The following is a 144,179-nucleotide window of genomic DNA, read 5'->3' as shown; positions in this document are numbered from 1 at the left end:
CCCCCAGGTGGCACAGTTGTCTGCTATTTTATTTACTTTTACCAAAAATGTGTCAAGTGATTTCCATCTAGAACTTTTAATGCGACCATTAATTTCCACGGAGCCTCCCAACCCGCTCTTTCACAGTCGCCTCTCCTACTATTGGCTAAAGGCTGAAGACGACTGTGGCGCCCTCTGCAGTGCTAGTGGTTGGTGAGGTGTCGCGGTGCAGTGCCGTGCTTCGCTATCTGTGCCTTCCGGCCGTCGCAGAGCCAGTGTGCTCCACACAGGTCGCAGTGTCGCTTTGTACCTCTGCGGCTGCCTGCCGCCATTGTCCGCCGGCGTCCTGGTCGCACTTTTGCACACAGAAGAGCCTGCCGCTTTGCAATCCGCAGCAAGTTTTCCTCTAGCACAGCTATTATTACGAATATAAACGAAACTCTGCAACCGGGCTTTTTTTTTTTTAACTCTGGGACCTTTATCGTCCACCTTAACATTAAAAATAGCCAGTACTGCGGTTACTGGATAGGAAGAGGTTGCCCCATTGCTTTTCCTGGCTCAAACTATTTTCTATATATATATATATATATATATATATATATATATATATATATAGCCTATATATAACAAATTACTTATTGCGTCATGCATAATGCCTCAAAAATCTTATATGTTTTTCACTGATTTGTTCAAAATGGTTCAAATGGCTCGGAGCACTATGGGACGTAACATCTGAGGTCATCAGTCCCCTAGAACTTAGAACTCCTTAAACCTAACTAATCTAAGGACATCACACACATCCATGCCCAAGGCAGGATTCGAACCTGCGACCGTAGCGGTCGCGCGGTTCCAAACTGTAGCGCCTAGAACCGCTAGGCCACTGATTTGTCATAAGATTTTTTGAGGCATTACGCATGACACAAAAAGTAATTTATTTTATATAACACAAGCCCAGTGGGACAAATTCAAGAAGCACACTTTCATTAAATCCAATATTATCGTAAGATTGTGCAATGCAGAAATCCTCTCGAACATGGTTCCCATACTACGCTGCCTTTTTCGGGCCATTCTTTTGTCGATAGTGCTTTTTAATGCTCTTTTGACCTCTTGTTTATCCTATTCTTGGTTGAAGCTTCCAACCCATCCCTTAAGAAAATCGTTGAGATAAATACGGTGTCGCAAAATGTACAAAATTCATGTGTGTGGGTGCTTCGGAGTCGTACAAACACTGTCTTGAGATAGATATATGTCTAGAGTTGACACGTCCGTCAACCTGCCTGACTTAAAATACTTCCTAATTTGAAAGTTTTATTTATTATTTTACTAAAGTAAATGTAGTGTCTTGAATAATTCACCCCCCCCCCCCCCCACTTACTTAACTGAATATTGTTTTGTCATTATCAGTTACGGTACGTTTGATCCCACAACAAAGAATACGTGCTGTGAAAATGTCTACGAAATCCGTGCAGTTATTTTGGAACGTGTAAAATATACGTATTCCTGAGAAGTGAAAATCCAGTACAATGCCATCGTGTTTATTTAGGCTTTCCACTTTGCCCCCGTATTGCTCTTGGCAGCCGTTCATACGTCCGTAATTACATTGAGCTAGTTCTTACCGTATAACAGCCTGAATGAGAGTGTGGAATTAAATACTTCCATAGCCTATGTAAATATTCGGAAAGCTTTGGCAGTCTTCAAGACAATTTCAGCATGCACTCAAGACTTTTCAATAACGAGAGTAAAGGGGCGTCTCGTTCCTTAAGTTAAGACACAGCTGCCTTTACTCAGTTCGCTGATGCTTAAAATTACCACAGGATGGAACAATCGTGAAATGAATATAAGTTTCACTGCTATATTCAACCGATTAGTACATAACAAATATAACCGGGCAGGTAGTCGCCGTTTTGACGCATTTGAAACTGTACACGAAGCAGGTAAATGGCTCTTCTACTATCAAGGGTGGTATTAAATAATACAGGTGGCGCAGTGGTTAGCACACTGGACTCGCATTCGGGAGGACGACGGTTCAATCCCGTCTCCGGCCATCCTGATTTAGGTTTTCCGTGATTTCCCTAAATCGCTTCAGGCAGATGCCGGGATGGTTCCTTTGAAAGGGCACGGCCGATTTCCTTCCCTCACCCGAGCTTGCGCTCCGTCTCTAATGACCTCGTTGTCGACGGGACGTTAAACACTAATCTCCTCCTCCTATTAAATAATTCTTCCAAATTTTTGACGCGCTGAGACCATCGCACAGCTATAACTGAGTATAATAATACAGGAGAGACGCGTATTATTTTTTGGTTGCAAATATCGTCTATTCTGTTTCAAATCCCTTTAAAAGTGGCGAAAACGGCCCAGTTCTGTAACTGTCATCAAGGAAAACAACGAAAACTGCACTAGAAGTTAGTTAATGGTAAAGTGACCATCGACATAACCCCTCTGTTTCCTTACGGTAAGGCATCGGAAATTACGGAGAGATTGTAAATGTTCTACTGCGTGTATCGTATGCCTCGTAACAGAATTCTTTCATCCTCGCATCGACGTTTTAGATTTTTCTGCTGTCAACATTTCTGCTCAGCACGTGGCGAAACGCGAAGGGCTTCCTCGCCTCTAAAGCCGGATTTGCTTGTAGGACGGCAATTACAAAGTCAGTTCCACAGAAACGAGAGGCACTGACCAAGTAGTGAATCACTGAAAATGAGATTGCCTTAATAAGATTCTTTTCTCGACGAACTGTAATTAAGACAGTTACTACTGGTTGTCATGACACGTATGGATTATGTGATTTTGGTACAGTCACTAAAAGGTACTGTAGAGGGTGCAGCATGGTATAAGTTTATTGCACTCTAGCATCGAAGTGTTGCATCTCGAGATGTACATTCATTAAATTTTATCAGTTCCCATTTTGTATATCCAGCAGTTTTTGCTCTCGCAATGTCCCTGTTGTTTAGTTTTGTTCGTCATCAACGTTTTATGAGAGCGCTTAACATCAACTGACGTATTAAGACCTGTTACAGTGCTCTCACTGATACTCATTCACGCCGCTCATTTTTTTTTTTCGGTTAACTACTCGCCTTCCATTTACTCGCCGTTTCGGTCTTCCGTTATTTCCTAAAATCCAACAAACAGTTCTTTTCTCCCACATATCATCTATTCCTCTTATTATATGTCCGTCCACTAGAAACAGGAAATCAGCTCCATGTAACCGCTTTAAATTCGCCAGCGGCTGCCATAACGTCATCTGCGAAATCGCCGTCTCGGCATACTCGGAGACTGAATATACGGCAGTCTTCGTCGCTGCCCATTTAACTTGTCACTTGAATCTGTTGTCGGTTTCAAGTGGACTAAATCAGTACAGAAAGGAGAGCGAGTACGTGATTTCGCAAGTACATAACCGAGGACACTCTTCAATGTCGCCAGATACGCTTGCACAAGACAGTTATTATATACCGATACAACGACTGATCGGGTAACGGTGAGTATTGTTTATATATATCTCCCCCTGTAAATTTATATCAATTTTCATGTCTATTGAGAGAATGACTAACGAGAACTTACATGCATGTCTGAAAGACCATGCTGACGGATGTGTTGGCAGAAGAGCCAACACCGTGTTGCTAGAGGAGGCCGAAATGCACGCGTTTACGCTCACGCAGACTGGCGTGAGGTCTGGAACAGTTAAGGGAATTTATAGTAGCAAATAAAGTACGTAGTTGATGTAATACTTAACTTTAATCCATAATTGGAGAACATCGCTCTTGATGATACATAATTACAATCTCAATATAAACTGGTAATGACGCCTTGCTAGGTCGTAGCAAATGACGTAGCTGAAGGCTATGCTAACTATCGTCTCGGCAAATGAGAGCGTATTTGTCAGTGTAGCATCGCTAGCAAAGTCGGCTGTACAACTGGGGCGAGTGCTAGGACGTCTCTCTAGACCTGCCGTGTGGCGGCGCTCGGTCTGCAATCACTGACAGTGGCGACACGCGGGTCCGACGTATACTAACGGACCGCGGCCGATTTAAAGGCTACCACCTAGCAAGTGTGGTGTCTGGCGGTGACACCACACTGACTATCCACAGCTGTTAGAAATACAGTAAAGTACGATTTAAAGATGTAGACATTGTGACGGGGGGAATTTTGGGCCGATGCGGGAACCGTGCAGGGATAGCCGATTATAAAATCACACAGCCATATTCACTTATTGTTATTTGTATTTTGCCTATACTGAGCCTTCTATACTGAGATGTTTCCCACACCACGTTGTGTTGTGGCTTTATATGTATGAGTGATTGTCTATGTGTGTGTTATGTTGTAGTGAATACATACACCGTTGGTGGGATACAGGGCGATGGGTGAAACTGCTTTCGCACTATACGCTTCCGTTTTTATGGTGATCTGCTCCAGCTGCTGCAGATGCTGTATTGAAGCTGAAAGTGTTAATCAAAGTTGCGGAGAAATATTCGTCGGGGCTCTGTTGCATAGCAAGCAATCAGATTTGCCTTCAGTTCTTAGAATCATTGGTGGCAAAAAAACAAAATGATCTGTGAAATCACTTCTTTTCCGGAGAAAGCATCAAATTATTTATTTAGAACTGAACGCCCCCGTCGGAATTGCTCCCGAGCTGGAATTCATTAATAAATTACACATGAGTATACTTAGTTTATGGAAATAACACGTACATTTTTGAAATGAACTAAGTTTTATTGACCTTAGTGTCAATGTAATTCTTCTAGCAGCTGAATTAGCGATTCTCTATGATATAAATTTCCTTCACAATGACATAGTGGCGTGCTGCAGGTTAGATCGCTAAACGTGATATCTAATACGAGTGCGTTACCGTGTCGCATCGTTACAGCTTTTGCACCGCTTAACAGCGTTGGTCTACCCGCTATTCCGGCGCTGGTGCCTCAGTAGTTATTACCCCAGGATGGGTGGGAAACCTTTAGTGTGCGCAGTCCTCTCGCGCCGGGCCCCTGGCCATGTCAGGCTGACCCGCGTCCACTATGGAGAAGCTCGCGGAGCAGCCCTCGCGGCCCTCCGACCCTTGCACCGCCGCCCTTCGGGGAGAACCGCGTCGGAAATGCCGCTCGTCCCGGCCCCCCGTCGCGCACAATGCTCCGCCCACCCCGCAACGGGCCAAGGATCACATGAATCGCGCCAACCGCCACAAAGGTTTCATCATGAAGACTGTCCACCGTCGTGTCAGGGTCCGTTCATCCGCGTCGTCGTCGTCCGACGATTCACCTCACAGCCTAGTAACTGATCTTTCTCGTAGTGAGGCGGCGAACACATCGGCTCTGTCTGACCACCACCCGGCTGCACCTGCACCTCTTTCTACGCCGTCCCACCACCGTGGCGAGTCTTCTGGACACCCTGACCCAGTCGGAAAGTCCTCTGGCCGTCGCTCCAGACGCCCCTCCGCCCACGCGGGCTGTGGTGGCAGTGGATCGTGTTCCGATACCCCCCTGCCGGGGGACGCCGCACCGGATGGTCCTGTGGATGAGGAAACTGAAGAAACTGAACACTGAGCTCCAGCGGCTCATTGTCGGCCAATTGAGAGCTGTTTACCAAAAAGATTATGTGAAATACCTGCTTGACAGTAGGGACGACTATCTTACCATTCTCGGTTTCGTAAAATCAAAGGCGATGCCTTACTTTACCCACCAGACGTCGGGTAATCGCCGCACCAAAATCGTCATCAAGGACTTCCCACCAGAGGTTATGGCAGAGGAGGTCAAGGAGGAACTACTTCGACTCGATTTCGAAGATCCTTTGGTCCACCAGTATAGCAAGAGGAATCCTGAGACCAGGGCATTGATCCCCTGCCCTACCCACGTCGTCTCCCTTTCCTGCAGGGAGGACATAGAGCGGATTTACCAAATCCGGTATCTTCTGTACATGAAAGTCCGGATTGAATCGTACGAGGGCCGCAACGGGCCAGCCATCTGTCGCAAATGCCAACGTTTACGACATACTGGGAGTTACTGCTCCCTGCCGTTGTGGTGTGTTAAGTGTGCTGGCCCACATTTAGTGGAGAACTGCACACTCCCTGCTTTGGAGAAACCTACCTGTGCCAGATGTTTGGCAACGACGCACGATCCCCACCACATGGCATCCTGGAGGGGGTGCCCTGTTTACCAGAAGGCACTGAAGTCTTCTCGTCCGCCCAAAAATAAACCAAGAACAAATCGACCTCCCCCCCACCGCTACGGGACATGACCAACTACCCTGTTTTGCGGGGTCAGCCAGGTGCACTGTCCTCAGCAGCCACTCAGGCACCAGATGGTTCGGTGGCTCCTGTGCCCCTTCCTGCCCAGACTCCCATGACATCCTTTGCTGCTGCAGCCCGGTCTCTTCCTCATTGTCTGTCTTCCGTGACGGCTCTCACTGCTCACCAACTACAGGAGCCAGCTGCAGCTCCCTCCAGTCCATCTGTGGCTCTATCTAAGCCCTCTGCCCCTACCCCCACTCTGCCTACTACTACACCTGCACCTGCACGCCGTAGGGGCAAGCAGACCACCCGGGACCTTCCCCCAGTGGTGGAGACTGATGCGTCCTTTCGGGCGGACATGCGCAAAATCCTCCAGGTCATCTCCTTTTTACGAAACCCCACATCCGGGCTGTTATTCGTGACACTGCACAAAAAATCCGTCAGTCGGAGGACGGGCTCTCCAAGGTCATCGCCCTAGTGGAAGGGCTTAGTCAAATATTGTTGTAATGGCGAATCGACCTCCACACCACCACCAGCCCCATCGGGATCTTGTCACTTGCATTTTTAATGCCAATGGCATAAAACGTATGAAGACGGAATTGAACACCTTCCTCCATGACTATCGTGTGGATGTTTTACTGGTCACAGAAACACATCTCAGACCGGCAGACGATTTCCGCCTTCGCAACATGGTGTGTTCCGCTCTGACCGCCCCAACCGCCATGGTGGAGGCACAGCTGTATTCCTCAACAAAGCTCTTGTCCATACCCAAGAGACTCTCCAGCCAATGGAACACATAGAGGCCACAGCGGTTACCATCTCCACACGCCTTGGTGCCATTACCTTTGCAGCAGCGTATTCGAGCCCAAACAAGCCACTGCTGGAAGCAGACCTCCGCACATTGTCATCCTTCGACAGGCTCATCATTGGGGCAGATCTCAATGCCAAGCACGCAGCTTGGCATTCTCGCGTGTCTAACCCCAAAGGCCGGCTCCTCCTTGACCTGGAGGATAGTTTAGCACTATCAGTCTATGGCCCCCACGAACCTACCCATATCCCAGTCCGTACTAACTGCCAGCCAGAAATTCTGGATGTGGCCATCTTCAAAGACATCACTGCTCAGTTTTCACTGGAAGTTCTCCAGGTACTGGCCTCTGACCATGAGCCAGTACTCTTGCACCTCACCAATGCTGCCCTTTCATTTGATGTTCGTTCCACTGCGGTCCTCACCAATTGGGGCAAGTTTGCCAGGGTACTTAATAACACCGCTCGACACGACCTCGATTTGACACCACCGGCCAATATAGTCCGTGCTGTGGATTACCTTACCGCCAAAATACAGAAAGCAGTGAAACTCTCCACCTCCACTGCACCTCGAAATTTAACACCCCTGGACGACTTGACACCTCTGTTACGAGAGCTGAAGGTGCAGAAGAACCGCTACCGTCGGAGGTGGAAGCAGTTTCGTGACCCTCAGGACAAACGCCAAATGAGACGCCTCCAACGCGAATTCAGCCACCGGCTCGCCGAATGGAGGTCTGAACAGTGGGAGGACAGGATCCACTTTCCTACTCCACCAAAAATCTGACTGGGCTGTCATTCGCACCCTGCGGCGTTCTAAGCCAGCGACTGCCCATCCTATTCGCACAGCAGCGGGCTTGTCATATGATACCCTGCAAATTGTGGAAACGCTGGCAGATGCGTTCGAGGCCCAAAACCGCCCTCTGGTCCAGGACCTTTCTCCGAACGAACTACAGGAAGAACATGAAGTCCTGACAGCTGTTGCTGCTTTCCGAAACTGCCCACCCCAGTCTGCTCCCCTTCTTACGTCCATGGCAGAAATTCAGCGCATCCTTCGACGGAAACGTGGCCGGTCGGCCCCTGGATTGGATGGAATTTTAAATGAACATCTTTGCCACCTTCACCGCACACCACTCATCTTGTTCACCAAGATTATAAACTGTTGTCTCACATCTGGCCTTTTCCCCCCTCAGTGGGCCGGCCGAAGTCGTCGTGCGGTTATAGGCGCTTCGGTCTGGAACCGCGAGGCCACTACGGTCGCAGGTTCGAATCCTGCCTCGGGCATGGATGTTTGTGATGTCCTTAGGTTAGCTAGGTTTAACTAGTTCTAAGATCTAGGGGACTAATAACCTCAGAAGTTGAGTCCCATAGTGCTCAGAGCCATTTGAACCCCCCTCAGTGGAAACAAGCCAAGCTGATTGCGATCCCCAAGAGGTTCAAGGACCCTACAGTCCCCACCAACAACAGGCCCATCAGCCTCCTAAACACTATGCCGAAGGTCCTTGAATCTGTCATCCTTCACCGACTTTCCCAACCTCTTGCGGCAGCTGGGACGATCCGTCCTGAACAGTTTGGATTCACTTCGCACCTCTCTGCTGAACTTCAGGTCCTACGGATCACTGAACACATCAGCAAAGGCTTCAACACTGCCGACAGCTGCCGTTTTGCTGGACTTGCAAGACGCCTACGACAAGATCTGGCAAGACAACCCCGTACACAAGATGCTGACACAGACCGCTATACCAGATATTTATGTCAAGATCGTGGATGACTTCCTCCGTGGTAGGACTTTCCTAGTGGCTCAACGGGGAATGCGTTCTGGCATTCGCCAATTGTCGGCAGGCACTTCGCAAGGATCAGTGCTATCTCCCATCCATTTTAATATCTATGTCAATGATATGCCGGTCATCCCCGAGTGCCACCTTGCACAATTCGCTGACGACACAGCACTATACACCACTGGCCGCATTACTGACGCCGTCGTCGCCCGCCTCCAGCGACAGGTGGACGCCACTATCACCTGGTGCCGGACAAACAAAATAGCTCTCAATGCCGCCAAAACTACGGCAGTTTACTTCACAAAACGGCGCCCAGTCCTCCGCCGCAATATCTCGATTGCAGGTGTGCAGGTGCCCTGGTCCCCGACAACCACCTATCTCGGGGTCCAGATGGACCACAAGTTGCTCTTCCACTGGCATGAGGAGTATGTCACCAACAAGGGGCAAAAGCTAACCAGGGCTTTGTACCCGCTCTTCCGCAGTAGGGAACTTACCCTGCATACCAAGCTCCGCATTTACCGAACAGTTATCCTGCCTGCCCTCACGTATGGATCTGCTGCATGGGCCACGATTAGTGTCACCAGGATGCGGACATTGCAGCGCCTGCAGAACAAGGTGCTCAGGTGGAGCCTGCACGCCCCGCCACTCACGAGAATTGTCACTCTCCACGAGGAAGCGGATATCGTCCCCCTAAAGACGACCATACGCAACAACGCGCGGCGGCTCTATGAGAAAGTGGATGCCTTGCGGGACACTGTCCATGGGTTACGCCACGTTGGGACCACACTTCCACGCCGCTGGCATCGACATCCGGTTCCCCTAACCATCCTAGAGGAATCGGATTCCGATCATGGCTAACGATAGGTCTGGCACGCCCACCACGGACGCATCCTTTGGCGGGACTAGCCCCCATTCTACGCCCAATACTTTCCAATCATACCTGCCCACGTTAGGCTAAATTTTTCTGCCTGACTCCTGTAGTACTGTCACCGTCAGAGGGTGGTACGGGAGTACAAGTCCCACCGCAACACCTCCAAAGTCAAAAAAAAAAAAAAAAAAATAATGGCGTCGATTTGAACTTCGGATCTGAAATTTAATTTTAACAAGAACCAAAGCTTTATTATCTAAGAATAATTATCTAAGCGCGATACTCACAGGGTAAGAAAGACCGTCTTCGTCTCTCCTCATTGATACATAACAATCTTATTACATGATACATCTCACGATGTGGTTAAGGTGGGCGTTCGCGACAAGCGGGAAACCTGGGTTCGAGTCACGGTCATGCAGAAATTTTCATATGGCACTATTGCTTGGTGGTGATGTTAAAGAATTCTCATTCAGCGAATTACGAGTGTCATTCCGAAAGTAATGTCTCCTTTTTTTTTGTGGTGTCTCTGGATATCCACACCAGATGTCGTTGTTGTAGTGCTAATGCCTGAACCTTCCTCTTTGATTTGCAGGTGGTTCCGTTGTTTTGTGGTAGTTGGCACCAGCAGAGAAGTGTTCCAATTTGGAATCTGATAGGAACGCGCGTATAAAACAGCGATGTGTGATTGAATTCCTCACTGCTGACGAAATTGTGCCGATTGCAATCCATCGACGCTTGCTGAAGGTGCATGGAGACGATATAGTAAACGTGAGCAATGAGAAGCGACGAATACGTTATTTTCAAGGTGATGAAAAGGTTTGCATGACAAGCTACTGCCCGGTCGACCCTGCACAGCTGTCATCTCTCGAAATGAAGAGCGTCTTGATCAACTCACCCGTGTTGATCGGCAGATAGTGAGCACAGCTGAATGTCAGCTGTAATGCTTTGGAACATCTTCGTTGGGTCCCTTGAATACTTACAAAGAACAGAAAACACATCGAATGGAAATTGGTCGGAACTTGCTGGATCAATATGAAGCTGACATATTTCTGAATAGCATCGTCACCGGAGATGAGGCGTGGTGCCACCACTGGAAGTCGAAATCCAAAAGACAGTGCGTGGAATGGCTACATGTGAATTGTCCGTCAAAGAAGGAATTCGAGACACAAGCAAAGTGATGTGCTCAGTCTTCTGGGATAGGAAGGGTATGGTTGTTTTGGATGTCCTGGAGCCTGAGAAACTGTCAATCCAGCACCCTATATAACAGCACCGACCAAGCTGAAAGCCGGAATTTCCAGGGCAGTGCTAGAGAAGAAGACCAACTTTCGCCTGCAACATGATAACGCCAGGCTCCACACCAATTTTGCGACCACGCAACTCGTTGCAAAATTCGGCTGGACTGTCTTACCACATCCACCGTACAGTCCCGATTTAGCGCCTGGAGACCTCCACCTCTTTTGACCTCTGAAAGATGGACTACGTGGCGAACATTTTCAAGACTCGGACGCTGTGGTCAGCCTCAATTGATTCCGATTTTTACAAGCGTGGCATGCAGGCTCTGGTTCATCGTTGGCAAAAGTGCATAACTAGTCGTGGGGACTATATTGAAAAATGAGTCTGTAGCTGAAATATTGCTCTATTTCAAATGGCTCTGAGAACTATGGGACCGAGCGAGGTGGCACAGTGGTTAGACACTGGACTCGCATTCGGGAGGACGACGGTTCAATCCCGCGTCCGGCCATCCTGATATAGGTTTCCCGTCATTTCCCTAAATCATTCCAAGCAAATGCCGGGATGGTTCCTCTGAAAGGGCACAGCCGACTTCTTTCCCCATCCTACCCTAATCCGATGAGACCGATGACCACGCTGTCTGGTCTCCTTCCCCAAACAACCAACCAACCATTGATTGCACTATGGGACTTAACATCTATGGTCATCAGTCCCCTAGGACTTAGAACTACTTAAACCTAACTAACCTAAGGACATCACACAACACTCGGTCATCACGAGGCAGAGAAAATCCCTGACCCCGCCGGGAATCGAACCCGGGAACCCGGGCGCGGGAAGCGAGAACGCTACCGCACGACCACAGCGCGCGGACTTTGCTCTACTTAGCTGTGCTGTTGCGATTTATGTATCTCCTGTACTTTCCATGAATAAAAATAGGAGGCACTACTTTCGGAACGACCCTCTTTCGAAATTCAACAGTTAGGTTGGAACACACACACACACACACACACACACACACACACACACACACACACACACACACACTTTCGACCGTTACAGAGTCTGTGGATGACAGCACAAGAAAACAGGCGACAAGGATGAAGTGTATTCTCTGAATCGTGATCAATAATTAAAATAATAATACAACAGTCTTCGAAAACGTTACATAAATCAATAATGAGCCACAAAACTCACTATTAGACCATAAAACACAAGTTGTCACAATCAAAAGGATGCACAAATTGAGCGTTTTTCCGTCGCAGGGACATATTGACATTTCTCTCTTGCCTGTTTTCGTTTGACTGAGCACATATTTTTTCTCTCATGGTGGAGGTGGAATTAACTAGAATACAGTCACTTAGTTTGCTTTATAGGAAATTCGTGTGTTTGTCGTCTAAAGTGTGGATTGTAGGACCGAACACATTACAAACTCTTTCTCTGATAGAGAACATTAGAAATTGTATACACAGTACCACGAAACACGGCTTCGCTAGAGGCCATCTGATCAGCCCCGTCCGTCATTTCATCGTGCCAGTGCTGCTTTTTTCTCTGCCTCGTGATGACTGGGTGTTGTGTGATGTCCTTAGGTTAGTTAGGTTTAAGTAGTTCTAAGTTCTACCGGACTGATGACCATAGATGTTAAGTCCCATACTGCTCAGAGCCATTTGAACCATTTGAACCAGTGCTGCTTTACGACAGCAAGATCATGCACTCAGTTTCTGCACTAAGTCACGATGGCCTTACACTCCTGCACAATTCAGTAAGAGGGTTCTAATAGGCTAGTAGGAAAAGACTACAGCGCTACTATTCTCAGGTCCGTCGTAGTCGCAACGTTCACTGGCAAGAAAGGAAGCAGATGTAGCTCTGACGGAACAGCGACGCCTTCGTGTATGCAACCGTCTACAACAGACTCGTAATTGCTCCGTTTCTGATCTCTACCGCCTTCATCCATTTAATTTTCATTGCACTCATGATGACGTATTCCACTTTAGTCTGTCACCTGATCCATTTGTCTATTTCCCTATCTTCCCTAGTAATTTTCAACACACAATTTTCCATTGTTTCCTGAACTACCATCAGTATCTAAACAGGACTGCGTAAATATGTCCAGTTTTTCTGTTACAGATCGACACTGTTAACACTCAGTGACTAAAAAAACTCTAGAAGTAGCTACTAGAACCGTTTCTTTAACTGATTATTTTATCAAAAGCTCCCCAGGCCGTTTTTTTTGTCCTGTATTGAAGTAAACGCATGTCACTCCAATCGTTGTCTTAAACTTCTAAAAGTCCAAATATTCACCAACTTGTTCTGAGAGTTCCATTGAACGATTTTCTTTTCGACGTGTTTATGATAAACTCTTTTAGTCTGATTCCCAGCCTTACTTCTTGAGCATACTGTTACTTTCTTCCCTTCTTTGTCGCCTTCTTCTTCCGCACTAGAGCCAAACAGTACAGTGTCACCAGCAAAACGAAGTTTCTTCAGATACGTTTCATTGATACATATTTACTCTAAGCATCCCCATTTCAAGGATATGAAAACTTTCTGTAGGAGCCGGCCGGGGTGACCGAGCGGTTCTAGGCGCTACTGTCTGGAATCGCGCGACCGCTACGGTCGCAGGTTCGAATCCTGCCTCGGGCATGGATGTGTGTGATGTCCTTAGGTTAGTTAGGTTTAAGTAGTTCTAAGTTCTAGGGGACTGATGACCTTAGCAGTTAAGTCCCATAGTGCTCAGAGCCATTTGAACCATTTTTCTGTAGGAGCGCTTAGGATAGCTTTGTGGAGTGGAATTTTGTCCATCCAACCTGACTTAATGCCTTATTTCTCAAAGATCGTTTGTACAAAGTTGGATGAAACTTAGTCAAAAGCATCTTTAAAAACCTATAAATGTCAGGTGAAGTGGTGATCTCAAGAAATTGTGATGCCTGTGGTCTACAAATGATCCATTCTTCTACAGTCACTTCTAAAACCAGCGACTTAATTTTCCTGACTGAAATACATTGTTTCTTTTCTAGGTTGTTGGTGACACTTTCAGGGAACATGTTCCACAGAATGGTTTTGCTAAATTGGGACAAACTGCAGGAAATGGTCATAAGATGATAAAGCAAAGAAAAGGTCATATGGACATACGGCCGGAAATGCGTTCCAAGGAAGGTACAACTGCTTGAAGGTGGAGGTTAAAAATATTTAATAGTGTAGGTTCAATGAACGCAGACAAGAGACACAGAAAGCATGTGGGAACGTTCTGTATGTACTAGTATTTGTGGTATCATGACAGCGTACCACCACCAGTAGTTCATGATATACGTCAAGATGTCTACGCACAGAAAGGGGGAATTGAGATGGAGCACCGCCACGTATTAGCATGCTGTAGGAGAGGGAAGGTCAGCCACAGGAAGTGCAGATAATCTTCGCCAGTGGGGCGTTGAGGAAGGATGACTGGTCTGGCAATCTGGTTTCCAATAATGCTCACCCATGCATTGAGGCTGAACCATGCTGATCGGTTAGCATCCTAACACTAACACACTAGTCGAGACTGAACATTCCCTTTTTTCTGTGTGTTCTCATGTGCGCTTTCAGTCACTCAAACCTGCGCTGTCAAAGATCTTAAAGTAGGTGTACCTTCCTTGGAACGCATTTCTCGCCGTATGTCCATATGACTCCCTTTTGTTCCTTTTCCTGTTCGGGATCATTTCCAGCAGTTTTCCTCTGTTTAACAAAATCACCCAGGAGCCAAACACAATCATCGTTTTATTTCTTGTCTCCTTTATAAGGAAGGAGAATAATTTAGCGTTATTCCAGTTCTGGGGAATCGTCCTCTAGTTCAGAGACTAGCAAGTACTCTTATCCAAGGGATACTCTTCCATTTCGACCAGCTATGAATATTTTGTAGTATAGAGCAAAATAAGAGACACAACTTTTTTTATAAGTGTCCATACAGCCGATAAGGGGTGAAATCCCTTGCTTGAAAAAAAATTGTTTAATGTTTCTGGATTAATATCCTCTACACGGTAGCAGATATGAAGAAACTTCAAATAAAAGTTTTATGGTTTTTAGTGTATGCTACTGTACGCTGCACAAGTGCACCCAGATTTGTCGAAAAAGTCACTTTTTTTCTAAATCCTCTCTGTCCACCTTCCCCCCTCCCTACCCCCACTATTTACTTTTTCATTTCGACATTTGACTAATAGCAAAACGTATAGCATCGTTACTACCACATTCAAGTGCATATGATAAAGTGGCATTCCAAAGACACATTCGTCACAAATAAGTTACAAATATATCTGTGTATCCACTTAATGACAATTGTCGTGTTGAGTTGTTTAATAAGTCCTTCCCAAATAAATATATTCCAAACGAGTATACCACATATATTGTTCTTCATATGTACTATATATTCTTGGAATTTTATGAAATATAAAATATTTTGTGTTATGTTCGTTTTCTTTTTACATTTGGTGTATTTTTTTATTTTCAAGTTGCAACCATTTCAGATTTAATTATGCAATATTAGAAATTGTTTCTACCTTATTGTTGTAACATTATTGTAAATCTGTACAATAATGAGAAAGGCGAAGAACTGTTAGAGACAAAAAACACCGAATGCACTTCGTTACGGAGAATTAAATCTTTGAAAGACCACTTCATCATATAAGTCTGAATTTGGTATTAACGATAGTATACTTTTGCTATTAGTCAAGAGCCGAAATGAGAAACAAAATAATAAGGAAAGCGGGGATTTCTTGTAACACACGTTAAAAACCATAGAACGTTTATTTGATTTTATTCGCGTATTACCGTTTCAACGCTTTTGGGTCTCGCCCATTCGTCTCGTATAGGGTGCCTAAGGCATGCAGCGTTCTCGGAATGCTATACAACAATTCAAGCAAATAACATTAGCAGTTTTATTTCTATAAAGCAGATTATTGACAATGCTTGACTTGGAGATTTACAAGCAGTAGTCGCAAACGATGGGCGACATGCAAAAAATTATGTTCGTCACTATAGACAAGTCCAGACAAGTAACTGTTTAGGACCACTACTAGCTGTTGTTGTAGCACGTTCCGAGAATACGTTCCACTAATGTCCGTATACTGAACCGATCTCAGCGTCCGGGGCGCTTACGTTCACTTTGGTTTGAGGGTATCCCTGTCGTGGTGCGGTCCTATTCCGCGCACCTTGGCGGACGTCTTTTCACCGCCTTCTCCGGTCTTGCATTCTTCGTCTTCGTTTCGGCGCTTGTGGTTACGCCAGAACAAACGGTATTCATTCAGAAACATTAAACTCAATTTTTTCAAGAGGGTGTTCACCCCCCTTGCCCGCAACTCGTGGTCGTGCGGTAGCGTTCTCGCTTCCCACGCCCGGGTTCCCGGCTTCGATTCCCGGCGGGGTCAGGGATTTTCTCTACCTCGTGATGGCTGGGTATTGTGTGATGTCCTTAGGTTAGTTACGTTTAAGTAGTTCTAAGTTCTAGGGGACTGATGACCATAGATGTTACGTCCCATAGTGCTCAGAGCCATTTTTGTTCACCCCCTTAACGGCCATATGGGCACGTATAAAAAATACTGTCTTTTATTTCTCTCTACACTAAAAGATATTCAAAGGTGATTCAAATCGAAGTATATTCCTTGGGTTGGTTTACTTGTAAGTGAACTAGTTTGAGAGTTCGTTTGGTTAGCGGGTTAGGTGCTGCTAAACCGTGCACAATCTGAGAGTGCCTGCCCAAAGGCGTGCAGGACAGAGCCAGCTGTTACGTGCTGCTGAGCGGGCGCGCACGGGCTGTCCGTTAATTAGGCGTGTTAGCCTAATTAGGCGGTCGCCGCTAGCTGCGCGACGCATCCACGCGACTCAGCCACGGCGCCGGTCAGCGTATCTAGTACGGCGACTGGGACCACCGCAGCTCCACTGCACACTGACCCTTGATCAACGACCGGATGCCTGGCGGTGGTACACACTGGGGTGACAAAAGTCACGGCGTGCCTCCTAATATCGTGTTGGGCCGCCTTTTGATCGGCGTAGTGCAGCAACGCGACGTGGCAAGAACTCAGCAAATCTTTGGATGTACCCTGCACAGACACTGAGCTGAGCTGTGCTGCCACTATATCCATCCATAGTTGTGAAAGTGTTGCCGGTGATGGATTTTGTGCACCAACTGCCCTCTCGATTTTATGGGACTCATGTAGCGATATCTGGATGGCAAATCAGACGCTCAAATTATCTAGAATATTCTTCAAATCTATAGCGAACAATCGTAGTTCAGTGACACTGTCATCCACAAAAATTCCTTCGTTGTTTGGGAGCATGAAGTCCATGAAAGACTGCAAATGGGCTCCAAGTAGCCTAAGATAACGCGAGCGTCCGGTCTATTCCCTGTAAACACAGCCCACACCATTATAGTCACCACCAGTTTGAACAGTGCCTTCTTGACCCCTTCGTCTGGTCTGCATCACACTCGAACCCTACCACCAGCTCTTACCAACTGAAATTGGGACTCATCTGACATCGTCTAGGGCCCAACTGATATGGTCACGAGTCCAAGAGAGGCGCTGCAGGCGATGTCTGCTGTCGTAGCATATTAACGCCAAATTTCGTTATAGTGTCCTAACGGATACGTTCCTCGTACGTGTCGAATTGACTTCTGCGGTTATTTCAAGCAGTCTTGCTTGTCTGCTAGCACTGACAACTCTGCGCAAACGCCACTGCTCTTGGTCGTTAACTGAAGGCCTTCGACCACTACTTCTTCCATGGTGAGGGGTAATGTCTGAAATTTGCTATTCTTGACACGCTCTTGACACTGTGGCTCTCAGAATACTGAATTCCCTAACGGTTCTAAAAATGGAATGTCCCATGTTTCTAGCGTCAACCAGCATTCCGCGTTCAAAGTCCGTTCATTCACGTCGTACAGCTGTAATCACGTCGGAAACCTTTTCATCAGTTGCGGACAAATGAGAGCTCCGTCCATGCACTGCTCTTTTATACCTTGTGTACACGATCCTACCGCCATCGGTGTATCATCATACAGCTACCCCCTGAGTTCTGTCACCTCAGTCTATTGTGGTCTTAGGGTACGCGGATTACTAAAAGCAGAAGTGTACTTATGAAGATGGTACTGACAAAAGTTGTGTGGCTTCAAGCTGCGCGAAAATTTGATGGCACATCAGCTGTTTGTCATTACACAAAAACGGTTCAAATGGTTCAAATGGCTCTGAGCACTATGGGACTTAACATCTCACGTCATCAGTCCCCTAGACTTAGATCTACTTAAACCTAACTAACCTAAGGACATCACGCATATCCATGCCTGAGGCAGGATTCGAACCTGCGACCGTAGCAGCAGCGCGGTTCCGGACTGAAGCGCCTAGAACCGCTCAGCCACAACGGCCGGCTGTCATTATACTCCCAACACATTTTGGAAGGTATATTTGCTGGCACCATGACAAAGTACTTCACAGAACTCGAAAGTTTTAGCTCAACTGCGTTGACAATGTATTACTTGCCTGCACGATTGAAGTATACTTTGACTTCATTTCGTGATTTGAAGGTGGACGATCTCGGCTGGGACTTGTTATTTCTGTGAATTACTGTCTGACTCTACCACTAAATATTAGTTTCAAAACACTTTGTCGGTCTCCGTTACTGTCTCTAGTATGATGAATATATTAATGTTCCAGTCCTCATGAGGACGAGTAAATCTCGTTCGAGACTTCCCCAACATACAACCGTCGTCGCTGGAAACAGAAGCAGAGCTGCAAGTCAGAAGCCAACGAAGCTGACTAGACTAGCTAGTCAAATAGTGATATGAAATGTATGGTATTTGAAGTTAAACAGCTATGTTTAACAGTGGTGGTTTTTGAGCAATTGATGATGGTGATTGGATCTACGATAATACGGGGAGGAACGTCCTCGTTACCGTCTTCATTCTGAAAACTGGTTCGATACATGTCTATCCTGTGAAAGTCAGTGCTTCCGAAAATAACTAAGGCAGCCCGTATTCAATTTTTCCATTTGAACCAGCCTACTGCCTCTCTCTACAATTTAACCTCTACTAACTCATTCACTCCCTTCACAAAAATTTCCTCATGTTTAAATTTCAATTCGAAGTGAGCACATATTTCTTTTTCAGCAATGATTTTCTTGCTTGCCAGTCTGCGTTCAATATCCTCTCTACTTCGGCCAAAGTCAGTTATTCTGCTGCTCGTCTTTTAGTGTCTCACCTAACCCCGCATCATCATCTGATACGATTCGACAACATTCCATTACTCTAGTTTTACTTTTGTTGATATTCACCTTACATCCTTCTTTAGACACTTCCCATTCCGTTCGGCTGCTGTACTAAGTCCTTGATATCTGAAAGTATTAACATTTCGTCGTCAAACCGCAAAGCTTTTTTTCTACTCTCCCTAAACTTTAATTCCTTTTCCAAATTGCTATTTGCTTTCCTTCGCAGTTTGCAATGTGCAGCCTTTATAACATCCGAGATAGGTAGTGTACAATCTTACCTCACTCCGTTCTCAGCCAACGTGTATGCCGTCAAAAGATTACGGTGGGATCTTTTAAATACCATGTCAGTGATCAACATAGATCAAAACAGGTCGTGATAAAATATATTTCATACAGTTGCGTTTTCAAAACGACTTTCTACGGAGACTTAACACTATTAATGATACTGAGGGTTGATCTTTGTTCCTTTCCCTTGACGTATGTCAGCAATTATCATTTTATGATTAGGTGGTGTAAAGAAAGGACACGAAACAACATTATACAGGAGATGGAGAAAAATACGTAAATACCAAAAACAACACATTTCCATGCCTAATACGGTGTAGGAAAATAGCTGGCATTCAAAACAGCTTCCTGTCTTCCCAAGGTTTCCAGGGGAATCTTATACCAGTCTTCCTGAAAAATAGTGACAGGTTAAGGAAGGGATGATGGATATTGATAGTGATCAATCACCCTTCTCTCTAAAGTAGAGCACGAAGGCTCAGTAATATTGAGATCTGGCCAAGGAAGATATGAAGTTCCTCTTCGTGCTCACAAAACCAGTCCTGAACAATGCGAGCTGTGTGAACAGGGGCCATGTCGTCTTGTAATACCGCATCACCATTGGGCGACAAATATAGTACCACTGGATGGACCTGATCAGCTAAAAGGGTCACATATTTAATGGCAGTAATACGATCCCTGGGGCCCATAGAATACCACGAGATGGCCGCTCAAATCATCACCAAGCTCTCGCCATCTTTCACTTTTGGGATATAAACACCGCCGGAAGTTGTGATGTGCAACAAGACTCTTCCAACCAAATGACTTTGTTCCATCGCCCAGTCCAGGTTTAAGTTTTCCTGTTACGGGACTTTGCATCGCTGATGAGTGGTTTTGAAATTACAGTTCGCCTGTATTGTTAGGCTTTGGGAGGGCGATATTTATTTCTGCGGTGACTCTTGCGGATGAGGTTCTCCTATTTTTTATCACATTTCTCCTCAATGACAGTCTGTTACAATCACCCAACACAAACTTTCGTCGGCGTTGTTACTTAGCGGATGAAGTTTCTCCGCTTTTCGTGTATGCGGTATAAATCTTCGATTTGGTGCCTACTGAAACACAAAACATCTCGGCTACCTTTGTTATGGAAGCACGCACCATACAAGCACCAACAATTAGCCCAAGTTCTAATGCACTCCTCTCCGATATATGCACCCATAATTACACAGAGTCCGCAGCTCGTGGTCTTAAGTTAGCGTTCTCGCTACCCGCGCACGGGGGGCCGAGTTCGATTCCCGGCGGAGTCGGGGATTTTTCCTGCCTCGAGATGACTGGCTGTTGTAGTGCCATCATCATCATCATCATCATCATTCATCCCCATTACGGTCGGAGGAAGGCAATGGCAAACCCCCTCCGCTAGGACTTTGCATAGTACAGCAGTGCGGGTCTCCCGCATTGCCCCTACGCTCCTCGGAGTATGGGACCTCATCATCATCAGTTACACAGAAAGCAGTTTTTCACGATTAACACTTGCAACGTATTGTGGACATTGTACCGATGCCGTTCGTAGTTAAATACAACAGCGAAACCTTCAGGTTTGGTTAGCATCTGCATTTATGTTCAAGGATGTATTTCTCGAGGTATTTCCATATTTTTAGCCAGCCCCCGTATTTCATGGAACATGAAGTCAAGCAATAGATGAGTCAACAAAGCACTTGTAACAATAAAATCAAACAGCTGCTGAAAGACAATGAACTCAGCACAATCAATTGACTGCAAATTCTTGACATGTGAGCGGTATGAAGCCAATGCCACCGGTACGGAGTATGTTGGTAAGCATGAGGAAAATGTTACGCGTCGCTACAGGACGGAATAACAGCACCCCGAGATATCGTCTCAATGGTTAATAGCTATGTAGTGCGGTTGCAGACTAAAGCCTCATGAAAGTCGTAATTATACAAACAAAAACATAAAGGTCCACGTATACTCAAAAAGCATATCCAAAGTAATGTTATATAATACCAAAAGGAAATACGCTGTGGTACGCCAATGTAGTGAAGACAAAACGTTGACATACAAACATACATAGTTTTTGTTCGCACGATACTGCATGCCAGCTGTCACTCGGTCTTCATCCAGGTCACGTATTTTCTTGAAATGGGAGTTTTAGGAAGATATTTTCTTGCATTGTGCCAATTTTGAGTGGTAACTATTTGATACAGTCATCTGTAGGTTGATTCAATGTTACAGTAAATACATCGCTGTTCCATATCCGTTATTTACACCATAGATTCTGAAGATCGTGATTACTGAAACGCTTCACATCTATGTAATATAAACAGTTTCGCTCAAGGCTATCTCTATCACTGAGTGCTGAAAAAAGTATGGTCACATACGTCTGCAAAGAAATTTTAGCTTGTGACTCAGCAACGTGTTTTTCTCGCTCGAAACTGATTTCATGTATCTCAAGACTAAGTACGACGAGGATGTTGATGGCACAGAGAATGAAACAGAACCGCTTAAAGTTGATGACTCATCAACTATGGATAATAGAAGTTCGTGAGTGGTGAAAGGTTAAATTGGAGGAAAGGTTAAATGGGTATGCTGGTGCTGCAATCTTGATGTCTTTCTTGTAAGGTAGTCACAATGAATGTACTAAATGTATCGTGACTGCTATTACGGTCCTCTTACACAGTCAAATAAAAATTGCCATTGGCCGACACAACTCATCGTGGGGTAGAGTTTACGGAATGTGATATCTAAGAGGTATGGACGCTAATATAGTCATGGTTTCCGCAGAAATTCAGATATAACGGCTAATTTTTCTCCAACGTAACGGCACCAAACGCTCTACAAAGCGTACAAAAACTGCCACACCCTTTTCCAGAATACGTAAGGCAGCAGTTATGTAAGAAAGACAGTGCAACATTATTAGTGATGTGCAAAGTACCGATGATACATACGTTCCATAAATTTCGTCGAATTAGCGACGGCGTACTCTGTCCGAACAGGCCTTGAAAGGCCCAACGATACCGACCTGCCGCCGTGTCATCCTCAGCCCACAGGCGTCACTGGATGCGGATGTGGAGGGGCATGTGGGATGCATACCGCTCTTCCGGCTGTATGTCAGTTTACGAGACCAGAGCCGCTACTTCTCAATCAAGTAGCTCCTCAGTTTGCCTTACAAGGGCTGAGTGCACCCCGCTTGCCAACAGCGCTTGACAGACCGGATGGTCACCCATCCTAGTGCTAGCCCAGCCCGACAGCGCTGAACTTCGGTGACCTGACGGGAACTGTTGTTACCACTGCGGCGAGGCTGTTGGCGTAACGGCGTACGAATCAGTATTACGTAATGGTTACCCAAAATATTTGACCCAGTTTACTTCTTGGGGTCTATAATGCATAACGCCGTCACAATCAGAAAGCGTACGATAAAAATTGCCGATGTAGTGGTTACACCCAACGTAGCACCATATGCAAGCAGGACACACGATTAATGCTGGAGGAGAAATCTTCTCGTAAGGTTCTGGTCAATATCTCCTCGCAAACACCTCCGAGAAGTCAACCTCCTCCTTAAAATTCAAACACCTAGAAAAATTCTTGCGTATAGCACGCGATCTCCTGCCCTTATCTCTTGTTGTGATTGCCACGCATGGCAATTTACGTCAGAAAATGTTTGGTGAGCAAACACGCGAAACGTAGCACGAGAAATTGTCACGCCATCCACTACTGAACGCGTGTGTGTGCGTGGACGTACGCATGAATGACCTACGAAACTGAACGCTTTTCTTATGAAGCATAAAAACCAATTCGCCTCTTGTTATTTCATTTCTAATTAGCTGTTTTCATTGTTTTTTGACGACTGGAAATAAATTAATAATAGAGTAAACAGTTTTTACTCTCTATAACGAGATATTTAATAACCGACGTACCTAGTTCTATAGACACCAGGGAACAAAGAAGGGTGACACTTCTTCTGGTCAGTAAACACATTCGACGATACGAGATAGACGTTGTAATTCTGTAAGAGATGAAAACACCAGCCACATTGAACTTAATAAATTGATTCCAGTAATTGACATTTTCAGTAAGTGTGTTTGGCGGGATGCTAGTCCGCAGGCGCTACTACCAGTGCCCAATAATGACTGCAACATTTTTTTAAAGCTTTCTCAACCTCACACGCTTTGTGGCAGGTGGCTTGAAAAATAAAAGGACTGATAGACAATTGAATCAAACTGATCTGTCTTATTTAGATCAGGGACAGGGAATGGGGTAAGGATGGATTATAGCAACTCTGTTCTTACGAAAATTCTGGGATATAATCTGATACATATACGGAATGTATCATACCATAAATAACAACGAATACTGACATTGGTGGACACACACGATAAGAGAAGCAAGAACTTTCCTGTAACATGGGACAGCGAACGATCCGTTTGCGAGACATTTCTCAAAGTGAAAACATGCTGCCACTACGAAATATTTTCCCAGTTAGTAAAACTTTTTTTGAAATGCGAACCTTTCGTTTAAATCACCATCCAATTTAAGTAAAATTCGAGGTAAACCCACACACTGCTTATGAGTCACAGCATCAGCCATTTCAGTACCCCACACCAATGTCTCTAATACAGGCGCGCTAACCAAACTAAAAGAGCCCCGGGTGTATTATGTCGTGTGGTCAGTCTTCAACCCAAATGTCTCACACATACGGTCGTATCAGACCTGTTTCAATAAAACAACAAAATTCAGTTCCCAATAAAATGTGCCCTATAGTTAATTTCCTGTTGAAATGCCCCAGCAGATGTCTTTTGCATATTAGCGTATGGCAAATATTCGCAGAATTTCATACATCGATAATGAAAGAAGAAAGCTGTTTTTAAATCTAATCCGAGACTGACTCAGAATGTCACACGACTAAATTAATTACACAGAGCGAGGTGGCGTAGTACCCAGACTCATATCAGAGATGATGACAGTTCAACAGTTCAGATCACCATCTCCCGGGTTCGTTTCCCGGCGGGGTCAGGGAATTTCTCTGCCTCGTGATGACTGGGTGTTGTGTGATGTCTTTAGATTAGTTAAGTTTAAGTAGTTCTAAGTTCTAGGGGACTGATGACCATAGATGTTAAGTCCCATAGTGCTCAGAGCCATTTGAACCATTTCAGATCACCATCGAGCTATACTGATTTAGTTTTTCCGTGATTTCCCTAGGCCGATTAGGCGATTGCCTGCACGATGACTTCGAAACTGCGTGACAAATTTCATTCTCAAATTGTGCCCCACTTCTAACTTATCCCCCACCTTTTTAGCGGCGCATCAAATTCTAATATTCTGTCCTTGATTCAAAAGGATTACGTAGTTAGGCTATACTTCAAAACGTGACTCTAGACAACAATGATATAGCTGGCCTGCATCCAAAAAACGATTTTTTTCGTTCATTTTAGGGTAAGTGTGTATCATAATCGCACTATACAGGGTGACATGAAGTCTTTCCGTGATTACAAAAATTTGTTTCTAAGGAATTGCGCTACATACAGCGTAGCGGTTTGTTGCAAATGGTAGCTTAATTCAAAAAAATCTATGTGCTCCATTTGTTGCCCCTAGAACGTAGAGGCGACACTAAATGTCTCTCCATGTCTTTGCCAAAATCTCCCCCGTCACCGCCTCTACCGTATCTCGTATTCGTGCCGTAAGAGTTTCGCACATCACAAATTGGTGAGCTGAACGCTTTAGACTTAACGTAATGCCACAACAAAGGCGTGAATGTATTTCTGTCGAACGTATTGACTATGTTGTTGGACCGTCCGAAAAGGTTTCGTCCAAGAACTGGCAAACAAATAGTGTCCAGTTGGGCGTCGCTTCATCCTGTTGGAACACTACCCACTGTTTAAATTCCTGTAAGTGATGCGGCCAGCGCACATGTAGAGCTGTATTCATAAAAACTCCATGTGTTATCATTTGAAACAAACTACATAGCTGTATCTAGCATAATTCCTCAGTCACAGATTTTTGTAATAACGGAAAGACTTTATGTTCACCCTATACTTCGTCCACATTGACAACACATTTTCAGAGTGAAAATTCAAATCAATATGAGCTAGCAGTTGCAGTATACAGGGTGAAAAGTATTTAAACCGGCAAACTCTGGGAGATTGTAGGGGACATAAAAACAAATATTTTTCCATAATGTCATTTTTTTCCTACGAGGAGTATTTAAAACGGTGGAGGAGGATTTCTCTGGCGGCAAATTAATTATACCAACAAACACTTTACCATTTTTTTTATGACCAAGAGACAACACATTAACACAACCCAATTTCAATTACAGTAGATTTTCAAAAATTCCTCCATTGACACGTAAACAAAGGTTACACCGTCGGAGCATGTTCTGTCTGACACGGGCAAAAACCCTAGGAGTATCCTGAATTGTTCCTGCTGCTGCTACTATCCGGGCAACCAGATCCTCTTCTGATGCAACAGGAGTTGCGTAAACAAGGTTGTGCATCTCTCCCCATACAAAAAATTCCAGAGGGGACATATCGGGGGATCGAGCAGGCCATGGTACAGGACCACCTCTGCCAATCCACGTTTCTGGGAACCGTCGGTCCAGGAATCGACGCATACGACGACTGAAATGTGCCGGGGCCCCGTCATGTTGGATCCATATGCGTTGTCTTGTATGGAGCGGGAAGTCTTCCAGAAATTCTGGCAATGCACTTGCGAGAAAATTGTAATAGTGCCTGCCATTTAATGAGCTAGATAGCAGATACGGCCCAGTTAAACAGTCCCCAACAACACCGACCCACAAATTAACGAAGAACCGCACTTGATGGGCGCTAGTAACTGTGGTATGTGCGTTATCATCACTCCAAACATGCGAATTGTGCATGTTGAAGACTCCATCACGCCCGAACGTTGCTTCATTGGTAAACAACGCAGAGGATGGAATTGTAGGATGCATTTCACACTGTTGCAGGTACTGCGAAAACTGTGCTCTGGGTGGATAATCAACTGGATCCAGGTTGTGGACACGCTGTAAGTGAAATTGAAGAAACAATTGCTCTCGAAGGACTGTTCTCACATTCGTCTGATCCGTCCCAAGTTACGTGCAGTTGCACGAGTGCTGATTGAGGGATCCCGCTCCACATGCTGCAAGACAGCTTCCTCAAATTGCAGCGTTCTTACCGTGCGACGGCGTCCCTGTCCAGGTAATCTGCTAAACGCATACGTTGGTACACAGCTAAACGCATACGTTGGTACACAGCAGCAAAGGTCGTATGTGCGGAATACGGCGATTAGGATATTTTGTTGATAAACCCGCTGTGCAGCTCGTCCGTTGTGGTGCGCTACGTAGTACGCACCAACCATATCAATGTCCTCCTTCCAGGTGTATCGCTCCATTAGTAAACAGAGACAATGCACAGCAGACAATGGACAGCAGTTGCCTATACAAGTGAAGAGCGTAATATGCCGTGTAACAACTGATAAGCGTAATACGGCATCCACCGGTTTAAATAATCCTCATAGGAAAAAATGACATTAGGGGAAAATATTTGTTTTGATGTCCCCTACCATCTCCCAGAGTTCGTCGGTTAAATACTTTTCACCCTGTATTTTGTATTATATGGCTAAATAATTGTTACCAAGGGTATAGTGCTATACATTCCAGTTATTAGAAAAATGGGAAGGATCTAGGAAAAACTAGACTTAAAAAACGTTTCTTTGAATCCATTTCGTGGCATGATGACCTAATTGAGGTACGTTTCAGGACCAGAGTTCCCCTCTATCTATGCATACTAAATAGACTCGTTTAGGCTGGTAAAGAGAAACGTTGAGTTGTGGTCTTGACAAGAATGTGATGAGTTAGTGCGCCACCGTTGTCTGTGCTTTGACGCGAAGCTATCTGTGTACGAGTAAACGTGCTGGCAGAGAGGGGGATACACGCGGTCTATTGCTGACAGGTGAAGACGAACATCTGGAGCCTCTACAGCGAGACAAAGAATTTTATTGCTGCAGAGAGCGGGTCGGGTCAGGACGAAGCTATCGACTGCCAGTCTCTTTGAGCTCAAAAGGACCCCCAGCGAGGAGGATTTAATCCCGGCACTTGGCTGCTGCGCCGATGAGAACTCTTTCGTGCCGGCTACGCGCTCCGCTAGTTCAGTCTGCGTGGCAGCTTATCACGGGGCCAACTGGAGCCTTTGATCTTCCGGGGCTGCGTCTTCCTCGGCCCACGTGCCTCGCCCGGGCTCTCCGAGCCGCGGTGCCACGCCGTCCACGTCTGTTAACACAAAGACTGCGCCGTATTGCCTCTTAACCCTGGCATGGGTACGGAATAGGAAAACCTCCAATGTCTACATCTAACATCTACATCCACATTTATACTCCGCAAGCCACCCAACGGTGTGTGGCGGAGGGCACTTCACGTGCCACTGTCATTACCTCCCTTTCCTGTTCCAGTCGCGTATGGTTCGCGGGAAGAACGACTGCCGGAAAGCCTGCGCTCGAATCTCTCTAATTTTACATTCGTGATCTCCTTGGGAGATATAAGTAGGGGGAAGCAATATATTCGATACCTCATTCAGAAACGCACCCTCTCGAAACCTGGCGAGGAAGCTACACCGCGATGCAGAGCGCCTCTCTTGCAGAGTCTGCCACTTCAGTTTGCTAAACATCTCCGTAACGCTATCACGCTTACCAAATAACCCTGTGACGAAACGAGCAGCTCTTCTTTGGATCTTCTCTGTCAACCCGACCTGGTACGGATCCCACACTGATGAGCAATACTCAAGTATAGGTCAAACGAGTGTTTTTTTAAGCCACCTCCTTTGTTGATGGACTACATTTTCTAAGGACTCTCCCAATGAATCTCAACCTGGCAGCCGCCTTACCAAAAATTAATTTTCTATGATCATTCCCCTTCAAATCTTTCCGTACGCATACTCCCAGACATTTTACACAAGTAACTGCTACCAGTGTTTGTTCCGCTATCATATAATCATGCAATAAAGGATCCTTCTTTCTATGTATTCGCAATACATTACATTTGTCTATGTTAAGGGTCAGTTGCGACCTCCGCACCAAGTGCCTATCCGCTGCAGATCTTCCTGCATTTCGCTACAATTTTCTAATGCTGCAACTTCTCTGTATACTACAGCATCATCCGCGCAAAGCCGCATGGAACTTCCGACACTATCTACTAGGTCATTTATATATATATATATTGTGAAAAGCAGTGGTCCCATAACACTCCCCTGTGGCACGCCAGAGGTTACTTTAACGTCTGTAGACATCTCTCCACTGAGAACAACATGCTGTGTTCTGTCTGCTAAAAACTCTTCAATCCAGCCACACTGCTGGTCTGATATTCCGTAGGCTCTTACTTTATCAGGCGACATCGCGGAACTGTATCGAACGCCTTCTTGAAGGAAAATGGCATCTACCTGGGAGCCTGTATCTAATAGTTTCTGGGTCTCATGAGTAAATAAAGCGAGTTGGCTCTCACACGATCACTGTTTCCGGAATCCATGTTGATTCCTACAGAGTAGGTTCTGAATTTCCAGAAATGACATGATACGCGAGTAAAAAACATGTTCTAAAGTCCTGCAACAGATCGATGTCAGAGATATAGGCCTATAGTTTTGCGCATCTGATCGACGACCCTTCTTGAAAACTGGAACTACCTGTGCTCTTTTCCAATCATTTGGAACCATCCGTTCTTCTAAAGACTTACGGTACACGGCTGTTAGAATGGGGGCAAGTTCTTTCGCGTACTCTGTGTAGAATCGAATTGGTATCCCGTCAGGTCCAGTGGACTTTCCTCTGTTGAGTGATTTCAGTTGCTTTTCTATTCCTTGGACACTTATTTCGATGTCAGCCATTTTTTCGTTCGTGCGAGGGTTTAGAGAAGGAACTGCATTGCGGTCTTCCTCTGTGAAACAGCTTTGGAAAAAGGTGTTTAGTATTTCAGCTTTACGCGTGTCATCTTCTGTTTCAATGCCATTATCATCCCAGAGTGTCTGGATATGCTGTTTCGATCCACTTACTGATTTAACATAAGACCAGAACTTCCTAGAATTTTCTGTCAAGTCGGTACATAGAATTTTACTTTCGAATTCACTGAACGCTTAACGCATAGCCCTCCTTACGCTAACTTTGACATCGTTTAGCTTCTCTTTGTCTGAGAGTTTTGGCTGCGTTTAAATTTGCAGTGAAGCTGCTTTCGCAGCAATTTCTTAACTTTGTTGTTGAACCACGGTGGGTTTTTCCCGTCCCTCACAGTTTTACTCGGCACGTACCTGTCTAAAACGCATTTTCTTATTGCCTTGAACTTTTTCCATAAACATTCAATATTGTCAGTGTCAGAACAGAAATTTCGTTTTGATCTGTTAGGTAGTCTGAAATCTGCGTCCTACTACTCTTGCTAAACAGATAAACCTTCCTCCCTTTTTTTATATTCCAATTTATTTCCATATTCAGGGATGCTGCAACGGCCTTATGCTCACTGACTCCCTTACAGATGTCTAACTCCCCTGTCAATAATTTTGCAAAGTATAATAGGCAGCAATGTATCGTTCTAGAAATGAAATTACGTACTACAATTCGACGTTGACATGCAGCTGTTTTGTGAAAGGAGAGGAAGATAAATTAGGTTGACTGAACAGGGATCGTTCTGATTATTCATAATCTCTTGTCGTAACAACTTTCGTTGCTTTCGTTGGGGATAATCAGAAACTGAGTATATTTCATGTATTTAATGACGCACTGTCTCTCACCCGTACAGTAAATCTTCCTTTTCAAACAGTAAAAAGAATTAGGGATCGAAATGTGGTAGATGTTTGCCATCTGATGGGATATAGTAGGAAACAAGATGAAAACAGACTTTTGTGAAATGTGACGTAGTTGTCGATTCGTAGAGGTCATAACTGAGAAATAATTCTTTTTTCTGTTATTATTCCAGTCATGGGTTCTATTTTTCAGGTGATCTCCTTTAATTGTGATCTATAGCCCAGATCATTGTTGGGAGACTTCCTAGGCTCCAATACGGTCTAAAGTGTGTTATAAATCACAGATGAAGTAGGTCATTCTAATAAAAAATCAAGCGGTATAATAAAAGAACAAAGAAAGGAAGACTGACACTGACTTCTCCTCTTTTATCCATACACGGTTCCGGAAACAGTTGATAACAACGTAAATGTGTCAGGCATCTCAGCACACCACCAAACAAATCACTAACAACAGAAGTGGCTAGGTAAAAATTTGTGGAAATTATAGGGCAAGACACACCCATAAAACGATATCTCCATTCTAAATATTCCACGATGTATTCCAGATCATAGTCCCTCTACTTCAGACTGGTAACACTCTTGTATTATTGCGAACTGTCATCTAGAACGATTATCCTTTTACAGAAACTAATATCCATTATACATTATGAACTAATCAGAGAACAATGGCATTACACCATTACGCTGACTGCCAAGTAAATGAAAATTTTCCCTGTGATGTTAGTCATGTTTTTTTTGCCATGCTCATTGTTTAAGTAATTTCTTTGAAATTTGGCTCGATTTTATGCAAAATAATTGTTCTGGAACCAGTTCACAGCAGCTGATAATAAAGGAAGCAAGTTTCAGAGCTAACAGGCACACAAAGGGCAGTGGAAATGTGATACCTGCAACTGCTCAAACAATGTACACATGAGGCTGGGTCGTGCAGAACATCTGTACATATTACATTAGGTTGCACAGCAGATAATTTTAGAGTTCATTCTCAGGCAGATCAAGTTACATAAATCCTCGGTCAATCTCAAAGCAGTGGTTAATCTCCTCCGTAATCGAATACATCGTCTTCTTCTTCTTCTTGCGCACTGACATATTTATTGAACTCTGGCTTTCATTCAGCAATAATGTTCTATTCGTAGTTGCATAAAATTTAATTTTTGTGCAGTTATTAATCCACATCATCATAATTTCGCTATCAGTACTTTCGACTGTATTGAGTATTTATATTGAAAGATCCCAATTCGCGTATTTGCTTTACACGATGTATTGATATTTAGAGGCCATCTTCACTTTCGTATATCATTAGTTTAAACCTGTTAAGAGTAATGCAGCTATAGCTGTTATTCTATTGTCACTATATTTTAAGACCACGTTCAAACCGCTAAACACCAAAGTTCCATCACTGTTCCACTATTTTAAGGCCAGCTCAACACGGAGAGAAAAAAGAAAAGAATAAACGAAGAGGAAGAAATTTCGAAGTATTGACTGTCTCCCTAAATTAAGAAACAAGGTGGGACGGATCCAGGCTAACTGCGAGGCTATTTTGCTACTATTGGCATATAAAGCTGTATTTAGTAGACTGTTTTAATGGTCACCATGGCAACAGTGCGCCACATGCCGACTGCAACGGCAGAATCGTGCGACGACGAAGCCGCAACTGCAGCCAGTGCTGTATGCGGCGGTAAACATCCGGCGGCGAGGCGTGTGGTATGTGGTGTGACTCAGACATTAAACCGATGCGTGGCGGACGGGTCGCTCCCAGCTTCGGGCACAGGCGGACATCGTGGACGCTCACCTACTGTGCCGTCGCGGTCGCTGGATAACATCTGAAGCACTTACGGTCTCGTAAATGAGATGAGGACGCGAGTACAAACAGGTAGGGATAGCAGTGTTGCATACGGCACTAGTGCATCTGCCGGTAACGTGGAGACATAATTCTAAAAGATACATAGCAGAAATGAGAACAGAATAATGGACGTATTATCATAGCCGAGTTACTTGCAAAGCCAACACTCATCACGGAAGGTTATATGCCTACGAGCCCCGCAGTCATTGAAGAGATTGCAAGAATGTAGGATGAGATAAAATAAATCGTTCAGTTTATTATGGGCGACTAAAATGTAATTGGATTGTAAAAAACAAAGAAAGAATGGAATATGCACTAGGGCAAAGAAGTTGGCACAGAGCATAATTTGATCATCGCTAAATTTTGTTTAAGAATAATGAAAGACGATTGAGTACATGGAAGGAAGCTAGAGAGAACGGATGAATTCAGACATATAATATTATCCGTGAGACAGAAATTTAGAAACCAGATTTTAAATAATTTATTCGTTACACACTGCAGTTTAAAAGTGAAGAAATTGTGAGAATATATGAAATTAACGACGTGGGACCTGGATAAATTGAAAGAACCAGAGGTTACTGAAACTTTCAAAGGGAGCATTAGGCAACGACAAACTGAAGCATGGGGAGGGAATACAGTAGAAGGCCAATGGGTAGTTGAGAGAGATGAAATAATACTCGCCTGCATAGCTGTGTAACGAGGGTAACGCAGTGGCAAGATATAGGGCATCCAGCCACCCCTTAAATTAACCATCCCATATATGTTCATAACCATACCCATCCTGCGTAGATGTGGGAAAAAGACAGAGTCAAAAGAAGGTAGCTAATACAGCGAAGGCAGTTTAGGAATAACTAGGCAACAAGAAAGGACACAGTAGAATACCTTCCATAACACAACAGACACATGTGATGGAGGAAAAGCCATAAAAATAAAGGAGGTGAAGTGATACAAGAGCAAGGAATCTGGAAGAAGAGACCAACATCAGAATTATATAAATACACAGCAAAGATTACGGATACAATAAAGAAAAGAAGAATGCAGTTCTACGGACATATCCACAGGATGAATGAAAACAGAATTTCAAAGCGAATTCTTAGTCATCATCTCAGGCAGGGGAAAAACAAAATGGATAAAAGGTTGAAGAGGACCTACAGTAAACGATGCAGAAAATAGAACTGGAGTCAGGAACATCATCAAAAAACCTAAATTTGACACTACAACACAGAAGAGACCAGGATGCAAATGGACAGCAGAGCGAAAGAAACAACACAGTGAACACATGAAGAAAATTTGAGCTCAGAAAAAAACCTTAAACAATCATCATAAAGGAATTCAAGTTCAAACGCTCTCTTTAAATGGGAATAATCGAAAATAGTAGTAATAAAGGAAGTGAAGCAGATAGGAGGGAATACAAAAATCTAAAAAATTAGATTGTAAAGAAGTACAAAACATCAAATCAGGAGTGGCTACACAGAAATGCAAAGCTATAAAAACATACATGACTATGGGACTGTGAGTCGCCGCCTGCGTTAATGTTGCAGAGAACTTTGGACAACAGAAAAACAGCCGTATGAAAAAGTACTCAGATGACAAGCCGGTACCAAGCATATAACAGAAGCTGAAACACGGAGGGAATGTATAGAAAGAAACAAACTTGAAGACAGTACTACGGGAATGTAAGAGGAAATGCACCATTCTGAGATGGAAAACACTGTGCTGCTAGAGGAATTTGAGGAGCATTGAAACAAAGCTCCCGGAGCAGACAATATTATCTCACAATTTTTGAGATCGTTAGGAGTACGTACCATAACCAAAGTATTCCGTGTGACAGGCAAGTAATATGAGACAGAGCACGTACCCTCAGACTTGAAGAACAGTGTAATAATCAGAATTGCTGACACTTGTAGATGTTACCGGATCATCGATTTCGTAAGTTTTGGTGTAAAAATACTGACCCGCATTTTTTATAGTAATAGAAAGACTAGTACAAGCCAACCTTGGAGTGAGTAAGTTTAGAGAAATGTAGAATCACGTGAGGCAATACTGACCCAGCGACTTATCCTAGAAGAAGGACTGACGAAAGACAACCCCGTTACTTGTAGATTTAGAGATTTTACTCTTAGCAGAAACCAGATAGCAGTTGTAAGGGTCAAAGGACATGAAAGGAAGCAGTGGTTGAGCAGCTAGTCGTCTTCATGTAAGACGAATAGGTGGCGTCAACCGACGGACCGGAAATCGAACTGGATCTTTAAATTATGTCTAGCAGTGACCCATATCATTTAGGTAATCTGAGCTCGCCTATCTCATAACTTAAAAATGTCACTAGTGTTTCTCTCATATTATTTCCCAACACGACAACCTTTGATTAAATCTCCATGGATTCCATCCACATCCACCCCATAGCAGTCACGAACGACCAAAAAATAATCCTAGAAGGTGTAATGGTGTCAGGTTGTCCATTGTTTCCCTAATTTACGAGTAGCGGGATGGTTCCTTTAATGAAAGCAGCCGATTTCCTTCTCTGCTGCAGACTTGTGCTGCGTCATTAAAACCAGCTTGACGCGACCTTTAAACCTTAATTTTATTTCCTTCTTGTAGTGTGCTTCGGATGATTTGCGTACTGCTCACGCTTTGGTCTACTGTAAACGTCACTATATGCTAAGTGCGTTGAGCTGTAGATTTATTGCACCATTACACACGCCCATCATGATATATGAGACATTATAATTTCCGTACTCAATCAATAAACAATATGTATCACAAAGGGCAAACAGAATGGAGTTTAAAAAATTACAATTGCGCCTCAACTCCGCTATGACAAACTGTGTGCATAATGAAGGCCGAACAATTTTACCAATGTAAGAAATAGAAAAAAATACTAGCATAAAATTAACGAAAATGCCTTGAAGGAAATGTTTATGAGAAGAACACGACGGGTCCGCAAGGGAGGAGGCAACACAATACTCAACTCAGGTGCACCAAAACAAACAACGGACACCAGGCCGCGCCAGCAACGGACAAGAAAGGCACGCAACTACTCTCTCCGTTGCGGTTCCGCGCGTTCCACCCGAGCAATAGCTACCTGAAACATTTTAATACTTGGAACAGTACACCAGTGATCAGAAAATTTAAAAAAACAGTATAATGACATAAAATTAATTTATGAAAATCACATCATATGACTATGAGCTTAAGGTCTTCCGGTAATAGATTAAATTTCTCTGTACCCAAGTTACACTTACCGCAACAAGAATTATATCATTTAAGTGATACTGTTATTTTAAAATAACAGAGTTCGAACAAACCTTTCCGCCAATCCATTGGAAGGAGGGTGTACAAAGCAGTGCCGATCTCTAAACAAAAATTATTCTGCTCTGCTGAGATGAACTGAGGACTCTTATCTGCTAGAATCGTTTCTGGGAGATCTTAAATCGAAAAGACGCAACGTTAGGCCTGGATGGTTTTCGTTGATGACATTGACTTCAACAGTGAAAAATATGGAAACCTGCAGCCGGATATCAGGATATCACGATCATCCAAGAGTTGCCCAGAACGGAACCTGCAAAATCTGAATGATTGTGAAACCACGGGGATATCGTGTCAAACCAAGGAAAACACAAACCTAGTGCTGCTACATCCTAGCTTTGCCATGTCATGCATACCTCAGCCATGCATTATATATCTTTGACAATATACCTCCAAAAGACGTGTCGACTAGTCAACCGTTTGGTGAGAACCATACCCCAACAGCCTTCGTGAAATAATGTCAAGACGTGGCTTGTGGACTGAGCACTCTGATGTGGTTGCTATCTCCTTCAAACAGGAGGTCTCATGTGGGAGTGGGCAGCTCATGTCTGCAAGTCCATTCTTCATGAACAGCTTGACTTCTTAAAAGACCGGATTCTCAAGTGACCCACAGGCGATTACTGTGGCCTCTTTGGGCGTGCTGACCAAAGTGATGTGAAAGATATAGAAGACAACGCAGTCTGTGGGTGCGCCATTCTGTACGTCGTCTTTCTGCTGTAAGCGTGTGCTGTTCACAACGTGCAAGTGTGCTGTAGACAACATGGTTTATTCCTTAGAACAGAGGATTTTTCTGGTGTTGGAATTCCACCGCCTAGAACACAGTGTTGTTGCAACAAGACGAAGTTTTCAACGGAGGTTTAATGTAACCAAAGGACCGAAAAGCGATACAATAAAGGATCTGTTTGAAAAATTTCAACGGACTGGGAACGTGACGGATGAACGTGCTGGAAAGGTAGGGCGACCGCGCACGGCAACCACAGAGGGCAACGCGCAGCTAGTGCAGCAGGTGATCCAACAGCGGCCTCGGGTTTCCGTTCGCCATGTTGCAGCTGCGGTCCAAATGACGCCAACGTCCACGTATCGTCTCATGCGCCAGAGTTTACACCTCTATCCATACAAAATTCAAACGCGGCAACCCCTCAGCGCCGCTACCATTGCTGCACGAGAGACATTCGCTAACGATATAGTGCACAGGATTGGTGACGGCGATATGCATGTGGGCAGCATTTGGTTTACTGACGAAGCTTATTTTTACCTGGACGGCTTCGTCAATAAACAGAACTGGCGCATATGGGGAACCGAAAAGCCCCATGTTGCAGTCCCATCGTCCCTGCATCCTCAAAAAGTACTGGTCTGGGCCGCCATTTCTTCCAAAGGAATCATTGGCCCATTTTTCAGATCCGAAACGATTACTGCATCACGCTATCTGGACATTCTTCGTGAATTTGTGGCGGTACAAACTGCCTTAGACGACACTGCGAACACCTCGTGGTTTATGCAAGATGGTGCCCGGCCACATCGCACGGCCGACGTCTTTAATTTCCCGAATGAATATTTCGATGATCGTGTGATTGCTTTGGGCTATCCGAAACATACAGGAGGGGGCGTGGATTGGCCTCCCTATTCGCCAGACATGAACCCCTGTGACTTCTTTCTGTGGGGACACTTGAAAGAGCAGGTGTACCGCCAGAATCCAGAAACAATTGAACAGCTGAAGCAGTACATCTCATCTGCATGTGAAGCCATTCCGCCAGACACGTTGTCAAAGGTTTCGGGTAATTTCATTCAGAGACTACGCCATATTATTGCTACGCATGGTGGATATGTGGAAAATATCGTACTATAGAGTTTCCCAGACCGCAGCGCCATCTGTTGTTGAAAATTGTAACTACTGTAATTTCGAAAGTTTGTCTGCCTGAAAATGTACTGTTGTCCCAAGCATATTGCAACAAACGGTGTATTTCTATCGCTGCTCGTTTAGTTTTTATTGCCGTTTCAAATATACCGGTCATTTTTGAAACACCCTGTAGTTAGCAAACTGAACTGGTCTCGCTCACAGCGCAGACACTTGCACTTCTGTGTGCAATTGTAATCACATCTTGTTACACTTCAGCCACCACTTCTGTGCGAATTCTGTGCAAACCCAATAAACCGCTCGTATACCACTCAGTGCACTTTATCAGCTTCTAGCTGAGAAACCCACCGTTGCCATGGTACTTATTTATTACAGTCTTCTATTAGTCCATATACTCTCCCACTCTCTCTGAACATCTTCTCCCATCTCTATCCATCTCCTCCTCCTCCCCCCTCTCTCTCCATCCCCTCTATCTACCCATCCCATCTCTTTATCAACCTCCCTCTCTTCCATCTCCATCACCCTCTGGCTCTGTCTACGTCTTCCTACCTCCGTGATTTCCCTAAATCGTTTCAGGCAAATGCCGGGATGGTTCCTTTGAAAGGGCACGGCCGATTTCCTTCCCAATCCTTCCCTAACCCGAGCTTGCGCTCCGTCTTTAATGACCTCGTTGTCAACGGGACGTTAAACACTACCTACCTACCTACCTACGTCTTCCTACCACATCTCTATGAATCTGCCCCTTCCCCCTCCGTCCATCTCCTCTTCCCTCCTCTCTCTGTCATCTCCTCACCCCCTCTCTCTCTCTGTCCATTCCACCTCTCCCCTCTCCTGTCCATTTCCTCCTATCTATATCTTCTCCCTCCTCCTCACTGTCTGTCTATCTCCTGTCCATCACTTTTCTCCACGTTCTCACGCTCACCCCAATAGGAGACAGATGGTCGGTCCTTAACTCTACAGTATTTCTTTTCAGATTATAGCTGAGGTGTGTACCAAAGAGGTTGGTATGAGCTTATTATCTGTGACTTTGCTCGCATACGCACACTTCAGATATATATTTAACATATTTAATTTCAATTTGCACACATATTTCACCTGTATGTCTAACTAATGTCACCATGCAGTTTCATTTTCAGGCGACTTAATGTTCAAAACATCGTATCTCCTAAACAATGTGGTGTACCATTATATAATTTTGGAGGTACAGCCAGTGGTGTATGTGCGTAATGTCTTCGAAATATGTTGTGAATAGAGTTGCTGATAAAGAAGCAATAAGTTAAAGCACTATCCATGACGCAGTTTTTTACGCATTTAGCGTATATACTGTACTAAGTGTCGTACAATGACGTAATTTTATGGTAGATTCAGTGGTATATGTGACTACTGTCTGCAAAATGTGTCATGAATACAGCTAATAGTGGAGAAGCAGTAAATTAAAACATAATACTTTGTATGGCAGTTTTATTGCATGAACAGTGAAAATGTCATAAGCGACCAACTTTTTTCCTTAGATCATTTTGTTGTTGTTACTCCCGCAGTGATTTCTTAGACTGTAAGTGGTATGTGTACGAAGTTCGGTCGAAATCGGTCCAGGGTTTAGGAGGAGATATAGAGTATACATACATAGTTCTACATCCGTACATTTTTATAATTTGTGTGGATATAAAATGACCAGCATCCAACCATCAGCTGCAAAAACACTCTGGTAGTGCTCGTCTTGATATTCAGAAACCCCTTTCTCCATCTGCAATGGGATCGCTGTCTGTCCGGCTGGGAAAAGACACCAACCGCTCCCCACGTCGCCGCATCCATACAGTGGCCACGCCCCGCGCAGGCCGTAGTGACGTCTAGCTGACAGAACCGGAGCACACCAGATTCTAGAGGCCGTCGTTCTCGGCTCTGCCCAGAACTTTCTCGTTCGTCTCCACACAGCCACTGACTTCTCAAACACCTTCGGGTTTTCAGAGGACGTAGAAAGAAACACTTTCTGACAAAAACGTCACAAGTGCACCGTTTCCCTGCTATGGGTTCATGAGGTTTAGAACCTAGTGATGTTCGGAGACGGTGTTCAGATGTTCATGTGATGAATACCATTATAGAGATATTGCAGAAAATGTCGCCCGTTTACATTAATGTACAGTTTGCATATGCGTGCTAATGATGGGATAATACGTCAGAAACAATCAGGTGTTTCACGAATAATAACAGGTCCTTCAGCCATACGGGCAACCAGCTCCTCTGGAGTGTGTTTCGGTATCCAGTACACCTGACGCTTAGTCTTCCCCAACAAAAAGAAATTCATAGGAGTGAGGCAACTTCTCTGAAACAATATTCATCACCCGGCAGATTGAACACCGCCTCAGCGACGAAACCTTCATGGACCCCTTGTGATAAAACGGTGCACCTCCTGGCAAATCGTCTGGTTGTCCGCCGCAAAACCAAGAGCTTCCCGCGAGTCATGTCACTTGCTTGCCCAGGGCAAAGAGCAGTATTAGGCACTACACCATCGATACAAGGTTGTCAACGTGCGTTCGTCTGTGGATGAGACAGTGTAGCGTCATGTTAACTTATCAGTGGAACGAGTCGAGGCGAAATAACACGTGCTTCAGTATTTAAATGTGTCTCTGTTTCAAGTCTCTCTTGGTTTACCCTGTGTTACTTGATTTATTGTCCGCCTCCGGTAGCTGAGTGGCGCTGGCACGGTAGCTCAGCGTGCTCGGTCAGAGGGTTAGCAGCCCTCTGTAATAAAAAAAAACTGAGTTAACCGATCAAAGACGAACTTAAACGGATGTCTTACGACGTCCGCCCCGAGCACATACAACGAACGAAAACAAACAAAATGAGAAAAAAAAGTGGTCAGCGCGACAGACTGTCAATCCTAAGGGCTCGGGCTCGATTCCCGGCTGGGTCGGAGATTTTCTCCGCTCAGGGATTGGGTGTTGTGTTGTCCTAATCATCATCATTTCATCCCCATCGATGCGCAAGTCGCCGAAGTGGCGTCAAATCGAAAGACTTGCAACAGGCAAGCGGTCTACCCGACGGGAGGCCCTCGTCACACGCCATTTCATTTCACTTGATTTATTATCAGCGAAATTCTCTACAAATTTTTGTAACTATTCTCAGAATATATCCAATTGTTACTGTTAAACACTTTTTTAATTGGATCTGTAACCCCTGTTTCCTTCCCTTAGTCTCGCAATTAATCAGGGGCCCTCCAGTATCAGGTAAGAAGCCGATGCTTCCAACGGTCGGGATTCAACAGAACGTTAAGTTAAATCCCAGAGGCATGTTAATGTTACCTGCCCTGTAGGCCAGGGCAAGCTCTTCAGAAACATCAGTTTGCGGTTGGCCGCTAACAACGGGAGGGTTGTACGATGTAATATAGCAGGCGAAACTAACACGATATCTTACGTATCATTGCTCGAATATATTATTTGCTGTGTCTGCATTCTCCTTACTGAGGTTCCTTTCATATACTAGTACCACCTTTGTAACGTGCTTCTGTCGGAAAAAGTCACAGTATGGTGAAGAGTGAAATAGTCAAACCGCTATGAAGCTGCTGGTTGAGGCAACAGAACTTTACAGACGGAGAAAACTGGGCAGCAATCGGTAGTGAATATCGACTCCCATGCTTATTCGTAAAAAGTAACTTTTTGACTTATGGAAACGGCTCCTGTACTCGACACTTTTGTGGGGAAGCCAATCTGGTAATTCAGGCAGCGGCGTTCCAGGGGTTATATGACGCGGCGGAGCGCCCGTGAAATCCGAATGGCGATAGATCTCGGAAGCCGTATGGGAGGCACGTCGCCCCTGATGCTCGTCGCTTGACGACACAGGGTGGGGGTGGGGGTGGGGACGGGGACGGGGGCGTCACGTCACCCGCCTCCACGCATCTGCATTCATTCAGTGGCAGGCGACGCGGCGCAGACATAAATCATGTGATGCGTGTGGCAGGGGTAGGCTGGAAAATAGCAGACGCCGCGCGTTCCCCAGCTGTCGACATCTGTACTGTGCTGTCTGGGTGGACGTCCATTGATCCAGTGCACAGATATCACACAGCGCTTGTAAACAGCTCTGGCTGTTGCTTGAAAGGATCTGCGCTAATCATATTTTAAGCTTTCTATGTAATTTATCCATAAGTGAAATTCTGAATATTCTTTTTTCTAATAGATATCGTGTTCAACTGCTGAGCAAAACAGTCTGTTTGGCCTGTGTTGCGCATGTGGACGGCGTCGTGAGACAAAACTTAGCTCGTAATGAAATGATGAAACTGAAATAATGAAAATGTATCTAATTATGTTCCAAAAGAAACCAATTGTTTACTTAGTGAAAACTATTTAACTGAAACTCAGTACTGAAGTATGTTTTGAGACTTAAGTGAAATGAAGTGCAATGTCTGACTTGAAACATCAACAAAATAAAATACTACTCAACACGGTAGAGAATAAATGTTTAAGAAAACCAACACTGTTTACCGTAAATTAATCTACTAACTTAGCACAACACCCGAAAATTCTGACTATATATTGTCTGCTCGCAGGAAATCAAAGTGAGGTTTCCCTTGAAAGAAAAGTAACTTACCTCCTGTTCAGCAAGCTATTTTGTGTCTATTCTCGAAAGAAAATTTAAATCAGCAAAACGCAGCAGCTAAAGAATAGGAATCGACTCTAAATTTCTCTTTGCTTGGCAAAAACAATCTGCGGCTGTGTACGGCTTAAGGTGCAATGCACGCACGGCCAAGTATTTTAAACCTCACTAAGAATGATGGAGGATTTTGCTTTAAAGAAAAAATATCTTGAAAAATTAAAGCAATGAACAATGGATTGACTTCGCGCAGATTACAACAGACTACATGATTTATCTTAGAGTGTAGTAGCCATGTTAGTACAAAGCCGGCCGAAGTGGCCGTGCGGTTAAAGGCGCTGCAGTCTGGAACCGTAAGACCACTACGGTCGCAGGTTCGAATCCTGCCTCGGGCATGGATGTTTGTGATGTCCTTAGGTTAGTTAGGTTTAACTAGTTCTAAGTTCTAGGGGACTGATGACCTTAGAAGTTAAGTCCCATAGTGCTGAGAGCCATTTTGTTAGTACAAACAACAGTGCAACTGTGTCAAATTTTGGTTTTTTTTTGTAATTTATTGGATTTTCGAGCCGTGAACATTCAACCATCTCCGTATTAATATCAATAATGATGGAAAGTAAGGACAAGACAACACCCTGTCCCAGAGCGGAGAAAATCTCCGAACTGGCTGGGAATCGAACACGGGCCCATCGCTTAGGAACTAGGGCGCTGACCGCGCAACTACCGAGGCGTACATATCAAAACTTTGAATCTTCCTCTATCCTGTGACATGCAGAATTGGTTTCTATCTTTCGTACTTTGTAATAAACAACACGAATCTGTTCGTTCTTTTTGAATAACCTGTATATTAAGTGGCTAAAATGGTCGCCCACACCCAGTTACATGTTACGCTCCCAGGAGGAAAACAAAATTGATTTTCAGAATTTTGTACAGTTATAGACAGAATTTAAATATTTAGAGTGTTCTCATAATCTACTCATTAAGAGGTATAATTTTACGTTAAGTGTTGAACTTGCCTTATTGTGTAAGAGTCTGTGTATGAGACTTGGGGCAGCGTAACTCACAGCGCGCGATTTATCCAGACTATATTGGACAGCATTTGAGGCTGAAAACACTTGGCGACTTGCAACAGCTTAACACACAATTTCAAATATTTTCTGAACTTATTCGTTACCCTGCAGGTGAATAATACGGAACTAATAAAACCAACACAATCAGGGTGTTGTGTCTTCAGTAATAAAGGTTTTAGATGCTTAACGTCAAATAATTAACCGATTAGATGATTTGCAAAGTTATTAGACGTTCGAAGCTGGTTTATAAATGGCAGATCGATTTTTTAAAGACTCAGTAGCGGAATTTACTGGCGCTTATGAGTTCGACGCAGTGCGGTTAACTACGCAGTGGCTGAAATAAGGGCGCTTCGAGAAGGGCGAGTCGGCAGTCCCGGATTACAGAGTCGCGTAGTTCACGGCTACGTGTTTGGGAGACCACACACGCGCTATTGCAGCCGGGCGCAACAGCGTTTGAATGCGCGCAACAGCTAGCGCAGCACAATGGGCGCGCTTTTGTTTGGCACGCTTGCCGCTATCTGATTGTCCTCTCCGCCCCGTTTATCAGCGTTCGGTAACCGCCAGCATTAGACGGATGTCTGGTCGGGGCAGAAGCCCGTATTTTCGCGGCGGACAACTCAGCACGCGCCGCTGGCCCCCCTAATGGTCGAATCTGACGTGGCGCGCACCGATCGAAGCTGCAGTGTCCCGTAAATCGGCGTACGAAACTCGATTATCAAACTAGCATGACGTGTTTACGAATCGGAGGTAATCGGTTTAAGGCCATCAGTTTAGCCCCATGTTACACAGCAGTCGATTTAGCCTGTATTCTGTCTCGGTGTATGTAGTGAACCGTTGAAAGAGACAGTCGACCGAAATTACTATCAACATTCATGTGGGATTGTATATTCAGAAATCCCATAAGATATTCTCTCTCTCTCTCTCTGCCGGCTACTTTCAAATTCCATCGCTTGCTCGCAACTGTCTGTACTCGTATATGGAGATTAATCTCAGGAACAGCTGTAGTGATTTCGATCGAGTAAAACTAATTCCCGAGGAAGATTTTAGTGTTTATTTATAAATTGTCGTATACGCTGAATTTTATCATGGTTGGTTGGTTGACTTGGGGGAGGGGACCAAACATCGAGGTTATCGGTCTCATGGTCCAATGGGATTAGGGAAGGAAGTCGGCCGTATCCTTTGAAGGGAACCATTCCGGGATGGTTCCTTTGAAAGAGGACGGTCTACTTCCTTCCACATCCTTCCCTAATGCAACTGGACCGATGACGTCACTGTGTGCTCCCTTTCCCCAAATCGAACAACCAACCTATGTTGTACAAGCAACTTTAACTTCCGTATGTCAAACTCTTAAACTCTCGTTACTGATCATGGAATAACATGTACCAGCAAGTTTATCTGTTAATTCTGGTTTTAGTTAGTATTTTATGTCCTGCTAAAGCCCGAGGAAGTGGCGTGTAGACATTCATGCAGCCATGCATGATTTTTTTTATCGTCCACTGTAAGATAGTGATAAGCAACCATTATCTATGTTGTTGTTGACAGACAATCTTTAAAATCTTTTAGATGTGTCCATGTGCCAAATGCCCCAAGAAGGTTGCTTAGGAGGACAGATTTAGTTTATCTCGCTAAATTCAAACACTCATATTCTGCAAGGACGCTGATAACCATGCCGTTAAACACCCTGAAAGCAATGTCATAAAGATTTTAGCTGCCCATAAGCGGCTTTTTTAAACTGGTGATTTCTATTAATTCCGTATTACGCCTGTCAATTTTTGTGTTTCATATTATGTCAATGCACTTACCTGTTAACTGGTTAAATGGCTGATATTTTCCGAAGGGCAAATAAATACATAATTAATAAAAGTTATGCACAGATACCTTAATACCAAAACATGCTCGCACCCAAACCTACAGATTTCAGTCAGTCTGATCAGTACCAAACGTTGTATATCGTTCGAGTATCATTCAAAACGCCGAAGTAGTTTGCACCATGCTCTGTCGACCAGGAGAATGTTCATAACAATAAGTAATAAGCAACACATGGCCTACGGAGAGCTGGAAAAGCGTTAAGTGTGAGCGTTTGTCGTGTGGAGCTCCCATGGAGAAGTCTGAGGAGCGTTAATTCGAAGCCTGATCATGCACTGAAGCACCGAAACTGGTGGCTACACAATAAATTAAGATCATAAGGGCGACTGTAGGCGTTTCGTTCCCTTACAAAAGTTGAAACGTCCCCTTAGAAAAATTTATGAATTACTGTGCTGGTAAACACCTTACGTTACTTGATCTTCAAACAGCTGTGTAGAACTGAACGTACTCAGACAATTCTCTTTACTTATTCTGATCATCACTAAACTGACACAATATTTTTTAGCGCAACGCAATCTGACTTTCAATAATCCCTACAAAAGAATGGCCCTGACTAACAATAACCTATACCTTTCATGAATCACTTACCTCACAAAAATCTTCGTTACTCGAACTACTACAATATAGCGAGCGCCAATACTGCCAGCTAAATTAAAGATTCTGACTACTGAAGGCATAACTACTGATAGGCATAGTTAGCAAATGAAAGATTTTGATAGAGAACAAACAATGTATTTACCTTAATAGCGTTCAAAAGTCATTATATATATATATATATATATATATATATATATATATATATATATATATATATATATAGCAGTTCATGACATCCAGTCTTACAAATTTACTGTCTCTGATGGACACACGTCCAGATCATCCGCTCTCAAAACTCTGCCATCTCTCTCCCCACATCCACCACTGCTGGCGGCTCACCTCCAACTGCGCAACGCTACGCACTGTTCACATCCAGCTGCCCAACACTACAATAGCAAATATCCCAACAATGCCAACCAGCCACAGACTGCACACAGCACAGCCAGTGATTTTCATACAGAGCGCTACGTGTCGTTACCAACATAAAAACCTAAACAGCCTACTTACAAAGCGAACGGCCGTTGTCCCCAATACCTCCAATGGAAAGTATGGACATACAAAACTGATGCCAGTTTTTGTACTGTAGTACATGTGAAGCTGTTATATGCCATAACATGATCCTGATTTGTAAAAAAAGAAAGTTCAGAGTTCATAGATGTACGACGGCGTTGCCATCTAACAGTTAGTTATTATTCTTATTCTTAATACTTTTATTGTTATGTTATTATTATTATTATTATTATTATTATTACTTCCACAAGTGTGATGCAAAATTTTCTTTATTCTTCTGTTCCGATGGTTTGTATTCTTTCTGTGAAACCAGAAATGTACTCTATAGGTTGCCACTTTCAAACAGACGAAGCGAAAGCGGATTGCCAATAGGACATTGCTGTGAACTCCGAAAAGTCCTTTTGCGTATCAGAGACATGTTATCCGTATAGCAGTTTCACACGTACTACAGTACAAAAACTGGGCCGACCAGGGCTCGAACCGGGACTGTTCGTACGACAAACTAACGCTCTAATAATTTCCCCATGGGAGCTCTACACGACAGACGCTCACAGATTTGCTTTTGCTGTGCTCCATACTATTATTTATCGTTTACGAACGTTCTCCTGGATGACAGGACATAGCACGAACTGTATCGCCGTTTTGGTTCATACTTAATCGGTATAAAACGTTTGGTACCGAGCTGACTGCTTGATATCTGAAGGTTCGCGTATCAGACCTCCAGATAAAATAAACTTATTTTTAAACTTTGCTGACCGGTTACCGAGTCAGCAAATCGGAACGTTAGCGTATGCTTGTAAGAATGTGCCTGAAAGCTGTAGACTGCAGTGTTGTTGTTTTCTGTCAACAGGTAAGGTGTGCCGCTGTCCCGCAAACGTCCCCTGCTGGCCGAGCGTTTTGCAGTTTTCCGGCCCGTCGCGCACAACCGCATGCACGGGTCAGCGCACCCACATAGCGTCGGCTTCAGAAGGTGGAGCCGGACAATGGACCGCCCGGGGGCAAGTACCGGAGTGGGCGTTGGCGAAATCTGCTCGCTCGGTTACTTCTGCAGCTGTCTGAACGCTTACATGCGACCCGTGCAGGGGTCTTGGCGCATAGTCGAATTTCGCTCACACACCAATAAAAGACGCGGTATTACAGTTTTGACTAAAGGCAGGGCTAACAAGCTGTTAAAACCCATTACGATAACTATACGGATTGTTGATTGTTCCTCTCCTGTGCCATCCTCTTCGTCTCAGAGTAGCGCCTGCAACCTACGTCCTGAATTATTTGCTTGATGTATTCCAATCTCTGTCTCCCTCTACAGCCTTTACCCTCCACAGCTCCCTCTTAGTACAACGGAAATTATTCCCTGATACCTTAACAGACGTACCACCATCACGCCTCCTCTTCTTAGTGTTTGCTACATATTCCTTTCCTCGCCGATATGGTGGAGAACAGCCTTAGTCCTCATGTTATCAGTCAACCTAATTTTCAACGTTCTTCTGTTGCACCATATCTCATATGCTTCGATTCTCTTCTTTCCTGGCCTTCCCGCAGTCCATGTTTCACTACCATACACTGCTGTGCTCCAAACGTATATTCTCAGAAATTTCTAACTCAAATTATGGCCTATGTTTGTTGATATTAGTAGACTTCTCTCAGCCAGGAATGCCCTTTTTGCCAGTGCCAATCTGCTTTTTTATACTCCTTGCTCGGTCCGTAACGGATTATTTTCCTACCTAGGTAGCACAATTCCCCGACCTCACCTACTCAGTGATCCCCAATTCTGATGTTCAGTTTCTAGCTTTCCTCTTTTCTGCTACTTCTCATTACTTTAGCCAGCTGCTGTGGCCGAGCGGTTCTAGGCGCTTCAGTGTGGAACTGCGCTGCTGCTATGGTCGCAGGTTCGAATCCTGCCTCGGGAATTGATATGCGTGAAGTCCTTAGGTTAGTTAGGTTTAAGTAGTTCTACGTCTAGTGAACTGATGACCTTAGATGTTAAGTTCCATAGCGCTTAGAGCCCCATTACTTCCGTCTTTCTTAGATTCTCTCTCAATCCATATTCTGTACTTCTTAAACTGTTCATTCCATTCATCAGACTCTGTAATTCTTCTTCACTTTCACAGAGGATAGCAACATCAGCGAATGTTATGATTGATATCCTTTCACCTCGAATTTTAGTTTAACTCTTCAACCTTTCATTTATTTCCATCATTGCTTCTTCGATTTATAGATTGAACAGTAGGGGTGAAAGACTACATCCCTGCCTTACACCCTCCTTAATCCGAGCACTTTGTTCTTGATCTTGCACTCCCACTGTTCCCTCTTGGCTCTTGTATAAATTGTGTATTACCCTTCTTCCCCTATAGTTTCCCCAATATTTTTCTCAGAGTTGAGAACTTATTGCACCATTTGACATTGTCGAACGCTTTTTCCAGGTTTACAAATCCTATGAACGTATCTAGATTTTTCTTTGATCTTGTTTCCATTATCAACCGCAACGTCAGGGTTGCCTCTCTGATGCCTTTATTTTTCCTAAAGCCAAATGAAATCGTCGTGTAACCCGTCGTCAGTTTTTGTTTTCCATTCTTCCGAATATTACTCTAGGCGTCAACTTGGATGCAAGAGCTTGTTCAGCTGATTGTGCGCTAATTCTCGCACTTGTCGGCGCCTTGTGCGAATGATGTGTTTCCGAAAGTCAGATAGTATATGGCCAGACTAATACATACTACACACCAGCGTGAACAGTCGTTTCGTCGTCTTTCTCCCCAGAAATTCTTATGGCATTTTATCTCTATCCCTTCCGCCTTATTCGATCATAGGTATTCCCCTATCTCTGTTGATGGCAGATAACGCTTGGGGCTTAAAGTTTATTCTTATCGAACCTGGTAGCATGTTTTAAATAAACAACGTCTGAATTACAATACAGTTGTTGGTTTCAGTTTTCATTACTCAAGTATTTCATGTCCAGCTCCTGTCTCATTGTCCTCGATGGATTACCACAGACTGTTATACCATACGACACTATTAAGTGAGGGCAGTCTCGCAATTCCGGACCCGCCAGGTTAGCCGAGCGCACTAACGTGCCGCTTCCTGGACTCGCGTAGGCGCGCCGGCCCCGGATCGAATCCGCCCAGTGGATTAACGACGGGGGCCGGTGTGCCGGCGGTTTTCCACATCCCCCTAGGTGAATACCGGGCTGGTCCCCAGGTCACGCCTCATTTACACGGCTCGCGGACATCTGAACACTTTCGCACTATTTCATGGATTACACTAGTCGCAGACAATTGGGGTACACTAATCCCTTCCTGGGGGGGGGGGGGGGGGTATGGGGTAGCGGCAGGAAGGGCATCCGGCCACCCCTACAACTAACATTGACACACCTCATTAACCACGCCGACCTTGCGTACCCACGGGAAAAACGGCACAAGCAAAAGAAAAAAGAATTGTAGCAATTCCGTCTTCAGGAAATCACAGTCGAAGAGATTTGCGAGTGCAAAGATTGTACGAGCACTTAGATTACCTTGACGACACGCTGGTGCCATTTCAGATTACGTTTTGTCTTTATTCCTTAGAGTTTCAAACATGGACCGCGCCAAATGAGTGACTGACCTCCACTTTTTGTACTTCGTGTGTGTGTGTGTGTGTGTGTGTGTGTGTGTGTGTGTGAGAGAGAGAGAGAGAGAGAGAGAGAGAGAGAGAGAGAGAGAGAGAGAGAGAGAGGGGGGGGGGGGGAGAAAGGGGGGATGGAGTATGCGCTTAAAATATTGTGTATTCTCGAAAAAATCCACACCCAGCTCTTGTACAACAAATTTGTATTGTTTCACGACGTAGCATGCATACTCGTTATACACGACATCAGAAATGTACTTTAAGTAGACCGGCAGTAAAATTTGCTGTAATGGTAGCTGTAGCAGTGCGACTCTCGTGTCGCAGTACGCCGCATCCGCGACAGTAAAGCTGTTGTGGGAGCAGGCCTCTATTCCAGTCATCCCCCGAGGCGGAGCAATAAAATTTTCTCATTAGAGGTCGCACAGCAATGTCCTCCCCCCACCCCCTGCGGCTCTCCCTCTACCTAGGCGCCGGCCCTGCCGAAGCAGTCGGTTTATTGGGTTTTCGTGGCAGTGGTTCAATATCCGCCCAGCCATGGCGGAAACAATATCTTGCGCGCCGAAAAGTCTTCCCAGATGTTTCGCAATAAATGTGAGTACACCAGACAACTGGAATGCTTTCCAGGGAAATAATCTCCTTTCGCGATCTCTGTGTGTGGCTCACATACGTAAATCAGACTGCAGTACAGATGCAATCAGCATTTGGTCCTACGGACGGGCATCAGTGTATCCGTTCACAGAAACAGTTTTATAATGCAGCTATAAATGAACTCGTAACTACAGTGTATCACAAATGGAGTCAGAAGGGGATGAAACAAAATGAACTTTCACAGAGTATATTACGTTATTGCAATGATTTCAAGAAATCAGATTTACAAAGAATTTCGAAGTAAGAGTCCCCACATCAGTATGACGCTGCAACCCACGTGTGCCCCGCATGTACGCTTAGATTCGATTGCGAAGGCTGTCGTAAACCTATTGTAACCCCTCCTCAGGCAAGTTGACCGAAAACTGTTGTAGCTGTCCTCGATAGTCTGTATACAGAGGGGTCCAAAAAATGTGTCCACTGTTTAAAAGTCCATAACGGGCAAACTAAATGACGTAGTTGTCTCATCTTTGGTAGTGTAATAGTTTGTAGTTCCGGCAATCGCCACACAAGCGTTGTATTTCATTGTTTTGTTTTGTCAGATGACAGTCGCCAGATAGTCAGTGTTTTGTTCTTAGTTGCATCTAGTTACTCGAGTAAACATGGCTGGCGCGAGGTTTACATTCGATGGAAGGAAGTCAGTTTTGAAGTGGTATTTTAAGTACGAAAACATTAATGAGGTTCAAGGGCAATGGCGAAATGAGTATCAAACAGAGCCACCGACACGTTTAACGATTCGTCGCATTCGAGAAAAATTTGAAGCCGAAGGCTGTGTTACAAATGTACACAAACAACGATCTGGACGACCTGTAACAGTAACAAGTCCAGCTAACTCCCGTCATGTGTTACAACCATTCACTCGCTCACCACTGAAGTCTGTGAGACAGTGTGCCCGTGAATCTGGAGTGTCGCTCATGTGTTCCGCGAATTTTGAAGACAGCAAAATGGAAGTGCTACATCCCACGATTGCTACACGCAATGAACGAGGACGATCCTGTCTAAGCCTCTTTACCCCTCCCCCCACCCCCTCACATGTGTATGAAATCTTATGGGACTGAATTGCTAATGTCATCAGTCCCTGAGCTTACACACTACTCAACCTAAATTATCCTAAGGACAAAAACACACACACACACACACACACACACACACACACACACACACACACACACACACATGCCCGAGCGAGGACTCGAACTCCTCTGGGACCAGCCACACAGTCCATGACTGCAGCACCTAAGACCGCTCGGCTAATCCCGCGCGGCCGAGGACGATCCAGATCGTGGAATGGAGTACTGCGAGTAGTTTACTAATATGGTGCGCAACGATGAAGAGTTTGCAGAGATGATTGTGTGGTCTGATGAGGCACAGTTCAAACTCAATGGTACAGTAAATCGCCACAACTGCATCTACTGGCCCGTCGAAAATCCGAACGTCCATGTAGACAAAGCAGTGAATTTGCCAGGAGTAAATGTGTGGTGTGGGTTGTCTTGCCGGGGCTTGATTCGGCCATTCTTCTTTGACGGCACAGTTACCGGTGAGGTGTACCTTCAGAAGCTTCAGACATCCATTTTACCTGCCATCCGAGACTTTTATGGAGACGGAAGAGTTTACTTTCAACAAGGTGGTGCCCCAGCCCACTACCAAAATCGTGTTAGGGCGTATCTCGCCGAAAATCTACCAGGAAGATGGATAGGCCGTAGAGGTGCTGTGGAGTATCCACCACGTTCCCCAGACCTAACTCCTCTGGACTTGTAAAAGTCGTTTATCGACAAAAGCCACGCACATTGGATGAACTTCGAGAATCCATCGTACATTCATGTGCAAATATCCAACTGAACACGTTGAAGTCAGTAGTTCGTGCTGTAGTTCGGTGGCATCATTTGTGTGTGGATGTTAATGGTGACCATTTCGAACACTGGCAGTGATATCTTTAAGTTGGACTTTAAGCTACACTTTCACCAAAAATGGACTTTTAAACAGTGGATAAATTTTTTTGGATCCCTCTGTATTTACCACATGATGGCGCCAGGAATAACGGCGCTGTGCCTCTGCAAAACATTACAAGAATCGGAATTCTCCCCAGGTCGCTGCCATACGCGCCAGTGATGGCCGTCTGGGATACTGGACAGCCATGATTCAGTGCTGAACACAATGCGATACCATTCATCAGCAACGGATGCTTTCCGTCAGGACGCCACTCCAAATGCAGCAATCTTTGTTGGTGTATTAACAGCAGCCTACGCAAGGGACGATAATTCCCTAAGATACGATATTGCAGTGCCCGCGTTATTCTGATTATGATGCCGATACCGGGCAAGCAAATTTAAAGTAAAACGTCAGACCTGTACGGGAATATACATAGTGGGTGTAGGAGTACTGGTCGTGGACGCGCGGTTGGCCACATATGAAGTTGGGGTCTGGTCGTGAGTCGTGCACGGATAGCCAAATGGAAAGGCGGCTGCTCGCGATAAGCGTGAAATCCGGGTTCCAGTCCCGGTCCGGCACTAACTTTCATTGTCTTCAGTCCATTCCATGCTGGCAATTGTCCTTCTTCGTAATTTCGAATTGATTTAAAGTAATTCCCTATTCTGGCTGCTACTAGTCTCCGTCCAGTAGTATGGGTATGTGTATGGGGCGGGGGGGGGGGGGGGGGGGAGGAGGAGGAAGAGGCGGCGACAGAATGTTGAAGGGAGTCCAATACTTGTTCTTGGAATGCAGACGCAGATGTGAAGGGGGTAAGTCGGCGACACTCGGGCCGTGCTGTCAAACGTCTACATTGAGGATGCCGAGTTGAAGGTGCTGTTGAACGCTCAAAAACGATGCGGCTTGTGTGTACGATACGTGGGTCCCAACGAGGTATACGCGATCACAATGCGCTCCCGTGATTGTTGTCGGCTGTATCTAGCTCGTAAATCACACTGTTTACGAAATGGACTGGCGTAAAATTAGTATATAATCTCAATTAAAACGTACTTTCCTGCCTTGTTCTTATGATAGTCAGGTTGCTCTGTCTGCAGTATACCTGACTAAAACCTTCAATACCCATGAAAGTATTATAAGGCAAAAAGAAAAGTTCCACGTCCAGTCAATAAGGACATTTGCTTAGAAAAGTTCCATTACAAATAGTGCGATATAAATTCACAATAGTTCTCCACGTAAGGTAAAAACTGTTTCATCGTCCTCACTTTTTAGTAAAACTCTAAAGTCAATCTTACTTGATCACTGTTCCTACTCAGTGGCAGAATCTCTCCAACATGTGAAATCCAAAATTTAAGAGGAAAAAAGTACAAAATATCTTACAGAAAGTATTGGAAATGGAAGTGAGCGTTTGGCGTCATTGGCCGGGAGGCCCCTCGCAGGGCAGGTGCGACCGCCTGTGGTGGAGGTCTTATTACATTCGACGCCATATTGGGCGACCTGTGCGCTGGATGGAGATGAAATGATGATGAAGACAGCACAACACCCAGTCCCTGAACGGAGAAAATCCCAGACCTAGCCAGGAATCGAACCCGGGCCCGTAGGACAGCAATCTGTCATGCTCACCAGTCAGCTATCGGGGCGGACACAGAAAGTATTGCGATGTGTCTAGTAGATTAAGTCAATCGAACGAACTCACTCTTCAAAAAGGCGCACTTATATTTACATAACTCACCAAATCCGAGCGACGTGCTTGTAGGGTGTGTAAATTAACAGAATACTACCCACTCGCTCGAAATAAAACTGAATTCCAGCAATTGCCCTTGGATGGCCGTGCTCCAGTTACTGGTGGTAAACATATGACAGCGGGCTGGTCGAGACTGCCGTTAAGTCAACGCGGCAGATAGTGCGACGAGGCGCGAAGTCGGCCGTTGCGTAGCTGCAGGCAAAGAGGTAGTATGTCGCTTTAGATCACATATCGAAACAGCACAAGGGTCACTTACGTCTCAGATACAAATCGATTCAAGAGGTGTACTAGCGACATGCGGTCAGTGACTGACGTGTCAAAAGTGTGGTGAAAAGTAATTGGGCAAACAAGCAAGTGTCTGTGGATTGCAGTGAGGCAGACTTTCATACGTGGAAGTCAGTTATCGCTGCATGAGATATCGTCCATCAGTCAAAACTGAGGTACAACGGATTAATGGCCCCACTGCCAGCTCTAGGAGGCCTAATTTATAAATGATAACGGGTAGTGCCATAATTTTACCGTACTGTACATTATATTTCTCCATTGCGTGAGACAATTATGTGTTTCCCACGCCTGGGTTCCCGGGTTCAACTCCCGGCAGGGACAGGGATTTTCTCTGCCTCGTGATGGCTGGGTGTTGTGTGATGTCCTTAGGTTAATTAGGTTTAAGTAGTTCTAAGTTCTAGGGGACTGATGACCATAGATGTTAAGTCCCATAGTGCTCAGAGCCATTTGAATCATTTGAATTGTGTGTTTAAATCAGCAACGCAATACCTCAATGTAATTACCGGTCTCGTAGCCTTTCCTAGTTGATTGTAAAGTACAGTGCAACAAAAACGTACTGTTTTGCGTCACATGTAAATTAGTATAAGCTCCAGAATTAGATTCTTACCAGTAAATAAGAACAGCTTTTCCTTCGTTACAGCGAGGACGATAATTCTGTACCTTCTACATTTGCAAGAGATCAAATCTGCCTATGGTGTTCGAAGTTTGCACCATGCGCTTGAGTGCAGGTGTTGCATATCTCAATCGTCCCTTCAGGCACGCTCTCGAAAATACCCTCCGTATCTTGGATTTGACGTAACGCGTTCATTATTTGTCAACCACTTCTGAGTGTTTTCCAAAATTTGCGGCCCCATGTATCTTACAGTAAACTACTTGTCCCAGTATCATCTATGTCGCTACGGAGCTTTTTTAAACGTTAATAAGAATCACCCTGTGTATGTTTCACAGCTCCTCCTAGACCACTGTACCGATGTCAACCAAACTTTGCACATATATCACTTTCTGTATGGAAAGAATCGCAGTGTTGGTAACCATCTACCTGTCAAAGGGGTAGACGTGGCGGTGAAAAGACAATGTAGCCCACGACAAGCGAATATTCAGACTTTATTCATGCAGTATTTGAGAATGAGAGAACTTAATGACTTACAACAAAGTTTACGTACATTTCAATCCTTGAAGAAACTTTTTATCGATGACAACCCCCACAAAATGATGAAAGGGAAAAAGTTTATTGCTTACTAAGTTTTCGCTGTTCATGGAGTGTAACTCCCGTATCAAGCTTGACGCTTAAATTTATTACTTCTTCGCTAATTACTCTGCTTACAACGCATTTCGCAGACATTATCTACATGTGCCGCTGAATGTACCTACAAAATATATCAGGGTACAATACATAGTTCAGATGATTTGACGTCATAAGCTGCGTGGATACTTAATTGTAGGGTGAAATTCGCTAGAGGTTTTGGTTGAAATATGTGTTCAAATATGTGTTCAAATATGTGTGGAATATGTTAAATACCGGGTGATCAAAAAGTCAGTATAAATTTGAAAACTGAATAAATCACGGAATAATGTAGTTAGAGAGGTGCAAATTCACACACATGCTTGAAATGACATGGGGTTTCCTTAGAACCAAAAAAATACAAAAGTTCAAAAAATGTCCGACAGATGGCGCTTCATCTGATCAGAATAGCAGTAATCAGCATAACAAAGTAAGACAAAGCAAAGATGATATTCTTTACAGGAAATGCCCAATATGTCCACCATCATTCCTCAACAATAGCTGTAGTCGAGGAATAATGTTGTGAACAGCACTGTAAAGCATGTCCGGAGTTATGGTGAGGCATTGGCGTCGGTTGTTGTCTTTCAGCATCCCTAGGGATGTCTGTCGATCACGATACACTTGCGACTACAGGTAACCCCAAAGCCAATTATCACACGGACTGAGGTCTGGGGACCTGGGAGGCCAAGCATGACGAATGTCGCGGCTGAGCACACGATCATCAGCAAACGACACACGCAAGAGATCTTTCACGCGTCTAGCAATATGGGGTGGAGCGCCATCCTGCAAAAACATCGTACGTTCCAGCAGGTGTTTATCAGCCAGGCTGGGGATGATGCGATTCTGTAACATATCGGCATACCTCTCACCCGTCACGGTAGCAGTTACAAAACCAGAATCACGAATTTCCTCGACGAAAAAAGAACCGATAACGGTAGATGTGGTAAATCCAACCCATACCGTGAGTTTCTCGTCGTGAAATGGAGTTTCCACGACAGTTCTAGGATTTTCGGTAGACCAAATTCTGCAGTTGTGGGCGTTGACAGACCCTCGGAGCGTGAAATGAGCTTCATCGGTCCACAACCGACGTCATCTTCCGCCATCTTTTGAAACGCCCACACTGCAAATGCCCTCCGCTTCACTAAATCGCGAGGTAACAGTTCATGATGCCGACGAATTTTGTACGGATAGCATCGGAGGATGCGCCTAAGTGCCAAACAAACAGTAGTGTATGGAATACCGGTACGACGTGCGACTGCACGAGCGCTGACTTCCCCGTGCATAGACGAACCCGCTACAGTCTCCATTTCTTCCTGAACTGTCTCAGCAGCATTACGCCTTGTGCTCGATCGGCCACTACGCGGTCTATCGTCCAAACAACCCGTGGCTTCCAACTTCGAAATCATTCTCGACACAGCTGCATTTGTCAGTGGACCTTTACCTGTTCGAATCCCCTTCCTATGTTGGGGTGGGGCAGGAAAACTTTGGGAGAGAATGGTGGAGACGGGAAGGAGGACATAGATATGAGGGAGGAGAAGATGGACAGAGAGAGGGAGATCAGGAGATGGAGTAACAGAATTGGAATAAATACGTCGCCGGCCAACGCCGCGTACTCAGCTAGTACCTTACACAGTTTTGTTTCAAAATGTGAGAGAAGGATTTCGTTGCAGTTCTTTTAAAAAAAAATGGCTCTGAGCACTATCGGACTTAACATCTGAGGTAATCAGTCCCCTAGACTTAGAACTACTTAAACCTAACTAACCTAAGGACATCACACACATCCATGCCCGAGGCAGGATTCGAACCTGCGACAGAAGTAGCAGCGCGGTTCCGGACTGAAGCGCCTAGAACCGCTCGGTCACGGCGGCCGGCTTGCATTTCTTTAATGTAAAACGGTGATATCAGAGCTGTGGAGTTTTAAGTGCGATAAAAGAAACGGCTTTTGTCAGAATGAGAGCCCGACGTCGGCGTGCAGCGGGGTGCAGCCTGGAAGCGGTGCTGCAGCGGTACAGGGCGTGGCGCAGCGCGGCGATAAAAATAGGGCGAGTTACAGCCGCCCTAATGGAACAGCCCGGCACGAGGCGCGCCAGTCGAAACTACGAGAACATCACCTGCCGCAGGCCGGAGGCTGCCCAGCTGTTCCCAACAACTCACGCCCTCCTCGATCGCCTCGCCGTTTGTACAATGAGCTTTTTACACACGATTATTGCAAGTGAATGGCGCAGTTTCGCAGATTTGCTGTAGCTATATACTGAGGTGACAAAAGTCAGGCCGGACGGACTGGCCGAGCGGTTCTAGGTGCTACAGTCTGGAACTGCGCGACCGCTACGGTCGCAGGTTCGAATCCTGCCACGGGCATCGATGTGTGTGATGTCCTTCGGTTAGTTAGGTTTAAGTAGTTCTAGGTCCTAGGGGACTGATGACCTCATAGTGCTCAGAGCCATTTGAACCATTTTTTTTGACAAAAGTCATGGGATACATCCTGATATCATGTTTGACCTCCTTTTGCCCTGCGTAGTGCAGCAACTCGACGCGGCATGGACTCGACAAGTCGCTGGAAGTCGCCAGCAGAATTACTGAGCCACGCTGCCTCTGTAGTCGTTCATAACTGCGAAAGTATTCCTGCTGCAGGGTTTTGTGCACAATCTGGCCTCTTGATCTCGTCTGATGTTTGATGGGGTTCTTATCGGCCCAATCAATCGTTTAAATTGTCCAAAATGTTCTTCAAACCAGTCGCGAACAATTCTGGCCCCATGAATGGTGCACTTCAAATGGCTCTGAGCACTCTGGGACTTAACATCTGAGGTCATCAATCCCCTAGAACTTAGAACAATTTCAGCCTAACTAACCTAAGGACAACACACACATCCATGTCGGAGGCATGATTCGAGCCTGCGACCGTAGCGGCCGCGCGGTTCCAGACTGAAGCGCCTAGAACCGTTCGGCCACATCAACCGGCTAAGGTGCTCTGTCATCCATAAAAATTCTATCGTTGTTTGGGAACAACGAATGGCAGAAAATTGTCTCCAGGTTGCGGAACATAACTTTTTCAAGTCAATGGTCGGATCAGTTGTGCCAGAGAGGCCGGTCCACTCCACGTAGACACAGCTCACACCATCATGGAGACACTGCCAGTTTGCACAGTGCCGTGTTGACTTGTGGAGTCTGAGCCACTCTCGAACCCTGCTCTCAGCTCTTACCAACTGAAATCGGGACTCATTTGAGCAGGCTTCGGTTTTCCAGTCGTCTGGGATCCAACACATATGGTGACGGGCCTAGAAGAGGCGCTGCAGGCGATGTCGTGCTGTTACCAAAAGCACTCGCGTCGGTCGTCCGATGCCGTAGCACATTAATGCCAAATTTCGTCGCACTGTCGTAACCGATACGGTCGTCGTACGTCCCACATTGATTTCTGCTGCTGTTTCACGAAGTTTTGCTTGTCTGTTAATACTGACAACTCTACACTAACGTCTCTGCTTTCCGGGCGCGCGGGATTAGCCGAGCGGTCTCAGGCGCTGCAGTCATGGACTGTGCGGCTGATCCCGGCGGAGGTTCGAGTCCTCCCTCGGGCATGGGTGTGTGTGTTTGTCCTTAGGACAATTTAGGTTAAGTAGTGTGTAAGCTTAGGGACTGATCACCTTAGCAGTTAAGTCCAATAAGATTTCACACACATTTGAACATTTTTTTCAGCTTTCCGTCTTTAAGTGAAGGCTGCCGGCCACTGCATTGTCCATGCTGAGAGCTAATGCCAGAAATGTGGTATTGTCAGCACACTGTTGATACTGAAAATAGCGGAATATTGATTTCCCTAACGATTACACCAAGCGAGGTGGCGCAGTGGTTAGACACTGGACTCGCATTCAGGAGGACGACGGTTCAATCCCGCATCCGACCATCCTGATTAAGGTTCTCCGTGATTTCCCTAAAACGCTCCAGCCAAATGCCGGGATGGTTCCTTTGAAAGGCCACGGCCGACTTCCTTTTCCATCCTTCCCTAATCCGATGAGATCGATGACCTTGCTGTCTGGTCTCCTTCCCCAAACAACCCAACCATAGCGATTTCCTAAATGGAATGTACCACGCGTCTTGCTCAAACTACCGTTCCGCGTTCAGCCTGTTAAATTTCGTCATGCAGCCATCATCACGTCGGAAACCTTGTCACAAGAATCGCCAGAGTACAAATGGCAACCCGTCAATCCACTGCCCTTTCGTGCCTTGCGTTTCCGATACCACCGTCAAAAAAATGGCTCTAAGTTCTATGGGACTTAAATTCTGAGGTCATCAGTCCCCTAGAACTTAGAACTACTTAAACTTAACGACATGACACACATCGATACCCGAAGCAGGATTCAAACCTGCGACCGTAGCGGTCACGCCGTTCGAGACTGTGGCGCCTAGAACCGCTCGGCCACCCCAGCCGCGATACCACTGTCATCTCTATATGTGCATATCGCCACCCATGACTTTTGTCACCTCAGTATATTATTTGACATCACGTCGTAGGGCTTTGTGCAAGCACTGAAAAATTCAAAAAATTTTTTTTTACTTATTACAAGTGAATCATATGTGCCCCCTAATGACTATCCAGACATAAATTCGATAATGAAGTTCCTCCCACTTTCGGTTCAGCGTCTCTCTATCAGTCTGTTCAAAAGCAAAGTGGATTCGAGCTCGCAGTTCTATTAGGTTTGTTGGTAGAGGAGGCATAAACAATGAATCTTTCATATAAACCCACAACAAAGGGCGGTAGGGATTATGTGTTGGCCACAACATAAATTGCTGATCATTAGCTGACCATGATCGTTCCATCAGTTTCTAAATTTTGTGTTTAAGAATTCACGAACATCGTGATAGAAGTGGGGTGCAGCACTAACGTATTGGTAGATGGAAGTCCATACTGTCGGTCTCCATCTGTGGGACGAGTTATTTTTCCAGCATGTCCAGGTACACGTGTCCTGTTACGGTCTTCTGCAGAAGAAAAAGGGGCCGTAAACAGTAAACAGTGAGACTACACACAACACACTAACTTCTGGTGAATCTCAGAAGTGCAACAGGACAGCGTGAGAATTGTGTCCACCAAATTCGCGCATTGTGCCTGTTCTCTGTGCCATTAAAAAAAGTGTTGCTTCATAAGTGAAGAGTTTCTCACAGAACCCATCCTCTTCCATAAGTTGCTGCAACAGTCAAAAATTCAACTGTTTTGGCTGTCATCATTTACCGTGAAATCCTTGATAAGGAACATTCATGTAGTAACCTTCTGCGGACGTGGAAAGATAAATGAAAAAGATAAAGGAAAAACAATCGGGTTTCCAATACGGGACGCAAAAGTATAAGGCCGCGACGCTAGACGCTGAAAAGTTGGGTTGAGCTGTTGCTACGCCAAAATGAGTCTAAATTACGTCGAAAACTTTGACGATCGTTTTCTCAGAAATGGTAATCTACGAATAAGCTGAGACACGTCTTCGCTAATTTTCGCTCCTCTTTCATTGAGCGATATTTCTGGGAAATCAGATTATATCATTTTCCGTGTTCTCCTCGTTATTTACGTCATAAAGCACAACTACATAGAACCCTGTTCTTACCCCGCCTGAGACTTGCCGCGCGGAGTGGCCGCGTAGTTTGAGGCGCCATGTCACGGATTGTGCAGTCTCTCCCATCGGAGTTTAGAGTCCTCCCTCGGGCTTGAGCGTGTGTGTTGTTCTTAGCGTAGATTAGTTTAAGTAGTGGGGACCGATGACCTCAGCAGTTTGGTGCCTTAGAAATTCACACACATTTGAACATTTTTGACTGACACTTGCAACGTACTGAGGACGCTGTACTGGAGCCATTCGTCGTCAAATACATCAACAGTACTGAGACGCCCCGCTAATCCCACAGGACAAGGCAGATAGTATAAATTGTGTAAAGGGGCCAAAATAAGGGGCTGTCAGTTACACTCGAACATACAACTTTATTATTTGATCAAACATTACAAGAGCCCAAAAAAAATTTTTTTTAATCACACAGCTTTAATCCATGGGACTTAATTACCGGCGAAAGCCACTTTAATTTAAAAACGGTTGAAGGCCAACAACTTAAAACGCAAGCATAATCAGAAATTTAGAAGGCACGCCTTATCTTAAAACAGTTCTTTAGTTAGGCTGAAGTAAACGAGTTAAATTCGAATCGGCTGAAGGCCAAACAGTTAAAATTCAACAACATTAAAATTTGTAAAATGCCAAAGGCCTTACGTGACACAGTTCTTTGAATTAGGCTGAAGGCCTTAAGGGCAAAACAACTCTGATTTTTTTTAAAAATCGGCTGGAAGCCATACAAATACAAACAACAAGAACAAATTTTAAAAAAAATAGGGCAGTACACCCAAGGGCGCTCAGATGTTCGAGGGTCGGCCTAGAATTGAAACACCAACTCTCGCTTAGGCGGGACAGGTAGTCGGCCCAACCATTTCCAATCCGCTGGGAACCCAACCGACAGACAGTCAACAGACCAATGATCAAGATCAGTTCCGCCCCACACTTGGACCAAAACTCAAACGATGCAAACAGCAGAGACTGGAACAACAACTAGAACGGATCACAGACAACCCATAGGCGGTGGACGACCCAAATACACGTCGTCTAATCAGACGACCAACCAGACGGCCAAGCAACGTCGTCCCCACTCAAATCATGTGTGTCGGCAATCAGCGGCGAGCGATGGCTATCCGCGCCTCCCTGTCGCTGCATGCCCCACTGGTGCTACACATCAGCACGAAGACAACACAAAAATAACTGGGCAGTGAACATCACAGACTACACACAACTTGACAAACCCAGTACGAACCACGAGTTGAGACACACACCGCCAACCCATAAGCGATCGGCCAGCAGTGGTCTGGTAAGACGACCAACGGACGATCAACCAGGATCGTCCTCAGCCATGTGTCCCAGCAACGGTCGATCGAGTCATGGCTATCCGAACCTCACTGCCGCTCCAACCCGACCGAACTTCTGTCTCGTCCCAACTGTCCGACTGCCAGGTACGAACTCCTCTGCTGAAGCGTTCCAGCTGACTTCATTTCTCGGTAAGAACTGCACTGCTGGCGCGTTCCAACTCGTTGGACGACACGCGACGACCAGGAAGTAACAGCACGTGTGTTATATAAGAGATGGTACGAACACGAGCCACGCACGGCTCAACGACCTGCAAGCCTGGGTAGCATCTGCATTCATGTTCAAGCATACATTTCTCGTCTTGTTTCCGTATTTTTGCCCAACGCCATCTGCTTCTCTTCCTAGAGTTTCCCCAGTACAGTCATTCCGCATTTGGATGTTAATACAGTTGCTTACTTACCCTCAGACTTCAAGAAGAAAATAATAATTCCAATCCCAAGAAAGGCAGGTGTTGACAGATGTGAAAATTACCGAACTATCAGTTTAATAAGTCACAGCCGCAAAATACTAACACGAATTCTTTACAGACAAATGGAAAAACTGCTAGAAGCCGACATCGGGAAAGATCTGTTTGGGTTCCGTAGAAACATTGGAACACGCGAGGCAATACTGACCTTACGACTTATTTTACACGAAAGATTAAGGAAAGGCAAACCAACGTATCTAGCATTTGCAGACTTACAGAAATCTTTTGACAATGTTGACTGGAATACTCTAATTCAAATTCTAAAGGTGGCAGGGGTAAAATGCAGGGAGCGAAAGTCTATTTACAATTTGTACAGAAACCAGATGGCAGTTATAAGAGTCGAGGGGCATGAAAGGGAAGCAGAGGTTGGGAAGGGAGTGAGACAGGGGTGCAGCCTCTCCCCGATGTTTTTCAATCTGTATATTGAGCAAGCCGTAAAGGAAACAAAAGAAAAATCCACGGAGAAGAATAAAAACTTTAAGGTTCGCCGATGACATTGTAATTTTGTCAGAGACAGCAAAGGACTTGGAAGAGCAGTTGAACGGAATGGACAGTGTCTTGAAAGGAGGATATAAGATGAACATCAACAAAAGCAAAAAGAGGATAATGGAATGTAGTCGAATTAAGTCGGGTGATGCTGAGGGAATTAGATTAGGAAATGAGACACTTAAAGTAGTAAAGGAGTTTTGCTATTTGGGGAGCAAAATAACTGACGATGGTCGAAGTAGAGAGGATATAAAATGTAGACTGGCAATGGCAAGGAAAGCGTTTCTGAAGAAGAGAAATTTGTTAGCATCGAGAATAGATTTAAGTGTCAGGAAGTCGTTTCCGAAAGTATTTGTATGGAGTGTAGCCATGTATGGAAGTGAAACATGGACGATAAATAGTTTGGACAAGAAGAGAATAGAAGTTTTTGAAATGTGGTGCTACAGAAGAATGCTGAAGATTAGATGGGTAGATGACATAACTAATAATGAAGTACTGAATAGAATTGGGGAGAAGAGGAGTTTGTGGCACAACTTGACAAGAAGGAGGGACCAGTTGGTAGGACATGTTCTGAGACATCAAGGGATCATAAATTTAGCACTGGAGGGCAGCGTGGAGGGTAAAAATCGTAGATGGAGACCAAGAGATGAATACACTAAGCAGATTCAGAAGGATGTGGGTCGCAGTAAATACTGGGAGACGAAGAGGCTTGCACAGGATAGGGTAGCATGAAGAGCTGCATCAAACCAGTCTCAGGACTGAAGACCACAAAAAAAAAATCTTGCCCAGTTACGGTACCAGTTGCTATCTTTGGTGACAGTGTAGTGATCCAACAGTCGCCGACGGACAGGCTAACACTGGTCCAGCCGGCTTCCCAGATATTTGAGCGGTTTGGCGGGCGCCACGGCCGCACCCAATAACCACGCGCAGGTCTCTCTCTGCCGGTGGCCCACCCCGCGCTCATCTGCATTGTAAACCCACTGCGGCCGGCAGCGCGCAGCCAGTTTAATTACGGCTGTTTGCTTTGCACGGCGGTTCCGTTCTCCAAGCCGCGCACACGCGCCCGTGTTTGTCAGTCTCGCCATCCGGCCACCGGCGGCAATGCAAGGCAGATTAAATCCCGGCCGCAGCCTTTCTGCGTCACCTGCGTGCATACATGTGACACAGTTTTCAATTTTCGAGTTATTCCCACGGAAATTTTTTCCCGCGTTATTTCGCTGTGCATACAGAAAGTCGTTATCGATCAACTACATTCCTTTTACTACAGACCTATCTGGCAATACTGGCCCTACATCGTATCTTAGAAGATAGGTTCAAATGGTTCAAATGGCTCTGAGCACTATCGGACTTAACTGCTGTGGTCATCAGTCCCCTAGAACTTAGATCTACTTAAACCTAACTAACCTAAGGACATGACAAACATCCATGTCCGAGGCAATATTCGAACCAGCGACCGTAGCGGTCGCTCGGTTCCAGACTGATGCGCCTAGAACCGCTCGGCCACTCCGGCCGGCCGCGGTGGTCTCGCGGTTAAGGCGCTCAGTCCGGAACCGCACGGCCGCTGTGGTCGCAGGTTCGAATCCTACCTCGGGCATGGATGTTTGTGATGTCCTTAGGTTAGTTAGGTTTAAGTAGTTCTAAGTTCTAGTGACTGATGACCTCAGATGTTAGGTCCCATAGTGCTCAGAGCCATTTGAACCATAGGTTAAGGAAAAGCAAAACAACGTTTATAGCATTTGTAGACTTGGAGAAAGTTTTTGGCCATGTTGACTGGAACACTCTTCGAAATTCTGAAGGTAGCAGGAGTAAAGAACACAGGGAGCGAAAGGTTATTTACAACTTATACAGAAACTAGGTGCCAGTCAAAAGAATCGTTGGTCGTGAAACGGAAGCAGTGGATGAGACAGTGTTGTTATTCGATCTGTACATTAAGCAAGTAGTAAGGGAAACCAAAGAAATATATGGAGTAGGAATTAAAGTTCAGGGACAAGAAATGAAAACTTTGAGGTTTGCCGATGGCATTGTAATTGTGTCGGAGACAGCAAAAAACTTCGAAGAGTACTGAGGATCGGACAGTGGCTTGAAAGGAGGATGCAACATGAACATCAACAAAAGGATGATGGAATGAAGTCAAGTTAAATCAAACAATGCTGAGAGAATTAAATTGAGAACAAGACTCTGAAAGTATCACATAAGTTTTGCTATTTGAACAGCAAAGTAAGTGATGATGGCCGAAGCAGAGAGGGTATAAAGTGTAGACTGGTATGGGAAGGAAAGCGTACCTGATAAAAATTGATACTATCGAATATTGACTTAAGTGTTGGAAAGTCTTTGTTGAAAGCAGCCATGTATGGAAGTGAAACATGAACGATAAACAATTTAGACAAGAGAATAGAAGATTTCGAAATATGGTGCTACAAAAAAATGCTGTAGATCAGGTGGGTAGATCGTGTAACTAATGAGGAGGTATTAAATACAACTTAGGGGAAAGAGTTTTGTGGCACAACCTGACTAGAAGAAGGGAACGGTTGACAGTACACGCTCTGAGACATCAAGGGATCACCAATTTAGTAGCCGGCCGAAGTGGCCGTGTGGTTAAAGGCGCTGCAGTCTGGAACCGCAAGACCGCTACGGTCGCAGGTTCGAATCCTGCCTCGGGCATGGATGTTTGTGATATCCTTAGGTTAGTTAGGTTTAACTAGTTCTAAGTTCTAGGGGACTAATGACCTCAGCAGTTGAGTCCCATAGTGCTCAGAGCCATTTGAACCATTTTTGAACCAATTTAGTACTGGAGGAAAGTGTGTGTATTTGTGTGTGTGTTGGGGGGGGGGGGGGGGGGGTAAAGAAGCTTAATAGGACAGAGTAGCATGGAGAGTTGTGCAAAACCAGTCTTCTGACTGAAGGCCACAACGGTATAAGGCAAATATGCCTATGTTTACATCATTTGGAGTTTCTAGGCTGTGTTCCAGATATAAAACCGAGCCCTGACGGTTCGTCACCGGTTGCGGGCGACATATTCGTAACTAAACCGACAACAGTAACAAGGGCTCGACGGGCTGTAGAGGGCAGCAACGTAAGTCATTTGATGCCACACATGCACCAAGAAAAACTGGGGTTTTTAATATTCCGTGGCGTTGTGGTCAAATACACATTGGGACCACAGAAGGAAGTGATAGCACTAATTAGCTGAACACAAAATGAAATGCCGCCCGTGACTTTGTGACAAATTGGTCGTAGCAGAACAGACTTTCCGAGATAAAAACTACGAAATGAAATTGAGTGAAACTAGGGTTTTTATCAAAGACAATGTAATATATTGCCACACATGTAGAGAGGCAATAGGGATTTACAAATACCGTAATAAGTTTATTAGAGGAGAGGGCTGACGCAAATAAAATGATGATGCAGACTTGATGCAAACAGAATGATCATGTATTGCTTTTATTCGAGACATAATAATTAGTTAGTATCACCCGACAAATTGTGATGCCCTCTGCACGTCGCTGTGAGTCCACAGTCCCTCGAGCGCTTGGTGCCGTTCCTGTTTTACCCCCGAAGACGTCTCACGCAGTCGGAGAGGAAAGGTCAGGGAATAGTTTTCAGAGTGTTTCACAATTCATGTTACACACTTCTAGAGGTTGTAGAGTGGCCTTAATAAATAGAGTTTTACATAGGAACCTGTGTCCGGAAATGTCATCCAACTACGCTGCAGATTGAGACTCATCCATTTTTGGTGCAGGGACCCTTACCTCAAATTGGTACATTTATCTTCCTCCACTATCCTAGAAAATTTTAACATCATCACGGAATCCCCCTGTACATACATAAATATACAGGAGCCGACGCTTGTAGTTTCGACTCTCTGTAGCGTCGTTGTATGACATTTCCGGACATGAGTTCCTATACAAAACGTGGTCTACTAAGTCCCCTCTACAACCTCTAGAAGGGTATAACATGAATCGTGAAACACCCTGTATATATATATATATATATATATATATATATATATATATATATATATATATATATATATGGGGTGTTACATAAAGGTACGGCCAAACTTTCAGGAAACATTCCTCACACACAAAGAAAGAAAATGTTATGTGGACATGTGTCCAGAAACGTTTACTTTCCATGTTAGAGCTCATTTTATTCCTTCTCTTCAAATCACATTAATCATGGAATGGAAACACACAGCAACAGAACGTACCAGCGTGACTTCAAACACTTTGTTACGGGAAATGTTCAAAACGTCCTCCGTTAGTGAGGATACATGCATCCACCCTCCGTCGCATGGAATCCCTGATGCGCTCATGCAGCCTTGAAGAATGGCGTATTGTATCACAGCCGTCCACAATACAAGCACGAAGAGTCTCTACATTTGGTACCGGGGTTGCGTAGACAAGAGCTTTCAAATGCCCCCATAAATGGAAGTCAAGAGGGTTGAAGTCAGGAGAGCGTGGAGACCATGGAATTGGTCCGCCTCTACCAATCCATCGGTCACCGATCTGCTGTTGAGAAGCGTACGGACACTTCGACTGTAATGTGCAGGAGCTCCATCGTGCATGAGCCACATGTTGTGTCGTACTTGTAAAGGCACATGTTCTAGCAGCACAGGTAGAGTATCCCGTATGAAATCATGATAACGTGCTCCATTGAGCGTAGGTGGAAGAACATGGGGCCCAATCAAGACATCACCAACAATGCCTGCCAATGAGTCGCATGTCAACACAAGCATCGAAGTCAACATTACCTTCCTTCACTTGGGCCAACTGGCGGTGAATCGAGGAAATACAGTACATATTGACGAAACTAAAATGAGCTCGTATCACAAAGGACGTCATGAGAGGTAACTAATAAGGATTCTCTGCAAACGGCAAACTACCAAGGTGCCCACAATGTGTCCAGTGCACTGTTTAAACAGTCGTGGCATTTGGGGCTATGTCTACTGCGTACGCAGGCATATACTTATATCTGGGTTGCCGAAGCGCAATGAGTGGACGTTGTCTAAAACTGACAACTACGTTAATATTCGTGCATTAATTATTGGGTCACCATGAGTATGAATACTCCAGTTAAAGCGTGTAATTAGATTCAATTCTGTCCATTATCTTCACATTACTAACACTTTTAGCAGAGCATTAGCACAATATTGAAAATGTCGGCGAGTTTAACACCTTTCTGATAACGACGTGAACGAATGACTCACAGCGGTAGCGGAAATGCAAATGCGGTTTAAGGACTGGGGAGCAGAAATGAGTTCCAACACGCCTACGAAATACAAAGACAGCGTACCAATTCATCTTGTCTGCAGTCGACCAAGTATATGTGAGTAATGAGTATCAGCAAATCTCCGATAGAAGTGTGCTTTTTCCTCATCCGCACTGAAAGTGACATGTAATCATCTGCAGTTTGTACGTTTTACTATGTAAGCACTTCTTCAGAAATACCACACAGTAAGAGGGCTGCCTGCTTTTGGCATTGCTTTCCAGTATTTAGTTATATTAGATTCCATTTTTTAATGTCAGTTTGTGTTGTCCTGAGCTTTAGATACTGTATCTCTCTTCTAATGTTCAATTTAATTGTTGGTGTATGACAGGCTGGCGCGCACTATGAGCTAGCCATCTCCGATACCATTGTCAGGAGTGTTTCGTCTCGCGGATGTCCACCTGGAACAAAGTTCTGACCTTTTGTGAGGTCAGCTGTCTAGAGCACCTCCGGTGTGTCTTTGCTCTACTAGTGGAAACGCTCCTTCGCTGCCCCCCCCCCCCCTCCCCCCGTGATCAGCATACAAAAATCCAATGCACAGAACCCAAGTCCCACTTTGTTTATTTTTAATAGTTTCATGAGAGGAGTATCGTTTCAACTACCAGCGTAACAACACAGCCACGTATGTCTTGTGCTGGTAATGCACTGGGTACATTTTGAGCTCTTTATTCTTTGTTGGTCGTAATACACTAATAATGTGTGAATTCCTAAGGGACCAAACTGTTTGTCATCGGTCACTAGACTTACACACTACTTAAACTAACTTATGCTAAGAACAACACACACCCATGCCCGAGGGAGGACTCGAAGCCGGCCGCGGTGGCCGAGCGGTTCTAGGCGCTTCAGTCCTTAACCGCGCGACTGCTACGGTCGCAGGTTCGAATCCTGCCTCGGGCATGGATGTGTGTGATGTCCTTAGGTTAGTTAGGTTTAAGTAGTTCTAGGGGACTGATGACTAGAGATGTTAATTCCAATAGTGCTCAGAGCCATTTGAACCTGTAAGTAGGCTGTTTAGGTTTTTTTTTATTGGTAACGCCACCTCTGTATGAAAATCACCGGTTGTGCTGTATGCAGCCTGTGGCTAGTTTGCATTGTTGTCTAACTTTTGAAGATTTTGTTCCATTGTGTCTAATTTTTGTAGCCTTTGTTCCATTTGTTGCATTAACTGTAATAACAATGCACTGGTGTCTGAAACATGTTCCTCAGTGCTTTTTGGCAGTGAAGTTGCACTGGCAACATTCACATTTTGACAAGCAGAAAATGTTTCTTGACTCATTTGAGAAAACGGTGAGAACCCAAAACCTGAGTCTACAGTATTTGCAGTATTGTGTTATGTCATTCCCGATTCCTGAGGCGAGCTGTTGCCGACCGATCGACCGATAATGCTTCCCTGTTCACTACCTGTTTCACTGTCTACACCATTATTTGACGCCCGTTCCATTTCCCCATGCACAGTTACCAAATTACTACTTTGAATGCCTGTTAATTCATTACACAGCGGTGATGGTAAGCTACACTCGTCGTCACTATTATTTCTCAGTTTACTTTGGAGCCTAGTGTTACGTTTTTCACACGCCATTATTGTCACAATATTTCACACGATAACACAGAAAAGCACAATTTTAAGAGCAAAAATAAGAGAACACATTAACATAACACTGAAAATAATATCTAGTTAATTGCAGCTGCGAAATACTTGGTGCAAATCTACATGCATGCCACAACTGTTTTACTGTACAACAATGAAAGACTGCAACTACAAAGGAGATTTTCTCTACAATTACGCGCTAGCAATAAACAAAAGCTACACTAATTACACAAACTACAAGAAAAAATCAGAAGATTCCAGTGAGGTATCCTCGGCTAAGGGTCGACATATGAAACGTCCCCTTTGAACAATTTATACATGACTGTGCTTAAACTGATACACAATATTTTTAGCGCAACGCAATCTGACTTTCAAAAATCCCTACAAAAGAATGGCCCTGACTAACATTAACCTATACCTTTCACAAATCACTTACCTCACAAAAATCTTGGTTACTCGAACTACTGCAATACAGCGAGCACCACTACTGCCAGCTAAATAAAAGATTCAAACTACGGAAGGCACTAACTACTGGTAGGGATAGTTAGCAAATGAAAGATATTAATAGAGGACAAACAATGTATTTACCTTAATATCATCAAAAGTCATAATATATATAGGAGTTCGTAACATCCATTCTTACAAATATCAAAACTCCGCCATTTCTCTCTCCACATCCACCACTGCTGGCGACTCACCTCCAACTGCGCAACGCTACGCGCTGTTCACATCCAGCTGCCGCTGCCCAACACTACAATGGCAGACAACAATGCAAACTAGCCACAGACTGCACACAGCACAGCCAGTGATTTTCATACAGAGGTGGCGTTACCAATAAAAAAAACCTAAACAGCCTACTTACAAACCATATGAGGACTCGAACCTCCTGCAGGAGGGGCCCCGCAGTTCGTGACATGACGCCTCAAACCGCGCGGCCACTCCGCGCGGCCGTAATATACTCTTCTGGTTAGGGTGGTGGTGGTAGTTAGTGTTTAACGTCCCGTCGACAACGAGGTCATTAGAGACGGTGCGCAAGCTCGGGTTAGGGAAGGATTGGGAAGGAAATCGGCCGTGCCCTTTCAAAGGAACCATCCCGGCATTTGCCTGAAACGATTTAGGGAAATCACGGAAAACCTAAATCAGGATGGCTGGAGACGGGACTGAACCGTCGTTCTCCAGAATGCGAGTCCAGTGTTTCTGGTTAGAGCTCACAGTGCACTTCATGGTACCTATTGTATTAGGAGCTGCCATAAATGGTTGTCGAACAACTGAAACCACTTATATAACTGATTCCATGTATTTGGACCAAGACAAATTTATTATGAGCTACCACGAGAGCTGTTACGAATTGCGTGTCTCCTTGACGGACTAAATCAGTTCTTACAAATTTTTTTTAGTGTATAATTTATGGTCCGTACGCTGCAGTTAATATCTTTTTCTTCCCAAACAGCCGGCCGCGATGGCCGAGCGGTTCTAGGCGCTACAGTCTGGAACCGCGCTGCTGGTACGGTCGCAGGTTCGAATCCTGCCTTGGGCATGGATGTGTGTGATGTCCTTAGGTTAGTGAGGTTTAAGTAGTCTAGGGGACTGATGACTTCAGAAGGTAAGTCCCCTAGTGCTCAAAGCCATTTGAACAATTTCTTCCCAAACATTTATCAATGAGAAGTTGTTAGTCATTTCTTATTAGGAATAAACATTCCCGCCACTAACTCGTTTTTAGACAGCTTTTTTAACGTGTTCAATAACACGAGTATTCACTTCGAGAATTAATTTTTATTTCCAAATTCTCAAGTCATCATACTTTTACGTTGCGTCAGTGTTGTGTACTTTTACAGGAGATTCTCTATTTTATGTTTCATCTAAGTTTTATACCGGGTGATAGGGCGCAATAGTAAGACACTAGACTCGCTTGCTGAAGAACCAGCTTTCAGGTATCCTTCCGGCTATCCAGATTTATATTTTTCCCCTGACTTCCTAAATCGCTTAAGACAAATGGCTGGATGATTCCTTCGAAAGGGACACAGTCGATTTCCTGCCCCCATCAGAGATTGTGTTTCATGTGCAATGACGGTGCGTTAAATCTAATTACAAAGTATTGCATCTAAATTCTAGTTTTCTCCGTTACACACTTGATCAAAATGTTTTCTCTGTAGCTTCTATAAATTACATTTTCTCACAAAAGAGAATATCGAAAATAGCGAACAGTACTTGGGACTCGGATTCCTCTTGTGGAAATGATAGAACCTGTATGTGGAGATAACATAGGAATACCATTTTGATGTGTCCTGCAGCATATGACTTCCGGCAGACGTTGTTCGAAGGAAAATCTTGTTCACAAGTGTACAGAAACAAAGCAAAGAAGATTACGGTTTAACGTACCGTCGATGACGACGGCATGAGAGAAGGAATAAAGGATAGCGGAGGCGGAAACCGGTCGACTGCTTTCCATGGGAAACTTCACGCCATTTACCTTAACCTGAGTGTAGAAGCCACGAAATACCTGCATTTGGATAATAGGACTGCTCTCCCAACTTCGAGCCAATTTCTCCATATCGTTCGGTCAGTCAGTGATAGTCAACAAGAATTTTCCAAATGTGCACTAATAATTACCATTATTTCATACCTTAAAGATTAGTGAAGGAATAATAAAAGGTTTCCCATTTAATAAATAATGCAAGAGACGCAGATCTATAAAGCGCTTCGTAGTCAGGAAGAGGCTTAAAGACCCTGAAATTGTGCAAAGGAAAGTCTGACCTGTCAATTGCATAGTAACGAGTTTCGAAGCTGATGCGTAACTTTCCATGCAAAATAAGAAAGCTTAAATCATTTACTTACACACAAAGGCGTGACGGTCAAGAACATTATCAGTGCCCTAACAGCTTGAACATATATGTCCTGAGTGGAGCTAACTTCAGATTTGAGGCTCAGTCTGAGGTGGACAACTCATGTTCTGTTCGACGAGTATTATCATCAGTTCTCGTAGGTGGGAGGCAATTTCTTGATTTCCAGTTGTTAATCTCAGTTCGACTGTTAGACCGTCGGTTCACTTTAATGTGAAAAATCGCTTTAGATGAGAACGGTTCCGATTACTGCATCTGATGGATATTGCCTTTAGTGGGACTCTTCGTTATTTGACAGGTATTTGCTGTAAGACAGAGCACTCATGCGTTGCCTACCTTTAATTTCGAAACTCTCGTGGAATAACATGATCATAAAAGTAAATCTCCAGGCACAGTACTTTCTTCTGCTGGAAGATGTGCTGTAAACACTCTAACGGCGCGTCCTAATTATAAAACTGTTAGTTTCCAGCACGGAAGCACTAATAATCCAGAAACAACACGGGTATTTAATGTCTAGCGAGGCCTAGTGATGAACATTCGTGGAGAATCGCCGCAAGCTTCTGTCCTTGCAACACGGAGCCCTTACATTGGACATTAAAACAGTAGAACATATATAGTCAGTTCCACAAGAAAGTATATGCCGTTATATGTATGAAATAAGACACTACTACAAATACGTTTACATGAATATACGTGTTATTAATAACTGAACAATTACCAATAGTTAATCCAATCGCCTCCAGTATCGATTATAGTTTGGCGTCTTTTTGGTATGCTTTTCAGAGATTTTCTGCACATTTTCTCGGTAACGATCTCCAGATCCGCCTGATTTTATATGGCAGCTGCTTCAAGGTACTTATTTCCTTTCCTTTAAGCTTCATCTTAATATACGACCAAACTTTTTCGGTTGGATTTGCATCCGGAGAAATTGCAGGCAATTCCATCATAAACACTTCATTGTCTTGTTTCGTCACTGTACAGAGACAGCTGCGATGTTTTGGGTCATTATCCTCTTGAAACACCCAGTTTGGCTCGTTCGAAACAAATAGCTTCGTAACGGACCTCAGAAGGCATTTTTGATAAATACCGCACATTTTTGCTCTCATTTCAAACTGCAACCGACAAAACGAAACATTCAACTCTCACACTGTTCGTTTACACTCTGCGGAAAAGCGCATTGAGTACATATTCGAGACTGCTACCAGAGATGTCGCTGCGGACGTTACATATAAAATTATGGCGTCTACTTTATTGTGGAACTGACTGTATGTGCATCGTTCTCGGAAATGATCCACGTTTGTTGAATACTTTATGCAGATTAAACAATATGTGTAGACAACTTTCATAGTTTTGTTGTTCTAAAGAACTGCTGAATTCAGAATGACATTTTCACTCTGCAGCGGAGTGTGAGCTGACTTGAAACTTCCTGGCAGATTAAAACTGTGTGCCGGACCGAGACTCGAACTCGGGACGTTTGCCTTTTGCGGGCAACTGCTCTACCAACTGAGCTACCCAAGCACGACTCACGCCCCGTCCTCACAGCTTTACTTCTGCCAGTACCTCGTATCCTACCTTCCAAACTTTACAGAAGCTCTCCTGCGAACCTGCAGAACTAACACTCCTGAAAGAAAGGAGCAGTTGCCCGCGAAAGGCAAAGGTCCCGAGTTCGAGTCTCGGTCCGGCACACAGTTTTAATCTGCCAGGAAAATTCAACTGTTGAATTGTTTTTACAGAGCCTTGTTAAAATGTAACGATCATCCACAAATGTTTACAAATACTTCATTAGCTGCCTTTTCATGTACTTTTATCATTTCGAAAAGGAACCAGATTTACTCTTTCTGACAATGGAAACTGATTTACGTATATCAGAAATGGAGGGCCAAAAACAGAACCTTGTGGTACTCTGTGATTATTTAGAATTCTGAGTGCATACTACAATGGACTGCACACGGAATATACTCTCTGCTGAATGTCCTGCATATAAGATGAAATACTTTGTCCGAAGACTACAGTTTTTATTGATGGTAATGTCATTAGAGTTCCTGATAAATTAATGCGTCCGCAACTTACGGAGCGTAGAGCACTAAGTGCCCCGGAGATAATGGCTTCCAGCGGCTCCAGAGCGCCGGGGCCACGCCCAGGTTCAAGGCGAGGAGTTCCCGCAGGAAGCGGCTCTATATTTACCGCGACTATACATATCCGGCCGCCCGTTCGGCCGTCCGTCTGTCCGACGCCACAAAACAAAATACGAGCGCGCTATCCCCATGGCCGCCCGCCTTCTTCTCAAAAGGCGTCGCAAGAATAAATGCGTTGGGGGGGGAGGCGACCCGACCCGACGCGCCGCCGGCGACGGCGACGGCATTCTTTCTCGTCTGGAGGCGCGGGCCAAATTTAGCCGGCGGGGACCCTCTGTGCGCTGGAGACGGCCTGTAGCCGCGTCGCGGCACCCATCTTCCGGATGTCAGCTCTCGTAAAACACGATGCTAAATGCCTCCGCCACCCAGATACAGCCGGATTTAACTGCGACGTCCGGCCGTACGCGCCGATCACATGTAGACAAACAAGTGTGCAACGGTGTTGCCATCAAAGGCCTTGTTAAAGTTGTTAGAGACATTATCTTAAAATAAGATTAGGGTAAAATCTCTCCCTCTTTCTTTCTTTCTGTTTTCCCTGTGTTGACTTGCATTCACTAGCTACAGCACAATGCTGAAAAAGTCAACTCAGGCAAGTGTAGTTCAGTGACCAGTTACCAAAGAATTGGATGAACAAACCGGCACGTCCCTGCCTAATGATTTAGTGTAGAAAATCGGACATCCGTCTCTTAGTCTGAGAAAACAGCAGCGCCTGTTCAAAATTGGCTCTGAGCACTATGGGACTTAACATCTGAGGTCATCAGTCCCCTAGAACTTAGAACTAGTTAAACCTAACTAACGTAAGGACATCACACATGTCCATGCCCGAGGCAGGATTCGAACCTGCGACCGTAGCAGCAGTGCCTGTGTTCTTAAGTACATCGCATCGTACTTCTTAATAACACAGGTGAGACCTATTACCTAGGGAGGGAGGATTGGGTTGTGATTGTGGACAGGGCCGTAATCAATTACTGTTGGTTAGTTTATTTTTCAATCATGTACACTTCATTTGGAAACAACTACAAACAAAAGGTGACAATAAATTAACAAGGTTTTCCACGGCTGAATGCTTTAATGACAGCAAATTCAAACTATTTCTCGGCTGAAGGCCCCAATAGTAATAATTTAAAAGCTGTTTCACGGCTGAAGGCCTGAATATCAATGTTTTAAGAACCAGTTAAACTCTTCAACTTGCAATTACAGTTATTAAAATATTTTAAAAAAACTCTTATCGAATCTCACTGCTGGAATACAATTGTCTAATTAAAATTTTAAGACAAGTAACACTCACGCCTGAAGGCCTTAATTACAACAAATTCAAACTACTTCTCGGCTGAAGGCCTGACTAGCAATCCTTTTAAGAACCAGTTAAACATCTTCAAACTTGAAATTACAGTCATTAAAATATTTTTAAAAAAAGTCATCAAGTCTGAACAAACCAAGGGGAGGGGAGGCATAAACGTTGCTCCAAGGATCGACCTGGGAAAGTCCCCCAAAACTTCGCAAGCGATGAGACAGGCATCCAAGAGTTGCATTCACTTTACGAGATGGTAACTCAGACTAGTGGCAGTTTAAATGCATGACCAGTTACCATTTGCGGAATCTACCTAACGTGCTATGACCAATGCAACGATGGAATAACACAGTCAAGCGAAAACCGGCGGTCAGCACTACGTCTTCAGACTGCGGTGTTAAGAGCATCCGGAAGCAGAAAGGAACCACTACTACCAGAGTAGGAAAAAAAAAAAAAAAAAACACCCGGCCCACAAATCAAGGATGCTGTCGAACTACACGCCTTACCGAACAGCAGCGGCAGGGCGAGGAAAAGTACACTGCCGTAACATACACTAAGCTCCAGGGCAGGTAACTGGGGGCCGGCCTAAGTGGCCGAGCGGTTCTAGGCGCTTCAGTCTGAAACCGCGTGACCGCTACGGTCGCAGGTTCGAATCCTGTCTCGGGCATGGATGTGCGTGATGTCTTTAGGTTAGTTAGGTTTAAGTAGTTCTAAGTTCTAGGGCACTGATGACCTCAGCAGTTAAGTCCCATAGTGCTCAGAGCCATTTGAATTTTTTTTTTTTTTTTTTTTTTTTTTGACAGATCTTGGCACTGGTGGAGAAGGCGGTCGCAACGTAAAAAAAAGAAAGAAACAGTAACAAATATTTAATGTAACTGAATGTCAGAAAGTGTAGTCAAATGCATTTTCTTATTTCATTTAACAACTACTCCTGTAACTACATGGGCTCTCGTAGGGAATTATGAAGAGGAGGTCCTTCGTCATGTAAAAGGCAACCCAAAGACGAGTACTCTGAACATTGTCCATGCCATGGGCTCCTGTAAAGCTATAGAGCAGACGTCATTGTCTCCGCTGTGTGCATATAGTGATGCGAGAGATTTGAAAACGGACCGATCCTCGAAGTTATTTTACATCCAAACTGTAAATTTCCGGGCATGGGTTTCTGCTCAAATTTTTGTGTACTAAGTCCCTTCTAGAAACCTTCAAAGGCTGTAATACGAATTCCGAAATTTACAGTGCCCCACTTTTATCACACTGTTTGCTACTTCACAAGACGATATTCATCAGCCAAATTATGCTCTGTTTTATCACACACGAAATATATTATCAGTTGCGAATGTGAACCACCCTTTGCTGTGTATTACAATGAAAATGAAAATTTGTGCCGGACCGGGACTCGAACACAGATTTCCCGGCTTAACTGCTTCGGCTACCGGTGCACGAACCACGGCCAGAACCAAGGACGTATTAGGAGTCGCGGGCCTGGTATTGGCGAATAAACGTTAAAGAGCACTGCCTGTTGAGCCGTGCTGCGGCTCGACACTGCCATCTACCGTGCTAACAATGCATTCCCGATTTTTCTCCTCCACTTCCAGTCAATAATCCGTCCCCTGCAGTTTGTCGGTTCTATTAATTAATGTTAACTCTGTGTATACGTATGTTCAGATAGTAAAGAAAGGTGGAGAACCAGCAGTAGACAACAGAAGTTGAGGGAACATTTTTTTTATCACAGCTGTATATCAAAAAACTCCAACCAGTTAATTGCTGCACGTGTTCGTGTACATATTCTTTCCAGGTACACATGGATTTTCTTTTTGGGCAGTCGTGCATAATGTGCTCCAGAGTCTGTTCCGATGCTCCGCAGTCGCATTGGTCATCATCGGCAATTCGTCACTTGTGTAGCGTTGCTTTGGACAGTTCTCTGACGGTTGAGGGAGCTCCATATTTTTCTTGGTTGGATTGTCGGATCAGTGTTGCCTAACTTTTTATGATCATGGATGCCCGTCCGCTGATTTCTCCAGTCGTCTCTTAGATTATACACTACTGGCCATTAAAATTGCTACACCAAGAAGAAATGCAGATGATTAACGGGTATTTAGTGGACAAATATATTTTACTACAATTGAGATGTCATTACATTTTCATGCAATTTGGGTGCATAGATACTGAGAAATCAGTGCCTAGAACAACCACCTCTGGCCGTAACAACGGCCTTGATACTCCTGGGCACTGAGTCAAACAGAGCTTGGATGGCATGTACAGCTTCAGCTGCCCATGCAGCTTCAACACGATACCACAGTTCATCAAGAGTAGTGACTGGCGTATTGAGACGAGCCAGTTGCTCAGCCACCATTGACCAGACGTTTTCAATTGGTGAGTGATCTGGAGAATGTGCTGGCCCGGGCAGCAGTCGAACATTTTCTGTATCCAGAAATGCCCGTACAGGACCTGCAACATGCGGTCGTGCATTATCCTGCTGAAATGTAGGGTTTCGCAGGGATCGAATGAAGGGTAGAGCCACGGGTCGTAACACATCTGAAATGTAACGTCCACTGTTCAAAGTGCCGTCAATGCGAACAAGAGGTGACCCAGAGATGTAACCAATTGCACCCAAATACCATCACGCCGAGTGATACGCCAGTATGGCGATGACGAATACACGCTTCCAATGTGCGTTCACCGCAATGTCGCCAAACACGGATGCGACCATCATGATGCTGTAAACAGAACCTGGATTCATCCGAAAAAATGTTTTGCCATTCGTGCACCCAGGTTAGTCGTTGAGTACACCATCGCAGGCGCTCCTGTCTGTGGTGGAGCGTCAAGGGTAACCGCAGCCTTGGTCTCCGAGCTGTTAGTCCATGCTGCTGCAAATGTCGTCGAACTGTTCGTGCAGATGGTTGTTGTCTTGCAAACATCCCCATCTGTTGACTCAGGGGTCGAGACGTGGCTGCACGATCTGTTACAGCCATGCGGATAAGATGCCTATCGTCTCGACTGCTAGTGATACGAGGCCGTTGGGATCCAGCACGGCGTTCCGTATTACCCTCCTGAATCCACCGATTCCATTTTCTGCTAACAGTCATAGGATTTCGTCCAACGCAAGCAGCAATGTCGCGATACGATTAACCGCAATCACGATAGACTACAATCCGACCTTTATCAAAGTCGGAAACGTGATGGTACGCATTTCTCCTCCTTACACGAGGCATCGCAACAACGTTTCACCAAGAAACGCCGGTTAACTGCTACTTGTGTATGAGAAATCGGTTGGAAACTTTCCTCATGTCAGCACGTTGTAGGTGTCGCCACCGGCGCCAACCTTGTGTGAATGCTCTGAAAAGCTAATCAATTGCATATCACAGCATCTTCTTCCTGTCGGCTAAATTTCGCGTCTGTAGCACGTCATCTTTGTGTGAACCAATTTTAATGGCCAGTAGTGTAGCTTTCTGGAACGTTTTGGCCATTGTTTATCCGGACTGGTTCTCTAGATTTTTAATCCAATGCGTGGTGCGTTGTTCAGTGTTTGATAAATAGGTAAGTCTCTGGATATTTTGAGTTTCATCCATTCATGTGTTATTGCTTGTTGTCGTCGGAGGTTGGGAGGGGCGAGTACTGACAGCCATTGTGTTGGTGCGGATTTAAGAGTTCCTGCCACGCTCCTCAGCGCATCAGTTAGGTGGATATCTGTTTTGTTGACATGGCTACTTCTACTCCAAACAGAACAGCATTCGGCGACAAGATACACACGTGCTTGTGCTGTAGGTTTTAAGGTTTTTGCTTTAGATCCCTAGCTAGCAATAGCAATAATAGCGTACTAACGCACTTCATGTTGAGTTATCACTTGAAAACGCCACACACAGAAACCGCGATTGTGAGATAAATAAATCCAGTAGCAGCCTCGCCGGAACATGTCGTCTTGTTTGAAATACGCTAGGACTGCTAGCCCACGCAAAAAAAGAAGACAATGCGTGGTTTGTTTGTACTTCTTCTGTGTTATGTTCGTAAGTCTTTTGAGGGCAGATAAACAGTTAAAGGGACCCTGTAGCTCCTCTTGTATTCTTTTCTTTGTTGCTAAACGCGTAAATCTCTTGTGTGCGAATTCACAACGCCGGGAAGTCACTTACAGCAACCGTCTGGCGGGCGCTCCGAAGAGTACTCCGACGTCCTCTTTAAAGTCACTCGCGCGACAGACATTCGGAAACTCTCTTTGTTGTCGCAGTAGACGGAACTTACGACCTCTGGTAACAGTCCAGAACGAGCTCCTTTGTCGAGGTACGCCTCTCAATGCCGGGAGCGGTGGACGGATAATCCCAAACGCAAACACTCGCATTCGCATCCATCCGCAGTAGGCGGTCCCCGCTTTTCAGCAGTCGGCAGGTCCCTATGAACAGGTTTTTCCCTGAATCACAGTAATCCGCTGAGAGAATTAATCTTGGCTAGGCACCAGAACTTCACTTCTGCTGCTTTATGTCACTTCTTAGCGGCAGACTGTGATAAACGTATTCCTCAATCTTTCGATTCTTCAAAACGTAGTTCTTCTTTTGTCACATTTGTCTGTACTGATGCACACTCGTCAACCGTACCTTTTTCTTGAAAGGAAGTTGTTATAGTAGCCTATCAAGACACATTGTTTCAGTAACATCAAAAACTACAAGCGTGGTGAACATTCGGTTAATTCAATAATCAAGCTGTCCATTACTTTCGTTTAGGTCAGTTTTCATAATAACTCCTCGTCCTGTGTCGCGATGGTACGGCAATCCATCAGTTAAATATGGCCGTTCGTAGCCATAGCAACGTTTAACTCATTCCTCTCCTTTCATGTCTAATAAAAATAGCACAAGGATAAATTTAGAAACTGTGAACAACCAGCACCATGCACCCGAGGTCAGTCTTACGTAACTACTACCTGCGGTATTCTTTAAGTGTCTACTTTCCCTGTATACATTTCAGCATTATTCACTTTCTATGTATAAAAATGTCTTCGGTACAAATTTCCTGACAGAACCAGGGCACAGTCAAAAGGCTGACGCACTTCTGTGAATAGTGGGATTTAGACCCCTGTATCTCCTTCGGATATAGACAGCAGCTTACTTGGTTTCCAAAAATTGCTTCATTCGTGAAGGTCTACGTTTCAACAACTATATTTACCAGTATTATTAACGCTGATAGAGAGGAACTGCTACACGCGAACTTCAGAACTTTTTTGTTATAACGTAGCCTCTACTTTTCCTCGTTACTCAAAGTTAATATAACTGAAACAGGTGTCAGTGTGTTTCATCTCGGCATAAATACCGCTCTGAAATGCGCGGTACTGGCCTAAAGAAAGAACGCCTTAAAACCTCGAATAGTAGAATCGTTTTGCCACACAATGTCTCTTGTCTTCTTCACTTTTTCCCTTTCAGTGCTCTCAAAGCGTCTTCTCATCGTCCCAAATCTGCTGTACATCTTCATTTCAACGGGGTCCTCACTTAGGAAAACAACAGTTGCAACTAGCGATATATAGGACATAGGGAATGTGATCAAGGACTCCAACGCCTAATATTACCACCTTTTCCATCGCTGCTTTGGGGCTTTGCCATGATGAAAGAAACGAATGTCTGATCTCGCTGTTGAGTGGATGATTTTAAGGATGCAATGATTCACCGTGGTGTAAAATTCACATGAAACTGTAGGATCCCCAACAACTGGACGAGTAAGCAGTTCGCAGCGAGCGAGAACGCACACCATTACATCCAATAGGAACGTACATAGAAAAACAGTGGTGTTAAGGTCATCCTTCCGGTTCTGTATCTACATACATGCAACGCAAGCCATTGTGCTTTGGATAACAGAGCGTACATCGTTTCAACATGATCCTTTAACTTTTCATTCGAGTGTTGAGCGAAGGAAAAACGACCGTCAGTATCCCTCATTGAGAAACCTAATCTCTCTCACCTTATTCTCATGGTTCTACGCGAGATGTACAATGGTTACAGCGGAATAGTCCCAGAGTCTTTTTTGAAAATACCCTTAAATTTACCCAAAATTCTTGTAAGAACCACGTCGTCGTGCTTCCAAGGTATCCTATTTATGTTCTCCTAGCATTTTTCTTAAATCTTCGTACGGCCAATACCTAACTGTTAAGATCCCATCAGCACGCTGCCGGAGGAAATTCTTTTTCATTACATTTTTTACGAGTTAGTTCATTTGGATGACTTTGTTGATCCCCACACGTTTCATTTCTCTTCATACTGTGCAGGGAACAGGTAGATTGTCTTACTGACATGTTAGAATTTTTGATACGCGGCTATTTAGACACAGGTTTATTGTGTTGTGACGTGGTTGGGATATAACAGCAATTAATCCAGGTTATGCGTATCTGTAAAATTGTTTCATACCTAGCGCAGTAACCACTTTCCAGTTACTGACAGCGATTTATCACACTTCTAAATATTTTGAGCGATGCCGCCTTTCCCTTTTGTTTTTACTTTTTGCTGACATAGCTTTAATATTTGTTCATTTTAAAGGAAACACAAAAATATTAATTGCTCCTGATTATTCCCTACACCACAGGTACTATAAGTATATTTTACTTCGTGAGTCAACTTCCTAATCGTCATTATCAGTATAATCTGGAATAAATTACTCACTGTAACATTTACATCTACTCTACAGCTAAACATTGCTCGAAATGTCTCGCATCACACTAGTGAATGTATCTAGCAGTTGTCTCGGAACTATATGACCACGCAGTCATGTAATTTAGCACACCGGTATTTACCTTTTATTATACTGTCTCGCGCGGTGTTTTTCAACTGACCAAGGGCTTCTTCGTAGTATAATAGCTACTTGTTTATTAAAAGTTGCATGAAAACAATGACAGTACGTGTATACAACATCTGTGGACAAATATGCACAATCATAAGCTCTAACAACCTTAAATCTCCAGATCTAGTTGCTTGATACATTTGATCGCTTCATCCACTGCATGTCTCTTATCGTACCTTTGTACGGTACACTCGAAGAGGGCAGTCAGTAGAGTTATGGCGGATTGACTGGAAGGAGGCACCACAGTCACAATTTACAGAACCAGCCCATCCGCACTTGTGCATCGGGTAACGACATCTGCTTTGGCCGGTTCAAATCAGGTTAATGATCCTCCATAGTGACTCGGGAGACCGAATGCTTGTATCCGCATGGAAGGGTTGACGACTGCTGAAGATTGATCCAACTGTATTTTCCACGAATGGTTGAGACTGAAAGAGAACCCAACAAGGTTGTCTGCTGCGCAACACGACGGTTTTCTTGATTTCAAGCACTTGTGTTTTGCTTGCCCAATATCTCGATGAGTGGGTAGCTGAGGAATCTTCTGAATGTTGTTCGAGACCTTCAGCACCATCTTAGAACTGGAGGTGGTATATTGCTGAAGTCGGGAAGGCACATGGTGTTTCTACTCCAAATGGTAACAATAACTAGGCCTTTGTAGTACATAGCTATGAAGAATAAATTTTCCTCTGTCGATGTACGAGGGTGAGTTAAATGAAAACCTTAAATATTTTTTTAAATATTATTTATTGTGCAGAAGTGGTACAAAGCTGTATCACTTTTCAACATAATCTCCCCCACGCTCAATGCAAGTCCTCCAGCACTTACCAAGTGCATAAATTCCTTTAGAAAAAAATTCTTTTGGTAATCCGTGTGGCGTACCTCTTCATCAGAACGTAACTTCTTTCCTCCCATTGCGTCTTTGAGTGGTCCAAACATATGGAAATCACTTGGGGCAAGGTCTGGGTTGCGCGCCCTCTTCGTTTTCCGTTGATGGAAGTGAACCCAGGTTTCGCCCCCAGTAACGATTCTTGCAAGGAAGCCATCACCTTCTCGTTAAAAGCGCCGAAGTAGTTCTTCACAAGCATCAACACGTCGTGTTCTCATTTCAGGACTCAGTTGCCGTGGCAGTCATCTTGCAGACACTTTGTGAAATTGGAGCACATCATGCACCCATGACTAATCTGTAAATATGCTGCAATGTCATTGAGTGTCACTCAGTGATTTTCCTTCGCTATGGCTTCAACTGCTGCAATGTTCTGTGGAGTCACAACTCGTTGTGCCTGACCTGGACGAGGAGCATCTTCCACTGAAGTCACGCCATTTGCGAACTCCCTACTCCATTCGTAGACTTGCTGCTGTGACAAACATGCATCACGGTACTGAACCTTCATTCGTCGATGAATTTCACACCTTCTCTACGCAAAAACCGAATAACAGAACGCTGTTCTTCCCTGGTGCATTTCGCAAGTGGGGCGGCCATCTTTATACTGATACTGCGACGGTATGTGTGCATCTACACTATGCTGCCACCTACAGGCCATTCTGCACGCTGTTTGTAGCACGCTTACCAACTTACAGGATAACGGCGCGAAATTTCGATTTGTTATTACAAATTTACGGTTTTCATCTGACTCACCCTCGTATTTCTGTTCGCACCCACTGTAGGACCAATAATTTACCATAGCTGTTACTAATAAATTAAGTGAAAAAAATAGTGCCAGTACTTGTAACGTTAAAGATTTGGTCTTATCACAAAAAGCAAACAAACAGCGTTGTACGAAATCCACGTAAGACTGCCAGTTTGATGTTTGCGACGTGCGCAGTATACCATTCGACCTCTATAACTATAGAGCAGGCAAAATAAAATTGGCCTGGAAAATGTTCGATGCGCCTTAAGACAGGCAGCTCAACGTACACCTTTCGCACCCAGGGCGGGTTATGTAATTTGGGTTGCTTATCTTATGTTGTTGTTGTTGTGGTCTTCAGTCCTGCGACTGGTATGATGCAGCTCTCCATGCTACTCTATCCTGTACAAGCTTCTTTCTCTCCCAGTACTTACTGCAGCCTACATCCTTCTGAATCTGCTTAGTGTATTCATCTCTTGGTCTCCCTCTACGATTTTTACGCTCCACGCTGCCCTCCAATGCTAAATTTGTGATCCCTTCATGCCTCAGAACATGTCCTACCAGCCGGTCCCTTCTTCTTGTCAAGTTGTGACACAAACTTCTCTTCTCCACAATTCTATTCAATACCTCCTCATTAGTTATGTGATCTACCCATCTAATCTTCAGCATTCTTCTGTAGCACCACATTTCGAAAGCTTCTATTCTCTTCTTGTCTAAGCTATTTGTCGTCCATGTTTCACTTCCATACATGGCTACACTGAATACAAATACTTTCAGAAACGACTTCCTGACACTTAAATCTATACTCGATGTTAACAAATTTCTTCTTTCCTTGCCATTGCCAGTCTACCTTTTATATCCTCTCTACTTCGACCATCATCAGCTATTTTGCTCCCCAAATAGCAAAACTCCATTACTACTTTAAGTGTCTCATTTCCTAATCTAATTCGCTCAGCATCGCCCGATTTAATTTGACTATATTCCATTATCCTCGTTTTGTTTTTGTTGATGTTCATCTTGGATCCTCCTTTCAAGACATTGCCCATTCCGTTCAACTGTTCTTGCAAGTCCTCTGCTGTCTCTGAGAGAATTACAATGTCATCGGCGAACCTCAAAGTTTTTATTTCCTCTCCATGGAGTTTAATACCTACTCCGAATTTTTCTTCTGTTTCCGTTACTGCTTGCCTATCTTAAGGTCCTCAAAATATCGCTCGGTCAAGTGAAATTTTGGCCGCCCAACGTTTCTATTCTACGGGAAGTACAGCAGATTTCATCTGCTGAAGAAAGTAAGGATTGTGGCTTTTCCAGCACAGAGTGGTTGCCCGGCAGAGCCCCCCGCGCGCGCGTCGTGTTGTACGTCGACGCCCCCGCGATATTCGTGCCGAGTGCTCGGCGCGCGCCGCATTCCAGACCCGCCGCGGGGCATCGACGCCGCAGTAACGACTGCGCCACACGCGAGGTCTCGGCTCGCGACTGTTACAGCCGCGACTTACGTAAACTCCGGCAGCTCGATATTCTTAACGAGCTGCGGTGGCAAATTATGCAAGTCGTGCCGCGCCCAAACAGTGTCCACAGGTTACGGGTGGGGGAAAACTGCCAGACTAAAACCAATACCGCTTCTTTAGTTGTGAATAACCGGTATTTTTCGATGTTTCTTTGGTCTCTGTTATAACAGGTATTTTTACTTCTCACTGACAGTTTATACCACTGATATATCAAATTTTCCATAGCAGTGGCGCTAAAATTTTTTGCTTTTATACAAAACTTTTATTAAAAGAATAAAGTAGGAAGTTTTATGGGTTCTGAGAGACTGATATCGTCTTTGAATGATATTGATTCTGATGAAAATGGTCAACTTACAGATGAACACATTACAGAGCGAGTGCTTATGAACGGACTGGACAGTAAACACTTTCAGTGAATTAATTCAGTAATGAAATTTTTAGCTATTGTCGTGTAATTATTGTTCCTAGTCATATTATATTTTGCCTATTATCTAAACTGTTCATCTGTATGTCTGAAAGAGGATTTTTGGTTTTTTCAGTAAGAAATCATTTTTATTCAAATATAGAGATGTTTTTGACTAAAATGGGTTTTTCATTCGAAATAATTACAGAGAAAGAACGCTACAAATTTTATACAAAAAGTTATTTGCCTGCTATTTCTATGAAATAATAAAAGAAAGGAAGTTACGGTAACAGTAATAAATTAAAAACTTGTAATTCATTCATAGTTTGCCATAAAAATAGAAACTAGATAATCTGCTGTCTACATAATATGCCTTATCTGCTTGTATCCTTTGAAAACACACAACTTCCCACGAAAGATAGTGTTTGGAAACCTCAGTTTTCACCCTTTTGCACTGACTATTCGTACTGCCTAGATATTAGTACGATTCTCGATTACAGCATGATTTTTGAGCAGAGATGTAAGAGTTTAGAATCAGTAAGACTAAGTTATCGAACCTATATATACGAAAGCGTATCATGCAGGGGACGGTGGCTTTACAAAAATTAAGTCCTATTCTTTGGTCCTCGAAAAGAGTTTAATGGTTAAAAGCATTTATACAAATCCATCATAGAACCAATAACAAGCTGTGGGAGTAGGTGCAAGGAACTCACAGAAAGACGTGAAAAAAGACTTAGAACTCTATAAATGGATCACCTGAGGACAACGTCTGGAATTTCAATCAGAAACATTAGAGGCTTGCGGATAGGACAGAAGAAAGACAGCGAGGACGGTTGAAGCATATCGAAACAATGGAAAAAGAGAGATGGCCCAAGAGAGTACTTTCATGGCAACCTCCTGGAAGACAAAGAAGAGGAAGACTGCAGAAACGTTGGCTGAGGGGTATCAAAGATTCAAAGATGCAACGGATAGGAGAGGAACAGGAGAGGATAACGACGAATGTCGAGGTGGGGGCGTTTGGTTACAGACGTCCGGGATGCGGCGATAGCTGTACGACCGTCGCGGCAGGAAGAGAAGAATCAGTAAGAGAATTATTGTGAACTTTTTCTAGTATTCAACCCCCTTAATTAAAAAAAAAAAGATTCATATGGCTCTAAGCACTATGGGACTCAACATCTGAGGTCATCAGTCCCCTAGACTTAGAACTACGTAAACCTAATTAACCTAAGGAACTCACACACATCCATGCCCGAGGCAGGATTCGAACCTAAGACCGTAGCAGCCGCGTGATTCCGGACTAGAACCGCTCGGCCACAGCAACCGGCCAACCCCTTAATCCTTTTTGTTAAAAGAAGCGAACGGTGTTTAATTTGATATTTCCATTCTATCTTGAAACGTATGATGTAAAAGTCTGAGGGAGTCTTAGAATGTTTCTGCCTTTGTTTATTGCTGGAAATAATAGCAATAAAAACCGAAAACTTTTATTTCAAAGCCGGTTATTCTGAGCAGTTTTAACAGCCAGGTTAATTTCGAGATGGAGAAGCACTGGTATAACCGAAAACCTCTTGTTTCAATGATAATCGCCATCCCTACCACTTCTATGTGGTTATTATTAGTGTTTGCCACTTAGAACACATGGATGTTATGAACGAGGCACAGTCAAATATTCATACAGAGGGCAAGGGGCAGGGACAAGCTCCAAACGTTGAAACTTTCCAGGAGTCACAGAAAACTATATAAACACTTCTGATATGGAAACTATTGCTAGGAGCAATTGTAATATACATAATGAAAAGTCTGTCAGTCCCAAACACAGCAAATGAATGTTCGGAGTAAGTGAGGGAACACCACATTGCCGACCTGGCCATCCACTCAGTGGAGGTGATTTGCCATTGAATATCTTCGATCTGTCGTCAAGTGTCAAGTGTGTGTCTGTGTCGTGTGGATGACTGATGGGTATTTGTTATGGGTGAATGAAAGAAGAATGAGATTCATTGGCGGCAATAGCTCACACCTCTCGAATAGCACCGAGAGACCGCCGAGTTTAATGTCCCCGTGCGAAGACGAATCATCGACATCGTCACATGGCCCCATACCATGAGACAGAGTGAATGGGGTATTGAATTGAACCCGTGAAGCAGTAGACCAAATGTAGGAGAAATCTACACCTTGGCGAGGATACACAGACCGAGGAATTTTATTGAAATCGAAACTCCTTTGGTTCATTTAAACAGCTCCTGAAACGGGAGTACAGAACTCTTCTGTATGGTACTTTCACTCTCACAGGTTTGGGGTGCATCTCGTAAAGTGGGTCTGTATTTGTAGCGGCCTGTCTCGCATATTGTTGGAAATCTCGTAGAAAAAGGACATAATAAAGAAGGGTTGACAATTCCGCTGAGGGGTAGCCGCGAGGTCTGGGCGTCTTGCCACGGTTCGCGTGCCTCCGTCCGTCGGAGGTTCGAGTCGTCCTTCGGGCATGGGTGTATGTATTTTCCTTAGCGTAAGTTAGTTTAAGTTAGATTAAGTAGTGTTTAAGCCTAGGGACGGATGACCTCAGCAGTTTGGTCCCATAGTAACTTACCACAAATTTCCAAAATTCCGCTGAGGACGAAGTCATTAGAGAGGGACGCAACCAACACGGTTTCACAAAATACGCTATAAAACACATCTGGCTCTTCATTATAAGCTAAACCCCATCCGAAGAAGCCTCTAAAGGCCTAACGGTACCGACCGACCGTCCGTCGTATCATCAACGGGACGCGTCACTGGATGTCGATATGGAGGCGCATGTGGTCAGTACACCGCTCTCCCGGCCGTTGTCGGTTTTCGTAACGGGAGTCGCTACTTCTCAGTCAAGTATCTCCTCAGGCTGAATGCACCCTGCCTGACACCAGCGCTCGTCACACCCGGACGGTCACCAATCCAAGTGCTAGCCAAGCCCGACGGGAACCGGTGTCACCACTGCGGCAAAGCCGTTGGCTGGCTCTTCATTCACGCTAAAATTTAAGTGTTGTCGACAGGGGGTCGCAAGTTAACGCCATATTTATAAATTTCCAAACGGCTTTTGACACCATGCCTCAGAAGTGGCGTCTTAACAAATCACATATAATGAAATATCGTCTGCATTGGACGACTGGGGTTGTAATTTCATGATGAGAAACTCACAGTTGGTGGTAACTGACGGGAAATTGTCTACCGAAAGCGAATTATTCTCTGCAGTTCATCAAGGAAGTGTTATAGACCACTTGCTGTTCTTAAGGTGTAAAATGATTTAGGAAGGAGTACAGGGATCAGTTTGCAGAGGATGCTATTACTTGCCATCTAGTGAAGTCGTCAAAAGATGAAAACGAGTTGTTAAATGATTTCTGAATGTGGTGCTACAGAAGAATGCTGAAGATTAGATGGGTAGATCATATAACTAATGAGGAGGTGTTGAATAGGATTGCGGAGAAGAGAAGTTTGTGGCACAGCTTGACCAGAAGAAGGGATCGGACATGTTCTGAGGCATCAAGGGATCACCAATTTAGTATTGGAGGGCAGCGTGGAGGGTAAAAGAGATGAATACACTAAACAGATTCAGAAGGATGTAGGTTTCAGTAGGTACTGGGAGATGCAGAAGCTTGCACAGGATAGAGTAGCATGGAGAGCTGCATCAAACCAGTCTCAGGACTGAAGACCACAACAACAACATCTGAATGCTCCCAGAAATGTCAGTTGATCATGAACAATAAAAATGTGAGAAGTTTCGCATGAGTACAAAAAGATTTCCGTTAAGTTTGATTTACAGAATAAATTTCAGATTTAAAAATTGTCGATTCAACTAAGTCCTTTGGTAATACAAGTATTAACAACTTAACTTGAAACTCTCATTTAAATGTTGTGGAGAAGAAGCAAAGATAGGTTTTATTGGCAGAACTGTTACAAGACACGACAAATCTGCTAAATAGACGGCCTGCTCGGCTCTTTATCGTCGTGTTCTGAAGTAATGCTGCGCGGTATGGGATCTTTGCTAGATAGGATTGACAGAGGACATCGAAAATTACAACGTAAATCGATACAAGAATGTCACGAATATAACAAGCGACTTGTCATGGCAGTCATTAAAACGACGGCGAGATCTCTTGGCGAAATTTCGGTCAAGAACTTTCTTCTCTGAAAGAAAAATATTTTCTTTTCTCTCTCCTATTTAATGAGAAATGACTATCGCAATAAAAGAGGAGAAATCATAACTCTTGAACCCTCCGTTAAGCAATTAAGTATGAAGTGCAGACTAATCATGTAGATACACTGTAGATGAAACTGTGATTCGGGTAGGATGGGGAGGAAAGTTGGTCTTGTCCATTTTTGATGAAACCAGCCCTACATTCATCTTAAGCGACTTAGGGAAACAACGAAAAAATCTGCATTTGGTTGGCCTTGCAGTGATTATAATACCCGCTCCCCTGGAATGTGACTTCCGTGTGCTTACCACTGCGCCACATTGTTCGGTAAATCTAGGTAGAAAACTGAGTGAGCCAAGAGAGTTTTATAATCCAGAGAAGTGAGGAAGGTTTCATTTTTGAGGTTTAGTCTACTCCAGAAGAATGATGGTGCCAGTGAGGTCTACCGTAACTCACGCCAGCGGCACGCTAGCCGCGGCGTTAATCTGCGCCGGCGCCGACTTCTCTCGGCGTTAATCTCGCCATCTGTCAGCCGAGAGACCCGCTTTAATTCCCAGACGCTCCGCACTTTGCTGGTCGCTTATGGAGCAATTTATTGTCCGGGACACGGGTCCGGCCATCTCTCTCTGTCCGCAACACGCAGCCGATGGAAACCGGCGACCACGCCCCTACAGTACAAACCACGCAGATTCCTCCGTTCCGTCACACTGACCCTAATATTCAGAAATTCTCCACTACCAGAGAGAAGCCACAATCCTAGAATTCTACCGGCTGTAATATGAAACTGTTCAATATGGCCGGCCGGAGTGGTCGTGCGGTTCTAGGCGCTACAGTCTGGAACCGAGCGACCGCTATGGTCGCAGCTTCGAATCCTGCCTCGGGCATGGATGTGTGTAATGTCCTTACGTTAGTTAGGTTTAATTAGTTCTAAGCTCTAGGCGACCGATGACCTCAGAAGTTAAGTCGCATAGTGCTCAGAGCCATTTTTGTTCAATATGTCGTGTTAGCCACTGAAGACAGTGCTTCACGCCTTAGCCAAGCACAGCGTAAGATAAGGATGTTGTCCTTACTGTACCCTGTGATAAGAGCCGTTACAGCTTCCTTCACGGTTCTGAACAGTAGCACGCCATCCTAAATAGTGATGGAAAAAGAATCATTCCTTTTTGTCAGTTGGAGGAAAAAAAAATCTGTAAATGAGTCCGGGTACCGCCCGTTGTGGCCGAGCGGTACTAGGCGCTTCAATCCGGAACCGCGCTGCTGCTACGGTCGCAGGTTGGAATCCTGCCTCGGGTATGGATGTGTGTGCTGTCCTTAGGTTTCTTAGGTTTAAGTAGTTCTAAGTCTAGGGGACTAACGACCTCAAATGTTAAGTCCCATAGTGCTCAGAGCCCTTTCAACCCCTTTTGAGTCCAGGGTCATATTGTGACATTTTACTTGCAAAAATCCGTCTTGGTTTCACAAATTTTTAACAATCCTCTGTTACCAGTTTCGGCTGCTGCCATCATCTAATCGTAAAATATTCTGATGTCTGAATCACCGTCCAAATCTATACATGTAGGTACATTGTTTTTGGATTAAGCTGGTCCATTTTACCGTCCGAAATACGCTGTTGGTCGTCCGTGGATATCGACAAGGAATTTGAGATCATTAGAAGCTGATTAACAGGAGTTGACCGCTTGTCATATAGTGGAAAAACAAGCTTACTTTAATGTCAAAATTATCAAAGACTTACTCCTCTTAAACATGTGCTTTTTCATTGTGAAAGGTGGTTGAGCATATATTGTAAGCAACATGACTTCGTATCCATTATCGACCAAATAAAACTTAATTTAGATATACACTGATCAGCTAGAACGTTAAGACCACCTATCTAATAGCCGGTATGTCAACCTTTGACACGGACAGTAGTGGTGATGAGTCGTGGTATGGAAGCAGTGAGACCTTGGTAGGTCGTTAGAGGGAGTTGGCACCACATCTGCGCACCCAAGTCACCTAAATCCCGTAAATTCTAATGAGGGGTGTGACGAGCTCTGACGTCACGCACAATCAAAAAAAGGCTCAAATGGCTCTGAGCACTATGGGACTTAACTTCTGAGGTCATCAGTCCCCTAGAACTTAGAACAACTTAAACCTAACTAACCTAAGGACATCACACAGATCCATGCCAGAGGCAGGATTCGAACCTGCGACCCCAGCGGTCACGCGGTTCCAGACTGTAGTGCCTAGAACAGCTCGGCCACCCCGGCCGGCAGAAATAGTTGGTGTAGTAGTTACGCAGAGATAAAAAGCCTCTGACGAGAAAACTGGAGGACAAAGTCAAATAAGTTGAAAGGCGGATGAATGACTTAAAAAATATATCGGCTGGAAAGAGCACAGTTTAAGTTGCAGGTTGCCATTCGAGTGGCATATAATTATTGGCCGAATTTAAAATTCTGTCAGGATATATTTATTAAGATATACAATCTTACGTTAAACGTTTAACACAGGAAGTCAAGTGTTAAAGTTATGTAACTCTCCACGTAGTATATATCACGTCGCGCAAATTTCCCTGACTATACGTGCAGTATTTGAGAAAGAGAGCACTTAGCTAGAAAAAGTTTCGAAAATGTTTGAAATGATGTGTAAAGTTTGTTGAAAGTTGCTAACAAACACTTCCTCCCCCCCCCCCCCTCCCCTTACCGCACATGATAATGAAAGGAAAAAAAGTTTATCGCTTACTACATTTTCGTTGTTCAAGCAGTAAAACTAGCACTACGCATGATTTTTAATTTATTACTTCCTTACTGCTAATTCTTTTCGAAATATAGTTTACAGACGGTATCAACACATGCCACTGAATGTACTTGCAAACTTATATCATTGTACCACAAACAGTTAAAGAAGAACGGCATTTTATTCATGGGAATTCCGTTTCTTTAAAGAATCCGGGGCGAGAACTTACTGAGCCTCAACTATTCTGGCTACTTGTAGACAAGCCCAAGGCCCCTCGTAACTCGTCTTGTTTTTTTCTGATAAAGCGATAAGCCAACCGCCAAGTTAGACGAGCGTTTATGCGGTGATAAGTGATGTGGGAAGATTTACAGCGACATTATCGGAACTGTGTATGACAGACATTTACCTACAGCCCGTTGAAGGTGACAAATGAGGTCTCCACGCTGATGATCCACAGTCGAGATATTTGACTGGAGGAAATGACAAAAGCTGGAGTCTGACCCAGTGTAGTAAACAGACTGAAACGACTAGCCCGTCACAGTAAGACCGTCGCACGGAATCAAGCTACTCTGTACGTTCTCTTGAAAGATTTGAAACTTATTTTCTTCAAGGTGAACGTTCCAGCCTCATTCCTTCTACCATCACATACCGTCTTAAGCTGTCTTGTTAAGCGCTTGCCATCTTAGTCAGCTAAATATCATGAGCTCATACAAATTTCACTCTACGATAACCGGATCAATGACCGTAATATCACCTTAGGCAATTAGTAATCATTAGACTATGGCTCCATTCCATAATCCTTCTTACTTTAGGGCGTGTGTACTATAAACAAATCACAGGACTCGCGAACAAAAATGAGAGGCGATGATATGCTGGTCAAATAACAGTAACGTAGCCTGTAAGCTGTATAATGCCGCTCCTTTATTCAGCAGTAGCTTGTTAACTTCTTGGAAGTCCATATCTCCAGCTGATCTACTGGAGCACCTCTTTATCAGCTGCTTACATAGTAAGTTGTTAGTCATAAGACACGATCGCTGAAGTAATATAGCGGGACAACTGTGTGTCGAGAGGTTCTTAGCATTCGGCTGTCACCGTAATGCGGACCGTTTGAGAAGCGATGGAGAAGTGCACGTACTCAGCTCTAGATATTCATGGACAGCAGTTGTGATTAGGCCTGGAAGGAATCCGTTAGCGAAGAGCTGTACGTGTTTCTCTTCAGACTCAACGACTTAAAAGCTACCATGAAGTGTCGTTAAATCTGATCCCATATTTTTCACTTCCGTACACGCACATACCTCTATTGTCTTGACAAGTATTTTTAGTCCCTAGCGAAGCCTTGAAGACTCTAATCTGGGATAACTGAACATTTTGCAGAAGTCTGTTGCGTGCGTAATGCTGGGAATTGAGGAGGTCAGCTGTTAAACATTTTATCAGGAGGAAGTAAGGCGATTTCTCTTAATATTTTGTCTTAATTCAGCTGTACTAGTTTCGTGTCTATTTCCAATAGATCTGGTAGATCTAAGGGTTCATATTTCAGCGGCCCACAGACGGTGAATGTAATTGCTCAGTATTGCAAGAAGTACGAATAATATGGAATAGGTTCAGAAGTTTTGTAATAATTTTGAGCAGACCAAAAATTTTCTGTGGAATATTGTGCCGTCTGTTGGCAGCATTGGCAGTATTCTTCTCAATTACTCAAGTGCTTCGTTTGAGTTCGCTGTTGTGTTTACCTATTAAAATGGGAGAGATCTCATTTACGTTAGAGCGTACCGCAATGCGAAAATCGTTACTGGCATTAGAGGATGTTAGTAGACATGAACATACAAAATCCGACCATAATTTTATGTTATGAGTTTATATAAGTTAAACAGTATTTTGAAAAGCGTGTACATATAGTTTTATCGGTGTCATTATTACAAAAATTGTGGTGGTTAGCAGCAGAATTGAGGTTATCAGGTTAGCAGTCATCGATAAGACTTCTGTCAGGTATTATACCATGTAGCCCACTTTTTGTTTTCGTCGTCGTCTTCAATCTGAAAATTTGTTTGACGCAGCTCTACACCTTAGTCTGCCCTTCGCAAGCATCTTCATCTTTGCATAAATACTATACATCCATTTCACCTGCTTACTGTACCCGAGTCTTGGTATCCTTTCCCTCAACAGTCCGTCCCCCCTCAACATTTTCTTCCATTACCAAATTAACGATTATTTGGTCCCTTAGAATGTGTGCTATCAACTGATGTTTTCTTTTCGTCAAGTTGTGCCATAAATTTTTCTCTCTAGTTTGATTCAGTTCCTCCTTGCCCGATCTACCCATTTATTCCTCAGCTTTCTTCTATAGAACAACATTAAAAAAGCGTCTGTTCTCTTGATCCTTGAACTGCCTGTCGCCCACGTTTCACTTCCATACAGAGCAACACTCCAGACAAGTACTTTCAGAAAATAGTTTAACATTTAAATTTATTTTCGCCTTTTTCGGAAATGCTTTTTTTAATTATTGCCAATGTGCATTTTATATCTTCCCTACTTCGGCCGTCATAGGGTATTTTGTTTTCCAAACAGAAAAGCTAATCTATTACGGTAGTCTTTTATTTCTTAATCGCCGCGCGGGATTAGCCGAGCGGCCTTGGGCGCTGCAGCCATGTACTGTGCGGCCGGTCCCGGCGGAGGTTCGAATCCTCCCTCGGGCATGTGTGTTTGTCCTTAGGATAATTTAGGTTAAGTAGTGTGTAAGCTTAGGGACTGATGACCTTAGCAGTTAAGTCCCATAAGATTTCACACACATTTGAACATTTTTATTTCTTAATCGAGTTCCTTCAGTATAACCTGATATAATTCGACTAAATTCAATTACCCATGTTTCACTTTCATTGATTTTCAGTCTTACAAGTTCTGTTGAAAACACTATCCATTCCGATAAACTGCTCTTCAAAGACCTTAAGGTCTCTGGTCCCTTGAACCCCCACAAACCAACCAACCAACCTTAAGGTCTGAAACAGAATTGCAGCTAAGTTTTTATTTCTTTTCCATGAATTTTAATTTCCTTCGCACTTTTATCGTTAATTTCTCTCATAACTTTCTCGTTAACGCTGTTTTTAATGAATTTCTCCGTGAGATTCTATAACCTATATGAGCTGCTTTCTGACTGGCACGCCGTTGCCAATATAAGATTTGACAACCACTTCTGTCATCTTGTTTTATGCAGCCTCCGCCACGTCTCGATTAATATGTGATACCTGTCTAAGGAATAAATGGTTTTAATGATGAAGGCGAAAGACATTACAATCACGGAAAGCCTCGATAATCGACACGCATAGAGAACATTGTACAGACTTGCTTTTCACTTAAAACTTCCGGGCTGATAGGCCGTGGTCGAAGTATAAAACTCTCTCCTGCGGGAGTTCCCCCGCAGTCGGAGACGAAACTTCAGGAGAGAGTTTTATACTTCGACCACGGCCTATCAGCCCGGAAGTTTTAAGTGAAGACAATACCGGCCGTGAAAGCTTACATTGCAAGACTTGCTTTTACTTCCTTTCTAGGAGCTTCAGTCTGGAACCGCACTGCTGCTATGGTTGCAGGTTCGAATCCCGCCTCGGGCATGGATGTGTGTGATGTCCTTAGGTTAGTTAGGTTTAAGTAGTTCTAAGTCTAGGGGACTGATGATCTCAGATGTTAACTCCCACAGTGATTGGAGCCATTTGAACCATTTGATCTATGCATTGTCCAACTCGTCAGTCGACAAGAGAGCGTCGCGAGGAGCACCTCCGAAGATGTCCAGCGCAGCTCTAGATAAAACGTCAGGAACCGAAAAGTTTCTTGGACGACGGCATACTGCACGGAAGATTAATCGACAACAACAATTAATCATTTTTCTTTTACATTTGAGCACAGGTGAAAGAGATTCTATTTGTATCTTTGAGTTAATTTTCTTGTTTCTCCTGACTACAATGGCCATCTTGACACCAGGGACTTTCGTATTTTTTCTTGGTCACCGTTTTTTTTAATTCTTTCTTGTACAAGGACTTCGTCTTTGTACTTTGTACAAGGCTTAGATTTTCCGTATGGGAAGTCCACTCTGCTTTCAGACATTTCCCATCCCTTCTTTCTTTTTAATCCCTCCATCAGATTTTTTTTCTTTCTGCTCCCTACTTGAAGAGATTCATTTGTAGTGATACACCACCTGTAGAGAGAGAGAGAGAAAGGACGGCTATGGAGATGGAGGAGGACCGTAAGTGCGTTTTGTTGTAAAGGAGAGAACTCGGCAGTGCCCGCACCAGCGCACACGCGGGTCACAGGAGAGGCGAGGTGAACTGTGGATGGTGGTGCGGCGGTAACGACGGCTGGACAGGGAGAGTGCTCGAGGCTTGGCCCGGCGCTCGTGACATTTCGCACCACGCCGGCCGGACCTGCGGCGTGATCGATAGGCGCGCACCTGCTGCGCAGCCTCTGCCCCGCCTCCTCAGCCCAGCTGCGCAAAGTGGCGACCGCGAGGTCCGAGGTTCCACTCCCGCCCCATTACCTGCCGGCAGACGGCACCACGGCTGTGTGGAGCAGCCCTAGATAATAGACTAGTGTTTCGAAGAAGTGAAACACCAACGCCGAGAGATGTAATCACAATATATTCCACCGATTAGGGACGCGGTGCTACACAAATGATTAGCGTTGCATACCTGTATATGCATTTGAACTGTGGAATTCAGTATGGGATAGCGTCATCACGTGCTGTAACCAGAGCCAAATCAAATGTTCAGATGTGTGTGAAATCTTGTGGGACTTAACTGCTAAGATCATCAGTCGCTAAGCTTACACACTACTTAACCTAAATTATCCTAAGGACAAACACATACACACCCATGCCCGAGGGAGGACTCGAACCTCCGCCGGGACCAGCCGCACAGTCCATGACTGCAGCGCCCTAGACCGCTCGGCTAGTCCTGGGCGGCTAACAAGAGCCGCTAGATGTCGTGACATTGAATCAAAAAGCTCCTGAATGTGCTGCTGGAGGATACTCTTGAAAGCGGTTTGTAGGCGAGTCCACAAAAGCATTAACTGTGGCGGCAGAAGGAGCTGAACGAACAAGTTACCGACAAAACACATCCCAGACATGTTCGAAGGGCGACGTGTCAAGTGAACGGGAAAGCCAGGGAAGCAGTGGTACCAGACGTTCTTCAAAAAGGATTGCACATTCCTCGCCACATGTGGCCGGGCGTTGGCGTGGTGAAATATAGCACTTGGAACAGCATGCAGGAGGGATGGCAACTCGGGTCTCCCTGATACAGTGGTAGCTGTTGAGATTGCCCTCAAGAAACAGCAGTCGAGACGACATGTTGGAGCAGATCGAATAGTCCTGCTTCGCTTATATAGGGCCGTTGTCCGATCAAAGCTGTATTATGGGAGCTTTGTCTACTCTTCTGCCCGGCCGTCTATCTTACGCTGTCTAAACTCTGTCCACCATCGGGGGTTACGTCTGGTGACTGGAGCATTCTACACCAGCCCTGTTGAGAGTCTGTATGCCAAAGATGCCGCATTACCGCTAAACTACTGCCGCGATATGTTGCTTTGTCGGTACGCCTGCCAACTGATGTCAATGCCCGACCACCCATCATATTTCTCCTTCTTTGACTCTCTCGACCGCCGATACGGGCTGTATGTGTCTGCCCTGTTACCTCCTGGAGTTCGCTTTCGTCGCCTGATTCAGCAACTTGATTTTACCCTCCCTGCGAAGCTTCGAGTGGGTGAGAGCCCGACCCCACCTTGGCTCCAGGCTCAGGTTCGCGTTCACCTTGAACTCAGCTCGCTCCCAAAGGAGAGGATCGCGGATTCGATATATCGCTCGAGGTTTGTCGAACTCCGTTCGAGGCTCGCTAATAACGTGTTTATTTACACAGATGGCTCCAAAACTACTGCTGGCGTCGGATGTGCCTTTGTCTTTGGGGATGGTACCTTTCAATACCGGCTCCTTGACCAGTGTTCAAGCTTTACAGCTGAGCTTTTTGCTCTCTATCAGGCTGTTCAGTATATCCGTCGCCATCGTCACTCTCCCTACGCCATCTTCTCTCATTCTTTGAGCGCCATTCAGGGTCTCCGTGACCCATATTCGGACCACCCTCTCGTGCAACGAATTCAACGGTCTCTTCAGTCACCAGCTGATACCGTCGCTCGTGTACTTTTTTTGTGGATTCCTGGCCACGTTGGTGTGCTTGGGAACGAAGCTGCTGATGCTGTGGCCAAGGCTGCTGTCCTCCTGCCTCGGACAGCTTCCTTTTATGTCCCATCAACTGATGTTAGTGGGGTTCTATGTCGGCGCGTTTCATCATTGTGGCATGAGGCTTGGTCCTCTCTCCATGAAAATAAGCTTAGGGCCATCAAACCGATCCCGACGGCTTTGACGACCTCCTCACTCCCTTCCCGGCGAGAGGAGGTCATTTTGGCCAGATCGCGGATTGGGCATTGCCGATTTAGCCACCGCTACCTCTTGTCCGGTGACCCCGCCCCGCAGTGCCTCTGTGGTTATCCATTGACGGTGCGCCATGTTTTATTGTCGTGGCCCGGTTTTCTTCACTCCTGTCTCTGCTGTCTACCTTACAGGAACTTCTAGCTGATGACGCTCGAGCAGCTACTCGTGTCCTTAGTTTTATTACATTGACGGACTTGTCCTAAGAGATCTAACTCTTTTATTTTGTTTATCTGCGTCTTTGTAAGTACTTTCTGGTGTTCCCCCCTTGCGTTTTTCTATGCTATTAGTACACTAACGTTTGTGACTGGGCGCTAATTACCTTAGTAGTTGAGCGCCCTAAACAAAAAAATAAAAAAAATAGTCGTGTTATAGACAATTGTGCAACAAACCATCACACTTGCCGTTTGTTTGCCATGCCACTGAACAATACAGTCTGCCTGATGCGTTCATCACGGCAGCGTCGAATGTGTATATGGCCATCACTGTAGGACAAGTTGACGTGGGACTCATCATAAAACACGCCAGTGTCGGCGTTCATGTGCCAATTACAGTCTGCGGCGTTGGTGGGTTCTCGTCAATAGAAGCCGACACAATGGCATGTGTGCCACCAGTCTAGCCCGCAGAAGACAGCGTCCAACTATCAACACAGACGTGTCCCCACCAGTCGCAGTGCTCCAACGTCATGCCAACAGTATCGACGAAGATGTTCTGTCCGTTACAGCCAAGAGCACAAGATGGCTGTCATCTGACCCTGTAGTCACATTGTGTTGTCCAGTATCCTGTCGGCCTCCTCCACTTTTCCACATACGCCCCACTGTTATAGCAGTACGCCCGGAAAAAGTCGCAATGTCGCGAAACGACAGACTAGCTTACAATAGCAAAAAAGAAGCATGAAGCCAATCAGATGTCTGTGCTTACTCCATATGATCTTATTTGGGTCATTCGGAAATCTAGAAACACACAATCTACTGGTTCACCAGCATATTTGCTACACGGTCCAGTCACATTAATTTGACCGCAACATATGTTAGATGGCAACGTGCAATAACCACTCACAGAATGCAGGTGGCAGCACAAGTAATCTGAGGTATATAAACCAGGACGGACGACGCGAAAAACAGCGCTTGTCGTAGTGCGGAAAGGGAGTGATTTATCTGACGTCCAAGAGCATGATTATTGTCTTCCGCGCCAAGGGTGGAAGCATTTCTGAAGTGGCTGTTCGCGTGCCCCATCGTTGAGGTACGCCGCGCATGGTAAAATGACGTAAAGGTAACTGTGGAGGACCAGTGCCTACAGATTAAAGGAGTGAATGACGGCAGCGCAGATGTGTACAGGCGAATAGATGTGCAACTGGTAAGTCACCGACGGCCCAGATCAACCAAGGTGCTACCAACAACGTCTCCTCAACGACCGTTCAGCGAACGTTACTGCGTATGGATCTCCACAGCAGACGCCTAGTTCATACACCTATGATGCCTGCTATTCATCCGCGACGAAGGCTGGAATTTGCACGCCATTACAGCAATTGGACGTCCACTGAGCGGTGACACGTGGCCTCCTTCAGACGTTTCACGATTTACGCTCCGTTTCGGACACATGGCTGTTGGATCGTCGGAAGGGTTCAGGACAGAGAAAGGAGTGTTAATGACTGGAGATTGTTTTCTTGGCTTACTCTGGGTGTTCTCGTCATTCTGGAAGGCATAGTGGACCATACGTATGCGTCTACCCTTTCGAACCATGTACACCCCTACATGTGGTTTGTTTCTCCTCATCATGATGGCATGTTCCAGCAGAACAATGCAACATGTCACACAACTCGCAGTGTACGTGCGTGGTTAGAAGAGCGCCTGGACGAGTTTGCCAGCCCCCTTCCCCCCCCCCCCCCCCCAACCGCCAAACATGCCGGCTTGAAATCCAGTCGAGAATCAGTGGCATCACCTAGATCGGATGTTAGCGTCATGGTTCCTGAACCGAAAAACATAGTCATCTGGCCATGACACTAGAGTCAGCATGGCTTCTTACACGTATTGGTACGTTCCGAAGCCTCACTCACTCTTTTGCTGCACGTTTCGCAACGATCCGCGCTACGAAAGGTGGTTATTCAGGTTTTTGACAGGTGGTCACATTACTGTTACGGGACAGTGTATTTTCAAGACACAGTGAAGCAAGCTGTGTTCCCCACTGGTCGTTTTCAATCCGCCGCTAACCTGAGTGTCGTGTTTATGCGTTTTCCTTTGAAGAATTAAGGCGGGTCTGATGAGTTTCTTCTTGGGGAAAAGATAAATTTAGCTTGATGCCAAATGTCTACTATAGGGAGGAGAATGAAAAATCTCTGCCAAAATTTCGATTCTCAGTAATGAGTCGCACATTGTCGTGAATGAGTGTGATTCCTTCGGTAATCATCCAACGTCATTTATTTTGGATTGACCTTTCTGAGTTTCGTAACAGTCTCTGAATAAACTTATGACGTCAGAGTATTCTCACGCGTTGCTGTCATGAAATCTGTTCTCAAAATTATTTTGTGATGTGTAACAGTTGCTTTGCGATTTGACAGCGTCTACTAGAATTTTTTCGGCTAATTGGCAGAATGAGTGTGCATTCACAGTTCAGACAGTTCCTGAGCTTGAGTTCACATACTGTACCTATGTCTAGTACCCAGTCACGTTTCAGCTCAGAAATCGCTCCGATCAAGAAATCGTTCAAATGGCTCTAAGCACTATGGGACTTAGAACTACTTAAACCTAAGTAACCTAAGAACTTCACACACATCAATGCCCGAGGCAGGATTCGAACCTGGGACCGTAGCATCAGCGCGGTTCCAGACTGAAGCGCCTAGAACCGCTCGGCCACAGCGGCCGGCAAATTGGTCGGCCTCATCGTGTTAGCGCCGATGGAATGTCAAAGCTGAACCCATGATTTCAGTTTTGTGAATAACGGGTAGACATTTTGTCACCCACCGTGAAAAGACTTGTGGTAACCTAAAGTTTCTGTGATAATGTTAAGGAAGATTGCCCTTGAAATCTGAAGCACATTTCCAGAAAGTTCGCAAAATGTATACCACTGTCTCGCATTACAAACATGTTATACCCTAGCTCAACAGTCATCTCTTCCTTGACCACTTTCATCAGAAATCTCTATGCGGCCATTCTAGATTTTTCTGTACCACTCTCTCAAACCCCGTCCCCATACACAAGACACAATCGACGATGAATATCAGCGGCATTGAATCCTGCTTGCAGGAAGCGAATGACAGAACGTACCTCTACCTCGCAAGTGGTGGGAGATACAGTAACAACGTCCACTTCGTCGCTTGCTGCTTACACACAAACGAACGAAACACGTAACTGATTGATGCAACGTGACCTTAAAAGTCTCCTTTTCCAACCACTCAAGGTTACATAGTAATTCGGTATTCCGGTTTGGCACAAACTTACACCTAAGCGCGGTTCGAGATACTTTTCCTCTTTCACAGAACTGAATAGAGCCGTGTTGTAGTTATAAGGTGTCATCGAGCAGCGAGAGATGACCGCGCCATCGGGCTTGTATTTTTAATGCAGACGTCACCGGCCGCTATCGACACGTTTTGTGAACCGGGCCGCGACGCAAATACCAGCACGGGCCCGCCGCCGGTCTGACATTTCAGGTGCGCAGCCGACCGCTTCGGCGACGGCGACAGCAACTCTCGTTAGGGCTGCGACCTCGCCCAACGTGCCTATCCGCGCCTACTGTGCAATATCTGAAAATATCGCTCTCACCGAATACAAGGCAGGACTGCGGACGTTGTTCTAGTTCTAGAGACTTTAGGTACTTTAGTTTTCCCATTGTCTAAAGCTTCTTCACAATCCTAATGCAGTACTTCCTATTTCCTTTATACTGTAAGCTTCAGAAATGTTGAACTCGCCAATACCATTCGTCTGCTTTGACCCACGATGCCATCAAAATGGCGAATATAAACTGTTCATTATAATTAAATGTGCAAGAAATACACTCATGCTCATAAATTAAGGATAATGATGATACACCGTGAAACAACGCTCTGGTGGGCGGTTTGCGGGTTTAATTCACCTCGGGGTGTGCCCATGCGGTGCATCTGACCAGCGGTCGTCGCACGGTGGCGCTGGCAGCAGTCCACATACGGAGAGGTGTGTTGGTGCGTGTCAGAGTACGGTGCAGCGAGTAAGTGTGCAGACGTTTCCAGACGTGCTAATGGTGACTGTGTGTTGAAAATGGCTCAAAGAACACATACTGATGACGTTATGAGGGGTAGAATACTAGGGCGACTGGAGGCTGGTCAAAAACAGCAGGTCGTAGCACGTAGCACGGGCCCTCCGTGTGCCACAAAGTGCGATCTCAAGATTATGGCAACGACTCCAGCAGACAGGAAACGTGTCCAGGCGCTATAGTACGGAACTTCCACAGTGTAAAACACCAGAAGAAGACCAATATCTCACCATCAGTTCCCGCAGGCGGTCACGGAGTACTGCAGGTAGCCTTGCTCGGGACCTTACCGCAGCCACTAGAATAGTTGTCTCCAAACACACAGTCTACAGACGACTGAACACACGTGGTGTATTCTCCCGGAGACCTGCAAGGTGCATTCCACTGACCCCTGGTCACAGGAGAGCCCGTAAAGCCTGGTGTCAAGAACACAGTACATGGTCATTGGAACGGTGGTCCCAGGTTATGTTCACGGACGAGTCCAGGTATAGTCTGAAAAGTGATTCTCGCTGGGTTTTCATACGGCGTGAACCAGGAACCAGATACCAACTCCTTACTGTCCTTGAAAGGAACTTGTGTGGAGGCCGTGGTTTGATGGTGTGGGGAGGGATCATGATTGGTGCACGTACACACCTGCATGTCTTTGGCAGAGAAACTGTAACAGGTCAGGTGAATCGGGACGTCATTGTGCACCAGTATATCTATCTTTTCAGGGGTGCAGTGGGTCCCATCTTCCACCTGATGGATGATAACGCACGGCCCCACCGAGTTGCCATCGTAGAGGAGTACCTTGAAACAGAAGATATCAGGCGAATGAAGTGCCCTGCCTGTTCTTCAGACCTAAACCCCATCGAGCACGTCTGGGATGCTCTCGGTCGACGTGTCGCTGCACGTCTTCAAACCCCTAAGACACTTCAGGAACTCCGGCAGGCACTGGTGCAAGAATAGGAGGCTATACCCCAGCAGCTGCTCGACCACCTGATCCAGAGTATGCCAACCCGTTGTTGCGGCCTTTGTACGTGTGCATGGTGATCACATCCCATACTGATGTCGGTGTACACGCGCAGGAATCAGTGGCGTTTTGTAGCACATGTGTTTCTGGGCGGTTTTCTCAACTTATCACGAACACTGTGGACATACAGATTTTGTGTCGCGTGTGTTCCGTATGTGCCTATGCTATTAGAGTCAGTTTTGTGTAGTGCCACGTTGTGTGGCATCACATTCTGCCCCGGCCGGAGTGGCCGTGCGGTTCTAGGCGCTACAGTCTGGAGCCGAGCGACCGCTACGGTCGCAGGTTCGAATCTTGCCTCGGGCATGGATGTGTGTGATGTCCTTAGGTTAGTTAGGTTTAATTAGTTGTAAGTTCTAGGCGACTGATGACCTCATAAGTTAAGTCGCATAGTGCTCAGAGCCAGCCATCACATTCTGCAATTATCCTTAAATTATGAGCATGAGTGTGTGCGCGCCTAACACAGATCATAGCTATTGGCAATATCGCATTTGTTAGCTACTACTGTCCGCACCTTTTAGGCTAGCCTATACCTCAGGCTGCGGCACAGATCTGTTACCACAACCTACAATTCAAAAAATTTAAATGACAATAAAATAGCCCGCATCTCGTGGTCGTGCGGTAGCGTTCTCGCTTCCCACGCCCGGGTTCCCGGGTTCGATTCCCGGCGGGGTCAGGGATTTTCTCTGCCTCGTGATGGCTGGGTGTTGTGTGATGTCCTTAGGTTAGTTAGGTTTAAGTAGTTCTAAGTTCTAGGGGACTGATGACCTAAGATGTTAAGTCCCATAGTGCTCAGAGCCATTTTTTTTGACAATAAAATAAATATTTTCCGTATTCAATGTTCAAGCATATATGACTTTAAATTTCACACCATAATTAAGTCACGCTTCAAAGCTGATACAAATCTTCTACATCTAAGTCTTTCAAAATACTTGGCAGTGTCGCATGGAGTGAGAGCATGTAACACGGTTGATGGTGAGTCGTCTGTCGTATGGGGACGTTAAGCGAGGCAGGCCCGTCGGTGCTATTCGAGCGGAGTAGGCAGCGTGCGGGCACCGGGTTTCATCCACTCCCTGCCCTTCATCCGTAACAAAACAAACACAACAGTACACTGTGCAAACACCCATCAGTCTTCCACACGACACAGAACTACACTTGACACTTGATGATAGATCGGTGGAAGGCAGCGGCAAACCGCCCCCAACGGGACTTCGTCCAGGGTGGCAATGCTGGATTCACGCACCTGTACCCGACACTATGAGTATGGGACTGATTGGTACTTCTGTATTCGTAATACTGAATTTAAGTTACCCCGTACCGGTTTTGAGCGAGGTGGCGCAGTGGTTAGCACACTGGACTCGCATTCGGGAGGACGACGGTTCAATCCCGTGTCCGGCCATCCTGATTTGGGATCTCTGTGATTTCCCTAAATCACTCCAGGCAAATGCCGGGATGGTTCCTTTGAAAGGGCACGGCCGATTTCCTTCCCCGTCCTTCCCTAATCCGATGAGACCGATGACCTCGCTGTTTGATCTCTTCCCCCAAACAATCCAATCTAATCCAATCCAATCCAAATCCGTACCGGTTTTATGTTTGACCAGCTGTTAGCTGCCGCCGCACGTGCATATTAGTAGTTTTGTTATGATGAGTGGTGGTGAGCAAGAAAGCTGTTGTACGTGCTATAACAGCAGCTGCACTCACGTGTCTGCCTGTTTGGATAAGCATAGCTCGTGATGTGATCGCTGCTCTCCCCCTGCGTACAGAGAGCATGGGATGCAGCGAGCATATATGCATCGTGCTTCAGAGGTCGTGTGGAAGTATGGATTAAACACGTTGAAGAGTATATGTGTGTTTGCGTGGCCATCTTTCGCAGCAGCTTTAAAAATCTGTTACTGTTGGTTATCCGTCATGAACTGACTGCAATTTAATTAAAAAGAATTACACCAGACTCGTTTCGCTTTTATTTATGAAGTATCTTTCTTGGTTATTGAAGTCAGCTGAAGACGGATAACCAATAGTAACAGACGTTGAAGATTATATAAGCTCTGTATTAATTACATTGAATCGTATCACATAGCACGTAGCAACAAATTAAAACATTTTCACAAATATGAAGTAGTTCAAAAGTCAAAGAGTAATTTTTTTCCCTAATTCGTGTAATATTCTTCCACTGTGTAAGTATCGTGTACTGTACTCTTTATAAAGTAGCCAGTGTTCTTCCTCGGGTTTCAGGCTATCTCTTCACCAAATTTCGTAGAAATCGGTTCAGCGGAGTATTATTAATAATAAATTCGATCGCCATGCATGTTACGGCAGTTTTTCAGAGTTTGATGTCACATGTCATGAACTATGTGTCATACGATAATATAACTTTGCACATACAGTCCCAACACTGTTTGGAAAATGTGTTGTGAATACAGTTAGCAGTGAAGAACTAATAAATTAAATGTCATACCTGATGGGAAAAACAACAGTTAAAATGAAATAAGCGATAATTTTTCTTTCTCTCATCATTCATTGGGTTGTGTCAGCGAGAAAAAGTTTCGTAAAAGTGTGAAATTATGTGTTAAGTTCGTTGTAGGTTATTAAGTGCTGTCATTGTTAAATACTGGGTCAATAAAGTGTGGGTAGCCGCGCGCCGTAGCGTGCACTTTTTTCACCCTCCCTATCCCCTTCATAGTTAGGTGGTTCTTGCCCGAACAGCGATTCTTTCCAGACAGTAAGTGATATGTGAACCAAGTTCGGTTGAAGCCGACCGTGTGGCTTCGGAGGAGATGGGGAACATACAAATATATACATATGTTCTTATAATATGTATGGATATCTCTTTTTTTCTTTTTTTTCGTGATCCGGATTTCATTAATTAAAGCCTATACGGTACCAGAAATTATGAACAAATTACCTGTGAATGCACTTCGAAAATTCATCTAGTAGCTTCAGAGATTAGTGACTTGAAAGACACAGACGCGACAGTTTTGCAGATTATTATTGGAACAGATTTTTTGGAAGGGAGCTACGCAGACCGTAGCGGTCGCGCAGTTCCAGACTGAAGCGCCTAGAACCGCTCGTCCACTCCGGCCAGCTATTGCATGATGTATTCAATTTAACGGCACTGCCTATCCTATCTATAAAAGCCTATCACTCGTCTGTCACGTCACTGTGACAACGACAATAACCAATATGATACTGGCAGAAGTAAAGCTGTGAGACCGGGCGTGAGTTGTGCTTCGGTAGCTCAGATGGTAAAGCACATGCCCGCGAAAGGCAAAGGTCCCGAGTTCAAGTCTCGGTCGGGCACACAGTTTTAATCTGCCGGGAAGTTTCATATCAGCGCACACTCCGCTGCAGAGTGAAAATCTCATTCTGGAAACCAGTATGATGGTTGTCGCATTCCTGTTCATAAGGTTCGAGATAGTTAATGTTTTTCAGTGCCGACGTACCCGAAACTACACACGGTTAGTTATGTATCACGGCCAAACTGAGTGTTCTTGTATTATCTAAAGATTTTTAAACGTTCAATCATGTATAACCACAGCCAAAGACTACCACTCTTCCAATATCTTGTGCGTTTCGAAATTAATTAAGGTAAAAAGCAAGTAATTAAAATTCTGTTTTCCTTCTATTTATGTTTTACAAGCGTTTTCTGTGTATTAGCTCATACTCAGGTGAAAGCTGACGGACGTCCACAAGGATGCTACAGTGCGAGGAAATAGTTTCGCAAGCTAAGGACTCGCAAAGTGCACAAGTCTTTTGTCTTACCGTAGACACGGATTGTTATGTTGAGTGATCTTGCTAATTGTGTTGCCTAAAACTATAGAGCAAACTTTCACTTCCATACCAGTGGTAGTTACATACTATATTGTTACAAATGGAGAGGAGATAAACTTAAATGTGAATATCAGTAAAATTCACTTTACGACGGACGCACGAGCATCCAACTTAAAATACGAAAAGCGTATAACATGTTATTTTTAAGTACCAATGGGCACCAATTTAAATCACTTGAGAGACAGACAACATGAATTACACAAAAGATCATCTTCCACTGGTAATGTAAGGACGCTTGATGGCTAAACTAAAGATTATATAGCAAAGAATTCCTTGAACGATACGAAACATTCATCAGCAGTCCATCATGGAACTTTCTCAATGGTCATACGTGCTCTAAGCTCGCGAGACAGCTACTCGGATACCAACAGTACATGAGACGTAGACACTAGGGTTTGTTCGCGTTAGAAAACACCCTACTCCACTCCCTCTCCACCTACAGACAAGATTATCAATTACGTAACGTATATGGAGGAAGTAGTACTTACAGGGAGTAGTTTCAGAACAGAAGAGAATATTTATTCTCGCAATGCAAGTACATAAATAGTGACGTTGTTATTAATTAAAAACAAAAGAATCCAGAGTACAGTGAGCCTCATTTATAGTCGGTAATAATGCCATTTCATGTTACCAGTTGAAAGCTTGCTTAAATCGGAAGCAGACAGTGGTGAAATATTAACTTCAGATTTGTAAATATACCATAAGAATAGGCTGAACTAGAGATGGGCCGATGGTTTAAAGCGATTCAGTGAGATTGGTTTAAAACAAAACATTCATGTAAAACCATTAAATAACGGGTTTAAACGGTACAATTGGATTAAGTGGGTAAAGTGTATCAAAAGCAAAAATATATCTTGAGTTAAGATTCTATATTTTGGGCTCAGAATTTTCAATTACTGAATAAAGTAGTTACTTTAAATTCACAAAGTTGTTGACTCAGTCTGCAATATACAGTTGGCCATTACATCGAGTCCTCATCCGGTAAAAGATATTTTTTTGAACCATCTTTTACAAGTGCTCGATCAGAATTTTATCTGACTTTCCGCTGCACTGACACCAGCTCCTTACGTCTGACTATGAGCGGACCATTTGAGTTCTGCCGCAGTTGATATTGGTGGTACATTTAAAATCCTGGATGCCTAAGTGCACTTAGATGCATCAGTATACAGTTTTCACCAGCAGTTCGATAGAGACAAATGGCTAGTAGCAGCCCAGAGACAGTCTTTCGAAAAGAAAGCATTAGCAGCTCGAAATCCCGCTAGGTTTACCGCTATAATGCTTGAATCAAGTTGAAGCAAGTTGTCTAGGGTTGAAACAGGGTGCACTGCTTGACTTTCCACGTCTGGAGTAAGAGCTCCTCTCTTGTAATGGGGGTCCAGAAGTCTTCGGCAGAAAATATTTTACTCTTCTACAGCACTCTCTCTGAACTAGCTGAAACCACAGCAGAAAACTCATGTACTTCGGACAAAACTGTATTGTCCTGCTCGCGTTATAGCGTAACGCATGTTTCAGTAACAACATAGCCTCTTCATGTAGAACAGCAGTCTTCACGGCCATGTTGAACTGTACAGAGGACGAAAAATATTTCCAGTGTTGCCTCCCTGGTTTCAACAAGCTATCAAAACATATTGCCTCAGGAGCCCATAGCGTTAGAAATGGAAGTCTCAGTGTGACACACAGTGTACAAATTTCCTCTTTGCTCTTATCCTCCAACACATCGTTGGGATAATCACTGTACATGAGAGACTGAATTATCTATTTGTCTGCACGGTTAAGTTAATAAACTATTTCGAGAGCAATAATGTGTTTTGATAGTAGGTTGACGCTGTGCGCTACACAGTCTATGCTGGCGATATGCGGATATCGTTGGTATTAAATGCCTGCAGCCAGGATACTTCGAACATAGCAACGAACTTTCCATTTCCTATCTCACAGATAACTTCCTTGGTATCCAATACTGAGCAATTTCCTTTTGCTCTGTATCAAGAACGCTTCTATAAAATATTCGATCCGTAGTCGCCGTTGTGAAATCCACCACCCTGTGGTTCGCAACATCGTCCAGCCATACACGATGGCTGCGAGCGAATGTGATTGCTGGACCTTCTGCGTAACAGCTGCCTGTAAACGTTGGTATTTAGTGTCTGGAAGGATTCCTCCGAGTACGTGGTGCGCAGGTGAGTCATAATTAGATCGGGTCTTCTGGAAGGTTCCTTGCCAATATTTGGATTATAAAAGTAGAAATGATACAGCTCTTGCATGCAGTGCTCTAGCAATGCTTTCGTCAACTCATTCGTCGTGTGTGAGATGGAACGGTGGTATGTGCAACGGTACACCAGTCAGCTTAGGTGCCTCTACAGACCACGACTTGACGTAGTAGGTGTAGACTCAACACTACTCCCTTCAGCTTCTGTTTACGACTGCCTGTGTGTCTTTACATCGGTTGTGCTTTTGGCAGATTATGGACGTAAATGACATTCGCTGAGAAGTTGGCGCAGTCGCGATACCAGTGCATAATGCTGAAGGTTTTCACAATGTTTACATCTGGCGTCCGCAAACCTGCAGCAGACTTGGCAAATACAATAGCCACAGACACTTCCGCAGATTTTTACAGGGTGCCCCAGGAGGGATGCACGATTTTCGAAGGTATTTACAAGAACGATCATTCGAAGCAAAAAAAATCTACTGAACATGGGTTCTAAAACGCATAACTTAAGAGCAGTTGTTCAGTAAAAGAGATGTATAGAGATGTATTTCACAGTAATGAAGATGGGAAAAATTCTCAGAGCTCTTAAGGTATGAATTTTAGAGCCGATGCTACTAGACTTATATGCTTGGAATGATCGTTCCTGCCAATCTCTGAATACTGACAATTCCTGGCTGACCCCGTAAACATGTGAAAGTGTAAAAAGCGCGTCACTGGATTCAGTGTTCTACCTCCAGCACATTCTAACTCTAGCGCTTCCACTGAACAATGTTTCCCCATCTAGGGATGTTGCGATACCCCCCAGTCTTGAGGGTTTTAAAAATACCGTTTTAAATGGTTTTACTGCACCTTCAGGCTGAACGTCAGAAGGGACCATGCAATATCAAGTGACGTTATTACAGATTCTAAATGCAGATATATCTGTGTGAAACATCGTAATCAGATTCCTATACAGACGATTGTCCTCAGCAGGTAGCGAGTCAGAATGCTTCATTTGAAATTTTGGAGGACAGAATGCTTCATTTGAAATTTTGGAGGACATCGTGCATACTTCACTTGATCTAAGTGACACAGGAAAATTCCAGTTTACCAGCTGTATAAGGAATCGCGTGATTAAAAGAGGTAGGGCCTACTGGGGACCAGGGAACCGTCATAGATTGATTTAAGTAGTTTCTGAAAGTTATCTTGAGCAATCAGGAAACTTACTGCTTATTACACGGACCTTAATTTTTCTACTCAAATCAGCTGGAATAGAAAATCAGCCACCATAACCGTGTTGCAGCGTAAATGACTAAAGGTGTTCTGAAGAATGTTGAGAAAGATAATAAAATATTTTTGCTTTACAAATGCAACAGGAAACAGATTACACACTATCTGAGCGGTCGCCAGCAAACACTCACATCTTGGCTCTTTCCACACATTTTCTCCTTGCGAAATTGCAGAGCCAGTAGTTAGTGTAAATGACCAGATAACACAATCTAAAAAATTTAGTAGAAGTAAGTCTACTTTCCACCAGATCGTACGAACGTATCATTGAATAATTTAGCTGTAAGATGTTTACGTAGGCATTAAAGAGACATCATTCCAGTTCAGGTTGATTAAACATTAACAGCATGTAGCCTTCAACAGTTATTAGAAGCGAACAGTGTTCACGTAGCAATGGGAGGCACCAGTACTGCTTGCAGGAAAAAATGGTTCAAATGGCTCTGAGCACTATGGGACTTAACTGCTGAGATCATCACTCCCCTAGAACTTAGAACTAATTAAAGCTAACTAACCTAAGGACAACACACACATCCATGCCCGAGGCAGGATTCGAACCTGCGACCGTAGCGGTCTCGCGGGTCCAGACTGTACGCTTGCAGGAAGGCTCTTACAAGCTTCTGAAAGACGACAAAACGCAACAAAATCAACTTCTTTCTATTAAAATCTGACGAACAGAGTATCACAAATGAAAGAATAAATTTCGAACTCTCGGGCTGCCGTGCTCCGTTCAGTTAACGTCATAAATATGAAATCTTCCGATTCCACCCTCATCCTCGTTTTAAATGGTATAATCCGATTTTCCGCAGTGAACAATGGCGACGAGGCCCTTTTAAAGGGCTGGAAAGATTATCCATTTCCAATACCTGGTGCCGTTCAGCTAAAGGGTGGGGTCTCTATAGGAAGCCGCTTTGTGGGCGAATTTTATTGGATGTTTTGCGTCGAGGCCGGTGTGACGTGTAGCGTACACAAAGCCGGCGCCAGGGGCGCTGCGGCTGTCGACGGGAAGTGTCAGTTAAATTTTGTTTAAAAAAAAGGAGACAATGCCTCTCTTCACCACGACGAGCCCGTTCATTCATTTGGAAGGAAGGGAGATACATTCCGAAAAATCAGTAGCATACCAGCGGTGTTCCGAAAAACTGAGAAATGTTACTTTCATTATAAGCAGTATATGTAGCGGAGTGTTAACTGAGTTCGCTCAATTCTTTTGACACTAGAGAAGAATAAGCTAGCACACTGTTCCACACACAAAATACGAGCGCACAGAGTATTAAACCAGGCTTGTGGTTGTATTGAAGTAAATAGACTTCGTCATGGTTAACGGAGAGAGAACCGATGAGTCGAAATATGATTACCAACTCCCAGCGCGATACTGAAAGCCGCCTTTGGATGGCGGTGAGGCAAGGAAAGTATACGGGGTGTTTTTTCCACTATGTACAAACTCTAGGGATTGATCGATGAGAGGATACGTAACAAAAAGATCTAATGAACTTATGTCCGGAGATTCATGTCCCCCATGCTTGAGACTATTGATTCAAAGAGAACTTCGTTGCAAAGACTGTCTAATACGCGCCGTACCACGCAGCCACAGTTACAGTATGCATGATTTCCTTCTAGAGGGTGGTACTGTTCCTCATACGTCATGCCCTAGCGCCCTCTCCTGCCGTAGTAATTGGTAATGTTGTGTCTGATTCACTTCTCTTGCTGTCTCACCTTGTAGTGGATGTGATACGGCGTTGTACACAATGTTTTCGTATTCGAATCGAGAGCTTACTTACGGAAAGGCAAATGGCAACACGCGATGGGCAGAAAGGCTGTATCAGGAGACCTATCCCCTCTGACAACAACCACAGCATTCAGTGTTTGCAACACTGTTCCGCCATTTGTCTGAGACAGGGTCATTTCAGGAAGCAGGATATCATGAAGGACGTAACCGAAATGTTCGGATACCGTACTTGGAGGAAAATGTAATTAACACTGTGGAAGGCGACCGCCTTGACAGTACCACTCAGTTGGCCCGCCAATACAGGATAAGCCAGACAATCGTGTGGAGCATTCTCCATGACAGCTGTTACTACCCTTATCACTTACAGCGTGTGCTGGGCTTATTAGCGACAGACTTTCCACATTGGGAGCATTTTTGTCGCTTGTTTGTTCATCAGGCAACAACGATTCTGGAATTTGTATCATCCGTCCGATTCACATATGAGGCCACCTTTATGCGGAGTGGTATCTTCAACTTTCATAACAGTAATCTGTGGTATAGTATGCAGAACCCTCATGGTACCGTGACAATGAACTATTAGCTTTGAGTCTGCAGCCGTGCGACCGCTACAGTCGCAGGTTCGAATCCTGCCTTGGGCATGCATGTGTGTGATGTCCTTAGGTTAGTTAGGTTTAATTAGTTCTAAGTTCTAGGCGACTGATGACCTAAGAAGTTAAGTCGCATAGTGCTCAGAGCCATTTGATTTTTATTAGCGTTGATGCAGTTGGGATGTGTGGGCCGGGATAATTGGCGTCTGTATTTTGGGACCAGTCTTCCTTACACGTGGCCTGTTCAACAGTCCGGGACTACCGACGTTTCTTGCGGCTGACATTGCCTCCGCTGCTGGAAGGAGTGCCATTAATAATTCGAAGAGTTATGTGGGTGCTACATGATGGTGCTCCAGCCCACTTCGCCGTCAACGTCCGGACGCAACTGAATCGTGTCATCCCTGATCGATGGGGCAGACGAGGGAGCCCGTGTGATTTCTGGTTAAGGGACCATTTCAAAAGTATCGTGTATGTGGAGCCCATTCCAGAGACACTGGAGCACAGTTTTAATGCTGCCTTTGACACTGTTCGGATGTAGCGTAGCCTTTGTGGACGTGTGAGACAGAACATGTTCGTATGATAAATCAATGCATTGTGAACGTGACCGGATGGAGCTTCGTGGCTTCGTTTGGTATCGTCGGTTCAGAATTTTGTGAGAATGTTAATCGCCGTGCAGCGACGGTTATTAGCGATCGCTATGTCCAAATTTTCAATGAGTTTCATCTTCCAAGGTTGAACCACGACATATCCCTCCAATAGGAAGAGGTAACAGCTCGGAGAATTTGACAAGCCGTGAATTTATAGCGGCGTCATTTTGCCGGTCGATTGTTTCTAGATATGGACATTCACTGGCCAGCACGGTCGCCCGATTCGACTTCCGCTGACTACTTCTTGTGGGGATACTAGAACAGGCCAGTAAACGCTACACGCTAACATACCTTGACTGATACCTTGGGAAGGATACATACAGCTGTGGAGGAGACTGAACACGTTAAATCTGGTGACGGAAGCCTTTGTTCATCGTCTGAAGGAATGCACGGAACTTGACGGTGTATATAGAATTATATTCAAAATTAAGCAAAGAACGTATGTGATATGTAATGGCATGTATTTTTCTTTGTCTCCAACTTGTGTTCCTATAAATTTGTTAATTTGTTTCGAAGTTCTGTCCTTTTCCTCCTGGAGGAACCTTCTTCTATATTATTTCGGTGACTGTGATTTTGTGTGTGTGTGTTTGTTTGTTTGTTTGTTTGTGTGTGTGTGTGTGTGTGTGTGTGTGTGTGTGTGTGTGTGTTAGGGGCAGGCCGAAAAGAGTGGATTTCTTCCCCTACTGTCATTTTTCGGATCGTTACTGGTAACAATATCACATCATTTTCTCAGATGCTTTTCTCGTTACAAATTTTTAAGGAACCTTTGCTGGTGTTGATACACCGCTTTCACCAGTTTTAGCAAGTGTTCAAGTCGATAAATTCAAAGGCCATATTCATCAGCTATAATTCATTTATGTAAATTTTTTGCGGTTATCCAGTTTCACACTGGATATGTGCTACGAGAAGAAAACAGAGGTTTCGTACACTGCACTGGAGTGCGCTTTAAACATAAATTTCTCCCTCGGGCTTGTAATTTTGCGTGACTTAAAGAGGAAACGCTGACTTTTATGAAATGGTAGCACGGTAATTAGCATCCCCTGGTGAGTGGCCTCACGAACCGACTCTGCGGTCAGCCTCCATGCCGAGCAAACTTGCGGGCACCTAATTAGAGCCAAGTTTGATGCACCATAAGAAACGCCTGTAGAAACAGCGGTAGCGGACGCGGCAGGGGTTCTGCAGTTTGTCGGCAACACTCGAAAAGTTTTAACGACTAAATAATTCCGGCTCAAGTTCTTCCCACGCCTCTGCTAAATGTTGTTCAACAGAAATATCCTGCTATCTAGAGGAACTGAAAAGTGATTTGTCTGTGTTTTTCTAAAGCTTATACATGTAAAACGAAGAAAAACAGTTGGTAGAAGTCTTACTGCGTACTTTTTTTAGTGGAAGATAATTGTAACCTAGAAACGTAAATACAACATAGCTCTCAGGTACCATAGTGGACAGTGAACATTCGCATAATTAGAGGTTGAGAGCGCGTGCATAACTTCTAGTGAGCCATGTAAACTATCGCAGTTTCACAATGGTTAACTATCTGTATTTACACTCCGGAAGGAAGTATTTTCATACATTTCCATCCTTGTTCAGTCCGAACTTCTCATCCCTCTATAATAACCTCTACATCGACAGTTCAAAACATCCTTAACGTCCTTTTTCCTGAATCACTTAACGGGTTTATGACACTAGACAGCTTTCTCGCAGTGGCTTAATTACTGCCCCTGCGACTTGTAATGGTACTTGAATTACGTAAGCATTATGGTACCTCACCTGAACCTCTCGATACCAGTAATATTCTACTGTGTTTCTGTTAACTACTTGCATATTTCTGAGACAACATTCAGATTTGATTTCATTTGTGATACATCGATATGTTTATATTGCAATGATATTATTCTTATGTGTATTCTATCTTTTGTCACTATGATCTTTGACGCACTTGTACGCGATTATTAGTTAGTTGTTAACTTGTTAGAGTGTCGGACCTTGAGAAGGTCAAGTCTTGGACGTCATGTTGGAAAGACGCGTATTGTAGTCCGCTTATAAAATGTGAACTTAGACAGTGAGTGTGAGGAAGATGTTTTCAAGTATGTTTTGTATTGTGAAGTGATGTTTTGTGTGTTACGTGATATTGCAATAAAAGCAATTGAAAGGAAGTGCAACTTAATTTCGGAGTGCTGATTATTTTTTTTTACATCACTATTGTGCTAACTTTGAAAGGTTTAATCTCCAAGAATGGTTTGAGAAGCGCATCTACAGAACTTTCGAATATAGCAGAACAAAACCTAGGCCTCTTTCCATCCGAGCTTGGAATCATAATCACTTAGATTTTCAACGACTGAGCCATGATAATACGAGACCAGCGTGGGAAACACAAAAAGATGGGTGCCTAGTTTTTTCATTATTACATGAAATGACTATTAACTGTGCTCTAATGACACCTGCCACATAATATGACTGTTGTTGCCCGAAAATGCAGTGTTTAGCAGCGTGAGCAACACCACAATCGTTATTAAATGCTGACCTTTGTTGTGGTAGGGTTGTTAGAGACTTCAGAATTTGGTTCTACAGTGAAATCTCGACAATACGGTTTCTGATTAAACATACATCACGCAGATAAAATATCGTATGTTTGCGACAAGTTTTTCTGCTGCTCGCTCTCGTGACATTCGCTTTTCACTTGATCCCTTGTGAAGCGTATCATAGAGCATTAACGTTTATAGCTGATTGCTGTTGTAAGCTTTCTAAGAAGTCTAATATTCAGTGTAAGTGTCTCAAGTATGATTTTTAAGACAAATTTATTACTTTTATGTCTCAGACTTAAGTCTGTCGGTATATATAAACATGTTCAGAAGTGACTGTATGTAGCCATTACTTATACTGCATATGAGGCTTCTGTGTTTAAAGTACCTACGTGCATTATTACGTACTCTGTACGCAATCCGCATGAACGATATGCATATGACCTACCACACATGATAACTATAATTCTGTCTAAACTTTATGCATAATCGCAGTGCTTAAATTTCCAATGGAAAACAATGACGCAGCCACTGAGCTAAACAACATCAGAATGTGAATGTAGCGTGAGTGGACAATGACTGTCGCCTAATTCACACCGCAATGTTCAGTTATGACCCTAATAATCACTTTGGCGTATCTGTGCGACAGCGGATAATTAAGCTATGTAACGCAGCTGCTTGCCTGAAGTAAATCACACTGCTTTGTCGTCATTTAAATAATCCTGCTATGTGAAATGCAAGATACTGCGCCAGGTTAACGTACAATTAACAGTAATACCCCGCTAACTGCAATATGAGTTCGAAATATTACAAACTTTTCAATATAAAACGGGATATGGATACTTAATGCCGAATAATTTGAAGAAAAAAAACTAATTGAAATTTAGGTTTGTTTTAATCTGCGAAATTAAAAACGTGTGAACAAGGCTCCATTACTGATCATTGTTACTATAGTGTAAACACCGAACCAAAGGTCTTTAAAATAATATTTCAGGGAAAAACTTTTAACGCCCATTCAATTAACTCTTTAAACAAAATTTGCATTCAGTATCTAAGGATGAAAAGGTTGATGTATTGCTTTCCTGACTTCGCGTATTTACCAGATAATGAACAGTATCCTAATAGCCAAACAATGCAACTTATGAAAATTTACAAACCGAAACTGAAAATGTTCCCTTACGTGACACCTTGTGCAGAGATGGCGCGGGCCGATGGATATTAATTTATTTAACAGAGTCCAAACTACAGTAACAGAATTCCGAAATTAAACCTCCACAGCAGGACATTTGTCTACTTTACTGCTGCAGCTGGAGCCAAATACATGGGCCTTGCGTGGATCCCAGCAGCAGGGAGGACAGCGCAGTTGCAAGCCAAATGCATCAGGCGGTAAAGCGACGTGCGAGCTGCGAGGTTCTAATACATGCTAAACATTCCGTAATGTTAGTAAGTACGCGACTGCATTAGACAGGGTGTTTATTACGTTCCGTGGAAAAGAGGCTCCAGTGAGATGTCTACAATCGCGGAGAAATATGTAGCGCAATGTTTAATTCCGTGGTAAACGTGCGGTGAGAATATTATCGTCGGAATTGTGCACGCCTGAGCGCCAAAGCGGAAACTGCATAGGTCTGCACTACGCCGGATACTCGGACATCGGGTGTTGCAGTAGACACCCGCTCTGAGATCATGCTTGGACAAGCGTTTCATCAGGTAATGTGCCGAGAATCGTCTGTACTTAGTGCTGTGGTCAATTTAGGCGAACGAGAAGACCAACTGATAACTCCTGCACGTCAAATGGCTCTGAGCACTATGGGACTTACCATCTGTGGTCATCAGTCCCCTAGAACTTAGAACTACTTAAACCTAACTAACCTAAGGACATCACACACATCCATGCCCGAGGCAGGATTCGAACCAGCGACCGTAGCAGTCGCGCGGTTCCGGACTGAGCGCCTTAACCGCGAGACCACCGCGGCCGGCCTGCTGCACGTCATATCCAGCGAACGGGAAACAACGCATGCCTAGCCACGAGCGACTAGTATGTCGGTTACGTATAGTGCTGTTTCCATCTAAGTCCGCATACTTCAAGTTTTCAAGTGGTACTTCCTCTAGGACAATTCGGTCAGAAAGTTTCCGATAACGATTAAGATTTTTCAGTGAACTAAGGATGTATTACAGTCTCCTGTATTCCCACATCAAACATTCATGCACTTTACTATCCGTGACGTCGAACCTACTACAGGCCAGTACGAATTATCAGTGGCGCAATAATGAAAATTTCTTAAATTCAAGTTTCGAAGATTTGTCGTGCTTTATTTTTTGGTGAAAGGAATTCTTTGAAGAAGAAAACTACGGTCTTGATATCTCATCGGAACGGAGCGACCGCGTTCTATTCATCTCGGCAATCTCGCTGCCCAATCTGCTGATCAAAACGCACGTGATACGGGTGGAAGAACCCTTTTGTGCGGAAAAGGGAAACTATGCTAGACTGACGTATTCTAGGTTTACTCACAGGATAACAAGTGGATTAGAATGAACGTCTGTCAAGATATTTGCCCTCTGAGTAGCATCCCAGTGCCTATTCGACAACACTTTTTATACATTGTGTCGAAAACCTTCTGTCGGGATACCAGAACCGTGCTCTTCCCCTCCTTACTGCAATCTGCCTAAAGAAATTGTTGTCGTGTTCTGTCCGAAGACTGGTCTGATGCAGTTACTCATTTTAGTGTGCGCTGCGAAAACCTCTTCATTTCTTCGTAACTACTGCACCCTCAATCTTCTTGAGACTGCTTATTGAACTCGAGCCTTGCTCTTCCTCTAAACACACACACACACACACACACACACACATTCATTTCCTTCCATAACCAAACTAATTATTCGTCGATGCTTCAATGTGTCTTTCACCCGTTCCCTTCTTTTATTAACGTTGTGTCACAAATTTCTTTTCGCCCCACAATTCGATTCAGTTCCTGCCCGTTAATTACGCTATCCACCTATTTGAGAAGCTTCTACTCTTTTCTTGCCTCATCTGTTTATCGCGCACGTTTCAGTTCCGTACAAGACAGCACTCCATACCAATACATTTAGAAAAGACTTCCTAACACTTACAGTTGTGAAGTTCCAACATACAAATAGAGCATAGGACCAGAAACTTCTCTATAAAATATTTTTATTTTCTGTCAATATCTGCCACAGTTGCAATGAAGTTATGTCGTTGTGGTGACTAGTTTCGGACCACTACGTCTATTTTCAAACCAAACTTGCGTTTAATTGGAAAGAAATCACATTATATACTAAATATGAAGCTTAACATTTTGTATTTATGTAACGATTTCTAGCGACGTGTAATAATGAACATTTGGTTACTCACACGTTCATTGGTGGACTCTGTGATTATACTTGTGGTCCGAAACTAACCAATACAGAGAAATGACTATTATTGCAACTGTGACGGATGTTGTTGTTGTAGTCTTCATTCCAGAGACTGGTTTGATGCAGTTCTGCATGCTAATATATCCTGTGCAAGCTTCTTCATCTCCCAGTATCTACTGCAACTTACATCCTCCTGAATCTGCTTACTGTATTCATCTCTTGGTCTCCCTCTACGATTTTTACTCTCCACGCTGCCCTCCAGTACTAATCTGTTGATGTCTTGATGCCTCAGAACATGTCCTACCAAATGATCCCTCCTTCAAGTCAAGTTGTGCCACAAATTTCTCTTCTCCCCAATTCTATTCAATACCTCGTCATTAGTCATGTAATCTACCCATCTAATCCTCAGCATTCTTCTGCAGCACCACATTTCGAAATCTTCTAATCTTTTCTTGTCCAAACTATTTATCGTCCATGTTTCACTTACATACATGGCTACACTCCATACAAACACTTTCAGAAACGACTTCCTGACACTTAAATCTATACTCGATGTTAACAAATTTCTCTTCTTCAGAAACGCTTTTCTTGCCATTGCCAGTCTACATTTTATACCCTCTCTACTTCGGCCATCATCAGTTATTTTGCTCCCCAAACAGCAAAACTCATCTACTACTTATTTTGCTCCCCAAATAGCTAAACTCATCTACTACTTTAAGAGTCTCATTTCCTAATCCAATTTCCTCAGCATCACCCGGCTTAATTCGACTACATTCCTCAGAAACACCTTTCTTGCTATCGGAAGTGTGCATTTTATACCCGCTCTGCTGAAGAAGTGGAACATCATATGTGTCTCTGTGTGCGAAATATTTTTTCCCACGATAATATACCTTAACTATACAAACAAAATAGAAAGCTACAATTGTTCTTTACTGATGCGTGACGTTTTTTATCACTCGCTGTCGCAGAAAATTAATGCTAGGGTGCACTGAAGACTCTCTGACGCTCGTTGGCTTGCGCCAGACGCTTAGTGAAGAGGCGGCAGCGCTGAGAGGGTGCCGGCTACCTGGTCGGAACAGGTAACGTGGAACGAGGCGGCGGCCATTGCATCGTGTTTGCGCCAGCAGTGTTTGAGCAAGACGTTATCCCGGTCGTGTTTGCCGCTCAGCCGCCGACGCCGTCTCGCGCCGCCGAGCACACGGCAAACAGCAAACGAACGGGAGGCGCCTCTCTCCGATCGCCCCCGCCGGCGCAAACAACGCTGGATCCCGCTCGCCGCTGCCCTGTCACGTAGCCCAACCTGTCCAACGACGGGGCGCGCTGTTGAGAGTCTACCCGTTCCTAGGCGCGAGTGTTCGTCAACAAACGCTCCATGTAACTTCCTCCATGACATGGCACACCATGACCCTTTTGACAGAATGGAAATGCCCTTTTCTTAAGAAAAAAAAATTAACGTAGATTCCGTAAGCGGAGAATATGGCAAGATCGTGATATGATTCCTCCGTACTATCGCAGCACGAACGCCGAAATGGCAGGTACTGAGGTAAGAAAGAGAAAGAAAAGCACTTAAAATCGTTGAGTATTGGGAAGGAATCTAACATGGATGAGATATCTGTGAGCTCCTACAGAGATTATGCGAACGTGCGTGCGACTCCTGAAACAGTAATATATTGTGGGTAGGTAGAAGAACGGAGGGTACTAAGTGATTGGTAAAAAACCAGTGTCATTCCAGTTTTAAAGAAGCATATTCGAACGGATGCACATAATTAAAGGTATACTAGGTGTAACTGATTCCCTTTATGGTTTTGAGGACAGGTTCCTTACAACAAAACACGCAGAAAAAGTCTAGGAAACACGTGTTCTAGCCGGCCGGGGTGCCTGAGCGGTTCTAGGCGCTACAGTCTGAAACCGCGCGACCTCTGCGGACGCAGCTTCGAATCCCGTCTCGGGCATGGATGTGTGTGATGTCCTTAGGTTAGTTACGTTTAAGTAGTTCTTAGGGGACGGATGACGTCAGAAGTTAAGTCCCTTGGTGCTCAGAGCCATTTGAACCATTTTTTTGAACACGTGTTCTAAAATGCATACCTTAAGTGGTACAAGCACTTGTCCAACGTCGATACTGTAAAGCACATCTCTTCTTCTGCAAGCTCTTCGGTCTTGTACTACAAAAAATGGCTCTGAACACTATGGAACTTACCTTCTGAGGTCATCAGTCCCCTAGAACTTAGAACTACTTAAACCTAACCAACCTATGGACATCACACACATGCACGCCCGAGGCAGGATTCGAACCTGCGACCGTAGCAGTCGCACGGTTCCAGACTGTAGCGCCTAGAACAGCTCGGCCACTCCGGCCGGCTTCTACTACAAGCTCCACATTTTTGGAGGAAGTAATATGGACCAAAATAAGAGAAACGACCATTAAAAATCGACTCTAAAATACATATCTTAAGAGCTATGAGCACTTCTTCAATAGAAGATGAGAAAATGCTTACAGCTCTTAAGACATGCATTTTAGGGCCCATATTCATCAGACTTTTTTTCTTTTTCTGGTGTAAGGAACCTGTCCTCGAAGTCTGTAAAGGGAATCTAGTTACACCCTGTAAATTGCTGACATCAGTCTATTGTAGAATCATGGAACATGCTGTGTATTACTGTAAGTGTGCACTGCACTATCGCATTGACTGGTGCATTTTGATCGATCGTGTGGGAGAAGATTCAACACCAGTCCAAGAGGTGATCTGCTACGTTCGCCGTTTAATGATCGCATTAGTTCACAAAGTATTGATGCCTACTGCATTTGCAAATGTCCTGTAAGGCCGAAATCGGTCAACCGCGTAAGCTTTAGTAAAATTAATACATGTTAACAACAGCCGAAGTCGAAACCTTTAAAATGTCTTCATTCTGGGAACAAATGTATGTTTGAAGTACTCCTCATGAAGAAAATGATCTTCTGTGATTGACTGTTCGTTTCAGTTGCGTGTAGTTATCAAATCCTATCCTATTCTTTATATTCTTCAAATACTCAAGGCTTTCCAGCATTTTCCCTTCAAAAATATTAATCATGAAGGTGTTGTCTGAAGAAATGTCTAGATCATTTTATTTTGTCATTTCCGTCTCCTGTAATAATCTACCTTCCGTTTACTTCTCTTTTGAATTCCACGTTGGTTTTTCTTCCCATCCAGCTCGTTCCTGTCATTTTACGTCACGTCCATATTTCAGCAGCTTAAATCCTATTCCTTTTCAATTTATCCAGAGTCCAATTTCCACTTCCACAGAGCAGTATACTCCATACAAATGATTTTGCAGAGGGTTTTCTGACATCTATATTCGTATATTTGCTGATTCAAATGGTTTTCTTACTCATAAATGCCTATTCTACCAATGCAGTCCTCCTCTTCATCCCCAATAAGCATGTACTGTCCTCTGTGATTATACTACCAACATAAAGAAATTATTTCGCCTGATCAAATCTGGAGTCATAAATTTTCCTATTGGTTTCATTTCTCCCATATTTTTCCGTACTACCATCACCTCTGTTTTCCGTTTGTTCACTTTTAGTTTCCATAGCTTAAGAGTGTCTGGTAGGACTTGCAACATCCTGTTCATGTCTTTTTCGGAGTCTGCAGCTATCACGACACTATCACCAAAATTTGTCTTCCCCAGTACAGTGATATACCTTTCCTTTCATCCTGCTCTTAATTACAATAATAAGTATTTTGAAACTAAAAGTAGGGAAAGATGCACTAGCCACTGATATGCGTTTATTTTCGGTATGCCTTGCAGCTATCACACAATGCTCTTCTGAAGCGCCTGAGTCACTTGAAATAACCCTGCATTACCGTATTGTTTACTACTATCTTAAAACTCGTAAACACTCTTGTTACGAAAATAGATGGAACAAATTGTTTAGAGAGATTCACAATATGATTTCTACTGTCACGTTTACAGATTATATGTTGTAGAAAAGTTATCAATAACTTTTCAAAGCTTAGAGTAAAATATTTCAGAAAGACCAACTAACTTCATTCATAAAAAAGTGAGACCCTCTGTTAAAGCAGATAAAGGAAGCAATATTTCAGATGGAGAACTGGCCCTGTCCGATTGCGCCCTGAATAACTGAGACTTGCTCTGATTGGACTCGGCCAGGTTTTATTCACGCTTCTTCCACAGGCTTCTCATGCTGCTTGCTAGTACCGTATTTAGCTCATACGGCAACAAATGCTGATACCTATTTGTTACGCAAAGTCTGGTGATCTTTTTTCCTTGAAAAGTTAGAGCAGAAAAAAAACTAAAAAACTGAATGTCTGTATATAACAGATACATGACATCGAGAAGAAAATACTTTTCTAATTCTCTGGCCGAAGATTAGGGGAGAGTTTCTTCTTTTATACCACTCATATACACCGACGGAGATTTCAGTTAAGACTGCAAAGATGTATAGTTTGATGATCGTTTACTCTACTTTTTCTTTGCACATCTTAGTTTCTGTAGAATCGTCAGACAGACAAAATGACATCGGAACCTAAAATACATGAAAACTACTACTGCTGCGCTTGCTTAGTAAGATTTCTGTGTGAAGTCTACTTTCAATAACTTGTAGTCATTAATTAGTTTGTTGTTCTTCCGTTCTGGTAGATATTACAAATTTGTGACACTGGGAACAGCAGTCAAAAAATTGACTCTGAGCACTATGGGACTTGACTGCTGAGGTCATCAGTCCCCCAGAACTTAGAACTACTTAAACCTAACTAACCTAAGGACATCACACACATCCATGCCGGAGGCAGGATTCGAACTTGCGACCGTAGCGGTCTTGCGGTTCCACACTGAAGCGCCTAGAACCGCTCGGCCACACCGGCCGGCGGCACAGCAGTCTATTTCGCAGATGTGTATGATAACAAGGGCAATAAACATTTATGAGAAAGATAGCACGCTAAACTGTATTCGTGGTCGGTCTCAACTTATTTTGAGGTGGCTACCACAGATACGTTCTCAACTAATTAGCACAGGTAATAAAATTTTAATTACGCAGCTCGGTCGAAAATGCAGAAGGTTACCTGTAGAGGAGGAAAAAGAGCAACGGAGGTAGCCAACCACACAATATCGAGAGAACATTCTTTCTGATTTATCTGTGGAATAAATCTGAGTTTCGGCCATTTGGGCGTGAAACGTAGTTTATGCAGAAAAACGGCCCGCTTTTAAAAGGCTGTTTCTCGGTATTAAATGTGTGCATGATAAAGTATTGTCAGCTTCAGCGAACATTACTTAAGACGTACACATACAAGCACTGAGCGACCGGTGTTTACACTTCAGTTAAGCTTTCTCGTACTAATAAAATTATTGCCATCAGGCAATGTAAGGTAATTCTATAGTTACCAGTCTGTTGTTATACCCCAAATCCGAAGCCAAAAGGAGTGTCCTGAAGGGAAACAAAAAAAGTAGCAAGTACGGATTCATAGATCTTATTGCTGTCGAATAGACCCCTTCAGTTACCAGAGCACAGTTATCTTTGTAGACTACTGAAATAAATGCATCAATTGAAATATACAAACAATTGTTGAGCGGTAGATAAAGTGATACCAGCCTTAAGGAACAAAGGAGAACACTGAAAAACTAAAAATACCACACATGAGCATACGGCGAACACGTGCACGGAACTAAATACTATGTTGGTTGCACAATTATCACAGAAAGCTGGACCTGCCCTACCGACCTCATTACATCTCACATCTCTTCCGCTATTGTCTGTCATGCTTGTAAACACTGTGCTTTTAGTCTTTTCTATTTTACTATTACGGGTCTTCTCTCCACTATGATAGAAGGAACTATTTTTACTATTACGGTCTTACCCACGTATCGCGTGGCAGCATGTCAGATATGGGAAAGTGCCTCTTACTGCAGTTCTGCAGTTGAACGCTGGGCGAGATGGGGTGCTTATCAGCTCTCTGGTCTACAGATTATGATTTCAAATGTGCGATTTTTCCATTCCTACATAGTGTTACAATTAGATCAGATTTCTGGCTGACGTCACTAATTGGAGGTGGACTATCTCATGAGCAAGGGATTGAGGATATTGGTATTTAGTCCCTTAACCCCCCAACCAACCAGCAGAAAACTGGACACCTTTGATACACTGTAGACACACAAACATAAAAGGCAACAACCTGATAACATTTTACAAGGCCGTGTGAAAAGTAATTCTTCCGAATTTTTTATTCTGCTCTCAATATTGGTCTAGTTATTCTGTCGACTTTCCCGCTTGACTGACGCAAGTTCCAAGTGGATTGTTGATGACTGGAAACATACTGCCTTGTCTGACGAGTCTCGTTTCAAATTGTATCGAGCGGATGGACGTGTGCGGGTATGTCGACAACTTCATGAATCCATGGACCCTACATGTCGGCAGGGGACTGTTCGAGGTTGTGGAGGCTCTGTAATGGTGTCAGGCATACGCAGTTGGGGCGATATAGGACCCCTGATACATCTAGATACTTGACAGGTGACACGTACGTAAGTATCCTGGCTGATCACCTGTATCCATTCATCTCCATTGTGCATTTGGAGGGACGTCGACAATTCCAGCAGGACAATGTGACACCCCACACGTCCAGAATTGCTGCAGTCTGGCTTCAGGAGCACTCTTCTACGTTTAAGCACTTCCGCTGGCCACCAATCTTCCCAGACATTAAGATTACTGAGCATATCTGGGATGCCTTACAACGGACTGTTCAGAAGAGATCTCTATTCCCTCGTACTCTTGCGGATGTATGGACAGCCCTGCAGGATTCATGATATCAGTTCCCTCCAGCACTACTTCAGACATCAGTCGAGTGCATAACACGTTGTGTTGCGGCACTTCTGCGTGCTCGCAGGGGCCCTGCACGATATTAGGCAGGTGTGCCAGTTTCTTAGGCTCTTCATTGTATGTTACACGGTTCGGGCGTGATAAGTCATAAACGTATCCAGCTGTTTGAACTGACTGGCTAGACCGTTCATCTGGTAACCCTATAGTCCTAGGCATCTGAGTGTTGACGGTCCGCCCTGCCTCAACACGGAAGCCCCAGTGGAGGCGTGTTGAGCCGTGAAGCAGCCTGAATCGCGCACGCAGTGCCAGAAGACGCGGCGGCCCGCCAGCTGCGGCGCTGCCAGGAACACCAGCCTTGACCCACAGCCGTCCAGCGGCCGGCTGAGTCACAGGCGTCCACGCGGCCGCTCCAGTCTGGCCGCAGCCGCCAGGCTGGGAGGCTCGGTCGGACCGCCACGCTTCCAGGCAGGGAACAGCGAAACGCGGAAACGGGGCGGCGCCGGCGCTTCGCGCTAATTGGCGGAAAGTGCTCCATTGGCGTGGGACGGCGGCGTGGAGGCTGCGGGCGCGTCACCGCTCCACTACTGCCAACTCGACACGAGAGTGGTGACGCGCACACGGCCGCTCACTCGAGAGAATTAGCAACGTAATTTGGGGCACTTCTGACGTCACGCTTGATACTTGAAGCAAGACTTCAGTAAAATCAGAACGCCTTCCAGTGGATTTGTCGACCTCGAAATATGGTTATGACGTTCCCCTTAACTGTGCGGCCTTCAGTTCCACAAGTCTTGAAGCATCGTATCTTGTTTTTCCTTTATATATATATATAACAAGGCCCCGGGAGTAGACAACATTCCATTAGAACTACTGACGGCCATGGGAGAGCCAGTCCTGATGAAACTCTACCATCTGGTGAGCAAGATGTATGAGACAGGCGAAATAGCCTCAGACTTCAAGAAGAATATAATAATTCCAATCCCAAAGAAAGGAGGTGTTGACAGATGTGAAAATTACCGAACTATCAGTTTAATAAGTCACAGCTGCAAAATACTAACCCGACTTCTTTACAGACGAATGGAAATATTAGTAGAAGCTGACCTCGGGGAATATCAGTTTGGATTCCGTAGAAATATTGGAACACGTGAGGCAATACTGACCCTACGACTTACCTTAGAAGCTAGATTAAGGAAGGGCAAACCTACGTTTCTAGCATTTGTAGACTTAGAGAAAGCTTTTGACAATGTTGACTGGAATACTCTTTCAAATTCTGAAGGGGGCAGGGGTAAAATACAGGGAGCGAAAGGCTATTTACAATTTGTACAGAAACCAGACGGTAGTTATAAGAGTAGAGGGACATGAAAGGGAAGCAGTGGTTAGGAAGGGAGTGAGACAGGGCTGTAGTCTCTCCCCGATGTTATTCAGTCTGTATATTGAGCAATCAGTGAAGGAACAAAAGAAAAATTCGGAGTAGGTATTAAAATCCATGGAGAAGAAATAAAAACTTTGAGGTTCGCCGATGACATTGTAATTCTGTCAGATACAGCAAAGGACTTGGAACAGCAGTTGAACGTAATGGATAGTGTCTTGGAAGGAGGATATAAGATGAACATCAACAAAAGTAAAACGAGGATAATGGAATGTAGTCGAATTAAGTCCGGTGATGCTGAGGGAATTAGATTAGGAAATGAGACACTTAAGGAGTTTTGCTATTTGGGGAGCAAAATAACTGATGACGGTCGAAGTAGAGAGGATATAAAATGTAGACTGGCAATGGCAAGGAAAGCGTTTATGAAGAAGAGAAATTTGTTAACATCGAGTATAGATTCAAGTGTCAGGTAGTCATTTCTGAAAGTATTTGTATGGAGTGTAGCCATGTATGGAAATGAAACATGGACGATAAATAGTTTGGACAAGAAGAGAATAGAAGCTTTTGAAATGTGGTGCTACAGAAGAATGCTGAAGATTAGATGGGTAGATCACATAACTAATGAGGAGGTATTGAATAGAATTTGGGGAGAAGAGGAGCTTGTGGCACAATTTGACTAGAAGAAGGGATTGTTTGGTAGGACATGTTCTGAGACATCGAGGGATCTCCAATTTAGTATTGGAGGGCAGCGTGGAGGGTAAAAATCGTAGAGGGAGACCAAGAGATGAATACACTAAGCAGATTCAGAAGGATGTAGGCTGCAGTAGGTACTGGGAGATGAAGAAGCTTGCACAGGATAGAGTAGCATGGAGAGCTGCATCAAACCAGTCTTAGGACTGAAGACCACAACAACAACATATATATATATATATATATATATATATATATATGCTGACTTAAAAATGGCTATGACATGAAAATTAAAACAGAAGAACTAATGACAGCTGCTATGGGCACTAATTTTCATCAGTGAGGAAAGCTGAAAATTTGTGCCGCGCCGGGATTGGAAACCGGGTCTCATACTTACTAGGCAGATGTTCTGAACACTAAGCCATCCGGACACAGTGGCCATCGCAACTTCATGGCCTACCCTAGTACACGTCTCGTCAGACCCAAATTGTCAACCTATCCATACACTATTGACGTAGTTGTCCGTTTCGCCGATTCCCGTAAGAGTTTGACCGTGATGTACATTTGCACTGAAGGGATCGCCGGTTAGCCTCGCCGTAATGATATATTTGTTCTTTCAGACACGTCTGAAAAAAAAACCATAAAAGACACATGTGAAAATTAATACACCTGGTGCAGTCGTCTCTTTCGCATTTAATTTATTTATGCAACCAGTTTCGGCGTTCCTTTACACCAGTGGCAGTCAACCTTGTCCTTACTGTACTTTAGGGCCGGCCGAAGTGGCCGTGCGGTTAAAGGCGCTGCAGTCTGGAACCGCGAGGCCGCTACGGTCGCAGGTTCGAATCCTGCCTCGGGCATGGATGTTTGTGATGTCCTTAGGTTTAACTAGTTCTAAGTTCTAGGGGACTAATGACCTCAGCAGTTGAGTCCCATAGTGCTCCGAGCCATTTTTTTGTACTTTAGGGACCGTTCCAGTTTTCATGGTGGGCGGCAGGAGGTAGGGAATATAAAAAAAGATTAGTTTTTCATAAAAGTTTGGCATAAACTCCTTAGTAAGTACTTACTGCCGTCAGCTTTAACTTACTGTAGATCTGCTCTACAAATTTAATAAAATTACTTTCCAACTGTATAAATCACCATTACTGGGGAATGTGTGAAAAATTCAAATGCCTCTAACATCTGAGGTCATCAGTCCCCTAAGCTTAGAACTACTTAAACCTAAATAACCTAAGGACATCACATGCAGGATTCGAACCTGCGACCGTAGCAGTCACGTGGTTCCTGACTGAACTGCCTAGAACCACTCGACCACAACGGCCGGCAGGAATGGGTGAGCAGTCTGAAAATTTTACTACAAACAGAGATGCAAAAGTGTTCGGTAGGTAAAAAAGGTTATCTACCCTGCATTACATCATCTTCAGCCGTTTTGGTTAACATAAACTGGGAGGAGATCAATCTCGTGTGCAGTCATAACAGTAAGAAATAGGAAAACCACTTTCAGAACTGGCCTCGGGAGGCCCAACGGTATTGATCGACCCCGTGTCATCCTAGCCTACAGGCGTCACTGGATGCGGATATGGAGGGGCATGTGGTCAGCACACCGCTCTCTCGGCCGCTGTCAGTTTACGAGACTGGAGTCATAACAGTAACCAATATTAAACAATCAGGTCCGTAGATGTGTAGTTTACACGACCCCAAGTGACAGTGACAGTGACATGTGAACTAGAGATCTGCGGACACTGGTTACTTAATGTTGGCTCTTGTGTCTGCGCATGACATTGGATTCCTCGCAGTTTACGTTGGTCAAGGACCCTGAAGATGGTGTAACGGTACCCCGAAACTGGTTGCATGAATAACTTAAATGGAAAAGAAACTTCTGCAGGCGTTTACATTACCTGTTGCTCTGTTACAAGGATATACATACAAAGGTTTAAAAAAGAGTAACTGAAATACGCCACATAGTAGTTAAAATGAAATGATTCTCTCCCACTTCCTTTGTACTTTTATGATTTTGATGTTCATTTCCATATGTACAGTACACGGTATTACAGGTAATCAGAATCGCATCTTAGTCCTTCATCCATATATTCACAATATGATCATCCACTTCTGATGAGGTGACACAGTATTTGTTGAACATCACAGCGAAAACTTGACACAGTGGCAGTAGCTCATAACAAAGTGCACAGGTAATTATCAAATAGAAAGTTAACGTCCTAATGAAAGTAAACACACTGTATGTTTCATAGATTTACATACTGCGTATTTATTATCGCGCCCGAGATATTAAGATACATACTCAAATATCAGCTATAAAAGCAGTTCGGTGCAACCCTCAATAGTTCTGCGGAAAATATAATTTAAAGTTTTCGATCAACTTTGTGGCGTGGCTCCAGGGTAGGAATGCTCGCCTGCCATGAGGAGGCTCTGTGTTAGATTCCTAGCCAGTTCAAAATCTTAAGAGTTGAGTGAGCATTTACGTAAAGCATAAAATACTCCAAGATAGAAAAAAAATCAATAGCACTGGAGACTGGTAATCGCTGGACTGAGTCTCGTTTCGGTCATATTTTTACATTTTTTCCGTTCAGTTGGAATACCTACGTCATTTAAATATAACATTCATTAACTGCATCCTAATTAATATATCTAATTGTGACTTTTATGAAAAACTCACGTCGTCTTGTTAGTAATTACGTATCACACACAGAAAGCCAGTTTTTTTTGTAAATATACGAGCGCGTGCTGAAAAGCGCCTCACAATTTTTTTATTCCGTTCTCAATATCGATTGAGGTATTACATGTCATGCATATTACTCGGGCCGGCCGCTGTGACCGAGCGGTTCTAGGCGCTTCAATCCGGAACCTCGCTGCTGCTACGGTCGTAGGTTTGAATCCTGCCTCGAGCATTGATGTGTGTGATGTCCTTAGGTTAGTTAGGTTCAAGTAGTTCTAAGTATAGGAGACTGATCACGTCAGATGTTAAGTCCCATAGTGCTTAGAGCCATTTGAACCGTATTACTCGGTCGAGTTTCCCCCTTCGCTGGCGGGAGTTGTAACAGTCTGCCACTAGAGGGCTCCGAATTGTAGCGTTTAAATGGCCGATGTGTAACGTAATTACGTCGGTGCGTGACAAACAGCGTGCTGTACGCGAGTTACTAACCGCAGAAAACGTCCACACATGGAGTACAGCCTCCTTCAGCATGGCAATGCCAGATCACACTCGAGCGCTGCGACATCTGCAACAATCCGAGGACTTCGGTTCATAGTCATCGATCATCCTCCATACAGCCCCGACTTGGCCCCATCTGATTTTCATTTGGTTCCAAAACTTAAAGAACACCTTCGAGGACTTCACTTTGATAGCGATGAAGCGGTGCAAGCAGAGGTGAGGTTGTACTTCCGTCAACAGACTCAAACATTCTGCAGTGATAATATCAGCAGACTGGTCTCTTATTAGAAGAAATGTGTTCGTCGTCATGTAGACATCAAGAAAAAAAAAGGTCGAATGTTAATAGAGTTTCTTTTATTTAAAAAGTTTTAATAGCTTTCACCCAAGGAATTTAGAGACATTACTTTTCAGCACGACACCGGTCTTTCACAAAATATTGTTTAACTTTAAAAATATTACAAATTGTTTTTTAACCTTTTACTGTCGAAAAATTGAGATCTCTCTAGGGTATTAAAGACGCTCGGAAAACTTAAAAGTCAATTTTCTCGAAAGCTTTCGAGAGTTTCGGGAATCCAGATTTGAGTCCTGAACTTAACGTATTATAAATATAAAACTTTCCGAAAATCAAATAGCCACATGGTCTTCTTGTCAACTGAAAAAGAATTAAATGAATAAAGAAATTTCCTTTCTTTAGTCCACAGCATATTAAAAGGTAATGACAAGATGGCAGCAGAGAAAGTAACTACCATGCTAGCCCGCCCGGTTGGCCGTGGAGTCTAACGCACGGCTTTCCGGGCGGATAGGAGCGCCTGGTCCCAGCACGAATCCGCCCGGAGGACTTGTGTCGAGGTCCGGTGAACAGGCCAGTCTGTGGATGGTTTTTAGGCGGTTTTCCATTTGCCTCGGCGAATACGGGCTGGTTCCCCTTATTCCGCCTCAGTTACACTATGTCGGCGATTGCTGCGCAAACAAGTTCTCCACGTACGCGTACACCACCATTGCTCTACCACGCAAACACAGCGGTTACACCCGTCTGGTGTGAGACGCTCCCTGGGGGGTCCACCGGGGGCCGAACCGCACAATAACCCTGGGTTCGGTGTGGGACGGCGGAGGGGTGAAGTGGACTGCGGTAGTCGTGGGGTTGTGGACGACTCCGGCTGCGGCGGGGACGGAGCCTCTCCGTCCTTTCTAGGTCCCCGGTTAACATACAATACAATACAACTACCATGCTTCAGTAGAAAAACAAAGAGAGTTCGAATTTCAGATGTAGTCGGAGGAGAGCATGAGAGTTGTTGATTAGCCATGAGAGTTAAGAGATTCGTTGCTTGGGGCGGCACAGACCGTAACGCTTTCAAGGCTAGCGGCAGCAAGTCGTTAGTTAGTCGGCAGCTCGTAGGTCGACCGCAGCTTTGCGTGCCCTCAGCTGAGGCTTCCGTCGTTACCATATTCTCGCGATATGACTGAATTAATAGCAAGGCTGCATTCTGCAAGTCTGACTCTGAGGTAATGGAGGTCAGAGCGTACCGTTATCTAGTACGGCGCCAGACTGTGCGTCGTCATTTACGCTGACAAAGCACGAATAAGCCACGGCAATCGAACGAGAAGCAAATAAGTCACGACTGAAAAACGGATGAGACGGAGTGTAATGTGTCCGGCAGTTTTATAACGTGGATAGTAAGACTCCACGGCTAAAACATAGTCCGCGATGCAAACCCTGCAGGGAGGCTGCACTCACTCACCGCTGTTACTTTTTTATCGTGGGGGCGACAGCTCTTTTAGCTCTAAGTCTGCCCCCTCCAGGAGGCGCCAACGCGAGGACTTGGCGATAAACATCTCCCTCTCTGAATGTGTGGGCTACGAATAAAATTTGAACTGGAATTTCCTTTCTCAACAGCCAAGGCTGGATATGGAAAATGTGTGTGAAATCTTATGGGACTTAACTGCTAAGGTCATCAGTCCCTATGCTTACACACTACTTAACCTAAATTATCTTAAGGACAAACACATACACTCACGCCCCAGGGAAGACTGGAACCTGCGCTGAGACCAGCCGCACAGTCCAGGACTGCAGCACCCGAGACCGCTCGGCTAATCCCGCGCGGCCATACAAGGCTCTATTGGGATTCTTAAGAGAAGTTATTTACAGTAATCACAGTTATTCTGATATCACTGCCTAATAGTCCTATCCGACCACCATACATTCATAGATCAGGACTTGCTCATAGCACACTACTGGCCATTAAAATTGCTACACCACGAAGATGACGTGCTACAGACGCGAAATTTAACCGACAGGAATAAGATGCTGTGATACGCAAATGATTAGCTTTTCAAAGCATTCACACAAGGTTGGCGCCGGTGGCGACACCTACAACGTGCTGACGTGAGGAAAGTTTCCAACCGATTTCTCAGCAGTTGACCGCCGTTGCCTGGTGAAACGTTGTTGTGATGCCTCGTGTAAGGAGGAGAAATGCGTACCATCACGTTTCCGACTTTGATAAAGGTCGGATTGTAGCCTATCGCGATTGCGATTTATCGTATCGCGACATTGCTGCTTGCGTTGGTCGAGATCCAATGACTGACTAGCATAATATGGAATCGGTGGGTTCAGGAGGGTAATACGGAACGCCGTGCTGGATCCCAGCGGCCTAGTATCACTAGCAGTCGAGATGACAGGCATCTTATCCGCATGGCTGTAACGGATCGTGCAGCCACGTCTCGATCCCTGAGTCAACAGATGGGGACGTTTGCAAGACAACAACCATCTGCACGGTTCGACGACGTTTGCAGCAGTATAGACTATCAGCTCGGAGACCATGGCTGCGGTTACCCTTGACGCTGCATCACAGACAGGAGCGCCCGCGATGGTGTACTCAACGACGAACCTGAGTGCACGAATGGCAAAACATCATTTTCTCGGATGACTCCAGGTTCTGTTTACAGCATCATGATGGTCGCATCCGTGTTTGGCGACATCGCGGTGAACGCAAATTGGAAGCGTGTGGAAGCGTGTATTCGTCATCGTCATACTGGCGTATCACCCGGCGTGATGGTATGGGGTGCCATTGGTTACACGTCTCGGTCACCTCTTGTTCGCATTGACGGCACTTTGAACAGTGGACGTTACATTTCAGATGTCTCCCGTCCCGTGTCTCTACCCTTCATTCGATCCCTGCGAAACCCTACATTTCAGCAGGATAATGCACGACCGCAATGTGCAGGTCCTGTACGGGCCTTTCTGGATACAGAAAATGTTAGACTGCTGCCCTGGCCAGCACATTCTCCAGATCTCTCACCAATTGAAAACGTCTGGTCAATGATGGCCGAGCAACTGGATCGTCACAGTACGCCAGTCACTACTCTTAACGAACTGTGGTATCGTGCTGAAGCTGCATGGGCAGCTGTACCTGTACACGACATCCAACCTCTGTTTGACTCAATGCCCAGGCGTATCAAGGCCGTTATTACGGGCAGAGGTGATTGTCCTGGGTACTGATTTCTCAGGATGTATGCACCCGAATTGTGTGAAAATGTATAATCACATGTCAGTTCTGGTATAATATATTTGTCCAATGATTACCCGTTTATCATCCGCATTTCTTCTTGGTGTAGCAATTGTAATGGCTAGTAGTCTATGTAAGCGGAGCAGTTGCGGACGGGGCATCACCCTACCGAAGCTATGCGCTGCAAATGGAGAAATCGATTTACATAAGCGACTTTAACAAATGGCAGATTATTATTACGTAGAGCCAGTGAATGAGTATCTCGAAAACGGCAAAGTTGGTCGAATGTTCACGTACTACTGCCGTGAGCATCTACGGAAAGATGTAAGGGGACAGTGAAACAACCACTAGGCGCTAAATGATTGGGCTTCGGAAGCTTGTCTCCTCTGTAATGTAGGATAGGTGGTGATGTGTGGCATCTCTGCCGAAAGATCACAATGCTAGTGCACGCACAAGTGTTTTGGAGCACACTGTTCTTCGGACGTTTCTAAACATGGAACTGCGCAGCAGACCACGCCTACATGTTGACCCAACGACATCATAAACTAAGATTTCGGTAGGCAGGGGACCATCGGATCTCGACCTCGATCAATGGAAAAGTGTCGGCTCCTGGGAGAATCACATTTTTGCGACACTGGGCCGATGGTCGTCTCCGCAAACGTCGTAATCGATGTGAACGGCGGCTCGAAGCGTGCAGCCCGCCACGGATGCAGGCTTCTCGGAGCAGTATTATTCGAGGGTTGGAACGTTAACAGTGGCAATCGATACAAATGAGTTGCGTGTTTGTACCTGTTACTGCCCTTCAAAGTAGTCACTAGCGTTGTGTAGAACCCGTTGCCAGTGATGTGGAAGGCGTAGTATACCTTTAGCAGAGCCTGTTCTGTTGATGGTGTGAATGGATCGCCTAGAGTTACGATGATTCTCCTTTACGACTGTGATGGTGTTACCTTAACGCATTACGTTCCTCCAAGGCAGACCGTCAGTGCATAGTATTACTGTTCGTTTTTGGAGCATCACCTGCGACCCGCTTTGCGAAAGAGGCGGCGATACTTTCTGCGCAACCCACCCATCATTTTGCACGACAATGCGCGGGCGCATACAGTGCAAGCTGTGGCTGCTCTGTTCGAATGGCTCTGAGCACTATGGGACTTAGCTTCTGAGGTCATCAGTCCCCTGGAACTTAGAACTAATTAAACCTAACTAACCTAAGGACATCACACACATCCATGCCCGAGGCAGGATTCGAACCTGCGACCTTAGCGGTCGCGCGGTTCCAGACTGTAGCGCCTAGAACCGCTGGGCCACTCCGGCCGGCTGCTCTGTTCGGTCGATGGGACTGGGAAGTACTGTACCATCCACCATACCTCTCGGACTTAAGTCTTTGTAACTTTGAACTGATTCCGAAGATGCAGGAACCACTTCGTGGCATTCGCTTCAGAACTGTTCCAGAGATTCGACAGGCAGTAGACCGCTCCATTCGCACCATCAAAGAACAGGCTCTGCTAACGGTATACTACGCCTTACACATCGCTGGCATCGGGTTCTACACACCGCTGGTGACTACTTTGAAGGACAGTAACAGGTGCAAACATGTAACTCTTTGGTATCGGTTGTGAATAAATAGTTGTCACTATTTAAGTTCCAACCCTCGTACTATGGGAGACATTCTCTTGCGATTGCATGGAACCTGTGGTGGCAGTCGAAAACACGCAGACAGCTGCGAACTACCTGACTGCCTTCATGCTTGATATCTTCTCCGACGGCGATGTTATATTCCAGCAATATAACTGTCCATGTCTCGGAGCCGGAACAGTGCAACAGTAGTTTCAGGAGCACTATAGTGAAGTCCCATTGATGCATCCAGCCCTTGTGAGGCAAACTGAGGAGCTACTTGATTGAGTAGCGGCTCTGGTCTCGTAAACTGACATACGGCCGGGAGAGCGGTGTGCTGACCATATGCCTCTCCATATCCGCATCGCGTGACGCCTGTGGTCTGAGGATGACACGGCGGCCGGTCGGTACCGTTGGGCCATTATGGCCTGTTGGGACGGAGTCTCTCTCCATTGATGCGTTGGCTACCAAATCCTGTGAAATCCATGTAGGGCGCCATCAGCGAGTACGTAAATCAACGGCCTGTTGTTTATGCGAATTTCGTAACTTGTGCGTAGTCATCTAATACCAAATACCTCCACAAATCTACCAACAAACTTTCGAACCAGTGATGTATTCTGTTCCAAAGATGGCAAAGGTAGTCAAATGTTTTGGCTGATCAGTGTACGTTCGCTTAATATACATGCAAACGATCCATGATTGCAATCATTTGAACCATTTCATCGAAATATTTCCTTATCGGTGGAAAATCATGTGATAACTACTTTCGTCCTCAAGTTTTGTGCACATCACTGTATTTGTAACAGTGGAAGAAGACAGTAATCGATATCGCGGAAGCCTGGTAACAGTACAACATCTAATCATCACTGAGTACCTTCAGCTGGATACGACATACGTGATGAGACGTGCGGACTCTCCTTTGGCCGAATAGAGGCCTTCATCAAGGCTAGAGTTGGTTTTACATGGTACTACCATGATGTCTCCTGGGGATGACCCCTTTTTTGTCCGGTTGAGGCTTCAACAATAACGATGCAGAGGGGTCCAAAAAATGTATCCACTGTTTAAAAGTCCATAACTGACAAACTAATTGGCGAAGTTGTCTCATCTTTGGTAGTGTAATAGTTTGTAGTTCCGGCAATCGCCACACAAGCGTTGTATTGCGTTGTTTTGTTTTGTCAGATGACAGTCGCCAGATAGTCAGTGTTTTGTTCTTAGTTGCACCTACTTACTCGAGTAAACATGACTGGCGCAAGGCTTACATTCGATGAAAGGAAGTCAGTTTTGAAGTGGTACTTTTAAGTAGAAAAACATTAATGAGCTTCAACGGCAATGGCGAAATGAGTATCAAACAGAGCCACCGACACGATTAACGATTCGTCGCATTTGAGACAAATTTGAAGCCGAAGCCTGTGTTAAAGATGTACACAAACAACGATCTGGACGACCTGTAACAGTAACAAGTCCAGCTAACTCCCGTCGTGTGTTACAACAATTCACTCGCTCACCACAGACGTCTGTGACACAGTGTGCCCGTGAAACTGGAGTGAGTCGCCCATGTGTTCGGCGAATTTTGAAGACAGCAGAGTGGAAGTGCTACATCCCACGATTGCTAAGCGCAATGAACGAGGACGACCCAGATCGTAGAATGGAGTACTGCGAGTGGTTTCCTAACATGGTGCGCAACGATGAAGAGTTTGCAGAGATGAGCGTGTGGTCTGATGAGGCACAGTTCACACTCCATAGTACAGTAAATCGCCACAATTGCATCTACTGGGCCACCGAAAATCCGAACGTCCATGTAGGCAAAGCCGTGAATTTGCCAGGAGTAAATGTGTGGTGTGAGTTGTCTTGCCGGGGCTTGATTGGGCCATTCTTCTTTGACGGCACAGTTACCGGTGAGGTGTTCCTTCAGAAGCTCCAGACATCCATTTTACCTGCCATCCGAGACTTGTATGGAGACGGAAGAGTTTAACTTTCAACAAGATGGCCCCCCAGCCCACTACCAAAATCGTGTTAGGGCGTATCTCGACGAAAATCTACCAGGAAGATGGAGAAGCCGTAGAGGTGTTGTGGAGTATCCACCACGTTCGCCAAACCTAACTCCTCTGGACTTTTACCTGTGGGGAACACTAAAGGAGCCGGCCGGAATGGCCGAGCGGTTGTAGGCGCTTCAGTCTGGAACCGCGCGACCGCTACGGTCGGAGGTTCGAATCCTGCCTCGGGCATGGGTGTGCGTGATGTCTTTAGGTTAGTTAGGTTCAAGTAGTTCTAAGTTCTAGGGGGCTGATGACCTCAGAAGTTAAATCCCATAGTGCTCAGAGCATTTTGAACCATTTCTGAACACTAAAGGACGTCGTTTATCGACAAAAGCCACGCACATTGGGTGAACTTCGAGAATCCATCGTACATTCATGTGCAAATATCCAACTGAACACGTTGCAGTCAGTAGTTCGTGCTGCAGTTCGGCGGCATCGTTTGTGTGTGGATGTTACTAGTGACCATTTCGAACACCTACAGTGATATCTTTAAGTTGGACTTTAAGCTACACTTTCACCAAAAATGAGACAACTCCGTCAATTAGTTTGCAAGTTATGGACTTTTAAACAGTGGATACATTTTCTGGACCCCTCTGTAGTATGAAAACTTCTTAACAGAAGTCGAAAATTGGACCGCCAGTAGCGTGCTGCGCATGTGTTCAATAACAACACTACAGTCGTCTTGAGAGAGAGTAGGACTGTGGTCCAACCCGAGGCATTGACATTCTCTGAGTATCGACCTTTGCAGAGCGCCTCTGAGGAATGCTGCGAAGCACAGTGAGAGGTTGCACTGCTCTGGCTGTAGCAGCCGGAGCGCAGCGCCTTGCAGGCAATTCCAGGCGTCCGGTTCTCGATACTGGTCGCTCGTGCAGGCGGCGTAACGGGCCGGCTCCTGCATCTCGTTAGTTGCGCCGGCGATGGTCCGTTACAGCAGCTTCGTCGGCCCGCTGCGCTACAATGACGGACGGTCCGGATGCTGAGAGGGGTCTGCACTTCCGTGATCGGCACGTCCGAAACGGCTGCGGAAGACGGCGTTTCTATGCACAGTTAGCACTGAAGACCGATCTATTTTGTGCCGTACTACGACTGCGCCACCTACTACCTGCATATACATATACCCATCTGAACCTGCTGCGAAGAGCATGGCAAAGAATATTTAGCATTCATCATGTCAGGGTTTTTTCCCTTTCCAGTCACGGACAGAGCGCGGGGAAACAACTGCTTTAATGTCTTTGTTGGAGCGATATGCAGGAGGCTTTAGTAGATTCCGTTCCTCTCTTAATACCGCTGCATGGAACCTTGTAGGTAGGCTTTCGCGTAGTAATTGGCATTTATCTCCGATCTTCTACTAATTCAGGTTTTTTTCAGCTCTTCCCTGAATGAAATAAACTTTTGATGTGTCGTGCTGCCCTTTTTCGATTACGTTCTGTATACGCAGTTAGTTCTATTTGGCACGAGTCACACATACTTAAGAAATATTCTAGGATGGGTCGCAGGAGTGTTTTGTAAACAGTCTCCTTTGTAGACTGTCCGCAGTATTTGCTTTACCTACGACTGAGCCAATATGATCATTCTGTTTCATATTCCAAATTGTGACGTCGAGATATTTGTACGAGTTGATTGATTTCAGTGACGACTCACTCATATTGTAATCGAAGGACATTACCTTCAGCGTTTTGAGAAGACCATAATTTTGCATTTCTGAGCATTTCAGTCAAGGCGCCAGTCTGTGCACCACTTTGAAATCTTATCTAGAACTGACCAGCTTTCTCGAAACGATGTTTCAGTATGGACAACTGCAGCACCTCCAAGAACATTGAGATCGCTATTAATCTGTTTTTCCATGTCATTAACATACAAAATGAACAACAAATGTCCCAATACACTTATCTGGGGAACTCTTGAAGGCATTTCGACCTCCGTCGACGACTCTCCCTTAAAGATAACACGCTGTGATTTCCTTACCATCAAATCCTCAATCCGCTCACAAGATTCCCGTAATACCACATATGATCATACTTTCGTTAATAAGCTCTGGTGCGGTACCAAGTATGAATATACTGTACATGAACAAAGTAACGATACCGAGGTGCCGGCCTGAGTGGCCGTGCGGTTCTAGGCGCTACAGTCTGGAGCCGAGTGACCGCTACGGTCGCAGGTTCGAATCCTGCCTTGGGAGTGGATGTGTGTGATGTCCTTAGGTTAGTTGGGTTTAATTAGTTCTAAGTTCTAGGCGACTGATGACCTCAGAAGTTAAGTCGCATAGCGCTCGGAGCCATTTTTTTGATACCGAGGTATTTATTCTTCAGCAGGTGGAGTAATTACGATAAAAAATAAATCATCTTTGCAACTGACGAAAAAACAAATACTGAACAAGTGGGCTCGTAAGAATACCGGTTCAAATCTTCGTACAGTCGTGCAGATTTAGGTTTTCCATGGGTTTTCTAAATCGGTTAAGGCGGATGCTGAAGAGGTCTCTTAGAGAAGGGCATGCGCGATTGTTCTGCTTATCCTTCCCACAATCACAGTCATTGCTCCATCTATAATGATCCTGTCGACGAGACGTTAAACGTTAATCTTCCTGCCTCCTTTGATTCCATTGTTTCTTCAAAGAACAAACACTTCAGAGTTTAGCTAGTCTTAGGGGGAACAGAAGCAGATCTGTTGGTCTATGATGGAGTGAACCTTCTGACGCTCACGATGTGTAAAACTGAATCAGGGTTTTAATAGAGAAGCGTTATCGCTTGAGCTTCCTTTCCTAGTTTTTACGATAAAACCTCTTTAATTTCGACGACATATGTAGGAAGACGATGGCAGCTAGTTTTCGTCGTAATTTCAAACTGCAGTGACTCGGCCGTAAATAGACCAAAAGCCGCCATATTGAACTCGTTTTGGAAAGGAAGACTGTACTGACATTCGTGTCTACTGAAAGTCACGGACTCTGCAAATGCGCAACGCGAATCCAGTGCTTACGTTTTCCACAAGAGTGACCCGATGTCAGAGAAATTATCTTACCGGAGTGAATTAAGTGTACGTTTCAAGATGCGTGTGTGTGTGGTGAAATTAATCCTGAGATCATGTGTGTAAATCGGGAGCTAAAACATCAGATAGTAGAACGATTTTCAAAGAAACTGAAAAGTCTTCGATTTTCCTAAAAGATCGCATTATACGAGAGAAAAGTAGATGGTTCAAACGGCTCTGAGCGCTATGCGACTTAAACCGAGCGAGGTAGAGCAGTGGTTAGACATTGGACTCGCATTCGGGAGGACGACGGTTCAATCCCGCGTCTGGCCATCCTGATTTAGGTTTTCCGTTCCAGGCAAATGCCGGGATGGTTCTTTTGAAAGGGCACGGCCGACTTCCTTCTCCATCCTTCCCTAACCCGATGAGACCGATGACCTCGCTGTCTGGTCTCCTTCCCCAAACATCCCAACCCAACCCACTATGGGACTTAACTGCTGAGGTCATCAGTCCCCTAGAACTTAGAACTAATTAAACCTAACTAACCTAAGGACATCACACACATCCATGCCCGAGGCAGGATTCGAACCTGCGACCGTAGCGGTCGCTCGGCTCCAGACTGTAGCGCCTAGAACCGCACGGCCACTTCGGCCGGCGAGAAAAGTAGAGCCGGAACTATAAAACTCAAGAGGATCACACAAAATTCAAAAGAGGATGACACCTAAAAACTGGGTCCAGACGAAAGAAAC

At 44.6% G+C, this 144,179-nt stretch overlaps 1 protein-coding gene across 1 annotated transcript; it reads left to right on the top strand.

The window, feature by feature from the left end:
- Nucleotides 1-31,728: 31,728 nt before the first annotated feature.
- LOC124622828 lies at nucleotides 31,729-128,610 on the top strand. The gene is made up of 4 exons (XM_047148620.1): nucleotides 31,729-31,839; nucleotides 57,186-57,411; nucleotides 85,986-86,113; nucleotides 128,398-128,610. Exons 1-4 carry the CDS (start codon nucleotides 31,729-31,731, stop codon nucleotides 128,608-128,610), a joined length of 678 nt encoding a protein of 225 aa, XP_047004576.1.
- Nucleotides 128,611-144,179: the final 15,569 nt, after the last annotated feature.

Source organism: Schistocerca americana, chromosome 7 (assembly GCF_021461395.2).
Source record: "Schistocerca americana isolate TAMUIC-IGC-003095 chromosome 7, iqSchAmer2.1, whole genome shotgun sequence".
Classification (NCBI taxonomy): Eukaryota; Metazoa; Arthropoda; class Insecta; order Orthoptera; family Acrididae; genus Schistocerca; species Schistocerca americana.
Note: the sequence above shows the minus strand (reverse complement) of the source record. Positions and strands in the feature narration are given on the sequence as shown.

Coding starts and splice junctions, on each gene's coding strand:
- LOC124622828 (XM_047148620.1), top strand. CDS start 31,729: ATGGCAACAGTGCGCCACATGCCGACTGCAACGGCAGAATCGTGCGAC. Junction 31,840..57,185: donor ATCCGGCGGCGAGGCGTGTG/GTATGTGGTGTG, acceptor GGCTTTTGTCAG/AATGAGAGCCCGACGTCGGC. Junction 57,412..85,985: donor CCCTCCTCGATCGCCTCGCC/GTTTGTACAATG, acceptor TGGCTTTTCCAG/CACAGAGTGGTTGCCCGGCA.